At 39.5% G+C, this 144,179-nt stretch overlaps 1 protein-coding gene across 1 annotated transcript; it reads right to left on the bottom strand.

Moving 5' to 3' along the window:
- Window positions 1–5,158: 5,158 nt before the first annotated feature.
- LOC128639574 (glutathione S-transferase omega-1-like) lies at window positions 5,159–87,927 on the bottom strand. The gene is made up of 6 exons (XM_053691710.1): window positions 87,773–87,927; window positions 85,973–86,081; window positions 75,585–75,807; window positions 32,150–32,251; window positions 23,042–23,148; window positions 5,159–5,730 (listed from the first exon to the last, which is right to left on the bottom strand). The coding sequence occupies exons 1-6, from the start codon at window positions 87,801–87,803 to the stop codon at window positions 5,577–5,579; spliced, it is 726 nt and encodes a 241-aa protein (XP_053547685.1). The 5' UTR covers window positions 87,804–87,927; the 3' UTR covers window positions 5,159–5,576.
- Between the last annotated feature and the right edge of the window lie 56,252 nt (window positions 87,928–144,179).

A 144,179-nucleotide genomic window follows, 5' to 3' on the forward strand; every position in this document is an offset into this window, starting at 1 on the left:
AAAATAATAGATAGAATCTTTAGTGTATATAATAATCCTATAGCGAGAGTGAAGGCTAATGGGGCCTTGTCAGATAGTTTCCAGATACATAATGGGACAAGGCAGGGGTGTCCACTGTCCCCACTCCTGTTCGCACTCTCTATGGAAAGGTTAGCAGCACATATTAGAGCTAATGAGAAAATAGGCGGTATTAAAATAGGCCCCAATGAGTACAAACTTACATTATATGCAGATGACGTCCTAATTTCCATGACATCACCAACCACATCACTACCACATCTGCTATCAGAATTCGCAACGTTTGGCAGGCTTTCAAACTTTAAGATAAATCCACAGAAGTCCGAAATCCTAAACATTAACATGCAGGCCGAACAGTTCTTCAAGCTAAAAGATATATGCCCATACAAACTACAACTACTACAGCTTAGATATTTAGGCATAGAGTTGACACCCACCACGACCCAACTGTTTCAAAGCAACTATACACCCCTATTGCATAGGTTGAAATCAGAATTGAGAACATGGCGGGATAAACCTTTAACATGGTGGGGAAGGATACAGGCAATCAAAATGACCACACTGCCACAGATATTATATATACTGCAGACAGTTCCCATACGTCTATCCAGATCCTTCCTAACTAGTATTCAAGCAGAACTTAATCTGTTTGTGTGGGGGAAAATTAAACCCCGAATTAATAGAACAATTATGCACAGACCATTGGGATATGGAGGTATGGGAGTCCCAAACATAGAAAGGTATTATAGAGCTGTAACACTTCAACGCGTGTTAGAATGGCATGGGAACATTGAAAGTAAAGCATGGTCAACCATAGATTCCCATCTTTTGAGCGCCCCGTCCTTGGGTGCACTGTGCTGGAGCTCACCAAGCATTAGGTCGCCCTTAGCCAGAGTCTTCGAATTATACTCACACATCTTTGATGGGTGGGATTTCCTGAGGGACTCACATATGGGGGTCTCGTCGGGGGTGTCCCCCTTGTCGCCAATCTCTTATAATGCTGAGTTTCTAGGTGGCTTGGAACCACTTGCTAGCACAAGAGGCGAAATGGGGTATACCATACCATTTATAAAATTGACTGTTAATGGGGAACTAAAACGAAGACAAGATTTAGAGGAGATAGCCGGAGGAAGTTTTTCCTCCTGGCTGAAATATGCACAGTTAAAACATATGATACACAAATCCAAACACAAAGAGGACCTGTTGAGACCTCCAACGAGGTTTGAAAGGTTATGTTTATCTGAAGTCCTACCTAGGGGAACACTATCTATCTCTAGAAGCCTCTTGGAGGAAACATTAATCAACACTCTACCACCATACTCTGCACGTTGGCAGGCTGAATTAGGGATCACTTTATCCTTTCAAGAATGGGAAAATATATTTTTTAACACCCGTAAGTCCTCGGCATCACCGAAAACATTAGAACTCAATCACAAGATAGTAACACGCTGGTACCTAACCCCAGAGCGCCTGAGATATATGTATCCCAGCGCGGATGATAAATGTTGGAGGGGATGCGGGCTGAAGGGCACGATGTCGCATATATGGTGGCAGTGTGAGAAACTGAGGCCATTTTGGTCTCAATTGGAAATTGACTTGCGGACCTTTGTGGATACATCCCTCACCCTAACACCCACGATAGCCTTACTAAATCTTAGACCACAAAACCTATGTAAAATAAGATGGAATCTTCTAACAATTGGATTAAATAGCGCTAGGAACTTAATAGCCAAAAAATGGAAGTCTCCCATCCCCCCATCCAGAACAGAATGGATACAGAATACTACAACACTTATATCTCAAGAGGAGTATGTACATTTCAGAAGGAAAACCCTTAATCTGTATTATGATGTTAAGTTTTATTGGGAATCTTTTATAGGTACTCAGAGTAATACTTAAACTACCGAGAGAATGGCACCTCCACGTCCTTACAGAACTACTACCCCGACAAGCGCCCATAGGAAAGTTGCCCCCCCCCTCCCCCCCCCCCAGACTGCCTTCACCTCTCTAACCATATACTCCCTTTCATCCTCTCACCCCCCCAGGCCCTCTCTCTTTCTTACCTCTTCCCTTTTCCATTTTCTATTCCTTACTACTCTACAAGCTTTATTAGAAAACGTTATTTGAAAGGTGTGAGTATTCCTATAACTATTTGGTGAAAATGCAAGTCGTTGTGTTTATGTTTTTTTTTTTTTATGTTATTATATTTTTTGTATTTTTTAGTATTCTTATGTTTTTCTTTTGTTTAGTGTTCTCGTAACAATACGGAATATTGCATTGCTTGTTTATTCATTTTTCTCCTCTCACTAGTGAGATGAGAGGATTGGTTAAAATTTTAAGGTTCCATTATATACTACCGAAGGAGAAGGTGGAATATTGCATGAACAGTTGGGTTATCTTCTGTTTTCTTATTGTTACCCTAAAAGAAGGAAAGTGAAACACAACAACCCACCCATGGACTTAAACTACTGTGTACACCACATCCTGTCATGTATGCTATATATCTATACATATGTATGTTGTACTGGAATCTTCAATAAAAATTACATTTAAAAAAAAAAAAAAAAAGTTCTTCTTTTTCTCTGAATTGTTTAAATTGTATTATGATGTCCCTGGGTGGAGCTTTATCCGGTGGCCTGGGCCTCAGGGCTCTGTGTGCTCTGTCCCAATTTATTTCCATGGAGGATGTTTCGCCTCTGGGATGAGCAAATAGTGCTGGCAGATAAGTTGGTAAATCCTTGGGGAGTACTGATTCTGGAATTCCTCGTATTCGCAGATTTTTCCTGCGCCTTCTATTTTCAAGATCTTCAATCTTGTCTTGAAGAGCTTCTATCAGATCTGTTTGGGTGGCTGAGGTTTCTTGAATTTGGTGTTCTTCTTCTTGTATATTGTTTGTATAATCCTCTAAAGTGTCTACACGGAACCCAATGGTATGCATTTCCTGTTTTAAGTCTGCCATCTCCTCTCTCATGCAAGTTCTCACAATTTCTGCTATGTCCTGCTTTGAGGCTAGTGATGACAAAAAGGATGTAGGGATCTGCGAGAGGGAGTCTGACCCTTTGTTATGTTTATTGGGTGACTGTGAGATTGGTGAGAATGCTTCCATAGATTCGTGTTCTGTGGGAGTAGAGTGCTGGCTTGTGTGATTAAAGAAGGATTCCACTGTAGCACTTTTCATTTGGCCTGATGTATTTGGTTTTAAAGGTTTCAATAGTTTTCTAGACGCCATTATGAGTGCTTTACTTCTAGTGCAGTATCTACTTTTGTGTCCTTTACTGCTGAGACATGTGGTGTTCACACAAATAAATTCACAGTTTCACTTATATGTATTCCCTGGTTGTTGTCCCTCAAAGTGTGTACAGCTTTTTAGCGTTACATGTGTGCTTCCACATGTATTTCTCCCCTTTATATGGTATGGTTTCACAGTCTTTAAGGTTAGCAACAATCTGAATGTGTCCAACCTCTGTGGCCTCTAATGTCAGAGTCTGCTGTTTTTCCTCTCTCCTTTGATAGGGGTATGACAACTAGGCCTTTTCCTCCCACTCACTCCCTTATACACAGCGATGTAAATGCTGCTGCATCACAAATTTTACAGCCCAAATGTCCGTGTCCACCTTGCTAACTCTTCAATCTCCTCTAATCTATGTTGTCTCAGCCAAGGTTAATGTAAAAATCATCTGCTCCCCAGTGGGTATATACCGCTTTCTCTTGCTCTGTGTCCACCTTCCCCAGTATTAGTGTCGCACTTACTTTCTCATGCACACCACTTGTAACTCCCAGTGCGGTTTAGTTCCTCCGTTCGGTCCTTACATTTCCGCCACACAAAGTCGTTTCCCTCAGCTCTCACGAGGCGTGATTTTACTCCGCTTGTTAGGTACTCTGAGTGGCACGGACCTGTACTGCTTGCTTTCAGGCTCAGAGCTATTGCAGGCTTCTGCTCCGTTCACAAGCTCTCTAATGGCGGCTCCCTGCTGTTCTCATACTGTGCCGCTCCTGCCCGTGACAGCCTAATTAAGTACTCTCGCCTTGTATTTGGTACCTCCAGGATATTGGCTCATGGTCCCAGCTGGATCATTTAATGAATTCAAGTGGTATATCTAATTGTAGGCATGCTGGCTTACTGAGCTATGGGTTTATGCTGCCATCTTAGCAGCATCCGGCTCCGCCCCCATGTGTCAAAATTATTTAAGTTGTTGTTGTTTTTGCGGGGGGGGGGGGTCCACAACCCACCAGCAGGGCTGTCATGGCCCGGTACCAGGACATGACCTGGCTATTGAGAAACCAGGATAAAGATAACATTGTGCTCATGCATTTGGATTTACCTAGGAGTCAGCACTGATTGGCTAAGATGCAAGTTTGTCAAAATAACTGAAATTAGAAGGCAGTCTGCAGATGCTTAGATACAAGATAATTAGAGGTAAAAAGTCTTAATATAACCGTTTATGCAAAACTAGGGAATCGGTAATAAAAGGGATTATCTATCTTTTTAAAGGAACAGTCTACACCAGAAGTTGTATTGTTTTTAACAGATAGACAATCCCTATATTACCCATTCCCCTGTTTTGCATAAGCAACAGTTATATTAATATACTTTTTACCTCTGATTACCTTGTATCTAAGCATCTTCTGACAGAGCCCTAATCACATGACTAGTTATTATCTATTGACTTTCATTTTAGCCAATTAGTGCAGTGACTGCCACAAGCCACGGACATGATCACAATGTAACCTATATGGCTCACATGAACTAGCAGCCTCCTGTTGTGAAAATCTAATAAAAAAAGCATGTGATAAGAGGCTGTCTTGAATGGCTTAGAAACAGGCAGAAATTAGGTTTCAATGTTATAAAGTATATTATAAATATAACATTGTTGGTTGTGCAAAGCTGGGGAATGGGTAGTAAAGGCATTAGTTATCTTTTTAAACAATTTTAGGGTAGATTGTCCCTTTAAATAATAATTCTGGTGTAGACTGTCCCTTTAACGTGGAACATATTCACCTAAAAACCATATTGAAATGTAATTGTGTTCTATTGCAATACATGGTTTGTATGGCAAAACTTAAACCTCAAAATCTATAAAATAAACCACAAAACAAAAACAAAAAAAAAAAAACATACACGTCTGCAACCAACTTGGTATATATTGTTTAAATATGATTATTTTTATTAGAGCCATTAAAATTTCATAATTGCATGAATATATTTTATAGAGAAGCATAACATACACAAGCTAAACAGGATTGTTTACTAACCCACACATTTCAAACAAACACTAATAATCTTACCATTGTCATTGAAAAGTGTTAGGTTGTAAGACACTGGCATCATGCAATAATTTCAACATCCCTTGGTATTTAGATACACATTGTTCTTTCATAAAGTAATACAGAAAAAAGAACCTAAAATTATTTCATAGCTATAAAAATGAGAAAACAAGTGCTCTTTTTCTGAAAATTTACGGACCAGCTTATAAAACGTACCATCAATTACTGCTTTTTACAAGAAAAACAAAACAAATTAGTACAAGACAGGCCAATCGGTGGCTTTCCTGCTGTGTTTATAGGCCATAATCAGCAGCATCAATATGGTCTTCTGCGTATAATTCGACGAAACCTAAGAGAACTTCTGGTTCAGTATAAGTTGCTTTGACAGCTGAATCCTTCAGCATGAGTTGATACCATTCGTTGATCTGTGGTGTTTTATTTAAAGACCTGTAGAGCAAAAATAAATATATTTAAAAAAAAAAAAAAAGTATATACATACATATATATATATATATATATATATATATATATATATATACACATACACACATACATACATACATATATACCAGTATATACATACATACATACACACACACATATACATATACACACATATACATATACACACACACACACCATGACCTAGATTTGGAGTTTGGCGTTAGCCGTGAAAACCAGCGTTAGAGGCTCCTAACGCTGGTTTTAGGCTACCGCCGGTATTTGGAGTCACTCAAAATAGGGTCTAACGCTCACTTTTCAGCAGCGACTTTTCCATACCGCAGATCCCCTTACGTCAATTGCGTATCCTATCTTTTCAATGGGATTTTTATAACTCCGGTATTTAGAGTCGTTTCTGAAGTGAGCGTTAGACATCTAACGACAAAACTCCAGAAGAGGCGATCCGGACCGGCAACCATCTTGATCCAAGCGGCATCTTCTATCTTCATCCGATGACGACCGGCTCCATCCTGAAGACCTCCACCGCGGACCCATCTTCTTTCGGCGACGTCCAACTGAAGAATGACGGTTCCTTTAAGGGACGTCATCCAAGATGGCGTCCCTCGAATTCCGATTGGCTGATAGGATTCTATCAACCAATCGGAATTAAGGTAGGAATATTCTGATTGGCTGATGGAATCAGCCAATCAGAATCAAGTTCAATCCGATTGGCTGATCCAATCAGCCAATCAGATTGAGCTTGCATTCTATTGGCTGTTCCGATCAGCCAATAGAATGTGAGCTCAATCTGATTGGCTGATTGGATCAGCCAATCGGATTGAACTTGATTCTGATTGGCTGATTCCATCAGCCAATCAGAATATTCCTACCTTAATTCCGATTGGCTGATAGAATCCTATCAGCCAATCGGAATTCGAGGGACGCCATCTTGGATGACGTCCCTTAAAGGAACCGTCATTCTTCAGTTGGACGTCGCCGGAAGAAGATGGGTCCGCGGTGGAGGTCTTCAGGATGGAGCCGGTCATCATCGGATGAAGATAGAAGATGCCGCTTGGATCAAGATGGTTGCCGGTCTGGATCGACTCTTCTTCCCGGATAGGATGAAGACTTTGGACCCTCTTCTGGACTTCTTCAGTGGATGTCTAGCCCCCGCTTGGGTTGGATGAAGATATCGGAGCCAGGACGGATCGGTGATACCCGGTGAGGTGAAGACAAGGTAGGATGATCTTCAGGGGCTTAGTGTTAGGTTTATTTAAGGGGGGTTTGGGTTAGATTAGGGGTATGTGGGTGGTGGGTTGTAATGTGGGGGGGGGGGTATTGTATGTTTTTTTTTACAGGCAAAAGAGCTGAACTTCTTGGGGCATGCCCCGCAAAGGGCCCTGTTCAGGGCTGGTAAGGTAAAAGAGCTTTTAACTTTAGTAATTTAGAATAGGGTAGGGCATTTTTTATTTTGGGGGCTTTGTTGTTTTATTAGGGGGCTTAGAGTAGGTGTAATTAGTTTAAAATTGTTGTAATATTTTTCTTATGTTTGTAAATATTTTTTTATTTTTTGTAACTTAGTTCTTTTTTATTTTTTGTACTTTAGCTAGTTTATTTAATTGTATTTATTTGTAGGAATTGTATTTAATTAATTTATTGATAGTGTAGTGTTAGGTTAATTGTAGGTAATTGTAGGTAGTTTATTTAATTAATTTATTGATAGTGTAGTGTTAGGTTTAATTGTAACTTAGGTTAGTATTTATTTTACAGGTAATTTTGTAATTATTTTAACTATTTTAGCTATTAAATAGTTCTTAACTATTTAATAGCTATTGTACCTGGTTAAAACAAATACAAAGTTACCTGTAAAATAAATATTAATCCTAAAATAGCTATAATATAATTATAATTTATATTGTAGCTATATTAGGATTTATTTTACAGGTAAGTATTTATCTTTAAATAGTAATAATTTATTTAATAAGAGTTAATTAATTTCGTTAGATGTAAATTATATTTAACTTAGGGGGGTGTTAGTGTTAGGGTTAGACTTAGCTTTAGTGGTTAATACATTTATTAGAATAGCGGTGAGCTCCGGTCGGCAGATTAGGGGTTAATAAGTGTAGGCAGGTGGAGGCGACGTTGTGGGGGGCAGATTAGGGGTTAATAAATATAATACAGGGGTCGGCGGTGTTGGGGCAGCAGATTAGGGGTACATAAGGATAACGTAGGTGGCGGCGCTTTGCGGTCGGCAGATTAGGGGTTAATTATTGTAGGTAGCTGGCTGCGACGTTGTGGGGGGCAGATTAGGGGTTAATAAATATAATATAGGGGTCGGCGGTGTTAGGGGCAGCAGATTAGGGGTACATAGGGATAATGTAAGTAGCGGCGGTTTACGGAGCGGCAGATTAGGGGTTAAAAATAAAATGCAGGTGTCAGCGATAGCGGGGGCGGCAGATTAGGGGTTAATAAGTGTAAGGTTAGGGGTGTTTAGACTCGGGGTACATGTTAGAGTGTTATGTGCAGACATAGGAAGTGTTTCCCCATAGCAAACAATGGGGCTGCGTTAAGAGCTGAACGTGGCTTTTTTGCAGGTGTTAGGTTTTTTTTCAGCTCAAACAGCCCCATTGTTTCCTATGGGGGAATCGTGCACGAGCACGTTTTTGAGGCTGGCCGCGTCCGTAAGCAACTCTGGTATTGAGAGTTGAAGCTGCGTTAAAAATGCTCTACGCTCCTTTTTTGGAGCCTAACGCAGCCTTTATGTGGATTCTCAATACCAGAGTTATTTTTATGGTGCGGCCAGAAAAAAGCCGGCGTTAGTTTTTCGGGTCGTTACCGACAAAACTCCAAATCTAGTCGCATGAGACTGAAACAAGGATACATATTTTGTTAATAAATTTAAAAGCCATGTAGCTTAAAGGGACAGTCTACACCAGAATTTTTATTGTTTAAAAAGATAGATAATCCCTTTATTACCCATTCCCCAGTTTTGCATAACTAACACAGTTATAATAATATACTTTTAACCTCTGTGATTATCTTGTATCTAAGCCTCTGCAAACTGCCCCTTTTTTCAGTTCTTTTGACAGACTTGCAGTCTAGCCAATCAGTGCCTGCTCCCAGATAACTTCACGTGCACGAACACAGTGTTATCTATATGAAATACAAGAACTAACACCCTCTAGTGGTGAAAAACTGTTAAAATGCAATCTGAAAGAGGTGGGCTTCAAGGTCTAAGAAATTAGCATATGAACCTCCTCGGTTAAGCTCTCAACTAAGAATACCAAGAGAACAAAGCAAAATTGGTGATAAAAGTAAATTGGAAAATCGTTTAAAATTGCATGCTCTATCTGAATCATGAAAGTTTATTTTGGCCTAGACTGTCCCTTTAAAGGACCATTTGATTTGTATAATCAACAAACGCATAAAAAGACATACAATAGCACTTAGCTGCTGATTTATTCAGATACGGGTGGACAGAATTCTGCCCGACATCGCTAAATGCAGACGGCATACACTGGTGGCATCTTATATGGCACAAGCAGTTCCAGTGCAATGCTGCCCCCTGCAGATTTACAGCCAATCGGCCGCTAGCAGGGGTTGTCAATCATCCCGATTGGGCTGATTGCTGTCTTAAGACCGCTGATTCTTAACTTATGTTTCCGGTGAGGATGATGGCTAGCGCTGAAACTGCTACATTTGCAGCATGTTAAATCGGCCCCTATGTCTGAATTTTAAATAAGTAGTAGATTTTTTTTCTCTAACAAATTTCAAAGGTTATGTCTATTTCCACTCCCCCTATATCACGGACTGCCAACAGCCAATCACAAATGCATATACGTATATTCTGTGCATTTTTGCACATGCTCTGTAAGAGTGGGTGACTCAAAAAGTGTAAAAATAAAGACTGGACATTTTATTAATGGAAGTAACTTGGAAAGTTGTTTTTAAACTTTCATGATTCAGATAGAGCATGCAGTTTTAAAGTTGACTTGAGTATCCCTTTAACATGCTATATCTTACACCAGGGTTCGACAAACCCAGGGAGTCACTGGCTCTTAGAATTCTAGACCTGGCTCAAAGTTTTTGGGTTAATCTCCATATATCTATAAACATACAAATACCACTGTCTGGCTCAAACTTTTAAACAGATTTGTCGAGCACTAGCTTTACACATGGGGCTTCGCCCACAAAAGCCGGCGACGCCGGTTTTTATGTGATTTTGGTATTACATATACGGCGTAGCATACAAGTTACGCACAGAAGTTAAGGGAGTCGCCCGCAATTTTTACTCCCATAAGCTAACATGGGACCGCGTCACAAATCGGTATCTATTCAGTGTAATGACTTACGTGGCAAAAATGGAGAAATCTTACTCCATTTTCACCTCGTCATACTAAGGCAGCCGCAGCAGGCCTTGCGCCGAGTATGGGAGCACCGTGACTCCTGAAACTGCCTGCAAAAATAAACTAACACCTAACGCATGCGCAATATCTAGCTACCTGTCAACTGCCAACCACCACCGCAATAACTAATAATATATTAACCCCTAATCCACCATTAACCCACAACTCAAACTACCTATTAAAGTATTTACCCCTAAACCACCAAAGCCAACAACGCAAACTAGCTATCAAAGTATTAAAGCCCACAATGCAAATAATTAAATTACTAAGCCCCCTAACCTAACACCATCTAAATGGACCCAAATTACAAAATACTAAAGCCAGCCCAACTATTAGAATAAAAAACCTAACATTACTTTAAAAAAAAAAAAAAAAAAAAAGTATAAATTAAAGGGACAGTCTAGTCCAAATTAAAATTCTGGTGTAGACTGTCCCTTTAAGCTACAATTACAAAAAATAAAAAAAATCTAAGATTACAGAAAATAAACAAAATTATCAAATTTTAAAACAATTATACCTAATCCCTATGAAAATAAACACACCCCCTAATCTAATGCTAAACTACCAGTAGCCCTTAAAAAGGGCTTTTGCAGGGCATTGCCCCAAGATAAACAGCTCTTTTACATTAAAAATACACAAAGTCCCTCCTAACAGTAAAAAGAAAAAAACAAAATAAAAGAACCTAACACTAAAAAACCTAAACTACCCATTGTCCTGAAAAGGGCATTTGTGTGGGCATTGCTTTTAAAAGGGCATTTAGCTATTTTACAAAGTGCCCACCCTAATCTAAATAAACCCCCCAGAAATTTTACAAAAAAAAATTAGTCTAATCCCCAGGTTGATACTCCCCATTCCTGAAGTCCGGCGGAGAAGGTCCTGTCCCATGCAGTGAAGTCTTCTTCCAAGCGGCAACCTCTTCTTTCTTCGTCCAGGAACAATCCAGCGTGGAGCGGAGGGCGGAGCTGAAGACCGGCGACCGCAGAGTTATGGAGCGTGGAGGATCCTCTTCGTATGATCACTGCCGTACACTGGATAGTGAATTCAAGGGACGCGGTTAAAAATGGCGTCCCTTGAATTCCTATTGGCTGATTTGATTCTTCAAATTCAAATCAGCCAATAGGATGAGAGCTACTGAAATTCTATTGGCTATTCAAATCAGCCAATAGAATTTCAGTAGCTCTCATCCTATTAGCTGATTTGAACAGCCAATAGGATTTGAGTAGCTTATTCGATTGGCTGATTTGAATTTGAAGAATCATATCAGCCAATAGGAATTCAAGGTACGCCATTTTTAATTGCGTCCCTTGAATTCACTATCCAGTGTACGGCGGCAATCGTACGAAAAGGATCTTCCATGCTCCATGACTCCGCGGTCGTTGGTCTTCAGCTCCAGGGTCACTGGTCCGGGCCGGATTGCTCCTGGAAGTAGTAAGAAGACTTTATCCCATGGGACAGGACCTTCTCCACCAGACTTCAGGAATGGTGAATATCAACCTGGGAGTTAGACTAGGTTTTTTAAATAAAAAAAAATTGGGGGGTTTATTTAGATTAGGGTGGGCACCTTGTAAAAGTGCTAAATGCAAACAAATGCCCTTTTCAGGCAATGGGTAGTTTAGGTTTTTTTTAGTGTTAGATTCTTTTATTTTGTGGGGTTTGGTGGGTGGAGGGGTTTTACTGTTGGGGGGACTTTGTGTATTTTTAATGTAAAAAAAAGGAGACGTTTATCTTGGGGCAATGCCCTGCAAAAAGCCCTTTTAAAGGGCTACTGGTAGTTTAGCATTAGATTGGGGGGTTTATTTTTTTGGGGGGGGCTTTTTTATTTTTATAGGGATTAGGTATAATTTTTTAAAATTTGATCATTTTATTTTCTGTAATCTTAGATTTTTTTTTAATTTTATGTAATTGTAGCTTAATGGGACAGTCTACACCAGAATTGTAATTTTGACTAGACTGCCCATTTCATTTATACTTAGTTTTTTTTTATTTTAATAGTAACTTTTAGTATTTTGTAATTTGGGTTCATTTAGGGGGTATTAGGTTAGGGGGTGTTAGGTTAGGGGGCTTAGTAATTTAATTATTCATGTTGTGGGCTTTGGCAGTTTAGGGGTTAATACTTTAATAGATAGTTTGTGTTGTCTGTTAATGGCTGATTAGGGGTTAATAGTTTTATTAGGTAGTTTGTGATGTTGGGGTTGGCGGATTTAGGGGTTAATACTTTAGTTAGTACTTGCGGTGTGGGTTTGATGGCGGACAAAGGGGTTAATAGTTTAAATAGGAATATTGCGTTGTGGGGTGGGGGGTTGTCGGTTTAGGGGTTAATACTTTTATTAGTTCCGATGTCGGTTTGATGCCGGATATAGGGGTTTTACATGTCAGGCTTATTTTTGGGAGGCATGTTAGACTTTTACTGGAGATTTGATTTTTTTCCTCCACTTTTCTTAGGCGCTGGCAGTTTCTAAAGTGCCGCAAGTCACTGGCGACTCCAGAAATTTGTATTTACGTTCATTTCTGGATATCGCTAGTTTATCCATCTTACGGCACTTTATGAACTGCCGGCGCCGTAGATGTAATAGCCCGATTTGTGAGGTGAAATTAAGGGTGGCGCGGGTTGCAGCTCTTGCGCCGTATATATGTTTTCTCAACCATGGTCTTTTCTCCAAGTATAACTATGTATAGAATTCACTTAGGGCCAGATAACGAGTGGAGCACTAAAAGTTACGTACAAGCGGGAAAAAATAATAATAAAAAAAGGGTTTTTAAGGGTGTATTGGGTTTTTACAAGAAAAGACTATCGCTTAAGCGCAACTGAAGTTAACGCTTATCGGTATAGCACATCCTTAGAGTTCTGGTTAATGGTTTTCACAAAAAAAAAACAACACAAACACATTAAAGTACAGCTACACTCGAAATAGCACTATCTAAGAAATTATTTTGAAAAATATATTGTACAAAAAGTTATAAGGGCTCAAAGATATGAACTCTCAGGTGTTAGGGGAAAAAAAGCAGAAAAAGGGCTTTGACAGAAATCCATACATGTCTAAAGATGGATGATAGATAGATAGATAGATAGATAGATAGATAGATAGATAGATAGATAGATAGATATGCATTGTAGCCGTTTGCAGTTAAATAGATGAAAACATGAATCATTTAAGTATTTTTGTAAACATATTTCACATTCCAATGTTCTGCACATAGCAGAATATGGAGATTATACATACACACACACCTCTATCTATATATATCTCCACTTGTAATCTGGCCCTTGAAGGGACATTAAACACTAAATAAATGCTAGATAGAATGATGCATTTAAAGAAAAGATTAGTATGAGAATAACATGTAGATGTTTTTATTTTTAAAGTTTAATTACTTATTTAAAAGTGACGAAATAAGTGTAAATTATAATCTCTATAAAACAATGGGAGCTGCCATGTTGTAACTTAGGTTACCTTCTTAGGGACAATAATAAATAGGTCACTAGAGTGTGTAGCCATTGGCTTTGTGGAATATGATGATCTCTTGATATGGTAATGGTAACAGTAACAGTGTTCTGCACTTCCTTTTTTAACAGGATCTGAAATGCTAGCAATTTCAGAATAGAATTACATGTAAAGGGACAAAATAAATAAAAGTATATTGCAATTTTTTTATATATATATATATATAAATACGATTTATCATTTTATATTTAATATCTCAAAGTGTTTAATGTTTAAACTGAATCAGAGTAAATGAGTTTTGGTATTTCAAAATCAATCTCTCTGGTATTAAGGGTGGAGTATTTTCAGAAATTCATGGCAGAGTGATTTAAAATAAAATGCAAACTTTGATCTGGTACCACGCAGGAGGTTTAAAGAAAAAAAAAAAAAAGGGGAGTAGGGGGGGCAGGGACTTCCCGTGGCAGCTTTGCCACAGAAATCAATCTCCTTGCTCTTTCTTCCTGGTTTCTCCCACCCGAACGCAACAGCAGCATTACAGCCGACTCCCCCACTGGAGGGCTCTTTGATCTGCTGGAACTACCATGTAACTTGCAGGGGACCATGCTATAGTCCACAAGTGGAGAGACGGCACGGCCTTGCTATTCTCCTGCGCATATGTGATGGAGACAGGGTAGCAATCCATTCCTAGTCCTGCCTGTGGAGTTGGAAAGAAGGAGAGGCAGCACACATTAACCAAGTTAGTACAGTGCAGCTCCTCTGTTCCTGTTAGAGGAGCAGGATGAATCTTGTTACACTCTTAATAGTTTATTATAGCATTATAAAGGCTCAGATGGAGAACCTATCACAGAGGTGTTTGTGTACATTATGTTAACTCATTAGGCAGTTAGACTCTCCCTACAGTTGTGTGCTGGATAAATTAAGGGGACCATCTGTAGGGAGAGACTGTACATAATGTTAACTCATTATGCAGTATTTCATTATTAAAAAAAAAAATCCTCACAAATAGTTCAACTTATGTGCCTTAGTTTACTCAAACCAAATGCCTTCCTCCCTTCTCTCCCACCTTTTTCCTCTTCCTCGCTTCTTTCTTCCCTCGCTCCTTCTTGCAAGCTCTGGTTAACATTTACTTGGGAAATGCCATGATTTAAATTTAAAAAAAAAAAAGTGTAATGTTACACCCTGACCAAAAAATAATTATGGCTAAAAGAAAAAAGGCCCAAAACCTGGGGAGGCCTTTGTTTGCAGAAGTTTGAGAAGCTAGTGAAGCACAAAACCTAACTAGCCACAACCAAATAGTAAACTACAGGCGGGAACCACCACTCCCCCCCCCCCCACTCACAAAGCTGTAGTGCATGGTGTGGATGATATAATAAAAAAAAAGTTGCTGAGATCAATGCTGGCCATGTTTTGGTCTGGTTCCATTGCAACCAGAATAGAATGGAGTGACCTCTTTTAGAATTAAATGCAGGGCTTTGTATTATGGAGTTAAAATGCAATTTGAAGTGGAATCAGTCTAAAAATGTACCGACTCTGACTCAATTTAACATCTTAATAAAATACTACTTTATAAGGACATAAAAAGGAATAAAGGTAAAGATATTTCAATAAAAGTATATAAATCTAAAAAGTTAGCTTGTAGATTGTAATGGTGGTGATGAAAATTTCTCATGGTACCATAGGATATTAGTAAGTTCACAATTATTGATATATACACTGAGCATTTACAAAAAGCAACGGCCAAAACCAAAAACCACAAAAAAAAAACAACCCATAGGTGAAATAACACAAACTGCTACTAAGTGCATGACAGAACATAAAGCTGCAATGAGGAATAGGGACATTTATCAACCTGTCCCAAAACATTTTGTAGAATATGGTCATTCTCTGAGTCAACTAAAATTTCAAGTAAAAGACCATATACCAAATCTTAAAAGGAGGGGGGAGATAAAGGGTGATAAGAGGGAGGTATGGTGAATAAAGAAATTAGGAACTGTATATAATATCCAAAAGGGTCTCAAGAGATATGTATATATATATATATATATATATATATATATATCAAAATATATGTATATTGCAGTACAAATAGTAATGCACCTCTGTATGAATTTAATATAAATACATTACTAAGCATCGAGACACATTTTGATATACATAAATTTACGGACCTTAATGGTTAAAACAGATACAGACATAATGAAAGGGTTTTTGAATGCTGACGTGGAGGTGGGCGGCTTACATTGATTGTGACTGCATTTAAAGGAAGGTTCCAGTGGGCGTGAACATACCTCTGACGTAACCGTGAAACGCGTAAAGGCCAAAAAACAAGAGATTTAAAAGAGATTATCTTGAATTTATTGAAGATTCTAATCAAGAAATAGAACAAGAACTAAACATAGAACTAAACGGCGCAAACGTGAAACTTATTGGATACACACACTGAATACCCTTGAACCATTTGGCTTAAATAGAGAGGTTGACATACAAGCATTTCTAATAGATTGAACTAATATTATGTTACTCGGTTTATAAGTATGAAAAATATGTTTTTAATGATGATTTAGAGGTTAATAAAGATATATATATATATATATATAAAACACATTTTTTAATATAAAAATTATTATAAGCTATTATGAATGATGTCTTTTTATATAAGTTTTTTAAAATGAATTGAGAATTTATTTTAAAACTATGTATTGGATTTGAATGTATAGGTAAATAATAATATCTTATCTCTGTATGAATTTAATATAAATACATTACTAAGCATCAAGAGACATGAACTTTGTACACATTGGGATATACATAAATTTACGGACCTTAATGGTTAAACAGATACCAGACGTAATGAAAGGGTTTTTGAATGCTGACATGGAGGTGGGCGGCTTACATTGATTGTGACTGCATTTAAAGAAGGTTCAGTGGGCGTGGACATACCTCTGACGAAGAGGTGACTATATCTATCTATCTATCTATCTATCTATCTCTCTCTCTCTCTCTCTCTATATATATATATATATATATATATATATATATCTCTCTCTATATATATATATATATATATATATATATATATCTCTATATATCTATATCTCCTTATTTTCAAACTGGCATAAGATGGAGGTTTCCAAGGGAGGGATCAGGGGGAGGCTAATCTCTACACTTAAGCTAAAATTAACCTTTTAAAAAAAAAAAAAAAAAGATACCTAATTAACCCCTTTCACTGCCGGGAATAGAAGTGTGGTGTGCAACTGCAATTAGTGGCGTTAGAATAGCAAAAAAGCAATGGCAAAGCTATTTCTTTTACAAACATTTGTGCCATGATTGCACAAGTAGTATGTAAATAATTTGTGTGAGAAACCCAAAGTTTATGAAAAAAAAAGTACCATTATTTTTTTTATTTTTTTTTGCATTTGACGGTGAAATGGTGGCTTGGAATATACTGATAGGCCTAGATCAATACCTTGGGTTGTCTACTTAAAAATATGTATATAGTTTTGATAAGAAAAAAAACAAAACAAAAAAAACACACACAAGGCTCTTTTCCTGTTTTAAATGGAGTGATAGCAAAAATGCTCTATTATTTCAGACAAGTTTTTGTGAGAAAGTCCCGGTCGTGAAAGGGTTAAATAGATGTATTTAACTAAAACTGTAACATTATACAAATACCTGATAATAATAATAATAACATTATAGGTTTCAATTTCATTTTCAGTTTGCCCCTCTCTCACTAAAGTCCTTGTTCAGATCTATTTCACTCCAAGCAGTCTTCTATTCATTGAGATTATTGAAACTTAAAAAGGGTCAGTCGATTAAAATAGGTTCTGAATGCTACATATTAGGTTTAAATTGGTTATTATTTACCTATGTAGCCCAATTTTCTCCTATAAACCGTTTTAAAGTTTAAAAAAAATAATTAAAAAATACGATTTGCTCCAGTGTCATTTTGAAATGTCCGCCTTCTCCCTCCCCTATTTCGTCACCAGCACGTCATCTGCCTGTGATCATAGTAAACTTTTCTATCCTACACGTTCCCGTGTTTGGCGGATGCACAATGCGTCAATTTTAGTCAAGGGGTACCTTTGAATCCGGAACTTTATGTAACCGGTCAGTATCCTAGCGGTTTTCCTATGACAGACGTGACTAAAATCATTGCATTACACATGCGCCAAACAAGGGAACGTGTAGGATTGAAAAGTTTTCTGCAATCACAGGCAGATGACGTGCTGGTGATGAAATAGGGGAGGGGACAGGCGGACATTTCTAAACGACACCGGAGCAAATCGTAAGTCTTTTTACTTTAAAACTATTTATAGGAGAAAATTGGACTACATTGGTAAATAATAAAATCGGTTTAAACTTAATATGTAGCACTCAGACCCTATTTTGGGTTGACTGTCCCTTTAACAGTAGGGGATCAATAGGATTAAAAGGACAGTAAAGGTTAAATTAAAATTGCATGCTCGATCTGAATCATGAAAGTTTAAACAACATTCCAATATATTTCTATTATCTAATGTGCTTTGCTCTCTTGGTATTCTTTGCTGAAAAGCATAACTAGGTTGCTTTAGAAGCAGCAATGCACTAATGGTAGCTTGCTTCTGTGCATATCATATGCTTTTTTTCTTTTGCCCACCCAATGTGTTTAGCTTTCTCCCAGTAGCGCCTTCAACAAAGGATATCAAAACAATTTAGCAAATCTAAAAAAAGTGTTGTTTTTTTAAACGTCTATCTGAATCATGAAGAAAGAAAGAAACAGAGGCGCCACAATGGCCTAGTATCTGTCTATACGGTAATGGGCTATGGTTTTTTGCTCTTTATCCATACACAGATAATTGGACCGATTGCTCAGATCTACAGACCTGATAAGACTGTTGGTTGGTAACAGTGAGCTGGACTACTGCAAAGTTCCAGTCTGCCTCGCTAGCACCATTGGGTGCATCACATTTGTCAGTATATTTCCAACAACATCATCTGTTTCCGTGGTACTAGGTCATTGTGGCACCTCTTTTTCTTTTAGATTACCAAGTACCAGGATTTGACCATCCTTTGACAGAGAGCTGCCTTCTCCAGGATTATATGGACTTTTTGTTCAGTTTGTATACGCCGTGTATTCAGTTTGTATACGCCGTGTATTCAGTTTGTATACGCCGTGTATTCAGTTTGTATACGCCGTGTATTCAGTTTGTATACGCCGTGTATTCAGTTTGTATACGCCGTGTATTCAGTTTGTATACGCCGTGTATTCAGTTTGTATACGCCGTGTATTCAGTTTGTATACACCGTGTATTCAGTTTGTATACGCTGTGTATTCAGTTTGTATACGCTGTGTAGCATAGATTTTTAAAGTGGGAAGCTCCCCGGCCCCCTATGAGATTGTGAGTTTTGGCACATTATTCTCATTTTTTTCTTCAACTTTATATGCTTATTTTATAAACTCTTTGCCATGAGGAAGAAACTTTGTTTTATTTCTGCAGACACAAATTCAGTTGTGAAAATTACAAAACCAAGAATTTGTGCCAATATCTTCAACCCCAAAATATCCTAACAGAAACCTCTAGGAGAACATGACATTGTAAACGAACTAAACAGCTTCCTGCTACACAATTAAAAACTATCCCTTATTTCAGGGTGAATAACCTTTGGATTAAAAAGTATCTTAAAATTGAAAATGATCTTTAGATAGATTTTTGCCTAAACAAAATAAATAAAAAAAATCCTATTTAACCCCTTAATGACCAAGACGTACCCTGTACATCACTGGGCGTTACGTTTTTTACTGCCTATAATAGCTCAGATCTATCATAGCCTCCCTCCCACAGGCATCCTAAAACCTTGTATAACCATGCTACTGAAAAAAGAAGACTCATACAGAGACCAGCAACATACAGGATACATTGCTGGTCTTAAATCGACACTGAACCCAAATTTTGTCTTTCGCAATTCAGATAGAGCATGCAATTTTAAGCAACTTTCCAATTTACTTCTATTATCAATTGTTCTTCGTTCTCTTGCTAATCTTTATTTGAAAAGAAGGCATCTAAGCTTTTTTTGGGTTTCAGAACTCTGGACAGCAATTTTTTTATTGGTGGATGAATTCATCCACCAATCAGCAAGGACAACCCATGTTGTTCAGCAAAAATGGGCTGGCATCTAAACTTACATTCTTACATTTCAAATAAATATACCAAGAGAATTAAGAACATTTGATAATAGGAGTAAATTAGAAAGTTGATTACAATATCATGCTCTATCTTAATCTTGAAATAAAAAATTTGGGTTCAGTGTCCCTTTAATTTTTTTTTTTTTTTAAATCATTGATTTTTATCCATCCGGAACTTAGGACATTTATGTGTTAGGAAGGAGGGGGGAGGTCAGGTTAGCCATTATAGCAAATGTGTTTGTTTTATTACTTGAGAAAGGCATATACAGGCACAGTACTAAGTCCCAAAGTTGATACAAAGTGACAGAAGCCGTAGTTATGCAACCCAGGTGAAGAAACAAGTTTACCTCAGGAAAAAATGCACAGAAAACAGGAAGTGGGTGGGTTTGTATAGATAACGAATTACAGAATTTAGCTCACCTTAGAGAAGAACATGTGCAGAAGAAAAGAGATATAGGAGCGAAGACAACTCAGGCTAAATCTGACAGAAACCCCAAAGAACAAATACAGAACAATAGCCCCAGTCTAAATCTGCCTGTGTCAAACAGATTTATTTTTCACCTGGAAGCGACTGACCTACCATAATTACTAAGAAGCATGTTAGTTAAAGGGACACTGAACCCAAATTTGTTCTCATGATTCAGATAGAGCATGCAATTTTAAGCAATTTTCTCATTTACTCCTATTATCAATTTCTTTGTTCTCTTGCTATCTTTATTTGAAAAAGACATTTAAGCTATTTTTGGTTCAGACATCTGGACAGCCCATTTTTATTGGTGGATGAATTTATCCATCAATCAGCAAGAACAACCCAGGTTGTTCACCAAAAATGGGCTGGCATCTAAACTTACATTTCAAATTAAGATACCAAGAGAATGGAGAAAATGTGATACTAGGAGTAAATTAGAAAGTTGCTTAAAACGTCATGCTCTATCTGACTCACGAAAAATAAATAAAAAAAATTGGGTTCAGTGTCCCTTTAAAAAAGGGATAGGAAAGTCAAAATTAAACTTGCATGATTCCGATAGAGCATGTAATCTTAAAGGGACAGTCTAGTCCAAAATAAACTTTCATGATTCAGATAGAGAATGTAATTTTAAACACTTTTCCAATTTACTTTTATCACCAATTTTGCTTTGTTCTCTTGGTATTCTTGAAAGCTAAACCTAGGAGGTTCATATGCTAATTTCTTAGCCCTTGAAGGCTGCCTCTTCTCTCAGGGCATTTTGACCATTTTTCACCACTAGAGGGTGTTAGTTCATGTGTGTCATATAGATTACACTGTGCTCACACACGTGGACTTCAGGTAAGCCAGCTCTGATTGGCTAAAATGGATTTCTGTCAAAAGAACTGAAATAAGGGGGGAGTTTGCACAGGCTTAGATACAAGGTAATCAGAGGTAAAAAGTGTATTTATATAACTGTTGGTTGTGCAAAACTAGGGAATGGGTAATAAGGGATTATCTATCTTTTTAAACAATGAAAATTCTAGTGTAGACTGTCCCTTTAAAACACTTTTAAATTCACTTCTCTTATGTGCTTTGTTCTCTTGGTAAAAAAGTATATGAACATATCCTACACTAGTAGGAGCTGCTGCTAATTGGTGCTGCACAAATTTGTCTCTTGTGATTGGCTGTCTAGATATGTTCATCTTGCTGCCAGTAGTGCAATGCTGTTCCTTCAGCAAAGGATAACAAGAGAACAAAGCAAAATTGATAATGGAAGTAAATTGGAAAGTTGTTTAAAATTGTATGTTCTATCCAAATCATGATATAAAATGTTGGTTTCCTGTCCCTTTAACCCTTTCATGACAGGGTCATTTTGTCTACATTTGAAAACCTTCCGATGTAGACAAATTAAAAACCCACGATCGTGCACATGATCGCGAGATTTCAATGATGGGATTGGGACAGGGGAGCGTCTATGAAGCTAGGTATGTCCTCCAGACCACGATCCCATCCAGGAAGCACCGTTGGTTTCAGGACAGCCAAATGGCTCAGACGTTCTATTCTGTCCTTGGGGCACTAAAGCCTGGCGCGGTTTGGATGGAATAAAATGCCGAACATGATCGCGAGATTTCAATGATGGGATTGGGACAGGGGAGCGTCTCTATGAAGTTAGGCATGTCCTCCAGACCGCGATCCTATCCAGGAAGCACCGTTTGTTTCAGGACAGCCAAACTGCTCAGATGTTCTATTCTGTCCTTGCGGCACTAAAACCCGGCACGGTTAGGATGGAATAGAATGCAGCAGTGGCGTTAAAAAGGTTAAGGTAAGTTGTGATAAATAGGGGAATAAGGACATTGGTTTGGGTATTTTGCATTATGAGGTTCAGGAACACTTAGTTTAGTAATTCCCAGGAGGGGGAGGGAATCATGCTGTTAATTATAATATGGTGGACAGGTTGAGCGTCAGTTATGGTTAAAGTGAAGTGTATGCTCAAGGTTAGGTACCAGTGTATTAACCCATTAAATCTATAATATATGTTCTAGGGGTATAGTGCCTGGGGTTAGAATTGCCCTGACAGCTGGTCACAGCAATATCCAGTCAATAAAATAGCTACCAGGAAAATTATTGGTATCTACCTGTATGTCAGCTCTGTTTTAGTGACTTATATAGTATCTAGCCCAATGCATGTGTAGAAGAAAGTGGATTAATGGTGCAGTGAAAATATGGGTTTTCTAGAGGGGGTTTAGAAAAAAGAAATACAAAAAAAAACAAAAAAAACAAGAGATGACAGGGAAAAAAAAAACTGTATAGAGTGGATGGATAAGTAAAAAAGGACAGAGATCAAACAATATGAGGTATATTATTAGCAGGAGAACCAGAGCATTATCAGGTAGAGAGTAAAACAGTTTACAAGATGCTCCGACTCTTAAAGGGCTATAAAACCTAACATTTTTCTCTCATGATTCAGATACAGCATGCAATTTTAAACAACTTTCTATTTTACTTCTATTATCAAATGTATTTGTTCTCTTGGTATCTTTGGTTGAAAATCAGAGACATAAGCTTAAGAACCTACCCCTTTCTGGAGCACTTTATGGTAGTAGCTTTGCAAGAATGATACCCATTTTAAAAAGGACAATATGGCAGCACTATTTCCTGCCATATAGTAATCCAGACACCTACCTAGGTATCTCTTCAACAACTAATATCAATGGAATTAAGCCAAATTTGATTATAGAAATAATTTGGATTTTTTTTTATGTTTTGTCTGAATCACACAAGAAAAATGTTGTGTTTTTGTATCCCTTTAAGGATATCAGTTAATTCTGCTGAAATAACTAGAGGTGACCCTTACTCTTTCATATCAAACATTGTGAATCGCTCAAACCAGGGCCAGATCATGTAGTCAACCATCGACACAGAATCTCCTCCAAAGAACCGAGTGTTCAGTTTGCCTAAAAGCTGAAATGCAAAGGAATACAAAAAAATATAAATAAGGATTTCATGTTAAACTTTCTTTAAACAATGATGTAATAACCAGTATCGACTATTAAATAAATTAGACAATGGCACTCTATATTTAAAAGGGTCATTAAAAAAAAAAAATGTTAGATACAAAATATTGTATTCAAAGATTGCAGGTGTGTGTTTCAATTATATTTATTTCAGGATTGAGTGTAAAAGATTTAGTTTTTATAAAGTAATGGGTGTTGCCATGTTGAAACCCGGGTTTCTCTTATCAAATCTTTTTTGCAAAGGACAATTAGGGATAAATAAAAAGGAAAAAAAAATCAGTACAAACAATGGTTGTGTGGAATATACTAATGTTAAAATAATATTATTTATAAGGGTTTAAAGTTCATTTTCACATTGCTATACTCTCCACAACCCCTCGTTTGCACACTTTAGAAGAAAGAAATTATTTAAGATAAACCAAGATTCCAACAAAGCAGCACCAGTTACTGTAAAGAAACTCAAAAGGAATTAGAAAGTCCATTATTTTACAGAATTAAATTCCAGCAAAAGGGGAAAATATAAAAGTATATTGCAAAGATTTTTTTTGCTATACATAAATATTTGATATTACAATGTCTAAAGTGTTTAATGTTCCATAAAGGGACATAAACCCCCCCAATTTGTATTTCATGATTCAGATAATTAATACAATTTTAAGCAACTTTCCAATTTACAAAGCATCTGTTTTTATTAAAAACTTACCTTTTTTTCCCCTTTTCACAGCCAGAGCAACACCCCCCTCCTGGAAATCCTCTCTTCACACGTCAGCAATGACTAATCCGGTTTCCTCCAATCACAGCATGGCCTCAGGAAATGACTACCCTGGGGGGAAAGCCATGATTGGAGGAAGCCGGATTAGTCATTGCTGATGTGTGAAGTTTACAAAACAGCTACTTTGTAAACTTTGATGAATGAAAGTGCTCCTGTTTTTAATAGTATTTTTTAAAAAACGGGCTCTCATTCACCAAAGTTTACCTTCTCTTTAAGCAACTTTCAAATTTACTTCTAATAATTTCTTTGTTCTCTTGCTATGTTTATTTGAAAAGCAGGAATATAAAGCGTAGGAGCTGGCCCATTTTTGATTCTGCGCCATGGATAGTGCTTGATTATTGGTGACTACATTTAGCCACCAATAAGCAAGCATAACTCAGGTTTTGAACCAAAAATGGGCCGGCTCCTGAACTTTACATTCCTGCTTTTAAAATAAAGATAGCAAGAGGATGAAGAAAAATTAATAGGAGTAAATTAGAAAGTTGCATGCTCTATCTGAATCATTATAGAAAGAAAACATGGGTTTAGTGTCCCTTTAACATAATCAGATTTGCTGTATCATGCAGTGGTTGTGTGAAGAATTTCAGAATTTTGTATAGGAGCTTGGTCCTACCTACAAAGTCATATAGAAAATACCAAAAGGGAGAGGAAGTAGCTAGTGCTTTGCCATAAAATTAGGTTAATTAATAAAAAGTAGAGCCCATTTCAAAGGGAATAAATGGGCAAGGCTGGATTGGCCTACCAGAAGATTTCCCGGTGGGCTGCAGCAGCTGGATCCAATTGGGTTGTAGGGTGCCTATATAACAACAATCTGGCATTTAAAAAAAATATAAACTAATAGAATATAATTCTGAAAAAAATATTGGGAATGAGTATCCGAGTAATCCCCTATTAGAAAAAAATGGGGAGTGCGCATTCTACTGACTCAACAGAAAATAGGGCTGGTCTTCATATTTTGCCGGGGTGCTTCCGCCCCCAGTCCGTCCCTGTAAATGGGCACAATTAATTACACCTTCTAGATTTGAAGATCCACTTTTAAAGGGACAGTAAATATAACAAATGTTCTAGAATTCTGCACATAATGCAGAATTATATATAACATTAGCTTAGCACCAGCTTTCTAAAGCAAAGGATTACAGAGATATTTTACAGAACGCCGCTCTTGGCTCTGAGCGGGTTTGTTCTCTTTCTCCTAAGCGCATCGCAGGCACACTGTCCAGTCACAGCGCACCCGATCGCTCTATTAAATTTAAATGTAGCTCGCTCCCGCTCTGGTAGCAGGAATAAGCTACATTAAATTTTACAGCGCGTTCGGGTGCGCTGTGACTAGACAGCGTGCCCACAATGTGCTTAGGAGAAGAAAAAAAAACAGACCCGCTCAGCAGAGTCAGGAGCGGCGTTCTGTACAATTTTAATTTCAAAATAAAATCTCTGTAATCCTTTGCTTTAGAAAGCTGGTGCTAAGCTAATGTAATATAATTCTGCACTATAAGCAGAATTATATAACATGATGTGGTAGGTTTACTGTCCCTTTAAGTATCTTTTTGAAATGTCAAGTTGGATACAACACCATTCAAAATTCAACAAATCTAAAATACTGCAATGTTTATTGTGCTGCCTCAATGAGGCATAGAATATGACATAGCCTCTGTTAATGTTCATGTTGTTATAGTTAAGAAGTTATATATTTTTATGCCATTTTTCTCAAGGCTTCCCTGTGTTTGTTCTGTACTGCCATCTACTGACCATTTTTGGTAATGCTCCTGTTTTCTAGCATCTTACCTCTGACCTTATTATGCATTTCCTTTTTGTGTATTACTCCGCCCTTGTAGTTTGATGTTTTCCTGTGTCATGGCTGCAGCTAACAGGCCTCATGTAACAAGCACTCATGTTAATTCATTGCAAGCTACGATCAGTATCATCTTTTGAGCGCTTAAATACTTTAAGCATTCATCTGCTGTATTTTATTATCTAATGTAACCTGATATTCAGAATAAAGCAACTTTGTGGATGAACAAGGTATTGGTGAGTTCAGCTATCTGACAAGGATTGTCTGCAGTGATTGTATCTTCTTATACAGGCCAGGCATAGAGGTCTCAGCAAGGGATAGATCATTATTACAACTATCTGAGTCAGAATAGTCAAAAGATGTATAGAATTCCTACAGCCTGCTATGTATATGTGTGTGTTTAATCTGCAATCAAGCTCAGGGTCATCCGCCATCTTGTGAAAGCACATGTCGCACAAGTTTACTGCACTTCATCTGAATGTTGAAAACTGTTTCTCTGAATTGAACTGTTACCCCACCTGTCTAAGCTGCTGTTTGTCTTCTTAAAGAGACCGTACCATTTTTTGCAAAACTTGAAAAAATGTCTAGACAAGGCTCTGAGCACTCTTTTATAGCCGAACCTACGCAGACACATCAGGCCTCTGAACCCACAGATGTACAGGGAGCAGATCCTGCAGATATTGCTGAACAGAGTGTAAGACCCAAACGTACAATAAAACCGACACATAAACTCAGAGAAAACTATGAATTCACTAGAGATGAGTTCTCCAGCAATCTGTCAGACCTATGGGACAGAATTTCACAATGCATGTAAGTTTTGTCACACTTTAATGATCAACCAGCCAAATTGAGAGACTCTTATAGATCACCTATCTGCTGCGTATGAACGCTACCAGCGGCTGTCTGCAAAATACACAGCCTTCTTACAGGACTTTAACATAGAGGACTCTTCAGCAGAACTGACTAGGACTGATGCACTGGACCAACATAGAGATCTCTTAGTGCAAATGGCTAAAAAAAAGGCAGAGTTCCGCATTGCCCAACTGCAGGAGACCAGATCTCATAGATCCACATCAACTAAGCTCACTGCACGTTCTTCTAGATCCTCTCGCTCCAGAAGTTCAACATTAAGCGACAAGCTAATAGAGGCCCGTGCTGATGCGGAATCAAAAAAAGTGCAAAGCTCCTTTATCAGAAGGGAAGCAGAAATGGAAGCCCAAAGCAAAGCACAAAGGGCTGCCCAAGAGGCACAAATGGCTGCCCAGGAAGCACAAAGCAAAGCACAAAGGGCTGCCCAGGAAGCACAAATGGCTGCCCAGCAAGCAGAGGTGGATTCCCAAATAAAGGTTTTGCAAATGGAAAAGAAAGAAGCAGCAGCCCTAGCAAGGCTGAAAGTCCTTGAACAAGCAATGGGAGAAAGTACTAATTCAGATTGCCATATCCCAGCAGATCTGGAAGACCCAGTTGAACGCACTAGTAAATACGTGCTAAAGCATAATATTTGCAACGATACAGAGTCATCTCCTGTGCCTACTACTAACACCATCGTTCTCAATCTCAACACAGACACCTCTCAGCACCAAATGTCTGAGCCTCTTCAAATCCACAACACAAGTGCATCCAAGCAGCAAACCACATCACCTCCCGCTGACAATAAGGTGACTTTCAGTGACAAGCCACAGCTAGCAGAAGCCTTAGAGACTACACCACAGTTGAATGCTCTTGCAACATCATTTTATCCTGGTAAACTTCACCCTTCTTCACCAAAGAACTTTCACACCCAAGGGGTTCCTCAAGTTACTTTGGCACCAAAGAGTGAGAGATCAGACTTGACTGACTTTGCCAGATACATGATACGCCGTGAGCTCATTAACACAAGCCTCTCAAGGTTTGACGACTGTCCAGAGAGCTACAGGGCCTGGAGATTAACCTTCAAGGCTGCTACCGCTGATCTCAACCTTACAACCAAGGAGGAACTTGATTTGCTCATAAAGTGGCTGGGGCCAGAATCCGCAGATCGTGTTAAAAGACTGAGAACAGTACATATTGACCACCCAGATTCAGGCCTTGTTGCTGCATGGGCAAGACTTGAGCAAGCCTATGGTAGCTCTGAAGCCATAGAAAGCGCTCTGTTCAAGAGACTGCAAAACTTCCCAAAAATAGGAAACAAAGACTATCGCAAGCTCCAAGAATTAAGTGACCTCCTCATGGAGCTAGAGTTGGCAAAGACAGACCCACGTCTACCTGGACTAAGCTTTCTGGACACTGCTCATGGTGTCAATCCTGTGGTGTCTAAACTGCCATATAACCTGCAAGAGAAATGGGCACAACAGGGCTCAAGATACAAAAGAGACTATAACGTATCCTTTCCTCCATTCTCATACTTTTGCAGGTACATCAGCGATCAAGCCTGGATGAGAAATGATCCCAGCTTCAGCTTCTGCGAACCCAACTTGCCTGCTTCATCATCCTTACCAACATCATCAAGGTATGATAACACGGCAGCTAAACAAAGAGACTTTAATAGAGCAATATCTGTTAAAAGGACAGACATCTCATCACCCGTATCCTCTCCTGCAAACCAGAGTGACTCAGGCGAGAGAGATAAAGACCCTAATCATCAGTGCCCTATTCACAGGAAGCCTCACCCTCTTAAGAAATGTCATGGGCTTAGGGCAAAGACTTTACAAGAGTGCAGGGAGATTCTCCAGAAACTTGGAGTATGCTATAGGTGTTGTGCTTCTTATGGTCACTTTGCTAAAGACTGTAAAGATGTTATAAAGTGCACAGAATGCAGTAGCGACAGACACGTTACAGCTATGCATCCTACTCCACTTCCAGACAACCCACAGCAGCTGACTCCACCCCTGTCTCAATTCATGGTTGGGAGCAACAAAGTCGTGCTCCAGTCACAGCGAGTGTTTCCTCTGCATGCACAGAAGTCTGTGGAGAAGGCTTAGACTACAAATGCTGTGCCAAGGTATGTCTAGTCAAGATTTACCCACAGGATCAACCTGAGAAAGTTGCTAGGATGTATGCTATAATTGATTAACAGAGCAACAGATCCCTGGTTAAGCCTAAATTCTTTGAGATCTTTGGCATAGAGGGTCATGCAACACTGTATACTCTCAGAACCTGTTCTGGTCGTGTAGAGGCCTTTGGCAGAAGGGCCAATGGATTCATGGTCTCTCATATTAAAGGAAATGAAGGCATACCCCTACCAACATTAGTCGAGTGTGACCAGATACCAGACGAAAGGGAAGAGATTCCTACTCCAGAGGCTGCCTATCACCATCCTCACTTAAGGCACCTTGTTGATGAGATTCCGGCAATGGACATGAATGCTGAAATCTTGGTCCTGCTAGGAAGAGACATTCTCAGAGTACATAAAGTACGCGAGCAGTTCAATGGACCTGACAATGCCCCTTATGCACAAAGACTTGATCTAGGCTGGGTGATAGTGGGCGATGTAAGCTTGAATAGTATGCATACGTCATCCGAGATCCACTCCTTCAAAACTTACATATTAGAAAATGGACGTGCATCCCACTTCAAACAGTGCTCTTGCCATCATGAAGTAAGGGAGAAGCCTCCTGACATCATCCAAATACCCGATGTTACTCTTATCCTTTGTGATGACAATCCGGGTACCACAGTGTTTTCTACCACAAGTGATGACAACAAAATAGCCTTGTCAGTTGAAGACAGGAAATCATCTAAGCCCAAACAATGGCATTATGTTCAATCTTAAATTAATCCTGCAGATCATGCCACCAGGCCAGTGTCTGCAAGTGTCTTTGCAAATTCTTCTTGGTTAACAGGCCCTGAATTCCTGCTGGATCATCCAGAAGAAACCACAGCTGATGTCTTCAGTCTTCTAGAACCTGACAACGATCCAGAAATTTGTCCTGAAGTAAAAACCCTTGTCACCAGAACTGAAGACTCGTCTTGGGCTGTCAACGCTTTGAACGTTTCTCCAAGTGGACAAGGCTTGTACGTACCATTGAAAGGTTAGTCCACATTGCACACTGCTTTCACACAAAGCCCACAGATGCTCAGTGTCAAGATTGGCACGTGTGCCAAAGGTTTCTTTCTGCAAAGGATATTGCTGAAAGTGAACTGTTCATAATACGCATTGTACAACAGGATGTCTTTGGCTCAGAAAGTAAATGTATCCGTGACAAGAGGGACATTCCAAAAAACAGTCCTATAGCTAACCTGAACCCATTCTTTGACAATGATCATTCCAAGCCAGCTCCACTACTTCAAAAACTCCAAGAGTGCTGGTACCTGCCTTTCTTCGGAGTGTATCATCCACATAAGCCAAAACAAATCAGGGTAGTGTTCGACTCCGGTGGCCAAGCAAATAGCAAATGATGGGCAGTGCTGTTCACGTGCATGAGTGTGCGTGCAGTACACATTGAAGTAATAGAATATATGGATGCCTCAAGTTTCATAAATGCTCTAAGGCGATTCCTTGCCATCAGAGGACCAGTCAAAACATTAAGATCTGACTGTGGAACTAATTTTGTTGGAGCCTGTCGAGAGCTACATCTCAACTCTAGGCCAATTCAAGACCTTTTAACTGAAAAGGGCAGTAAATGGATTTTCAATCCTCCTCATTCTTCCCATATGGGTGGCTCCTGGGAGAGAACGATAGGCATCACACGTAAAATACTGGACTCCATGCTTATGGACTTGAAATCCACAAGACTCAACCATGAGATTCTAACCACCTTCCTGGCAGAAGCATCTGCCATAATCAATTCAAGACCACTTGTTCCAGTTTCTGTAGATCCAGAGGCCCCAACTCCCCTCTCTCCAGCTACTCTCCTTACTTAGAAGCTTGGGTCTGTTCCTGTTCCCCCTGGAGACTTTAAAACAGGAAATCTGTGCTACAATCAGTGGAAGCGAGTACAACACCTTGCCAACTGCTTCTGGAATCGTTGGAAGATGGAGTATCTCTCTACTCTGCAAGGACGCAGGAAATGGCAACGTCTGAACCCTAACATCAAGGTTGGAGATCTTGTTCTCCTCAAGGACCAGCAAGCTGAAAGAATCGAATGGCCCATGGGACTGATTGTAAAGAGCATTCCTAGTGATGATGGAAAGGTGCATAAGGTGGAGGTGAAAGTTGCAAGACAAGGGACTATAAAAACTTTCATCAGACCGATCACGGAACTTATCTTGCTCTTGCCCCTTGGAGACTGAACATACTTATGTATGCTGTTGGATTCTTCCTGTGACTTCAAGAAGGAAGTATCTTGAACTTTAATTGACACAACTTGAAGTCTTATATTATAGTTGTCCTTGCATTATATGTATGTTCTCCTTATATCTTTCAGGTCTTCAAGACATCTCTGCAAATTACATTGTTATGCATAACTTCCGTTATGATTTAAATAGTGATGTTTATTATGCCAGACGGGGAGTGTGCTGCCTCTATGAGGCATAGAATATGACATAGCCTCTGTTAATGTTCATGTTGTTATAGTTAAGAAGTTATATATTTTTATGCCATTTTTCTCAAGGCTTCCCTGTGTTTGTTCTGTACTGCCATCTACTGACCCTTTTTGGTAATGCTCCTGTTTTCTAGTATCTTACCTCTGACCTTATTATGCATTTCCTTTTTGTGTATTACTCCGCCCTTGTAGTTTGATGATGTTTTCCTGTGTCATGGCTGCAGCTAACAGGCCTCATGTAACAAGCACTCATGTTAATTCATTGCAAGCTACGATCAGTATCATCTTTTGAGCGCTTAAATACTTTAACCATTCATCTGCTGTATTTTATTATCTGCTGTAACCTGATATTCAGAATAAAGCAACTTTGTGGATGAACAAGGTATTGGTGAGTTCAGCTATCTGACAAGGATTGTCTGCAGTGATTGTATCTTCTTATACAGGCCAGGCATAGAGGTCTCTGCAAGGGATAGATCATTATTACAACTGAGTCAGAATATTTATAGACACAATATATATCAGCAACGATGTATGAGCGGCTAGAGCTAGCCCCTTAAGATTGCGTTGCAGCCTTCTCTGATAAAGTGTTAAAGGGAGAGACAATTTTAAGCAACTTTCTAACTTACTCTTATTATCAATTTTTCTTTGTTCTCTTGCTATCTTTATTTGAAAAAAACAGGAATCTAAGCCAGCTCCTAAGCTTAGATTCTTGCTTTTCAAATAAAGATAGCAAGAGAAGATAGCAAGAGAAGAAAATAGGAGTAAATTAGAAAGTTGCTTAAAATTGCATGCTCTATCTAGATTATGAAAGACAAAAATTTGAGTTTACTTTCCCTTTAAATGTCACCAGTGTTCCAGTGCAAAAGTTCCAGAATCAACAGTTGGTATTTCTTTAATTTTATTTAATCATTACATAAATTATTACCTCATCAAATTTAATGAACTTCTCCAGACATTCTGCTACTATTGGAGATGTATCCTCTTTATTTTTCTTTGCAGCCAGGACTTTAAACATCAAAGTAATTAACTGGAAGAAAAAAAAAAACATTAGCTTCTTGACAAGTGTTTCAAGTTGGGTAAAGACCTAGTAAGAAAAAAAAAATCTCTTTGAATATTAAAGCCAAAACTAATATTTCATGATGGTCAGTATAGAAATTTATAGAGCAGACATTCAAATATGCTCTCTGGAACATGCAGAAAAATAGCTCATGCTCAATTAAGTTGTTAATTGATTTACTTTTTATGGTTTTTATTTTATCATCAAAATTAAGACATTTACGGCTAGATTTAGAGTTCTGCGGCCAAAGGGGTGCGTTAGCTACGCGTGCTTTTTTTCTCCCGCACCTTTTAAATATCGCTGGTATTTAGAGTTCACAGAAGGGCTGCGTTAGGCTCCAAAAAGGGAGCGAATAGCATATTTAACGCCACTGCAACTCTCGATACCAGCGTTGCTTACGGACGCGGCCAGCTTCCAAAACGTGCTCGTGCACGATTCCCCCATAGGAAACAATGGGGCAGTTTGAGCTGAAAAAAAACCTAACACCTGCAAAAAAGCAGCGTTCAGCTCCTAACGCAGCCCCATTGTTTCCTATGGGGAAACACTTCCTAAGTCTGCACTTTACACCCTAACATGTACCCCGAGTCTAAACAACCCTAACCTTACACTTATTAACCCCTAATCTGCTGCCCCCGCTATCGCTGATCCCTGCATATTATTATTAACCCCTAATCTGCCGCTCCGTACACCGCCGCAAACCTACGTTATCCCTATGTACCCCTAATCTGCTGCCCCTAACACCGCCGACCCCTATATTATATTTATTAACCCCTAATCTGCCGCCCCCAACGTTGCCTCCACCTACTTACAATAATTAACCCCTAATCTGCCGACCGGACCGCACCGCTACTCTAATAAATGTATTAACCCCTAAAGCTAAGTCTAACCCTAACACTAACACCCCCCTAAGTTAAATATAATTTTTATCTAACTAAATAAATTATTCCTATTTAAAGCTAAATACTTACCTGTAAAATAAATCCTAATATAGCTACAATATAAATTATAATTATATTGTAGCTATTTTAGGATTAATATTTATTTTACAGGCAACTTTGTATTTATTTTAACCAGGTACAATAGCTATTAAATAGTTAATAACTATTTAATAGCTACCTAGTTAAAATAATTACAAAATTACCTGTAAAATAAATCCTAACCTAAGTTACAATTAAACCTAACACTACACTATCAATAAATAAATTAAATAAACTACCTACAATTATCTACAATTAAACCTAACACTACACTATCAATAAATTAATTAAATAAAATACCTACAAATAAATACAATGAAATAAACTAACTAAAGTGCAAAAAATAAAAAAAGAACTAAGTTACAAAAAATAAAAAAATATTTACAAACATTAGAAAAATATTACAACAAATTTAAACTAATTACACCTACTCTAAGCCCCCTAATAAAATAACAAAGCCCCCAAAATAAAAAAATGCCCTACCCTATTCTAAAATTAAAATAGAAAAGCTCTTTTACCTTACCAGCCCTGAAAAGGGCCCTTTATGGGAATGCCCCAAAGAATTCAGCTCTTTTGCCTGTAAAAAAAAAAACATACAATACCCCCCCAACATTACAACCCACCACCCACATACCCCTAATCTAACCCAAACCCCCCTTAAATAAACCTAACACTAAGCCCCTGAAGATCTCCCTACCTTGTCTTCACCCCGCCGGGTTCACTGATCGATCCAGAAGAGCCTCCGATGTCTTGATCCAAGCCCAAGCGGGGGGCTGAAGATGTCCATGATCCGGCTGAAGTCTTCATCCAAGCGGGAGCTGAAGAGGTCCATGATCCGACTTAAGTCTTCTATCAAGCGGCATCTTCTTTCTTCCGGATCCATGTAGTTAATCCCGCCGACGCGTAACATTTATCTTCACCGACGACTTCCCGTCCCTCGAATTCCGATTGGCTGATAGGATTCTATCAGCCAATCGGAATTAAGGTAGGAAAATTCTGATTGGCTGATGGAATCAGCCAATCAAATTCAAGTTCAATCCGATTGGCTGATCCGATCAGCCAATCAGATTGAGCTCGCATTCTATTGTATTTATTTGTAGGTATTTTATTGAATTAATTTATTGATAGTGTAGTGTTAGGTTTAATTGTAGATAATTGTAGGTAGTTTATTTAATTTATTTATTGATAGTGTAGTGTTAGGTTTAATTGTAACTTAGGTTAGGATTTATTTTACAGGTAATTTTGTAATTATTTTAACTAGGTAGCTATTAAATAGTTATTAACTATTTAATAGCTATTGTACCTGGTTAAAATAAATACAAGTTGCCTGTAAAATAAATATTAATCCTAAAATAGCTACAATATAATTATAATTTATATTGTAGCTATATTGGGATTTATTTTACAGGTAAGTATTTAGCTTTAAATAGGAATAATTTATTTAATAAGAGTTAATTTATTTCATTAGATTTAAATTATATTTAAGTTAGGGGGTGTTAGTGTTAGGGTTAGACTTAGCTTTAGGGGTTAATACATTTATTATAGTAGCGGTGTGGTCCGGTCGGCAGATTAGGGGTTAATAATTGTAGGTAGGTGGAGGCGACATTGGGGGCGGCAGATTAGGGGTACATAGGTATAATGTAGGTTGCGGCGGTGTACGGAGCGGCAGATTAGGGGTTAAAAAAATATGCAGATGTCAGCGATAGTGGGGGTGGCAGATTAGGGGTTAATAAATATAATATTGGGGTCGGCTGTGTTAGGGGCAGCAGATTAGGGGTACATAGGTATAATGTAGGTTGCGGCGGTGTACGGAGCGGCAGATTAGGGGTTAAAAAAAATATGCAGATGTCAGCGATAGCGGGGGCGGCAGATTAGGGGTTAATAAATATAATATTGGGGTCGGCTGTGTTAGGGGCAGCAGATTAGGGGTACATAGGGATAACGTAGGTGGCGGCTGTGTGCGGTCGGCAGATTAGGGGTTAAAAAAATTTAATAGAGTGGCGGCGATGTGGGGGGGCCTCGGTTTAGGGGTACATAGGTAGTTTATGGGTGTTAGTGTACTTTAGAGCACAGTAGTTAAGAGCTTTATGAACCGGCGTTAGCCCAGAAAGCTCTTAACTCCTGTTTTTTTTCTGCGGCTGGAGTTTTGTCGTTAGATTTCTAACGCTCACTTCAGCCACGACTCTAAATACTGGCGTTAGAAAGATCCCATTGAAAAGATAGGATACACAATTGACGTAAGGGGATCTGCGGTATTGAAAAGTCGCGGCTGTAAAGTGAGCGTTAGACCCTTTCCTGACTGACTCTAAATACCGGCGGTAGCCCAAAACCAGCGTTAGGAGCCTCTAACTCTGGTTTTGACGGCTAATGCCAAACTCTAAATCTAGCCGATTTTGATTTATCCAAGTTTTAAAGTGACGTTGATGTCTAAATAACCCAATAAGACTATTAAAAAACATTTTGGAATCAAAGCACATTAAAAAGGGATTTGAAACCCAAAAACATTTCTTTTGCGATTCAATACAATTTTTTTTTTTTTTTAAAGTTTCCAATTTTCCTCATCAAATTTGCTTTGTTCAGAATGGTATTTTTGTTGAAGAGATGCCTAGCTAGGTGTCTGGAGCAATACATGACAGGAACTAGTGCTGTCATCTACTTATCTTGTAAATTGCTTAAATTCTTGCAAAACTGCTGCCATATAGTGCTCTAGAGCGTACATCCTTGCTTTTCAATGAAAGATACCAAGAGAACAAAGAGAATTTAAAAAGGAAAAAATGGGAAAGCTGTTTAAAATTACATTCTCTGTTTCTTGAAAGAAAGAAATCTGGGTTTCATTTTATTTCCTTCTCAAATTTTCCCTTTTAAAGATTTCAAATCGGCACATTCATGCATTTTGATTGGCATTTATGCTCCATGCATACACACACACAGTGTTTCTTCCCAGGACCTTTTTAGTGGGTGCTCCACCCAGCTGGTTTTAACTTACCACCCAGCTAAAATTTTAGCCAATATTAAGGTTTAATTTTTATTGCACCAATTATCATTAAATACATTTACGTTCATTTATGCCATTAATTTGTGCTTTTAATAGGAGAAAATTATACAATATTAAAAAGTATTACACTGCCCCCACCCAGCTAATTCATAGTGCCACCCAGTTGGCAATATTTTCTGTTGAGAACGTACACATCTCTCTGAGACAACTATATGTCCCCACTCATGAAAAACCAAGACATCCCCTCAAACTGCATACACACCCACTGACCACCCAGACACACCCATAATCTACTCACTAACACCACATGACCCGCTGAGCTTCCGTAAGTGGGAGGAGCAGCCATAGGAGCGCAAAGGTAGTGTTTAGGATCCAAGCTACTCGATAAGCCTCCACCACCCACTTCGATCGTTTCCTTTGGTGTAGAGCGGATTCATGCTCCGGACTACTGCCGGGCAGAGAGAGAGAGGAGCCGGCAGCGGAAGCCTTGATAGCCATCCTGGCTCAGTCGCTGGAGCCACAGCCTGTCTTTTCTTCCCTTCTGTGGAGGGTATCAACCCCTTGCTGCATGGTGAGCCAAGTACAGCTGGTCCGCATCCTCGCAGGAAAACTGCCAGGTGGCGGGTTTACATAAAACGAATCTCGAAGCAGAAAGATTCTCCCAAAACTCCAGGGCAGTCTGAGCTGGGGAGGAGCGGGTAATACAGTCCCTCTCCAAAACGGGCTACCCGGGATAGGAGACTATCCCTGCCATTAACTCCATGCTTTTGGGTATTTGTAGAGCTGAGCGGAGGTCAGCCAGCACAGAAGGCTATTCGGATAAGGAGATCACTTTTACCATCCACCCAACGTTTTGGGTAATTGAAGAGCCAATAGGAGACCGGTCAGCACAAGAGGGCTGAGGAGGATCCCTAGCTGCTTCTATAACTCTCTTCCAGCATGCAAGGGTTAACCCATCAAAGATAAGTACTTGCCCTCATCTATTAAACTTCCTAATGAATTACAGTACGCCAGTACTTTAACATAAAATATTTTATTAGGAAGGTATATCAGCATGTAAAGGTTTTGCTTATTGTAATAAGACTTTCACGAGATGATCGCATACTGCAGCTCAACTGTGAGCAAAATACAAGAAAAGGATTAGAAGATTTTCTCTCGCAAATATTCTCAGAGTGGTGTTTTTCATACATATTGCCACGCTAGGGATTAACCCCTCTCCACTTGATCTGTTCCAGATTTGAGACTTTCCCGATACACGCTATATTATAGCTGCAGACTCTGCTCAATTTCACTGTTGACACACCAAGTTTATATGAGCAAAAGGAGCAGAACAGAGTAAACAAAATTATAATTCAGTATTAATTGGAGTTTTATATCATATATAATGTGTACGATTGTAGTTAACCATTTTGTTATGGTATTAGGAGGTATCTGACTTTATAAACTGCTTTTTCTAGGACAGAAAAAGGCTGTTGCTATAGTAATATATTACCCTTTAATTTTTGAATATAAGGTTGCTGTTATATAAACAACCGGCACATCTTAAAAGTTAAAATATACAAATTTACTGCTTTACTTAAAATGGCAAAAAGTCATGCTTTCTGTGTTGTGTAAATTGTAAAATGTGATATTGACGTTAAGGTGATACCTGGTTTATTGAATTGATAACCATAGTAGGAGAGCTAACTCCTGTTGGGAACAAGATTAGATAATACAGGTTAAGATAGTGCTATTACCTCAAATTTGGGAGGCTATATATATATATTTAATTAAAGGTTTAAGCCTGGTAAATCAATAGTTAAAGAGCGGAATTGCCAAAATGTAGGTCATTGTACAAAACTAAGATAAAGCCTTGGATAGAATGAAGGTATATTGCGTGTGTTAAAGGTGGTGTGACGGATACCCCCGGCTACCCCAACTGGGTAGCTCCGCCAAACGGGTCCTCCTTCCTCCCTGCCAACTGCAGCTATGTAGCTGGCAAGTGACCACAGCCTGTAGGCACCCCTGATGCCCAACAGCACCAGTACTCAGGGTCCCACCCTGTGGCAGACTCCAGCTACCCCGACTGTGTAGCTCTGCCAGAGGGTCCTTCCTTTGCCTGGAACAGGGTGCTATGTAGCCCAGGAAAGTGATTTTAGCTGGAGCTCACCCAAATAACTAGACAGACTAGCCTTCAGGTTAGACAAGAACTGATTTTTGTGAGAACACACACTCCTTTTATACACAGAGGTCATCTTGATAACACAAAGGACAATCCCACTATTTTCCCGCCATTCCCGCCTCTTCAGACAGCCCGGCACCTCCATAGGAGCCACAGTCCCATATAATCTCAATACCTATGGGTGGCAGTTTTGGGGTGATCCCATTGGAGCGGCGGCACTTCCAGTGTCATTTTAAAGCTCTCTATCCCCAGATTTCACAGTCCAAAAATCAGCATGATTCGTTACTGTGGACCGGAGTTACAGTCCATTGACGTTATGGGGTTAGGGGTGTCCAAAACCCCCGGTTCCCAAAGGAGCTCCCCTTCGGCAATTCCCCCACACCTTGTACTCCCCATGGGCTACTAATCCCCAAAAGAGCGGAGCTCTGGGGTACATGGTTGCTGAAGCAACCTGGGTTAAAGTTAGTGGGTGTTCTGCTGTGCTGTAGGCCAACCGGGAGTTCCAGGAGCCTGGCCAGCCTGAGAGGGGTTAGGCGGGTGTCCGTTGTGAGGCGGCCAACTGGGAGTTCCAGGAGCCTGGCCAGCCTAGGAGGGTTTTCCTGGTCATAAACCAACTCTTCTCTGAACACAAAAACAAGCCAACAAGAAGCAAACAAACAGTCTCCAGAGATGTTGGTTGCTCTGAGGAGCCCAAAACCACTGAGAAACAACAGGGGTGAGGTTGTAGGAGGGTGGGGGGTAGCCTTAGCCGACTGATATCTGTGACATCTGCCCCTCTCCAGTTCGGCAGACCCGGCTAGACCCTTTATGGGTCGGCCTGGGGCTGTCCGACGGTGGCCCTCCACTTCTCGGTTGCTGAGAGAGGTTATCCAATCTCTCCTGAGCTTGGGGCATCCTGGGGGGTTCCTGCTGGCGTTTAGACCCTGTGCCCAGGGCGCAGGGATAGTCACATAATGTCCCAAGCAAGTTTGCTAAGGCTGGCTCCCAAACAATTGCTGTTTCACAAGTTCCAGTGTCCTTAAGTTCCATAGCCAAACTGTCTCCCTCTGTGACACCGGCTGACCCACCCACAAACAAAGCCAGTACCGGTTTCCTGGCTGTATACATACCCCAGACTGTAGGTTGAGGTTGCTCCTTGGTGGGGCAGGCAAGACTCGGATGCCCAAACTGGTGGCACCAAATGCAGGGGCAGGTATCCAACAAAGACATTGCCGATTTTCCGGCTGTTGGTGGAAGTTGCTCCTTGGTGGGGGAAGGGAAAACTCGGGTGCCCAAACTTGTGGCACCAACTGCATGAGCGGGTACCCCCCTGGCCTGCCCCCTGTGAGATATACTCCAGGAAAAGAAAATGGTATAGACCCTGCCAAGCTACTGAGGGGAGAGACCTTCTGTCTCTTCTCCCGAGAAGGAGATCTACTGCTGGGGAGGGAGGTTTGCTACCACCGCTCCATGGGAAACTGTGCTGCCGCTGGGGAGAGAGACCGACTGTCTCCTCTCCTGGCTCTGCCACTGGGGAGAGAGACCGACTGTCTCTTCTCCCAGGAAGGGGTTCTGTTTACGGGGAGGGAGGACGACTACCTCTGCTCCCAGGGGATGGCTCTGCCACTGGGGAGAGATAGAGACCGACTGTCTCCTCTCCCGGGAAGGGGTTCTGCTGCTGGGGAGAGTTATTGACATCCATCTCTCCCTGCAAGGGGTTCTCTGTAAGGGGAGGGAGGACGACCTCCTCTCCCTGGTTTTCTGGAGCTGTTACAGGTGCTGGGCAGAGGCCGGTGGCTCTCTGCCCTGTGGCCAGCGCTTCTGCTGGGGTGGCTCCCATTGTTCAAGTCTATAAGCTTGGGGCCAGGCTGCTGATCTGTATCTAGCAGCTCATCATCTCTTATGCTCTGTTGCCACTCATCTGAGGACAACCTCCATGATTCCCAGAGTGCTTCACCACAGCTCCGTGCAGACTCCGTGGCATGCTGCAGAACTCTGTCTAGCAGCCTCTTGTATGCCTTTTCCAGTTCCAATTCTTGGACAATAAGCGATACCATATTGAATACCAGCCAGGGTACCCCCGAGAGATCCAACATCTGCTCTCGGGAGAGGTAAATGTTAATTGCTATCAGTTTCGCCCTGCTCCCAAATTCTGTGTCTTCTGTCAACTTTTCCAATAGTAACCCAGGGCCGCCAAATCCCTCTGTGGGGGAGCAATCCTCCAGCCATGGTCATGCTTGCATAGCGAGCCATCGGAGGTCCCGGTAGCCATCCTCCACCCACATCTCTGCCCGGACCAGTCAATCTAGATCCGATAGCCATTCCTCTATGGGCTGCTCTCCCAGGAAAAGCACTCGCAAGTCCCACCGGACCCAGTACCTCTCATCTGTGGGGAGGACCTTCCCATCACAATCCTTTTCTTGTTGAAGCCTCTTCCTCCATAGTTGCCGGCAGACAATGCTCCTACAGCTCAGCTGGTCCAGTAAAGAACCAGGATCGTCCAGCTGGGTCAGTGCCTCCTGTACTCTCCTTAGGTACTCAGCTTCCATAGTTACCAGCTACTATGGGCCTTCTCTGTCAGTAGGAATTGTGTGGAAGAAGCAGATCCCACCACTGCCAGCCAATGTGATGGATACCCCTGGCTACCCCAACTGGGTAGCTCTGCCAAACGGGTCCTGCTTCCTCCCAGCCAACTGCAGCTATGTAGCTGGCAAGTGACCACAGCCTGTAGCCACCCCTGATGCCCGACAGCACCAGTACTCAGGGTCCCACCCTGTGGCAGACTCCAGCTACCCCGACTGAGTAGCTCTGCCAGAGGGTCCTTCCTTTGGAACAGGCTGCTATGTAGCCCAGGAAAGTGATTCTAGCTGGACCTCACCCAAATAACTAGACAGACTAGCCTTCAGGTTAGACAAGAACTGATTTTATTGAGAACACACACTCCTTTTATACACAGAGCTCATCTTGATAACACAAAGGATAATCCCACTATTTTCCCGCCATTCCTGCCCCTCCAGACAGCCCGGCACCTCCATAGGAGCCACAGTCCCACTTAATCTCAATACCTATGGGTGGCGGTTTTGGGGTGATCCCATTTGAGCGATGGCACTTCCAGGGTCATTTTAAAGCTCTCGGTCCCCAGATTTTACAGTCCAAAAATCAGCATGATTCGTTCCCAAAGGAGCTCCCCTTCGGCAATTCCCCCACACTTTGTACTCCCCAGGGGCTACTAATCCCCAAAAGAGCGGAGCTCTGGGGCACATGGTTGCTGAAGCGACCTGGGTTAAAGTTAGTGGGTGTTCTGCTGTCCTGTAGGCCGACCGGGAGTTCCAGGAGCCTGGCCAGCCTGAGAGGGGTTAGGCGAGTGTCCGTTGTGAGGCGGCCAACCGGGAGTTCCAGGAGCCCGGCCAGCCTAGGAGGGTTTTCCTGGTCATAAACCAACTCTTCTCTGAACACAAAAACAAGCCAACACAAAGCAAACAAACAGTCTCCAGAGATGGTGGTTGCTCTGAGGAGCCCAAAACCACAGAGAAACAACAGGGATGAGGTTGTAGGGGGGTGGGGGGGTAGTCTTAGCCGACTGATATCGGTGAAAGGTGGTATACAATTTTAAGCTGCCTGTCCTAGGCCCAATTTAAGCTCTAAATAAATCTTAAAAGGAGTGCAAGGCCGAACCATTTGAAGATATTTTTTAGAATCTAAAGCTAAGCCCCAAGTTAGATAGTGGGTACAGGTTAATTGAATCTTTTAAATAAACAGCCCCCCCCCCCCCCCTGCTTAGATTTTATAGGGATGAGCCTGTACAAAGCTTTTCTTCAATAAATTGAGAGGCTCCCAGATATTGCTTAAGGTTCAATTTAAAGGTAGAATTTTTTTATCATAAAGACAGAGTTCTGAACTGGAGACTTGAACCTGAACTTTTCTTCAACTATCTTCTATGTAGGTCCTTTTTTTGGGAATCAACCTGTTTTTATTGATGAGACCAGAATTAAGATTAATGTGTTAAGATACTAAGGGCTTAGTAAGAGGGAAGTGTAACTAGATTCGCTATTGTCTCACTGAACAAATAGTGGTTAGGATTTATACATGGCTCAGTGGTACAATATGTGAAATATTAGTAGATATGGTTAAAAGGCTATTCTTATATAAATTGAATTTTGGGAAGTCCGACAAAAGATAAAAGAAAGAATTTAAGTGCAATAAATAAAGACAAGATAAGCTAGAAGGTCTAGAAGCACAGGCTTTTTCTTTTTTCTTTTTCTTTTTTTTAAGTTTAGAGAAAATCTGTCCTTTGGATAAAGTTAGAATTTTGAAGTACTAGAGAGTACTAGAAAGCTAGGGAGCTAAGGGGAGTATAGCACAGGGACCCTTTTTTGGGGGTTCTTAGGTATACTGCACTCCAGTAGTTATTACTGACATAAATAATGTTATTTTGCACAATCACTGTTCACACGATTTGCATCAAAATCACACAAGCTTTGTATGTTCAATCCTAAAACACTGTAAATATTTGGCAATGCTAGGGGTATCTACCCTTCTTCCTTTTTTTTTTTTCCCCTTCTTTTTGCATTTCACTTCACGTTCCTCTCCTCTGTAGATTAGTCAATGGACAGATTCTTAGTCAGTACTAAAAATACTGTAGAAAATATGCCACCCAAACAATTAAAAGAGAAAAAACCTTGTAGCAGTATTGGTACCTTAGACATAGAACAAAGGGATAAAAGCCCAAACAGAAGTCAACATATTAATAGTGATGTCTCGAATTGTTTGCCGGCAAATAGTTCCCGGCGAACATAGCTTGTTCGCGTTCGCAACGGCGGGCGAACATGTGCGATGTTCGATCCGCCCCCTATTCGTCATCATTGAGTTAACTTTGACCCTGTATCTCACAGTCTTCCAGCCAATCAGCAGCAGACCCTCCCTCCCAGACCCTCCCAGCTCCTGGACAGCAGCCATTTTAGATTCATTCGGAAGCTGCTTTCTTAGTGAGAGGAGGGACAGTGTAGCTGCTGATGATTTAATAGGGAAATTGATAGCTATGCTAGTGTATTCAGTGTCCATTACAGTCCTGAAGGACTCATCTGATCTCTGCTGTAAGGACAGCACCCCAAAAAGCCTTTTTAGGGCTAGAACATCAGTCTTTTTTTCTTTTCTTTGTAATCTAATTGCATTTGCCTGCCTGCCAGCGTGTGTGTCAGGCTCACAGCGTATACTGTGCCCACTTGCCAAGTGCCACCACTCATATCTGTTGTAACAGTAGTGTAAATTTAAAAAAAAAAAAAAAAACTTTGACTGTGAAACATCAGTCTGCTAGTGTAATCTAATTGCAGTTGCCTGCCTGCCAGTGTGTGTGCCAGGCCCACTTGCCCAGTGCCACCACTCATATCTGGTGTAACAGAAGTGTAAATTTAAAAAAAAAAATTACTTTTTTGACTGTGAAACATCAGTCTGCTAGTGTAATCTAATTGCAGTTGCCTGCCTGCCAGCGTGTGTGCCAGGCTCACAGCGTATACTGTGCCCACTTGCCCAGTGCCACCTCTCATATCTTGTTTAATAGTAGTGTAAGTGTACATTTAAAACAAAAAAAACTTTTTGGACTGTGAAACATCTGTCTGCTTTTTTGTGTCAGGCTCACAGCATATACTGTGCCCACTTGCCCAGTGCCACCACTCATATCTTGTTTAATAGTAGTGTAAGTGTAAATTTAAAAAAAAAAAATTGTCATATATATATATATATATATATATATATATATATATATGACAGGCAGAGGCATGCCACCCCACAGGGGCCGTCGTGGTGCTGTGATTCCCTTTGGCCCTAGAATAATGCCCAGTGTTCAGAGGCCACGTACCATGAACTTGAATAGTTCTGAGGACATAGTTGACTTTTTAACACAGGACACCCAATCTTCTATAGCTTCCGCTCCGAACCTTGATGCACCATCCTCAGCTTATCTTCGGGCACCTCTCAAGTTACCACTCACCGGCCTGCCGCCACCACCAACACTAGCACCACAGCCGCTTCACTTGATCTGTCAGAGGAGGAGTTATTTACACATCATTTGGAAGAAATGAGTGATGCGCAACCATCATTGACAGAGGATGTAGATAACAGTGATATGTCTCAGTCAGGCAGCATTACAGACATGGACGTACGGTGTGATGATGATGATGATAATGATGTTGTACCCGCTGCTGCTTCCTTTGTTGATTTGTCAGATACAAGTGAAGCGGTTGATGATGACGATGTGTCCGTGGATGTCACATGGGTGCCCAATAGAAGAGAAGAACAGGGGGAAAGTTCAGATGGGGAGACAGAGAGGAGGAGACGAGTTGGAAGCAGGGGGAGGTCGTAGCAAGGAGCTAGTGGCACAGTCAGACAGCATGCATCGGCACCCGGGGTCAGCCAGATAGCATGCCAATCAACGCATGATGTTGCCACCACCAGAATGCTGTCATCGCAGAGCTCAGCAGTGTGGCATTTTTTTGTGTGTCTGCCTCTGACAACAGTGATGCCATTTGCAACCTGTGCCAAAAGAAACTGAGTCGTGGGAAGTCCAACACCCACCTAGGTACAACTCCTTTGCGAAGGCACATGATCGAACATCACAAACACCTATGGGATCAACACATAAGTACAAGCAGCACACAAACTCAAAGCCGCCATCCTCCTCCTGGTCCAGCATCTTCAGCCACGTCAACCACTGCTGTCCTCCTTGACCCCTCAACCATCCGCCACTCCGTCTCTCTTCCGGAGCAGTTCCTGCTCATCTGCCCACAGTCAGGTGTCTGTCAAGGTCATGTTTGAGCGTAAGAAGCCAATGTCACAAAGTCACCCCCTTGCCCGGCATCTGACAGCTGGCTTGTCTGAACTCTTAGCCCGCCAGCTTTTACCATACAAGCTGGTGGAGTCTGAGGCATTAAAAAATGTTGTAGCTATTAAGACACCGCAGTGGAAGGTAACCGGACGGAATTTATTTTCACAAAAGGCAATCCCCAACCTGTACTCGATTGTGTGAAAGGAAGTAATGGCATGTCTGGCACACAGTGTTGGGGCAAGGGTCCATCTGACCACTGATACCTGGTCTGCAAAGCATGGTCAGGGCAGGTATATCACCTAAACTGCGCATTGGGTAAACCTGCTGACGGCTGACAAGCATGGAATGCGTGGCTCTGCAGAGGAGTTGGTGACACCGCCACGACTTGCAGGCAGGCCTGCTGCCACCTCCTCTACTCCTCCTTCTCCATCCTCTTCCATAACCTCCTCGGCTAAGTCCTCTTCTGCTGCTGCATCTTGCTCCACATCAACGGCACCCCCCCAGCTCCCCAGGTACTATTCCACATCCCAGATACGGCAGTGTCACGCCATCTTGGGGTTGACTTGCCTGAAAGCAGAGAGTCACACCGGACCAGCACTCCTGTCCGCCCTGAACGCACAGGTGGATCAGTGGCTGACTCCGCACCAACTGGAGATCGGCAAAGTGGTTTCTGACAACAGAAGTAATTTGGTGGCGGCATTGAAATTGGGCAAGTTGACACATGTGCCGTGCATGGCACATGTGTGTAATCTGATCGTATAATGCTTTGTGCATAAGTACCCAGGCTTACAGGACATCCTGAAGCAGGCCAGGAAGGTGTGTGGCCATTTCAGGCGTTCCTACACGGCCATGGCGCACTTTTCACATATCCAGCGGCGAAACAACCTGCCAGTGAGGCGATTGATTTGCGACAGCCCGACACGTTGGAATTCAACACTCCTAATGTTCGACCGCCGGATCCAACAAGAAAAAGCCGCTAACGACAATTTGTATGACCGGGGTGCTAGGACAGCCTCTGCGGAGCTGGGAATTTTTTTTGCCACTTTACTGGACGCTAATGCGCAATGCCTGTAGGCTCATGCGTCCTTTTGAGGTGGTGACAAACCTAGTCAGTCACACCGAAGGCACCATCAGCGACATCATACCATTTGTTTTCTTCCTGGAGCGTGCCCTGCGAAGAGTGCTGGATCAGGCCATAGATGAGCGTGAAGACGTGAAGAGGAAGAGTTGTGGTCACCATCACCACCAGAAACAGCCTTATCAGCATCGCTTGCTGGACCTGTGGCAATGCTGGAAGAGGATTGTGAGGAAGAGGAGTCAGAGGAGGAATGTGGCTTTGAGGAGGAGGAGGAGGAAGACCAACCACAACAGGCATCCCAGGGTGCTCATTGTCAACTATCTGGTACCCGTGGTGTTGTACGTGGCTGGGGGGGGAGAAGATTCTAGAGCTAAAGAGAGGGTTTCAATGGCACTGCCTATTCTGTATTTAGGACTACACCCTTAGTTGATTACTTGTTATAATACATATAATCGAAGGGTAGTTGGTGCTGTGTATTTATTTTAATTACAGAGAGAAACATGGACAGAGATGACCATTAAAGAATACACTATTAGCACTCATGTAGACTTTTGACACAAATTGTGAATATATATTCTGAGAAGATAGACTACCAAATGGTAAAGAGAGTTCACTTGGAACATTAAAACATAACTTTTATTTAATACGCAAAAAACAGGAGATAAAATAAAGGGATGTGCAATTAAAAATAATAGCTTACTGGGGTGTGATAAAAGACAATCTCTTGTATCACATTAAATGCCTGGGTATAATGGCTAGTCAGCTTCTAACACGCAATAAAAAGCTTCCTGAAGCACGACGCGCGCACACCCCCTTTGAGAAAGCTGTGCAAACGGCGAAACATGTTAGGGCAATGGTGAGGAGTCAGAGAGCTCCTGTGTATGTTAGGGTTAGCTTAATCTGGGGTGACATTATTTGTTAATGGTATTATGGTACTTCTGGTTCTATCGGTATAACGCTCTACAAGTATTACTATATATTTACAAATTATCTTATACAAATAGTATTCAAGATTATGTAGGAAGTTACCGCCAGATATAACTAAGTAGACCATAACCGGATACTTGGGCCGGCATTCACGCTACATTTGAGCATATTAGAGGGTAATTAAATTTCACTCTCTCATCTACAGAGAGCTAACATATAAACTCAACACTGCTTGTATTACCGATCCACATGTGACACAGAGACAAGCTATTAGCATCTCTTATAGCAACTTACTTTATAATTTGGAACACACTAGATCAATAATGTATCTGCTTTGGTGAAACATGTGATATAACTAAACAGACAATTAGACTAGTGCAGCACCAGACATTGCATCACACAGCTAAAGAATCAGCTATAGATAAACATGATACTTTGTTATGGCAATACAGATTAATCTGGCGACAATAGCTATATCATTACAAACCAACAGGGCCAGGATTTATTTTTGCCTAAATAATATACTCAGATTGTAGTTACAACCAAAGATAGCAAAGTACCAGACACTGGTTTATGCCTATTATATGCGATCGAATAAGGCAATCATTCTCGCTATTTATATTGAGGCTGACTATCTTTAATCAAATATACTATGGCGGCATAAATATAGCTGTGTGTGAAGCAGTACGTGCAAATATAATTACCGCTAAGGATATCTGTAATTAAATTATGTATTACAATATATCTTATATACTAAACATATTAGTGTTCTTTATAAATCCTTTGCAATCTATTGTAAGAGAATTTACAATTGATTACTAAAGAACACTTTACAAAGAAACTATTCTTGCTCAAAAAGTCATAGCATTTACACCTTATTGATGGTTATATACTTCTATACTATGACTAAGCAAGGTAAAATATTCAATTCTGTGTTATTGTGAATCGATATATGGATACCTAAGTATGCACCAATCACACTGATCTTACAAACCAAACAAACCATGTTTTATGCAATACTATGTTAAATTGAACATATGTTAACCTGACACTCTGGGCATTACTCAGTCAATCTTAATTGGCCAAATTATTTTACTTAACCCAGCGTTGCCTGGAATTATCTATATGGATACTTGAGTATTCATTATAATATTGATCTCTTAAACCAAATAATTTTTATGCTTTATGCGCCGTGTTGCTAAATTAAAGCAACAAGATTTTGTGCTAACACACACTCTGGTAATATTCAGATGATTCTAGACACAACTTCTGAACCTGCAAGGCTTAGATACTAAATACAAGCTCCGCACAATAATTATCTACCTTGTGTTTATTGGAATAACACTGGTTAATTTTATTATTTCTATTGGCTGAGCGCAAATAAGTATTTGCAGGCTAAATTACGTATACCCAAGTATGCACAACAATTTTTAGCCATTATACCCAGGCATTTAATGTAATACAAGAGATTGTCTTATCACACCCCAGTAAGCTATTATTTATAATTGCACATCCCTTTATTTTATCTCCTGTTTTTTGCGTATTAAATAAAAGTAATGTTTTAATGTTCCAAGTGAACTCTCTTTACCATTTGGTAGTCTATCTTCTCAGAATATATATTCACAATTTGTGTCAAAAGTCTACATGAGTGGGGGGGAAGAAGATACCTTCAGTGAGATCACTGAGGACGAGGAACGGGACATGAGTAGCTCGGCATCCAACCTTGTGCAAATGGGGTCTTTCATGCTGTTGTGCCTGTTGAGGGACCCTCGTATAATAAAGCTGAAGGAGAACGACCTGTACTGGGTGTCCACGCTACTAGACCCCCGGTATAAGCATAAAGTGCCTGAAATGTTACTGAATTACCGCAAGTCGGAAAAGATGCAGCTGTTCCAAAATAAATTAAAAAGTATGCTTTACACAGCGTATAAGGGTGATCTCACAGCACAACGGGAATCTAACAGGGGAAGAGGTGAAAGTAATCCTCCGACTTCCACGACCACACCGGCAAGGACAGGACGCTTTACAGATGTGTTGTGTATGGAGGACATGCAGAGCTTTTTAAGTCCTATGCATCCCCACAGCCCTTCGGGGTCCACCCTCAGAGAACGACAGGTAGCAGACTACCTTGCCTTAACTGCAGATCTCGACACTCTGAGGAGAGATGAACCCCTTGACTACTGGGTGTGCAGGCTTGACCTGTGGCCTGAGCTATCCCAATTTGTGATAGAACTTCTGGCCTACCCCGCTTCAAGTGTCCTGTCAGAAAGGACCTTCAGTGCAGCAGGAGGTATTGTCACTGAGAACAGAAGTCGCCTAGGTCAAAAAAGTCTAGATTACCTCACCTTAAGATGAATGCGGGATGGATCCCGAAGGGACTGACATTGGGCGATACATTTGAGTAAAAAAGGCCTGATGAGATGAGCTGCCTTGGGCTAAAAATGGTTAGCTTGGTATCCAACCTTGTGCAAATGGGGAGTTTGCGGTTGTGCAAGTGGACTGTTTGTGGTTGTTTGCGGTGCGTTAAAGGGACAGTCTAGGCCAAAATAAACTTTCATGATTCAGATAGAGCATGTAATTTTAAACAATTTTCCAATTTACTTTTATCACCAATTTTGCTTTGTTCTTTTGGTATTCTTAGTTGAAAGCTTAACCTAGGAGGTTCATAAGCTAATTTCTTAGACCTTGAAGCCCGCCTCTTTCAGATTGCATTTTAACAGTTTTTAACCACTAGAGGGTGTTAGTTCACGTATTTCATATAGATAACACTGTGCTTGTGCACGAGAAGTTATCTGGGAGCAGGCACTGATTTGCTAGACTGCAAGTCTGTCAAAAGAACTGAAAAAAGGGGCAGTTTGCAGAGGCTTAGATACAAGATAATCACAGTGGTTAGAAGTATATTATTATAAATGTGTTCGTTATGCAAAACTGGGAAATGGGTAATAAAGGGATTATCTATCTTTTAAAACAATAAAAATTCTGGTGTAGACTGTCCCTTTAAACGGGGAGTTTGGTCTGTCACTTTGAAGCGGGCGTAACCCTTACACTACCTCATCGATACAACATCATACCTGATGTTTTAAAGCATGTTATTCCAAACAATTTAGCAAGGTTAGGTGATTTATGCCCTTTATGGCTTAAAAACAGACTCTGCATTAACTATGTAATTTTTCATGGGAGTTTTGCCATGGATCCCCTTCCGGCATGCCACAGTCTAGGTGTTAGTCCCCTTGAAACAACTTTTCCATCACTATTGTGGCCAGAAAGAGTCCCTGTGGATTTTAAAATTCACCTGCCTATTGAAGTCAATGGCGGTTTGCCCGTTCCCGAACAGTTGCAGAAGTTTGTGTCCACCGTTCGCGAACGCAAATTTTTAGGTTCGCTACATCACTACATATTAATACAGAAAGTCTGGTGAAACAAATCTCTGATATTGTTATGCCACAGTTTGATAATATAAAAAAGGAGATAGTTTCGCTATCTAATGAAGTTAAGCAATTTTCTAAGACTTGCTGAGATGGAAAATAGAATATCTGATATAGATGACTTACAATTTAGTCAAAAGTCCGCCCTTGACTCTCAAGCAAAACTTATCCAGACTTTGCAAATGCGAATAGATGACCTAGAAGATAGGTCCAGAAGGAATATTTTAAAGTTTGTCGGCATACCAGAATCTCAGGAATATACAAATATTATGGAGCTAATTTCCCTTATAATACCTAAAGCGTCGGCGTTTCCTTTAGAGCAACTCCCATTAAATATTGAAAGAGCTCACAGAGTAGGACTAGTTAAAGCAAAAGATGCTTCTTACGTCTCAAAGAGATCAATTATACATTTGAACTTAATAAACAGGTACTAATATTTCAGGAATTTTCTTCTGAGACCATTAATAAGAGAAGGGAGATGTCACCCCTCTGTACACAGGTGATTGACTTAGGGATAAAAGCCCCTATGATCTACCCAGTGAGACTTAAAATCTGGCAAAATTCTAAGGTTATATTGATAGATAACATTGAAGAAGCCAAACAATTTATAAAAAAATGCCAAACAACAACAAAATTTCGAAGTATAATAAAAAGTGGGTGATTAAAGAGTGTAACAGGCTGTTATATTATATGTGCGATGTGTTGTCTGTTTGTTTTTCATTTTTTTTTTCTCTTTTTTTTCTCCCACCTCACCACCTCAATCTATCAGTGTCTACGATGGGGTCAATATAGTATGTTTTTTTTCTGATAAATGAAGTTTAGTTAAAATTCTATCCTGGAATGTGGGGGGTATAACCTCCCCCATTAAGAGGAAGAGAATAATATATCAACTTAAAAAATCTGCCCCGGATATAATACTCCTACAAGAGACATCTGAATGAATATGAAGTTTCTAAATTAAATATGGGGTGGATTGGTGAGGTAGTAGCAGCTCCTGCAGTTGGCAGGAAAAGAGGTGTGGCCTGTCTCTTTAACAAAAAATGAGATTATTTTAATACTTAATGTATCCACACAAGAACGCAATTTTACTATTTGCAATATGTACGCTCTGAACGAATACTGTGCTACTTTTTGGAAGAATCTCTTTATTAAACTTATAGATTTTATAGATTCCAAATTAATAGTTGGAGGTGATTATAATAGTGTGTTTAACCCATATTTGGATTGTCTTAAATGCTCCCAAATCAATAAATATCGAAGGGAAGTAGAAGGCCTAGTTAAATTTGCCAAAAGTCTGAAATTGAAAGGATGTCTGGAGATTGCAGCACCCAGACGAGAGAGCCTTTATGTGTAAATCTAAGTCACACAAAAAATTTTCAAGAATTTACATGTTTTAATTTGTGAATCCCTTTTGGGGGCTGAGATTGTGACAGACATTGCTAACATAGTGATTTCAGACCATGCAATTATATCATTAATAATTAGGCAGTATAATGCTAAACAGAAAAAAAGGGTAGGGCTCTACTTTCCCTCATATCTTATTTCCAAAATTAAATTTAGGAATTGGATGCAATCTAAATAGAGGGAATTTTTTCATTTTAATAAAAAGTATCTTCCAAAAATAGAAATTTTCTGGGAGTCGGCAAAGGCTTTATTTAGAGGCCAAATCAAGGCGTATATGATTGCAAGAAGAAAGGCCCTAGCTAAAAGAGAAACCCAACTAGCAAACCAGTTAAAAAACAAGTATGCAAGATATCTGGAAAACCCCAACAAACTAAATTGGTCTAACTATCAGAGAGCAAAATTAGAGAGAAAAGTCTTTTTAAATCAACAACTATCAAAGTCTGATATTAACAATCATGCAAGATTCAATAGATTCTCACCAAAATTAGCCAAATCATTAGCTAATTTAGTAAAAAGTAGAAGGAGAAATAATTTTATTGGAGCCATTAAGGTTAATGATAAAAGATATACCTCTCCCAAAGATATAATATCTCAGTTTCATGTGTTTTTCCAAGCATTATATTCTGCTAACAAAGTTGATTTAGAGGCAAAAGAAAATTTTTGGAACAATATTACTATTCCTAAGATTAATGATGAGCAGCTTGAATCATTAAATAAGGAGATATCGAAGGATGAAATAGTACTAGTAATAAAGAAATCTGCTAATAGTAAAGCCCCAGATCTAATTTCAATGGAATTTTATAAGATATTACAGGAGGATGTCGGCCACATTCTTGAAAGACTTAATAATAGGTATTTTATGGATAATATTAAACCCTCTAAATACTTTTTAGCAGCAAATATTACATCAATACATAAAAAGGATAAGGACATAGAATCAATGGATTCTTATTGTCCAATTTCGTTATTAAATGTTGATTATAAAATTGTTGCAAGTATTATGGCAAACAGACTTAACCCCTTAACGACCAAGGACGTACGCCACACGTCCTCAAAAAAAATACACTTAATGACCGAGGACGTGTGGCGTACGTCCTTGGTCTGGAAAGCAGCTGGAAGCGATCCTGCTCGCTTCCAGCTGCTTTCCGGTTATTGCAGTGATGCCTCGATATGGAGGCATCCTGCAATAACCCCCCTTGGCCATCCGATGCAGAGAGAGCCACTCTGTCGCCCTCTCTGCACCGGACATCGATGGCCGGTATCGTTGGTGGGTGGGAGCTTACGTGGGAGGCGGGTGGGCGGCCATCGATGCTCTGTATGAAGTGGAGGGGGGCGGGATCGGGGGCGGGACCCACGGGGGCGCGCACGGGAGCACGCGCGTGCACGGGGGTTGGGGGGGGGGGCGCGTGCACGGGGCGGGAGCGGGTGGGAACTGCTACACTACAGAAAAACATAAAGTAAAAAGTAAAAAAAAAAAAAGAAAGATTAAACTTAATAATATAATCTAAGGGATCTGGAAGGGGTGGGGGGTTGGTCTTGGTGGGGGGGAAAGCTACACTACAGAAAAGGGCTTTTTTTTTTAATAAAAAGGCAAATTTTTTGCAAAACTGGGTACTGGCAGACAGCTGCCAGTACCCAAGATGGCGCCCATTAAGGCAGAGGGGAAGGGTTAGAGAGCTGTTAGGTGGGGGATCAGTGAGGTTGGGGTCTAAGGGGGGATCATACACATCAGCATATGTAAATATGCTTTTTTTTTTTAAAAAAAAAAAAAAGGGCCAAATACCTTTTATTTTAGTACTGGCAGAGTTTCTGCCAGTACTTAAGATGGCGGGGACAATTGTGGGGTGGGGGAGGGAAGAGAACTGTTTGGGAGGGATCAGGGGGTCTGATGTTTCAGGTGGGAGGCTGAGCTCTACACTAAAGATAAAATTAACCCTGCAAGCTCCCTACAAGCTACATAATTAACCCCTTCACTGCTAGCCATAATACATGTGTGATGCGCAGCGGCATTTAGAGGCCTTCTAATTACCAAAAAGCAATGCCAAAGCCATATATGTCTGCTATTTCTGAACAAAGGGGATCCCAGAGAAGCATTTACAACCATTTGTGCCATAATTGCACAAGCTGTTTGTAAATTTCAGTGAGAAACCTAAAATTTAGAAAAATTTAACTTTTTTTTTAATTTGATCGCATTTGGCGGTGAAATGGTGGCATAAAATATACCAAAATTGGCCTAGATCAATACTTGGGGTTGTCTACTACACTACACTAAAGCTAAAACTATCCCAAAAAGCTCCCTACATGCTCCCTAATTAACCCCTTCACTGCTGGGCATAATACACGTGTGGTGCGCAGTGGCATTTAGCGGCCTTCTAATTACCAAAAAGCAACGCCAAAGTCATATATGTCTGCTATTTCTGAACAAAGGGGATCCCAGATAAGAATTTACAACAATTTATGCCATAATTGCACAAGCTGTTTGTAAATAATTTAAGTTAGAAACCAAAAGTTTGTGAAAAAAATTGTGAAAAGTGAACGATTTTTTGTATTTGATTGCATTTGGCGGTGAAATGGTGGCATGAAATATACCAAAATGGGCCTAGATCAATACTTTGGGTTGTCTACTAAAAAAAAATATATACATGTCAATGGATATTCAGAGATTCCTGAAAGATATCAGTGTTCTAATGTAACTAGCGCTAATTTTGAAAAGAAATGGTTTGGAAATAGCAAAGTGCTACTTGTATTTATGGCCCTATAGTTTACAAAAAAAGCAAAGAACATGTAAACATTGGGTATTTCTAAATTCAGGACAAAATTTAGAAACTATTTAGCATGGGTGTTTTTTTGTGGTTGTAGATGTGTAACAGATTTTGGGGGTCAAAGTTAGAAAAAGTGTGTTTTTTTCCATTTTTTCCTCATATTTTATATTTTTTTTTATAGTAAATTATAAGATATGATGAAAATAATGGTATCTTTAGAAAGTCCATTTAATGGCGAGAAAAACGGTATATAATATGTGTGGGTACAGTAAATGAGTAAGAGGAAAATTACAGCTAAACACAAACACCTCAAAAATGTAAAAATAGCCTTGGTCCCAAACGGACAGAAAATGGAAAAGTGCTGTGGTCATTAAGGGGTTAAGGGAATTATAGGGGAAATTATACATACAGATCAAACTGGATTTATCCCAGGCAGGACCTCTCAGAAAAACATTAGAACTGCCATTTTTTTGATAGAACAGGCAATAAGGGTAAAGAGTAATAAGGTGAATAGTTATGCAGATTTTACCTTGTTAACGGTCAATGCTGAAAAGGCATTCGACTGTATTACATGGGACCATCTCTTTACAGCTTTGAATAGTTTTGGGATAGTAGGAAATTTCACTAACTATAGTAAACTAATTTATCAAACCCTATCTCTTACATAAATATTAATGGTCTAAGTTCTCCGGGTCTAATACTTCAGAAAGGAACAAGACAGGGATGCCCGTTGTCACCATTACTTTTTAATTTATTGTTAGAACCGTTGGCTATTAGTTGCAGGGATAAATTAGAAGGGGTCTTATTGGGTGATAAAAGAATTATGCTGTTTATGTACGCGGACGACATCCTTTTCTATATAAGTAACTCCAGGGTCAATATACCATGCATCACTGACATAATTGGTGAATTTAGTAAACTTTCAGGATACAAAATTAACTTAAGTCTGAGATCCTGTGGATCAAAAAAAAAAAAAAAAACATAAAAAAACCACAGAGAATCCGTTTGAATTAGCAATGGGGAAAATTAAGTATCTTGGGATTATTTTATCAAAAAACCCAGCCGACTGGTACAGCCTAAACTATGTACCTATATGGCAGAAACGTATTGATACTCTAAAAAATTGGGCCACATTTCCACTCTCCCTTTCGGCAAAAGTACTTCTTATTAAAATGATGCTCTTTCCAAAAATCTTGGGGTCGATCCGATATAAATCGTCGCCCGCAAAAGCCGGCGACGCCAATATTTGCGCGGGTTTGGTATCACATATACGGCGTAACCTAGAAGTTACGCCCGTATATTTCTGCCGTTGCCCGCAGTTTTTTGGGCCATAGGCAGGTATACCAAACCAGCGCAGTTTGGTATCCAATATGCAGCGTAAGGACTTACGTGGCGAAAATGGAGAAAACTTACTCCATTTTCACCTCGCCACAAAAAGCAGCCGTAAGAAGCCTTACGCTGACTATTGGAGCCCCGTAACTCCCTAAACTAACTAGAAAATAAACCTAACACCTAACGCATGCGCAATGTCTATCTCCCTGTCAACCGCGATCTGCTAAAATAAACCTAACACCTAACGCATGCGCAATGTCTATCTCCCTGTCAACCGCGATCCCCCCCCCCCCCCCGAAATCCCTAATAAAGTTATTACCCCCCTAAACCGCCGCTCCCGGACCCCGCCGCCATCTACATAAACTAACCCCCTACTGTGAGCCTCTAAAACCGCCGCCATCTACCTTATCTATCCCCTAATCTGACCCCTTACACCGCAGCCACCTATATAAAAATTATTAACCCCTAATCTAATCCCCCTATACCGCCGCCAGCTATATTAATATTATTAACCCCTAATGTAAGCCCCTTACACCGCCGCCATCTCTATTAAAATGATTAACCCCTAATTTAATCTACCTACCCCGCCGCCAGCTATATTATCTATATTAACCCTAAGTATATTATAGTTAATATAGTTATTACATTATATATATTAACTATATTAACCCTAATTATATTAGGGTTAATATAGTTAATATAGTTACTATAGTATTTATATTAACTATATTAACTCTATCTAACCCTAACACCCCTAACTAAATTTATATTAAATTAATCTAATTCATTTATAAACTAAAATATTCCTATTTAAATCTAAATACTTACCTATAAAATAAACCCTAAGATAGCTACAATATAATTAATAATTACATTGTAGCTATGTTAGGGTTAATATTTATTTTACAGGTAAATTGTTAATTATTTTAACTAGGTATAATAGATATTAAATAGTTATTAACTATTTAATATCTACCTAGTTAAAATAATTACCCAATTACCTGTAAAATAAATCCTAACCTAAGTTACAAATACACCTACACTATCAATAAATTTAATAAACTACAAACATCTATCTAAAAATACAATTAAATTAACTAAACTAAATTACAAAAACAAACAAACACTAAATTACAAAAAATAAAAAAAAGATTACAAGATATTTAAGCTAATTACACCTATTCTAAGCCCCCTAATAAAATAATAAACCCCCAAAATAAAAAAAATTCCCTGCCCTATTCTAAATTCAACAAATTTCAAAGCTCTTTACCTTACCAGCCCTTAAAAGGGCCTTTTGTGGGGCATGCCCCAAATAATTCAGCTCTTTTGCATACAACAAATACAATACCCCCCCCCCATTACAACCCACCACCCACATACCCCTATTCTAAACCCACCCAAACCCCCCTTAAAAAAGCCTAACACTACCCCCCTGAAGATCTCCCTACCTTGTCTTCACCACACCGGGCCGAACTCCTGATCCGATCCGGGCGGTGTCTTCCTCCAAGCGGCAAAGAAGAATTCTTCCTCCGGCGATGTCTTCCTCCAAGCGGCAAAGAAGAATTCTTCCTCCGGCGACGTCTTCCTCCAAGCGGCAGCAAAGTCTTCATTCTTCCGGCGGCATCTTCAATCTTCTTTCTTCGCTCCGCCGCCGCGGAGCATCCATCCCGGCCGACTGCTTAACTTGGAATGAGGTACCTTTAAATGTCATCCAAGATGGCGTCCGCCGAATTCCGATTGACTGATAGGATTCTATCAGCCAATCGGAATTAAGTTAAAAAATCTGATTGGCTGATTGAATCAGCCAATCAGATTCAAGTTCAATCCGATTGGCTGATCCAATCAGCCAATCAGATTGAGCTCGCATTCTATTGGCTGATCGGAACAGCCAATAGAATGCAAGCTCAATCTGATTGGCTGATTGGATCAGCCAATCGGATTGAACTTGAATCTGATTGGCTGATTCAATCAGCCAATCAGATTTTTTAACTTAATTCCGATTGGCTGATAGAATCCTATCAGCCAATCGGAATTCGGTGGACGCCATCTTGGATGACGTCATTTAAAGGTACCTCATTCCAAGTTCAGCAGTCGGCCGGGATGGATGCTCCGCGGCGGTGGAGCGAAGAAAGAAGATTGAAGATGCCGCCGGAAGAATGAAGACTTTGCTGCCGCTTGGAGGAAGACGTCGCCGGAGGAAGAATTCTTCTTTGCCGCTTGGAGGATGACATCGCCGGAGGAAGAATTCTTCTTTGCCGCTTGGAGGATGACATCGCCGGAGGAAGAATTCTTCTTTGCCGCTTGGAGGAAGACATCGCCCGGATCGGATCAGGAGTTCGGCCCGGTGTGGTGAAGACAAGGTAGGGAGATCTTCAGGGGGGTAGTGTTAGGCTTTTTTAAGGGGGGTTTGGGTGGGTTTAGAATAGGGGTATGTGGGTGGTGGGTTGTAATGGGGGGGGTATTGTATTTGTTGTATGCAAAAGAGCTGAATTATTTGGGGCATGCCCCACAAAAGGCCCTTTTAAGGGCTGGTAAGGTAAAGAGCTTTGAAATTTGTTGAATTTAGAATAGGGCAGGGAATTTTTTTTTTATTTTGGGGGTTTATTATTTTATTAGGGGGCTTAGAATAGGTGTAATTAGCTTAAAAATCTTGTAATCTTTTTTTATTTTTTGTAATTTAGTGTTTGTTTTTTTTTGTAATTTAGTTTAGTTAATTTAATTGTATTTTTAGATAGATGTTTGTAGTTTCTTTAATTTATTGATAGTGTAGGTGTATTTGTAACTTAGGTTAGGATTTATTTTACAGGTAATTGGGTAATTATTTTAACTAGGTAGATATTAAATAGTTAATAACTATTTAATATCTATTATACCTAGTTAAAATAATTAACAATTTACCTGTAAAATAAATATTAACCCTAACATAGCTACAATGTAATTATTAATTATATTGTAGCTATCTTAGGGTTTATTTTATAGGTAAGTATTTAGATTTAAATAGGAATATTTTAGTTTATAAATGAATTAGATTAATTTAATATAAATTTAGTTAGGGTTAGATAGAGTTAATATAGTTAATATAAATACTATAGTAACTATATTAACTATATTAACCCTAATATAATTAGAGTTAATATAGTTAATATATATAATGTAATACCTATATTAACTATAATATACTTAGGGTTAATATAGATAATATAGCTGGCGGCGGGGTAGGTAGATTAAATTAGGGGCTCACTTTAGGGGGTTATAGATATAATATAGCTGGCGGCGGGGTACGGGAGCGGCGGTTTAGGGGTTAATAACTTTATTAGGTTGCGGCGGGGTAAAGGAGCGGCGGTTTAGGGGTTAATAGCTTTTTTATTGTTAGGCTAGTGAGGGGGGATAGCGGATAGAGGGTTAGACAGTGCGGGCTATGTTAGGGAGGCGTGTTAGACTTGTCGGGCTATGTTAGGGAGGCGTGTTAGACAGTGCGGGTGTTTTAAACTTTAGTCAGGTTTTATAGGCGCCGGCAGTTTCTAACGTGCCGCAAGTCACTGGCGACGCCAGAAATTTGTACTTACGCAGATTTCTGGACATCGCTGGTTTGTGAGACTTACGGCACGTTAGCATCTGACGGCGACTTATATGGGATGGCTCGAGTTGCGAGCTGAAACTGCGGGCGACGCCGGTTCCCTCGCTTGCGCCGCAAACTGCGATCGATATCGGATCGCGCCCCTTATTCCTTATGCAAAATATTCCAGCTTTTATTTTAGCAAGGGACCTTCAAAAATTTATTTCTCAATGTACCCAATTTTTCTGGGGTAGAGGGAAGCCACGCATAGGTCTTAAGAATTTATCACATTTAAGATGTGACAGGGGACTTGCCCTTCCCAATTTAAAAGTTTATAACTGGGTCTGTTTAGCCAAAATAGCGTTAGACTGGATAACAGGTGCAGAATACATATCTAACTACCAAAATGAGGAAATAGCGGTATCCCCCCTATCTCCCAGAGTTCTGTTACATTCTCCATTGGTAAAGCCAGCTGAGAGAAATAATTTCAAATATACAATCTATAATATAATCTTAGTTTGGAAGAAAATATGTCAAGTGCTTCAAATAGATTATAAAATATCACAATATTTGCCTATAAGGGGGGAATCCCTATTTTATAAGTGGAATGGAAACGCTTGTATTTTGTGAGTGGGTTAAGAAAGGATTAATATGGGTTACACAATTAATTGACATTCAGACTAAGACCTTTAAATCTTTTGATTCTTTGGTGAAAGAATACAAGCTGGAAAAAACAATTTTTTTTGCGTATTTGCAAGTTCGACACTTTATTGATACTAACAAATTAAAAGAGTTTCGCCCAAACAACTTGAGAAATATAGATTCAATTATTAATATCTATCGGTCGGGGAATCATTCCATTTCTTTTTTGTATAGAAGTATTATCTCCTCAAAAGCTAAATAAAAAAAATTTAAATTTATTTGCTAAATGGTGTGGAGATCATAGTAATGTAAGTTTAGGCTATTTTAAAAAAAAAAGTTTGATTCAGATTATTTCCAAGAAACTTCTTTCAGAGAATCTCACATTAAATTATTGAATATAGAGCGTTTCTCACCCTGTCTTCTATGTCAAAATGGAAGAACTCAAAAGTTATAAAATGTACAAGATGTAGCTCCTTAGAGGCGGATCTGATACATGCCTTTTACTCATGCCCTAAAATTTATCATTTTTGGTGCAAAGTAGAATATTGGCTTAAAGGGACAGTCTAGGCCAAAATAAACTCATGATTCAGATAGAACATGTCATTTTAAACAATTTTCCAATTTACTTTTATCACCAATTTTCAGCTAACCCTGTTAAACAAATACCAACATTTGGCAAAATGACCAAATCAAAAGGTGTGAGGGGGTATGGAGAGGGGGAGGAAAAACAGCCCCCTTTTTTCTTTTTTTTTTTGATTGTCTGTTTACTGGTTGGTTGATTTGTTTGTCTGTTGGTATGTTCGTCATGTCTGTTAGGTTTAGGTAAATATACACCAACAGTATAAGATGGGAACTTAGTGAGTCTTAATACTGTATCATTACATCCCATGAGGGATAATGTTAGCTAGCTTAAATTAGAGGCTGGCTGCCTTTATGTCGTGGTTTTTTTTTTTTTTTTTTTTTTTTTCTTATCCATATGTTTTGAAGTACTCACCCAGCAAGGTGAAATATAAGCCTGATTGAGAGGCTGTCTTTATTTTTCTGTTTTACCTTTTTTATTTTACAGTTAAACACCCTGGCCTAGATTTGGAGTTTGGCGGTAGCCGTGAAAACCAGTGTTAGAGGCTCCTAACGCTGGTTTTAGGCTACCGCCGGTATTTGGAGTCAGTCAGGAAAGGGTCTAATGCTCACTTTTCAGCCGCGACTTTTCCATACCGCAGATCCCCTTACGTCAATTCCGTATCCTATCTTTTCAATGGGATCTTCCTAACTCCGGTATTTAGAGTCGTGTCTGAAGTGAGCGTTAGAAATCTAACGACAAAACTCCAGCCGCAGAAAAAAAGTCAGTAGTTAAGAGCTTTCTGGGCAAACGCCGGTTCATAAAGCTCTTAACTACTGTACTCTAAAGTACACTAACACCCATAAACTACCTATGTACCCCTAAACCGAGGCCCCCCCCACATCGCCGCCACTCGATTACATTTTTTTAACCCCTAATCTGCCGACCGCCACCTACGTTATACTTATGTACCCCTAATCTGCTGCCCCTAACACCGCCGACCCCTATATTATATTTATTAACCCCTAACCTGCCCCCCACAACGTCGCCGCCAGCTACCTACAATAATTAACCCCTAATCTGCCGACCGCCACCTACGTTATACTTATGTACCCCTAATCTGCTGCCCCTAACACCGCCGACCCCTATATTATATTTATTAACCCCTAATCTGCCCCCCTTGACCTGCCTACACTTATTAACCCCTAATCCGCCTCACTCCCGCCTCAATAACCCTATAATAAATTGTATTAACCCCTAATCTGCCCTCCCTAACATCGCCGACACCTAACTTCAATTATTAACCCCTAATCTGCCGACTGGAGCTCACCGCTATTCTAATAAATGTATTAACCCCTAAAGCTAAGTCTAACCCTAACACTAACACCCCATAAGTTAAATATAATTTTAATCTAACGAAATTAATTAACTCTTCTTAAATAAATTATTCCTATTTAAAGCTAAATACTTACCTGTAAAATAAATCCTAATATAGCTACAATATAAATTATAATTATATTATAGCTATTTTAGGATTAATATTTATTTTACAGGTAACTTTGTATTTATTTTAACCAGGTACAATAGCTATTAAATAGTTAAGAACTATTTAATAGCTAAAATAGTTAAAATAATTACAAATTTACCTGTAAAATAAATCCTAACCTAAGTTACAATTAAACCTAACACTACACTATCAATAAATAAATTAAATACAATTCCTACAAATAAATACAATGAATTAAACTAACTAAAGTACAAAAAATAAAAAAGAACTAAGTTACAAAAAATTAAAAAATATTTACAAACATTAGAAAAATATTACAACAATTTTAAACTAATTACACCTACTCTAAGCCCCCTAATAAAATAACAAAGCCCCCCAAAATAAAAAAATGCCCTACCCTATTCTAAATTACTAAAGTTCAAAGCTCTTTTACCTTACCAGCCCTGAACAGGGCCCTTTGCGGGGCATGCCCCAAGAAATTCAGCTCTTTTGCCTGTAAAAAAACCATACAATACCCTAATGTGGGTGGTGGGTTGTAATGTTGGGGGGGTATTGTATGTTTTTTTTTACAGGCAAAAGAGCTGAATTTCTTGGGGCATGCCCCGCAAAGGGCCCTCTTCAGGGCTGGTAAGGTAAAAGAGCTTTGAACTTTAGTAATTTAGAATAGGGTAGGGTATTTTTTTATTTTGGGGGGCTTTGTTATTTTATTAGGGGGCTTAGAGTAGGTGTAATTAGTTTACAATTGTTGTAATATTTTTCTAATGTTTGTAAATATTTTTTTATTTTTTGTAACTTAGTTCTTTTTTATTTTTTGTACTTTAGTTAGTTTATTTCATTGTATTTATTTGTAGGAATTGTATTTAATTTATCTATTGATAGTGTAGTGTTAGGTTTAATTGTAACTTAAGTTAGGATTTATTTTACAGGTAAATTTGTAATTATTTTAACTATTTTAGCTATTAAATAGTTCTTAACTATTTATTAGCTATTGTACCTGGTTAAAATAAATACAAAGTTACCTGTAAAATAAATATAAATCCTAAAATAGCTATAATAATTATAATTTATATTGTAGCTATATTAGGGTTTATTTTACAGGTAAGTATTTAGCTTTAAATAGGAATAATTTATTTAAGAAGAGTTAATTAATTTCGTTAGATTAAAATTATATTTAACTTAGGGGGGTGTTAGTGTTAGGGTTAGACTTAGCTTTAGGGGTTAATACGTTTATTAGAATAGCGGTGAGCTCCAGTCGGCAGATTAGTGGTTAATGTTTGAAGTTAGGTGTCGGCGATGTTAGGGAGGGCAGATTAGGGGGTTAATACTATTTATTATAGGGTTAGTGAGGCGGATTAGGGGTTAATAACTTTATTATAATAACGGTGCGGTCGGCAGATTAGGGGTTAATAAGTGTAGGCAGGTGAAAGCGACGTTGTGGGGGGCAAATTAGGGGTTAATAAATATAATATAGGGGTCGGCGGTGTTAGGGACAGCAGATTAGGGGTACATAGGGATAATGTAAGTAGCGGCGGGTTTACGGAGCGGCAGATTAGGGGTTAATAATAATATGCAGGGGTCAGCGATAGCGAGGGCGGCAGATTAGGGGTTAATAAGTGTAAGGTTAGGGGTCTTTAGACTCGGGGTACATGTTAGAGTGTTAAGTGCAGACGTAGGAAGTGTTTCCCCATAGGAAACAATGGGGCTGCGTTAGGAGCTGAACGCGGCTTTTTTGCAGGTGTTAGGTTTTTTTTCAGCTCAAACAGCCCCATTGTTTCCTATGGGGGAATCGTGCACAGGCACGTTTTTGAAGCTGGCCGCTTCCGAAAGCAACTCTGGTATCGAGAGTTGCAGTGGCGTTAAATATGCTCTACGCTCCTTTTTTGGAGCCTAACGCAGCCATTCTGTGGACTCTCAATACCAGAGTTATTTTAAAGGTCAACGCGGTTCGTTACCGACAAAACTCTAAATCTAGCTGCCTGTGTGGTGAAATGCAAGCCTAAATTAGAGGTTGTTCATAAGTTTTGATATACCCTGCGAGGTGAAGTGTAAGCCTATGTCAAATGTGTGTATTACTTTTGGTGTATTAATAAAAAAATAAAAAAAAACACATGGCCCCACCCCTCCCAACATGGCTCCACCCAAAAACCAGAGTGCCTTACAACCATAAAAATTTTAAAAAGATTTTGAAGCATTTATTTTTAAAATTAGATAACTTATACTTAGCTACAACTTGACCAGTACCTTCAACTGGAATTAAAAATGCTGTAATTCAGAACATACGTATTGCACTTAAGGGATAAACCTCCTATTACGTCTTCCTGTACCCAACATGACTTAAATGAAATACCATACTTGACAATAGATTAAATTAAATAAGACACTTGACAACAGGTTAAATGGGCAAAAGACTGGTCACGGTCACATTTATTAACACATAAGCCTTTAAAACTAGGCCTATGTAAATATGCCAACTAGGCAACCAAAATTACTTCAATAGGAGAACTGTAACAGTTCTTCGCTGGTGGTGGCAATGAACTAGCTAAAATTAACCCCTACTAACAGACGGCCAGGGCCCTACACGGTGTGTGCAGCGTGGCACGATTGCCACACCCAATTGGCAGAGAGAGAGAGCTGTAAGCTGATAGAGGTATTTGCCTAAGATTCGTAGGGGGGAGTAACCCCTAGGTCGGCACCTAGTGAGTGTCACCTCCCCCATCCCATGACATCACTCATCTCTCTCCCTGCCCGCTCTCTGGGCCCTGACCGACCGCCAGCTAGGGCACATACGACCAGCCCAGTAAGGCGACCCCCCCGGGACGAGTCGTAAAAACACGCTCCAAGAGGGTGGAAGACTAAATTACCCCCTGGTCTTATTGGGCTAGTTCAATTAAATCTACCCAAGCCAGGGTGAGCCCTAGACCTTACCCTAAGCCTCCACATCTTCATCCAGGAACGGGTGGGCGGGAAAAATTCTTCCTTGAAGTCTGGAACCAGGAACAAAAGAGGGCTGGATTCACAGCAGTCAGGACCTATAAAGGTAAGCAGAAACACCCGCCCCTCCACTTGCAACAATGTAACATCTAGTACCTTCCAGACTTCAACTCAGTTATCCCTTAATTTTGTTACAGGCCTAGTAGAGGGCCCTCCACTTCCAATTGTTTGCCTATACCTGTGTATACCTGTTCAACACTCATATGCTTAAAAGGGGCATGAAACAGAATTTTATTTTACGATTCAGAAAGAGCATGCAGTTTTAAACAACTTTCTAATTTACTTCCATTATCCAAGTTGTTTTGTTCTCTTGGTATCCTTTGTTGAAAAGGACACCTAGGTAGGCCTAGGAGCAGTCGATTGGTGGCTGCACATAAATGCTTCCTGTTATTGGTTCAACCAATGAGTTTAGCTAGCTCTCAGTGGTACACTGCTGAGTCTTCAATAAAGGATACCAAGTGAATGAAGCAAATTTGAGGATAAAAATTAATTTGAAAAGTTGTTTAAAATGTGTACTCTATGAATCATGAGAAAAAAAAATTGTGTTTCATGTCCCTTTATGTATGTGGGTTTTGAACACACAGGTATAGGCAAGCAATAGGGCAATAAGAATGTTCTAATGCATTACAGCAATGTCTTAGTGCATTTTAAAGTTGTGACTCAGTTTCATATCCCTTTAATGCCGTTCTATTCCATCATAATTACACTGGGCTTTAAAGCTGTTATGACGGAATAGAACTTCATAGCCAATGGCTGTCCTGATGCCTTCTGTGCTTCTCAGATTTGATTGCGGTCTGGAGGACGTACCTAGGGTTATAGGGATGCCCCCCAGACCCGATCCAATCATTGAAATCTCGCGATCGTGTGATTTCAATTTGTCTACATTGGAACAGTTGTTCCGATGTAGACACTTTAACCCCATCAGGAAAAGGTTAAAGTAAGTACTGGAGCAAAAATTATGATTACACAAAAACCATGTAAACAAGAATATAATGACTCCAGTTGGTGTCTGTGACAGAAGAAATAAAATGTTGATTTTCCATTGTTCCCTCCAAGTATTGACCTTTGAGTAAACAAAACACAAAAAAAATAAATAAAAAATTATGAGGACAACTGCTCAACAATGAAAATGTTTGATGTACTTAGTTTAGAAATTAGAATAGGACATTTAATTTAAATCTGTTAGCTCTCGTTTACAAGCTATAGCCTATTTACGAGTACAAGAATGAGGAGTCACTGTAGGTCATTTTGTTTTTGGTCTCTGTATCACTAGCATGAAAAGGTGATTAGTTTTGTTCCTTTCATTGCTTTACTGTAAAAGCCAGGATGCCACCTAAATGTGTTCATGAAGAACTTTGTAAATAGTGATGTCGCGAACAGTTCTGCCGCGAATAGTTCGCAGCAAACATAGCATGCTCGTGTTCGCAGCGGACGGTGAACATATGCGATGTTCGATCGACCCCCTATTCGTCATCATTGAGTAAACTTTGACCCTGTAGCTCACAGTCACAAGACACATTCCAGCCAATCAGCAGCAGACACTCCCTCCCAGACCCTCCCACCTCCTGGACAACATCCATTTTAGATTCTTTCGGAGCCTGCATTCTTAGTGAGAGGAGGGACAGTGTAGCTGCTGCTGATTTAATAGGGAAATTGAAAGCTAGGCTAGTGTATTCAGTGTCCACTACAGTCCTGAAGGACTCATCTGATCTCTGCTGTAAGGACAGCACCCCAAAAAGCCCTTTTTAGGGCTAGAACATCAGTCTGCTTTTTTTTTGTTTCCCTGTGTAATCTAATTGCAGCCTGCCTGCCAGCTCAGGCTCACAGCGTATACTGTGCCCACTTGCCCAGTGCCACCACTCATATCTGGTGTAACAGTAGTGTACATTTAAAAAAAGAACAAAACTTTTTTTAATTTGAAATAATAGCAGTCATTTTCCTTCACACGTGTGCGTTTGAGGTCCTGCCAGGGCATAGTTTGACACCAGTGCAAGTCATGTCTGCTAAAACAGTAGTGTACATTTGAAAAAAAAAAAAACCCTTACACTACCTGAACGAAACAACATCATACCTGATGTTTTAAAGCACGTTATTCCAAACAATTTAGGAATGTTAGGTGATTTATGCCCTTTATGGATTAAAACCAGACTCTGCCTCAACTATGTAATTTTCCATGGGAGTTTGCCATGGATCCCACTCCGGCATACCACAGTCCAGGTGTTAGTCCCCTTGAAACAACTTTCCATCACTTTTGTGGCCAGAAAGAGTCCCTGTGGGTTTTAAAATTCGCAAAATTTTAGGTTTGCAACATCACTATTTGTAAAGGGGATGAACACGATGGAGAAGCTTTTAGATACCCGAGAGTAAAATTTGCACTGCTGAGTGAGGCTAAAAAGTTAACAAAGGAATCTTTGTTGGTCTGCAAATTCGTCATCTTATAACGGATGAATAGTTTGGGCGAGTCCACAAATGTAATGAGGAAGCGACTTGGGAAACTTTTAAACGTCTTGTTCATGGGTTCTTGGGTAACTGAGGAGCTGGAAAATGTTGAGTTTGCAAACAACCTTCTAAAAATGTATCAATTAGGCTTCAACATGTCACTCAAAATCCATTTTCTTGGCTCTCATCTGGATTTCTTCCCTGACAACAGCGGTGCAGTGAGTGATGAGCATGGTGAGCTGTTTCACCAAGACATTTTAGCAATGGAACAAAGATATCAGGGTAGGTGGAACGCTTCTATGCTTGCTGACTAATGTTGGAGAGTGACAAGAGATGCCCCAGAAGAGGAATACAAGCAAAAAACAAAAAGGTGCTCTCGTAAATAAGCTACTATTTCAGATAGTATTTTCAATTGTTGTACGATTTTTGGTTTTGTTTTATTTGTGATTGATTGAATGAAAACAAACTCATTTATGTTGCATCAAGACAATAGATTGTTGTAATATCGCTTTTCACTAGGACTATATTACTAAATGCAAGTAGTGTATCTCAAAAACTAGAGCTAATAAAATAATTCTGAAGTCAATTTACTAATCCTAGATAAAAAAAACAAACAAATATTTTTAGTAAGGGGGAAAAAAAAATAAAATTGTTTAACAGTGTAATTAGCAGAAAGATGGATAAGGAGGTCTGCTTTCCCTGCTAGCTCATCCCACTTCTTTGGGTTGTTGCTTTAAGTAGCAGCTATTTCATATACAAAATTATACAGAAAGGTGCGATTCCCATGCATTATAAAATCGGCAGCTGGTATAGCAAGTCATTGTAAACACATTATTTTACTGTTCACTGGCCCTTTAAAGTCATCACTGGAGCAGTAATACTCTGCTGTTTTTCACCTCAGGATCAGCAAATGGCAGCTACATACATATGCTGCCCTAATTGGAACAGTGGCCGTGTTCAGCTCCATACTAGTAGTGCATTTCCGCTCCAGAGCTAAGTTTATTAATGTTTTAACTTCTTTGTTGAGGTCACAATATAACAATTAGAAAGTTCTAAAGCATTAGATGATTTTCTTTTAGGTTTCAGATACAGCAGGCAATTTTAAGCAACTTTCTAATTTACTCCAATTGTCATTTTTAATTTGTTTTCTTGGAATCCATTTGAAAATGCATACAGAAAGAAGCTCTCTACCAGGAACGAACAACAGCTCAGTAGCTTGTTCTATAGCAAGTTACCACGCAGGCGCAGACTTTTAGCCACCAATCAGCAAGCTGTACCCAGGTGCTGAACCAAAAATGGGCCGACTCGTAAGCTAACATTCCTGCTTTTTCAAATAATGATAGCAAGAGAATAAAGAAAAATTGATAACGAGTAAATTTGAAAGTTGCTTAAAAATTGCATGCTTTATCTGAATCATGAAAGAAAACATTTGGGTTCAGTATCCCTTTAATGTATTCCTTGTTATACCTGCTGCAGAGTATAAAATGTATGAGAAAACATAATTTATGTAAGAATTTACCCGATAAATTAATTTCTTTCATATTGGCAAGAGTCCATGAGCTAGTGACGTATGGGATATACAATCTCACCAGGAGGGGCAAAGTTTCACAAACCTCAAAATTCCTATAAATACACCCCTCACCACACCCACAATTCAGTTTAACGAATAGCCAAGAAGTGGGCTGATAAGAAAGGAGCAAAAAGCCTCAACAAGGAATTGGAATAATTGAGCTTTATATAAAAAAAAATCATAACCACCATAAAAAGGGTGGGTCTCATGGACTCTTGCCAATATGAAATAAATTAATTTATCAGGTAAATTCTTACATAAATTATGTTTTCTTTAATGTAATTGGCAAGAGTCCATGAGTGACGTATGGGATAGCAAATACCCAAGATGTGGAACTCCAGACAAGAGTCACTAGAGAGGGAGGGATAAAAATAAAGACAGCCAATTCCGCTGAAAAATTAATCCACAACCCAAATCAAAAGTTTTAATCCTATAATGAAGTACTTTCCTACCAAAAAAGTGCTTCTGAAGAAGAGAAATCAAAATGGTAGAATTTAGTAAAAGTATGCAAAGAAGACCAAGTTGCTGCTTTGCAAATCTGATCAACAGAAGCTTCATTCTTAAAAGCCCAGGAAGTGGAAACTGACCTAGTAGAATGAGCCGTAATCCTGAGGCAGGGATTTACCCAACTCCAAATAAGCATGACTAATGAAAAGCTTTAACAAAGATGCCAAAGAAATGGCAGAAGCCTTCTGACCTTTCCTAGGACCAGAAAAGATAACAAATAGACTAGAAGTCTTCCTGAAATCTTTAGTAGCTTCAACATAATATTTCAAAGCTCTTACAAAGAATGTAAGGATCTCTCCAGAGAATTCTTAGGATTAGGACACAAAGAAGGGACCACAATTTCTCTACTAATGTTGTTGGAGTTCACAACTTTAGGTAAAAATGTAAAAGAAGTCCGCAAAACCGCCTTATCCTGATGAAAAATCAGAAAAGGAGACTCACAAGAAAGAGCAGATAATTCAGAAACTCTTCTAGCAGAAGAGATGGCCAAAAGGAACAACACTTTCCAAGAAAGTAATTTAATGTCTAGTGAATGCATAGGCTCAAACGGAGGAGCCTGTAAAGCCTTCAAAACCAAATTAAGACTCCAAGGAGGAGAAAATGATTTAATGACAGGCTTGATACGAACCACAGCCTGTACAAAACAATGAATATCAGGAAGTTTAGTAATTTTTCTGTGGAACAGAAAGAGCAGAGATTTGTCCTTTCAAGGAACTTGTAGACAAACCCTTATCTAAACCATCCTGAAAAAAAAAATGTAAAATTCTAGGAATTCTAAAAGAATGCCAAGAGAATTTATGAGAAGAGCACCATGAAATGTAAGCCTTCCAAACTCGATAATAAAGCTTTCTAGACACAAATTTACGAGCCTGCAACATAGTATTAATCACGGAGTCAGAGAAACCTCTATGACTAAGCACTAAGCGTTCAATTTCCATACCTTCAAATTTAATGATTTGAGATCTTGATGGAAAAACGGGCCTTGAGATAGAAGGTCTGGCCTTAACGGAAGTGGCCAAGGTTGGCAACTGGACATCCAAATAAGATCCGCATACCAAAACCTGAGTGGACATGCTGGAGGCACCAGCAGTACAAACTAACGCTCCATTATGATTTTGGAAATCACTCATGGAATAAGAACTAGAGGTGGAAAAATATAGGTAGGTTGATAACTCCAAGGAAGTGACAACGCATCCACTGCTTCCGCCTGAGGATCCCTGGACCTGGACAGATACTTGGGAAGTTTCCTGTTTAGATGAGAAGCCATCAGATTTATTTCTGGAAGCCCCCACATCTGAACAATCTGAAAAAACACATCTGGGTGAAGAGACCACTCTCCCGGATGTAAAGTCTGGTGACCGAGATAATCTGCTTCCCAATTGTCTATACCTGGGATATGGACCACAGAAATTAGACAGGAGCTGGATTCTGCCCAAGCAAGTATCCGAGATACTTCTTTCATAGCTTGAGGACTGTGAGTCCCACCCTGATGATTGACATACACCACTGTTGTGACATTGTCTGTCTGAAAACAAATAAATGGTTCTCTCTTCAGTAGAGGCCAAGACTGAAGAGCTCTGAGAATCTCACAGAGTTCCAAAATATTGATTGGTAATCTTGCCTCTTGAGATTTCCAAACCCCCTGCACTGTCAGAGATCCCCAGACAGCTCCCCAACCTGAAAGACTCGCATCTGTTGTAATCACAGTCCAGGTTGGACAAACAAAAGAGGCCCCTTGAACTATACGATGGTGATCTAACCACCAAGTCAGAGATAGTCAAACATTGGGATTTAAGGATATTAATTGTGATATCTTTGTATCATCCCTGCACCATTGGTTCAGCATACAAAGCTGAAGAAGTCTCATGTGAAAACGAGCAAAGGGGATCGCGTCCGATGCAGCAGTCATGAGACCTAAAACCTCCATGCACATAGCCACTGAAGGAAATGATTGAAACTGAAGGTTCCGACAAGCTGCAACCAATTTCAGACGTCTCTTGTCTGTTAGAGACAAAGTCATGTATACTGAATCTATTTGGAATCCTAAAAAGGTTACCCTAGTCTGAGGAATCAAAGAACTTTTTGGTAAATTGATCCTCCAACCACGTCTTTGAAGAAACAACACTAGTTGATTCATGTGAGATTCTGCAGAACGTAAAGACTGAGCAAGTACCAAGATATCGTCCAAAAGGAAACACCACAATACCCCGCTCTCTGATTACAGAGAGTAGGGCACCGAGAACCTTTGAAAAGATTCTTGGAGCTGTCGCTAGGCCAAAAGGAAGAGCAACAAATTGGTAATGCTTGTCTAGAAAAGAGAATCTCAGGAACTGATAGTGATCTATATGAATCGGAATATGAAGATATGCATCCTGTAAGTCTATTGTGGACATATAATGCCCTTGAACAAAAAGGCAGAATAGTTCTTAGTCACCATATTGAATGTTGATATTCTTACATAACGATTCAAAATGTTTAGATCTAGAACTGGTCTGAATGAATTCTCCTTCTTTGGGACAACGAACAGATTTGAATAAAACCCCAGACCCTGTTCTTGAAAAGGAACTGGCACAATTACCCCCAGATAACTCCTGGTCTGAAACACACTTCAGGAAAGCCTGAGCTTTTTCTGGGTTCACTGGAATGCGTGAGAGAAAGAAACCTCTCACAGGCGGTCTTACTTTGAAACCTATTCTGTACCCCTGAGAGACAATGTTCTGAATCCAATGACTTTGGACTGAATTGATCAAACATCTTTGAAAAATCTTAGTCTGCCTCCTACCAGCTGAGCTGGAATTAGGGCTGCACCTTCATGCGGACTTGAGGGCTGATTTAGATCTTTTAAATGGCTTGGATTTATTCCAGACTGAAGAAGGCTTCCAATTGGAAACCGTTCCCTTAAGGGAAAGATTAGGTTTCTGTTCCTTATTTTGTCAAAAGGAACGAAAACGGTTAGCAGCCTTAAATTTACCCTTAGATTTTTATCCTGAGGCAAAAAAGCTCCCCTCCCCCCAGTGACAGTTGAAATAATCGAATCCACTGAGAACCAAATAATTTATTACCTTGGAAAGGAGAGATAGCATGTTGATTTAGAAGTCATTTCAGCTTTCCAAGATTTAAGCCATAAAGCTCTTCTAGCTAATATAGGCTAAATACATATCTAACATCAATTCTAATGATATCAAAAATGGCATCATCACAAATGAAATTATTAGCATGTTGAATTAACTTAAAGCTATATACATTATGATCTGGTACTTGTTTGCGCTAAGGTTTCCACCAAAAATCTGAAGCAGCTGCAACATCAGCCAAAGAAATAGCAGACCTAAGAAGATGACCTGAACATAAATAAGCCTTCCTTAGATAAGATTCAAGTTTCCTATCTAAAGGATCTTTAAAAGAAGTACTATCTGCTGTAGGGAATAGTAGGATGAGTAGAGATGGCCCCATCAACTTTGGGGATCTTTTCCCAAAAACTCCAATCTATCAGTCGGCAAAGGATACAGTTTCTTAAACCTTGAAGAAGAAGTAAAAGTACCCAATTTATTCCATTCCCTAGAAATCACATCTGAAATAGCATCAGGAACTGGAAAAAAACTCAGGAATAACTACATGAGGTTAAAAACGAATTTAAAACGTTTACTAGTTTTTAATATCAAGAGGACTAATCTCCTCCATATCTAATGCAATCAACACCTCTTAATAAGGAACCAAATATACTCCATTTTAAAGAAGTATGGAGATTTGTCAGTGTCAATATCTGAGGCAGAATCTTCTGATAGATAGATCCTCATCAGAGAGATAAATCAGAAGTTGGTCATTTAAAAATTCATCAATTTTATGAGAACTTTTTAAAAGACCTTTTACATTTATTAGAATGCGGAATGACAGACAACGCCTTCTGAATGGAATTAGAAGCAAATTCTGTCACATTAACAGGAATATCATGAGCATTAGATGTTGAAGGACCAGCAACAGGTAATGTACTACTACTGATGGAAATATTGTCTGCATGTAAAAGTTTGTCATGACAACTATCACAAACTACAGCCGGAGGAACAGTTACCACAAGTTTACAACAAATGCACTTAGCTTTGGTAGAACCGACATCAGGCAGCAGGATTCCAGTAGTAGATTCTGAAACAGGGTCAGATTGAGACATCTTGCAATATGTAAGAGAAAAAATAACATATAAAGCAATATTATCAATTTTTTTATATGGCAGTTTAGGAATGGGAAAGAAATGCAAACAAAATAGGCCTCTGGAAACCAGAAGCAAAAAGAATTGAAGTCTTAAATAATGTCCAAAAGTTTGGCACCAAGTATGACTCCCACAACTGACAAAATATTTTTTGGCGCCAAAAACGTCTGCAACAAACACGAGCATCATAAATGACGCAGCCACATGAATAAACTCGGCGCCAACTAAGATGCCGGAAATGACAAAATTACGTCAACAAACTTAATTCTCACGCCAAAAAAGTCTCGCACCAAGAATGACGCAATAAATTATAGCATTTTGCGCTCCCGCGAGCCTAACAGCCCACAATTTAGAAAAGAGACGATTTGAAAACTTCAGGTAACAATTTTTTTTATGCATTTCCCAGATATGAAACTGACAGTCTGCAAAAAGGAAATATACTGATGAACCTGAATCATGGCAAATATAAGAATAAAACATATATTTACAACTTTAAATATAAAGTGCCAAACCATAGCTGAGAGTGTCTTAAATAAAAAACACATACTTACCAAAAGACACTCATCTACATAAAGTAGATAGCCAAACCAGTACTGAAATGAGAATCAGCAGAGGTAATGGTATATACGAGTATATCGTCGATCTGAAAAGGGAGGTAGGAGATGAATCTCTACGACCGATAACAGAACCTATGAAATAGATCCCACATAGGATGACCATTGTATTCAATAGGTAATACTCCCTTCACATCCCTCTGTCATTCACTGCACTCTGAGAAGAACCGGGCTTCAAAAAGCTGAGAGAGCGCATATCAACGTAGAAATCTAGCACTAACTTACTTCACCACCTCCATAGGAGGCAAAGTTTGTAAAACTGAATTGTGGGTGTGGTGGGGGGTGTATTTATAGGCATTTTGAGGTTTGGGAAATTTTGCACCTCCTGGTGGGATTGTATATCCCACACGTCACTAGCTCATGGACTCTTGCCAATTACATGAAAGAAATTGCATTTTCAAGTTTTGTATATGAATAGCTGGTTTTGTGCTTGAATCCACAACCTAATTAAAACGAGTTGAACTTGCAGGGACAAAAATGATTATTTTATCACTGTGTATTCACTTCTTTATCAAGAGAGAATATTGGAAAATATAATTATTATCTCTCTCTCCAACACCCCACTGGGAGTATAATTTATTTTGTTGGGTATGTATGCACAGCTTGTCAATAGCCTATACATAAAGTACAGAAATGTTTTATTATATGTAGGGATACCACAGGCTAAATCAGCTATTTCAAATGCCAAAATAAGAGTAAAGGAGCTACTTGTAAACAAAGTAATATACTCCAGCAGTTAAAAATGGATCATTGAGAACAAATTCAAAGATAGAATATTTTGGGGTAAACTGTCCGTTTATTTTAAAGTGAGGGAGAGGAAATACACAAAAAAAAAAAAAAAAAATTTGGTTTACTACCTTTGAGAAATGTTCTACTATCATCCGCTGCTGTGCTCGTTGAAAGGGATCTTCAGGGTTTAACTTCTTTCCAGGAAAAGCCTCATCCAGGTAGTCACACACTATGGGTGATTCATAAATTAGCTGACCCTTACTTGTCTCCAGAGAAGGTACCAAACCGAGTGGGTTCTTCTCCACAAACCACTCAGGCTTGCTCTTTAAGTTGATGTTTACTACTTCATGGCTTTAAAAAAAAATAAAAAAAAAAAAATTATATGGATACACAAAAATATATTAAATAAAAACACATACAAAGTCTTGCACTCTAATGGCACAAAGCCAGATTAAAAGTTGCTACAGAAGAGGGGGGAGGGGGGTTTAATACCAGGAATATTCCCAAGATACTGAAATTATATATATTTTACAATATTTTTGGAATTAAAACATTAATATATTTGTGATATTTTTTACAATATTCTTTTTGAGCTATACTCAAGGTAATGGTATTAGGATATTGCTCTTATTTTTGAGGGAACAGTGAAAGAAGATGATAGAACTCTGTCACTATGGTCATTCTGCGCTATCATGCATAAGACAGACAAGCAATTAAAACCGGGAAAAACTTGTATGAAAAATGTCCTTTAAAATTAAACTGATTTGAAACATACAAGTGTGCCTGTTTTTCAGGAGGCTCATGCCTAGGGACAGATAACTGATTGGCCAGTAAAGACAACACCATCAGCTATATTGGTTCACTGTGACACTCCACAACCACTAAAGTATTTTACCCCAGCGCAACCATCAGCTTCTTAAAGAAAGAAAAATAAAAAAATAAAGATATTTATATCAGGTTAAAAACGTGAAAGGAGAAAAAAGAAAAAAAAAAAAAAGATTAAAAATAAATACAATAAAAAAAAACCCTCATAGATTTTATTAGTTAAAAAGATTTTCAAAGATTTCTACTAACATCTGTAGGTGGGCATGAAGCAACATAGGACATATTTATTCAAAAATGTACAGTATTGTGTTCCTCCTGTACCTTAAAGGGACAGTAAACCCAAAAATGTTCTCATTATTTAGATAGAGAATACAATTTAAAAAAAAATTAAAAATGAACTTTTATTATCAAATTTGCTTAGTTCTCATGTTATTATTTGTTGAAGGGCTACCTACGTAGGGTAGCGTGGCACATGCCTGAAGCACTACATGACAGGAAATAGTGTTGCCATCTAGTGCTACTGTATTACACTGTTGCAAAACTGCTGCCATATAGGGCTGTAGACACGTGCACACTTATGAGCTTACATGCCATCTTTTCAACAAAGAATAACAAGAAAATTTGATAACAGAAGTAAATTGGAAAGGTGTTTAAAATTGTATGTTCTCATTCATGAAAGAAAAAAAAAAAATTGGGTTTTATGCCCCTTTAATGGGACAGTCTAGTCAAAATTAAAACGGTCATGATTCAGATAGGGTATGCAATTTTAAACAACTTTCCAATTTACTTTGATCATCAAATTTGTTTGGTTCTCTTAGTATTCTTTGTTAAAAGCTAAACCTAGGTAGGCTCATATGATAATTTTTAACCCCTTGAAGGCCATATTTTATCTCAGGTGCATTTTGACAGTTTCACAGCTAGACAGTACTAGTTCTACAAATGCAAGTCTGTCAAAGAACTACAAGAAGGGGCAGTCCAATTTACTTCTATTAACAAATTTGCTTAAAGGATTACCAACTTTTGCTTTTTTGGTTTCAAAACAGAACACATTTTAAATAACATCAACCCAATCCATTGTACCTTATTTTGTCTTCAAATGATGCTCCCTTATCTTAATAAAATGTACTTTTATTTTACCCCGCATAACATCACTTCATCCAGCCCTCAAATATGGGCTGTACATGGGTATACCTCAATTTCCAATCGGATGGCGACTTTTTGCATATAAATTATATTACAATATCAACCTACCGCATGCGCAATTGGATTGGTCTATTCACGCATGCTCAGATTGCTGCACAGATGCCGATATTACCCATTACGGTTGAGCTATCTTGTGCATGCAACTGTCGCCATCTTCCAACTGGAGTTGCCCGCCCCGCATTGGGGAAACGAGTACAGCTAGCAAATGAGTGGGTTTGGAAACCTTGAAAAAATGTGTCACTCTTTTTCTTGAAAACGGTATTTGTAAAATGATGGGCATTGAAAATCTATTTATTTTGATGCATTTTTTTTAATCTTCTGATTAATTATTTTTTTACTACAGTGTCCCTTTAATTTTATTGGTATCATTGTTGAAGGAGCAGCATTGCACTTCTGGGAGCTAGCAGAACACATTGAGTGAAACGTAGTCATATTTGTGTAGCTACCAATCAGCAGATCATTGATGATCCTACCTAGAAATGTTTTTCAACAAAGGATACTAAAAGAACAAAGCAGGTTAGATAATAGAACTACATTTTAAACTTGCTAAACTTTTATGATTAAGATAGATCACTGGTTTTCAAACCTGCTGTCCTCAGGCCTCCCTAGTCGGCCATATTTTGCGAATATCTGATCTAGATCACAGGTGAAATAATCAGCAGAATAATAAAACATGGTTATTTTACCTGCTCTCATCCAAAGTAATCCTGGAAAAACCTGGCCTGTTGGAGGAGGACAGATTTGAAAACCAGGGAGAGAGCATGCAATTTTAAATTTGACTTAAAATGTCCCCTTTATATGCAATCACTTGCAACTGCAAATACAGCTCTCACTAATCATCAACAACTCAATCAACATTTACTTCAGTAAACTGTGAAGGAGAAAACCCAGAAGTAAAAAACAAATACATATTTCTTTGTTTTCAAACAAGAAAAGCAGACAAGATATTATCTAGTATCAGTTTTATTGCAAAACATAGTTTTGAGCATATTCAACATTTGTTCTTGTGCAATTTTTAGTTAATGACTAACGCCTAGATTTAGAGTTTTGCGGCCAAAGGGGTGCGTTAGCTAGGCATGCTTTTTTTCTGGCCGCACCTTTTAAATACCGCTGGTATTTAGAGTTCACAGAATGGCTGCGTTAGGCTTCCAAAAAAGGAGCATATAGCATATTTACCGCAACTGCAACTCTCGATACCAGCGGTGCTTACGGACACGGCCAGCTTCAAAAACGTGCTCGTACATGATTCCCCCATAGGAAACAATGGGACAGTTTTGAGCTGAAAAAAACCTAACACTTTGCAAAAAAGCAGCGTTCAGCTCCTAACGTGGCCCCATTGTTTCCTATGGGGAAACACTTCCTATGTCTGCACCTAACACCCTAAACATGTAACCCGAGTCTAAACACCCCTAACCTTACACTTATTAACCCCTAATCTGCCGACCCTGCATATTTTTTTAACCCCCTAATCTGCCGCTCCGTACAACCGCCACCCACCTACATTATCCCTATGTACCCTAATCTGCTGCCCCTAACACCGCCGACCCCTATATTATATTTATTAACCCCTAATCTGCCCCCCACAACGTCGCCGCCAGCTACCTACAATTATTAACCCCTAATCTGCCGACCGCACCTCACCGCTACTATAATAAAGTTATTAACCCCTAATCCGCCTCACTCCCGCCTCACTAACCCTATAAGAAATAGTATTAACCCCTAATCTGCCCTCCCTAACATCGCCCAACACCTAACTTAAATTATTAACCCCCTAATCTGCCGACCGGATCTCGCCGCTACTATAATAAATGTATTAACCCCTAAAGCTAAGGTCTAACCCTAACACCTCCCTAAGTTAAATATTAATTTAAAATCTAACGAAATAAATTAACTCTTATTAAATACATTATTCTATTTAAAGCTAAATACTTACCTGTAAAATAAACCCTAATATAGCTACAATATAAATAATAATTATATTGTAGCTATTTTAGGATTAATATTTATTTACAGGCAACTTTGTATTTATTTTAACCAGGTACAATAGCTATTAAATAGTTAAGAACTATTTAATAGCTAAAATAGTTAAAATAATTACAAAATTACCTGTAAAATAAATCCTAACCTAAGTTACAATTAAACCTAACACTACACTATCAATAAACTAATTAAATACAATACCTACAAATAACTACAATTAAATAAACTAACTAAAGTACAAAAAATAAAAAAATATTTACAAACATTAGAAAAATATTACAACAATTTTAAACTAATTACACCTACTCTAAGCCCCCTAATAAAATAAAGCCCCCCAAAATAAAAAAATGCCCTACCCTATTCTAAATTAAAAAAGTTCAAAGCTCTTTTTACCTTACCAGCCCTGAAAAGGGCCATTTGCGGGGCATGCCCCAAATAATTCAGCTCTTTTGCCTGTAAAAAAACAACAACATACAATACCTCCCCCCAACATTTACAACCCACCACCCACATACCCCTAATCTAACCCAAACCCCCCTTAAATAAACCTAACACTAAGCCCCTGAAGATCTTCCTACCTTATCTTCACCATACCCAGGTTCACCGATCCGTCCTCCGAAGTCTTCATCCAAGCCCAAGCGGGGCTGGCGATCCATAATCCGGCTGAAGTCTTCTATCAAGCGGCGGCTGAAGAGGTCCAGAAGAGGCTCCAAAGTCTTCCTCCTATCCGGGCAGAAGAGTAGATCCGGACCGGCAACCATCTTCTTCAAAGCGGTGACAAGCGGCCTCCATGTTGAAGACCTCCGGCGCGGATCCATCCTCTTCTTGCGACGTCCTAAGAGTCCCGAATGAAGGTTCCTTTAAGGGACGTCAATCCAAGATGGCGTCCCTCGAATTCCGATTGGCTGATAGGATTCTATCAGCCAATCGGAATTAAGGTAGGAAAATTTCTGATTGGCTGATGGAATCAGCCAATCAGATTCAAGTTCAATCCGATTGGCTGATTGGATCAGCCAATCAGATTGAGCTCGCATTCTATTGGCTGATCGGAATTTTCCTACCTTAATTCCGATTGGCTGAAAGAATCCTATCAGCCAATCGGAATTCGAGGGACGCCATCTTGGATGACGTCCCTTAAAGGAACCTTCATTCTTCAGTTGGGACGTCGGGAAGAAGAGGATGGATCCGCGCTGGAGGTCTTCAAGATGGAGCCGTTCGTCATCGGATGAAGATAGAAGATGCCGCTTGGATCAAGATGGTTTCCGGTCCGGATCTACTCTTCTTCCCGGATAGGAATGAAGACTTTGGAGCCTCTTCTGGACCTCTTCAGCCGTCGCTTGATAGAAGACTTCAGCCGGATTATGGATCGCCAGCCCCCGCTTGGGGCTTGGATGAAGACTTCGGAGGACGGATCGGTGAACCTGGCATGGTGAAGATAAGGTAGGAAGATCTTCCGGGGCTTAGTGTTAGGTTTATTTCAGGGGGGGTTGGGGTTAGATTAGGGGTATGTGGGCGGTGGGTTGTACTGTTGGGGGGGGTATTGTATGTTTTTTTTTACAGGCAAAAGAGCTGAATTATTTGGGGCATGCCCCGCAAATGGCCCTTTTCAGGGCTGGTAAGGTAAAAGAGCTTTGAACTTTTTAAATTTAGAATAGGGTAGGGCATTTTTTATTTTGGGGGTCTTTGTTATTTTATTAGGGAGTTTAGAGTAGGTGTAATTAGTTTAAAATTGTTGTAATATTTTTCTAATGTTTGTAAATATTTTTTTATTTTTTTGTAACTTAGTTCCTTTATTATTTTTTGTACTTTAGTTAGTTTATTTAATTGTAGTTATTTGTAGGTATTGTATTTAATTAGTTTTATTGATAGTGTAGTGTTAGGTTTAATTGTAACTTAGGTTAGGATTTATTTTACAGGTCATTTTGTAATTATTTTAACTATTTTAGCTATTAAATAGTTCTTAACCTATTTAATAGCTATTGTACCTGGTTAAAATAAATACAAAGTTGCCTGTAAAATAAATATTAATCCTAAAATAGCTACAATATAATTATTCGTTATATTGTAGCTATATTAGGGTTTATTTTACAGGTAAGTATTTAGCTTTAAATAGGAATAATTTATTTAATAAGAGTTAATTTATTTCGTTAGATTTAAATTATATTAACTTAGGGGGGTGTTAGTGTTAGGGTTAGACTTAGCTTTAGGGGTTAATCCATTTATTATAGTAGCGGCGAGATCCGGTCGGCAGATTAGGGGTTAATAATTGAAGTTAGGTGTTGGCGATGTTAGGGAGGGCAGATTAGGGGGTTAATACTATTTCTTATAGGGTTAGTGAGGCGGGGAGTAAGGCGGATTAGGGGTTAATAATTGTAGGTAGGTGGCGGTGACGTTGGGGGGCAGATTAGGGGTTAATAAATATAATATAGGGGTCGGGCGGTGTTTAGGGGTTCATAGGGATAACGTAGATGGTGGTGGTATACGGAGCGGCAGATTAGGGGTTAAAAAATGTAATCGAGTGGCGGCGATGTGGGAGGACCTCGGTTTAGGGGTACATAGGTAGTTTATGGGTGTTAGTGTACTTTAGAGCACAGTAGTTAGGAGCTTTATGAACCGGCGTTAGCCCAAAAAGCTCTTAACTACAGGTATACCTCACTTTACAGCGCTTCACTTTACAGCGCTTCGCTAATACAGCGCTTTGTGAAGCTGAAGTTCAATCTCCAAGGATTTTGAAACAGTGCTGTAATCATTATGAGATTGCGAGAAAAGTGACTGGCACCATTTTGTTATGCGCAGTTCACTTTGTTTACAGCATTACAGTGCAATCTTTGTCTCAGTGTTATAGCCTGGCAAATTTTACTACATTAATTGTCACTATTTTACAGGTTATTAAACTAAACATAGCACTATTGCTCCCCTAATATATGTTAGTTCAAACATGTTTTCAAGTCTTTAAACACACGGGCAAGTGAAAAGAAAGCTAAAACTGCCTTGTTTCACTTTAAGGCGGTTTTCACTTTACAGCGGGACTCCGGTCCCTAACCCGCTGTATGAGCGGGGGTTATACCTGTACTGACTTTTTTCTGCGGCTGGAGTCTTGTCGTTAGATTTCTAATGCTCACTTCAGCTAAGACTCTAAATACCGCGTTAGAAAGATCCCATTGAAAAGATAGGATACGCAAATGGCGTAGGGGGATCTGCGGTATGGAAAAGTCGCGGCTGGAAAGTGAGCGTTAGACCCTTTCCTGACTGACTCCAAATACCAGCGGGCAGTAAAAACCAGGGTTAGGAGCCTCTAACGCTGGTTTTGACGGCTACCGCCCAACTCTAAATCTAGCCGTAAGTTTCTTTGATAGATACTGAATAGCAAGACTTTGTTAACTTTATAAATAAAAACAAAAATATTTTACCTAAAAGCAAGCAAGATTTGTTAAAGGGCAGTAAACGTGAAAAAAGACAAGAGCGGGAGAGAGCTAGATTCAGTTCAATAGCGTGATCGGTCGCGCTGTAAATAGAACATAGTGCAGAATTATAACATTATCTTAGCAACAGCTTTCAAAATCAAAGGATTTTAGAGATTTAAAATAGTTGAACATACCTGTTCTGCTCTCCACGATCATCTGATTAGGTCTTTTTCAAAAACGCTTTGCGGGTGCGCTGTCTACAGCGCTTCCGATCGCGCTATTGAACTGAATGTAGCGCTCTCCCACTCTGGTAGCAGGAGCTCGCTACATTCAGTTCAATAGCGCTTTTGAAAAAGAAGACCTAATCAGAAGATCAGAGTGCAGAACAGAAAAGTTCAACCTTGACAGCTAAAATCATTTGATTGTGAAAGCTGTCGCTAAGATAATGTTATATAATTCTGCACTATTTGCAGAATTATATAACTTTTTTTTTTTAGGTTTACTGTCCCTTTAACATTTGTGACCCTGGAATGCTATGTGTTTAACTCCCACAAAAGGGTTTAAATGATCAGTACTGTTCAGGAACCACAGGCAACTGCAAGTCCAGAGAAGACACAGCCACTGACCCAATAAGCAGCAAGAGTTGCACAACCCACCTGTGCAACTACCGCTGGTGATTGGTTGACAGTTTTTCGATCAGGACCTTCTGAGGCTCCCAAGTGGTTAATAAAAGGAGGATTTAATGCAGTAGAATTGCATAATTAACAAGTGCATAATAAAAAGACAATGCAATAACACCTACTCAAAATTCCCTTTTTAATTTCAAATAAGCAGTAGATTTTTTTCCACACAAATTAATTAATTCCCCCCCCCCCCCATTTTCCGGCACCCTATATCATGTGACAGACATCAGCCAATCACAGACTAGTATACATATACCACGTGAGCTTGTGCACATGCTCAGTAGGATCTTGTTCCCCAGAAAGTATGAATATAAAAATAATGTGCAAAATGTGATATTGGAAGTAAAGTGGAAAGCGTGCTCTTTCTGAATCATAAAAGTTTGGACTTGAGTGTCCCTTTAACCAAATGTTTAACTCCTTTGCAGAGGTTAAAAGGGGCAGTAAAGAAAAATTAAACTTTCATGTTTCAGATACAGCATGCAATCATAAACAACTTTCCAATTTATGTCTCATTTGCTTTGTACTCTTGAAATTCTTTTTTGAAAATCATAACTAGGTAGCCTCAAGAGTGACAATGCACTACTGGAAAGCTAGCTGCTCATTGGTGACTGTGCATACTGTATATGCCTCTTGTCATTGGCTCACCTGTGTTCAGAAAGCTACCATTAGTACATTGGTGCTCCTTTAACAAAGGATATCAAAAGAAAGAAGCAAATGTTATAATAAGGAAAGTTGCTTACATTTACATGCTCTATCTGAATTATGGTGGAATAAAAAAAAAAAAAAAAAAATCTGGGTTTCCGGTCTCTTAAACACATAGCATTGCAGGGCTCACTTAAATTACATGCTGTAATGAAAAATTAACGCAATTCAGTCTTCCACTAGAACAGCTCTTTTAAAGAGAACATTTTACAATGTTTGACAAGAAAATATTGACTTATTTATTAAATAGTAATAATTGGATAGTTGTGCCACCAATGGAGCTGCCAACCTTCTCAATAGCAAGTGGGCAATAAATAGGAAGTACAGAATTTAAAGAGTGGCATTAGTGTAAATTTTAGCTTCAACAGCGGTTAAAAATGTTTTTTTTTAATCAATTAAAAAAAGATGTACAATATATCATAAGTGCTTTAGAGGGACCGTATACTGTAAAATTGGTTTCCCCTTAATGTATTTCTAATGACTGTTATACCAGCAGTAGAGTGTAAAATGTATGAGTAATTGATCTGTGATGTTTATTTTTGTATATGAAATTGCTTGTTTGTTACGGAGCGCTTGTAATAGGGGCCCTGATTTTTCAATATCTCTCCACTAAAGTGAGATATTCTAAAATGATGCTCCAGCACTGCAAGATCCCTAGTGAAATATTCAAAAGGCAGATTTTGTTTTGCTTCTCCAAGGGGCGTTCCCTGCATTTCTGCATTTTTCTGGTATTGAAAAATCAGGGCCCCTATCACAAGCACTCCGTAACATACAGACGCCAAACGGCGCATTGAAGTTTGCCGGTTTTTGCTTCTGGTCAGATTGAATGAGATCCGCTGTGAATCCTATCTAAAAAGACTGCCAATCTGGAAACTAAACTTTAACCAACCCAGAGAGTCGTCAGACACCATCCGGTGTAAGTAATACATTAACACCATATATTTGGAATTGTATTTGCTGGTGACAACTTAGTAACCCTCATTAGTGTACCTACATTGTGTATGCTGCTTTTATGTAATTTCTTTGTGCAAATTTTCTGTGTCAATTGATTTTATTAAGTTTGGTGTGTAGTGTTTGTTGTGCAAACACCACTACATAGACTGTATATTTATTGTGTAGTCTTTTTTATACAATTTAGCATGCTTTTTATGTGTATTTCATTTTAGTGCACAATCTGTACTTTAACTTAAATTAATTTTAATACCCTTTTATCCCACTTTATAAAATAAATGGAAAATCATCATCTGTAGCCATACTAGTTTATATTAAGCTATCTGAAGCGCCACAGATTTAAGTTTGTATTAGCTCTGTTAGAACTAATACCGCTAATTATGTTTCTTATCACTTTCCATACACACACATTCTTCCTTATCTCTGTCTGTAGACCAAAGCCAAATAGCCAGAGAGAACTTCTCTCCTACCAACCATTCAAAGTGTAATTTGTTCTGCTGGCTATGTTTACATATCTTTTCTATAGCCAACACCTAAGTATTTTAGTTTCCAGTATAGGTGGAGATACCACAGACAAAATCAACTTCAAAATGTCAAAATAAAGGTAACAAAGTAATTAGTAAACAATTTAATACACTGTCAGGTAAAATGGATAACTGGGAACAAATTAAAGAGTAACATGTTACAGCACTGTCTGTTTAAATAGCAGACTTTAAAAGAAACAAAACAAAAGAGAAAAAAAACCTAGGGTTATACAACTTTGCTTACTTAATTCCCTTGGCAACTAGAACCAGCTTTGCCCTGTGGGCATAAGGGCAAAATCTCATATTATAAAGGCGAATTGATCCATCAGCCACAGGTCCTGGAGCTGAACTACCTAAATAAAATAAAGATATTAAAGTTTTTAAATAAGTCTATACATAATCATGTTTAACAAATATCTGTGAAACAGATGACTCGTTCACATTTAAAGTGATAAAAGGATATTAAATTTAATAAAAATGTGCATATAAATAGAGCATTGCATAAATAGGTTAACAATTAATTCTTGCAAATTATTTTAAGCTAAAAGGAGACATTAAAAACCAACTTTTGTTTTAAAATTCAAAATGCTGCAGATTGCCTAAACTTGCTATTCGATTTGCAGGTTACAGCATATGAGTTTTGGGGTCTTTAAGGAGAGTGGGGCAAGTGTGGTTTGCTTCACAAAAGCAAGAGGTGTTTAAAATCACATTAAAAAATACACACACACAAAAAAAATAAAAAGCAGCTGTGTGTTTGTTTTAAGTAAAATTAGTTGTTGGTAAAGTAATTCACATTAAAGGGTCCATTGAACACAAAATGTCTCTCTTTCGTAAATTTAGATAGATCATGCAATTTTTTAAACAACTTTGTAATTTACTACTGTTATTAAATTTGTCTTCATTCTTTTGGTATCTTTTTGATAAAAAGCAGGGTGGTAAGCTCAGAAGCCTGCATGTGTCTTGATACTATAAATTTTTTTTTTTTTTTTAATTGTATGCTCTGTCTGAAATCACAAAACATTTTTTTATTTCTATTTCATATCCCTTTAAGATTCAACAGCTCTTCCAAACGCAATACAGTGATGCATTAAGATGTCCTATAATTTTTACCCCGTTATTTTTTGTGATTATCTTACATATACCAATATACCATCCTTGGTTCCTTAAAAAATACAAAGTATGCACATAATATATTATAATTATGTGGCTCATAATTTAACATAAATTTGTTCTGGCACTCATTCTTACAATGCAATGTTAAACATACAAGATCTGCTCCTCTACAATTAGTCAGATGTTAACCATGTGTATGCTATAAACAGGTTGCAGGTGCATTGCATAACTGGTTTACAGCCAATTTGACAGCTAAATATGATATTTATTAACAAGCCAACTAATATTTAAACACTAACAACGGCTAGCTATGCAAATTTGATTTGCTAATAACATAATGGAAATGAAGAAAGCTTTTCAGCCATCCATGGTATATATAAGCAGCAACTGACAAGTATTTAATTGTGTTTATGTTAAATGCATTATGGAAACAAGCAGATTATTAAACAAAAAATTCAGGGGTCACACCTCCCCTTTTACACAGGATTTGTTAAAAAAAAAATGAATTGATTAGAAGCTACACTATGGACAGGTGTACGGGTGTATCCTAAGAGATGTAACTATAGCACAAGGTGATACTTATTTCTCAAGCACCTAACATAAAAGGATAGAAAGGTCATAGCTGAAATATGAATGGATATACATACATATGCTGTGACTGTTCATGCACTAGTATTGAAGAACAGAGAGCTGGAGGTGGTGTGCATTTTGCCCGTAAAAGGTTTAAAGTGTCATACAAGCTACTGGTGGCTGAGAAAGTGTAGAGTTTTAATATGGGTCCCTCACAGAATATGTGTGTATGCTCCTGAAACATACATTTTACTAGGAGCATGTTTGCTAATGGAGTTAAATTGAAATACACCTATGCACATTTCAAATTGAACCTTTCTATCCTTTAAACCTGTTATTTTTATGACTATCATATATTTACCTTTTCTCAAACTCTTTTCTGATCCAGTCATTTCTTCAGACTAAAGGATGATACAGGGAGTGATGCAGTCTGCACAAACACACAAGTAATACAGCTTGCTTCTCACAGTGTCTGTGTGGTTGTGTAATATACCAGTCCTTCCCTGTCAAAACCAGTGCTGAAGCAAACTCTGTGAACTAGGAACTGCTCTCCCTGCAGTTTATAATCTCTTGAGGAACTAGGCCCGCCCCCCCCCCCCCCGCAAACACAATACGCCCACTGACTATCTGGCATTCTAACAACAGAACTGTTATTTGTTTTCAATTAACCCTTTCGTGTCAGGGCTAAAGTGCCTACATCGGAACAACTGTTCCGATGTAGATAAATTGAAACCACGCAATCGTGCACACGATCGCGAGATATCAATTATTGGATCGCGTCTGGGGGGCGTCCCTACAACCCTAGGAACACCCTCCAGACTGTGATCAAATCCTGAAAGCACAGAAGGCTTCAGGACAGCCGTTAGCTATGACGTTCTATTCCGTCATAACGGCTTTAAAGCCCAGTGTAATTATGACGGAATAGAACGGCATAAACGGCTTTAAAAAGTTAACTGTGCTCACTACCATAAAGAATGTGTTTATAAGGTCATATATTATTATGAACAGAGTCTCTACGCAACTGAAAAAAAAAAAGGCGGCTGAAAAATAAGTATAGCTTAGCATGACTCTTTTCTTTCATTTTGCAGAAAATGTTCCCTTCTTAAAGCAATATGTTAATTGTGTGAACTACTGGAGAGACAAATAACAGAGGTGCTCTGTTATAAATCTTCTGGGCAGGGCACCCACCCAGGGCCCGTGCTTTGGGGCCCCCGCACTTTCAGGGGTGAGAGTAGGGGAAGGTGCAATGTATACCCTATATTTTGTTTGTGAATAAGTATTTATGGTATCAGGAGGTGCAATATATATTGTTATTCTTTTATATATATATATATATATATATATATATATACAGAGAGAAATGCACTCACAGGAATGAACAACAAGCTCAATACCATTGTTAGCCTGTTCTATGGCGATTTACCACCTGGGTGCAACTTCTTTTAGCCCAGCAATGCTTTTCACAGAGTAGAACTTTCCTGTAGTATATCAGTCTGATCCCGCCTATTATGGTCAGTCCAGCGCCGAAATACCAGGCTATTCTTCTCTGAACAAGGAACACAGCAACCCCAGACGTTTGGCCTTCATTGGGCCTCGTCAGTGAGGTGTAGCCATATTCCTCTAAGCACACTGAGCAAGGAGTCAACGTCTGGTTGCCCCTTTTTCCCCTACGGAGACTAAATACATACAGAGAGAAATGCACTCACAGGAACGAACAACAAGCTCAATACCATTGTTAGCCTATTCTATGGTGATTTACCACCTGGGTGCAACTTCTTTTAGCCCAGCAATGCTTTTCACAAGTAGAACTTTCCTGTAGTATATCAGTCTGATCCCGCCTATTACGGTCAGTCCAGTGCCGAAATACCAGGCAATTCTTCTCTGAACAAGGAACACAGCAACCCCAGATGATCATTTCGGCCTTCATTGGGCCTCGTCAGTGAGGTGTAGCCATATTCCTCTAAGCACACTGAGCAAGGAGTCCACGTCTGGTTGCCCCTTTTTCCCCTACAGAGACTAAATACATACAGAGAGAAATGCACTCACAGGAACAAACAACAAGCTCAATACCATTGTTAGCCTATTCTATGGTGATTTACCACCTGGGTGCAACTTCTTTTAGCTCAGCAATGTTTTTCACAAGTAGAACTTTTCTGTAGTATATCAGTCTGATCTCGCCTATTACGGTCAGTCCAGCGTCGAAATACCAGGCAATTCTTCTCTGAACAAGGAACACAGCAACCCCAGACGATCGTTTCGGCCTTCATTGGGCCTTGTCAGTGAGGTGTAGCCATATTCCTCTAAGCACACTGAGCAAGGAGTCCACATCTGGTTGCCCCTTTTTCCCCTACGGAGACTAAATACATACAGAAAGAAATGCACTCACAGGAACGAACAACAAGCTCAATACCATTGTTAGCCTGTTCTATGGCGATTTACCACCTGGGTGCTACTTCTTTTAGCCCAGCAATGCTTTCCACAGAGTAGAACTTTCCTGTAGTATATCAGTCTGATCCCGCCTATTACGGTCAGTCCAGCGCCAAAATACCAGGCAATTCTTCTCTGAACAAGGAACACAGCAACCCCAGACAATCGTTTCGGCCTTCATTGGGCCTCATCAGTGAGGTGTAGCCATATTCCTTTAAGCACACTGTATATATATATATATATATATATATATACATAGGTAACACTGTTGGGACAGGAGTGGGCCATACAGAATGCAGGGCATACAGGGGGAGGAGAAAAAAGCACTGGACTGTGGGGTCCCTCAAATCTGTCTTGCCCAGGTCTCCGCAAATGTTAAAGGGATAGCCATGTCCAGATCAAACTTTCATGATTCAGATACGGCATGTAATTTTAAACAACTTTCTAATTTACTTTTATGGTCAATTTTGCTTTGTTTTCTTGGTATTCTTAGTTAAAAGCTAAACCTATGTAGGCTCATATGCTATTTTCTAAGCCCTTGAAGGCCACCTCTTATCTGAATGCATTTGACAGTTTTTCACAGCTAGAAGGCGTTAGTTCATGTGTTTCATATAAATAACACTGTGCTCATGCATGTGGAGTTATTTAAGAGTCAGCACTAATTGCCTGAAATGCAAGTCTGTCAAAAGATCTGAGATAAGGAGGCAGTCTGCAGAAGCTCAGATACAAGGTAATCATAGAGGTAAAAAGTATATTATTATAACTGTGTTGGTTATAAAAAACTGGTTAAATAAAGGGATTATCTTTCTTTTTAAACAAAAACATTTTGGTGTTTACTATCCATTTAAGGGTTCCCCTGCATTTAGGGGTGTTCCAAATTAAGTTCACTATGTAAAAAAGAGGAAGAGATTTTGCTCAATTAAATACATGAGACTAGAGTAGGAACACTAACTCTGATATAGTATATGATGAACAAGCGAAGCCATTGAACTAGAAAACAGATTGGTTAAGAGAGGATATAATAAAAATTCCCTCACCAAATGTAGAGAGCTTGTAAAAAGATCATATGCTAATCAGGTTAATGAGTCCACCAAAAAGCAAAAAGATATAAATTTCAGTGATTCGGTTGTCTTTACCACTGAGTATACTGCCCAATATGACTCTATTGTTAAGATACTAAAAAAACATCTTCATCTTCTATCTGGAGATGAAACTTTAAAACCATTCACTAAAAATTGTAAGTTCGTTCCAAAAAAACCCAAAACACTGGCACAATCACTATCTTCCAGTATGGTTTATAAATGGGTCCCCGCTCAATAAGCTAACTGGTTGAAACACGTGGGCAATTTTCAATGTGGTAGTAAAAACTGCTTCACTTGTTCAAAAATATTGAAAGGTAATTCCTTTTTTCAAGCACAACTACCCAAAAATTTGATATTTCTTTTTATGCAAATTGTGGCACCCAATGGGTAGTATACCTACTCACCTGCAATCTTTGCAAATGCCAATACATTGGACAAACCTCTAGAGAGCTCAGAACGAGAGTAGGGGAACACATTAGAGACACTAAAAACTATGTAAAAGCATCTGCAGTAGCTAACCACTTTAATAGTATACATTTTTCTCATAAAGCTGATCTTTCGGTCCAGGTAATTGATTTGGCACGCTCGCCTGTTAGAGGCGGTGACCTTAGCAAGATCCTCAATAGGAAAGAACTATTTTGGATCTTAAAATTAAAAACAAGGTCTCCATCAGGAATGAACAAAGAGTTTGACATTAGCTACTTTATAGACAACTAAGCCCTCAATAATCCCTCCCTCCAACTAAGAAGTTACGTGCTTTTTATCATTTCCACTCTCTTCTAAAAATATTCTCTGATTTAGTTTAGTGTGCACCTTTTTCATCATAATAGGTCACAGCAACTTTTTAACGTTTAAAGATTATGGGTATTGTTTCTTACTTAAGCATTTTCAAAATGATGCTGATTTCAAATAGAATCTTCACTCATTTTTCTTTGTTTCTTTTTGATTTTTCTTTCCCCTTAAACAATAATATTATATCTTCTATGCTATTTATGTCCTTTTTAGGATTAAAATGTAGTTAGTATATTTCAGTGTACTACTTTCCCTTAATTTTATAATAGTACATATTAGCATTCCAGATATATATTTTCACATAGTGGTGTTTAGTTGTTGCTATCTGGTATTTAATATATAAATAACACTGTTTTGTGAAATAATATATGTATTTTTTCTTTAACATGTATATATTGTTTGTAGCAGCTTTTACATCTGCTGTTTCTAAAAATCCTTTTCCTTTGTGATCGTTATTTTAACTTTCATTATTGATTTTAATTCACCAATTATTTGTTCTTAAATGTATATGTATAGAAGAGGTTAAACATTTATACAGCAAGGTATAAATTGTCTAGTCCTGTCCACACTCTTCAGTCTATGAGGAAGCGCCACTAGGGGGCGTGAAACGCGTCAGACTGCCTTTGTCTTTGCCTGCCCTCTGTTTGAGGAGTCACTTGTACTTTTTAATATTACTAATAAAGGTATGTTTTTAATGTTCACCTAACCAAGTAGTGCCTGCCTCCTTCTTATGCGTTTTACATATTACGGCCTGATCAACCGTTTCGCTATGGCACTCCAGATCCACATATAGCAGTGCTTGATTATATTGTGCATGCACGGGCCGTTGGTTTAGCCCGTGTTCCGGATACCCCTTCACTCTGCAGTTAATAAATATAATGTAGGTTTCGACGACATTGGGGGCATCAGATTAGGGATTAATACATATAATGTAGGTGGCGGCGGGGTCTGGAGCGGCAGATTATGGGTTAATAATATAATGCAGGTGTCGGCGATGTTGGGGGTGGCAGATTAGGGGTTAATAAGTGTAAGATTAGGGGTGTTTAGACTCTGGGTTCATGTTAGGGTGTTAGGTGTAGACTTAAAAAGTATTTCCCCATAGGAATCAATGGGGCTGCGTTAAGAGCTGAACGCTGCTTTTTTGCAGGTGTTAGGTTTTTTTTCAGCCGGCTCTCCCCCATTGATTCCTATGGGGAAATCATGCACAAGCACGTTTTGCCAGCTCACCGCTACCGTAAGCAGCGCTGGGTTTCTAAAAACCCGTAATACCAGCGTTGTCTGTAGGTGAGCAGTGATGGAAAACTGCTCATTAGCACCGCACAGCATTACCGACAAAACTCGTAATCTAGGTGTAAGTTTTTTCATGGGATTCATCATTCAATAGAATTAGAGCTGCTTCAATCCTATTGGCTGATTAGAACAGCCAAAAGGATTTTAGCAGCTCTAATTCCTACTGGCTGATTCAAATTTTTCAGCCAATAGGAATGCAAGAGACACCATTTTGAAACGGCTCCTGGATGAAGATAGAAGAGGCCGCCTGGATGAAGACTTCTCACAGCCTGGATGAGTACTTCGCCGCCTGGATGAAGATAGAAGAGGCCACCTGGATGAAGACTTCTCGCCGCCTGGATGAAGATCGTTCAAGCGGGACAAAAACTGTAAGTGGATCGTCGGGGGTTAGTGTTAGGTTTTTTTAAGGGTTTTTTTTGGGTGTTTTTTTTTAGATTAGGGTTTGGGCAGCAAAAGAGCTAAATGCCCTTTTAAGGGCAATGCCCATACAAATACCCTTTTCAGGGCAATGAGTAGATTATGTTTTTATATAGTTTTTTTATTTTGTGGGTTTGGGGGGGGTGGGGGTTTGTAATGTTAGTGGGTCTTTGTAAAAAAAAATTCAGGTAAAAGAGCTGTTTAACTTAGGGCAATGCCCTACAAAAGGCCCTTTTAAGGGCTTTTGGTAGTTTATTCTAGATTAGGTTTTTTATTTTGGGGTGTTTTTTTTAAAATGGTTATTAGAAAATGAATCATTTTAATTATTTTTGATAATTTGTTTGTTATTTTGTGTAATGTATTTTTTTCGTTTTGGGGTGGGTTTTTATTTTTAGATTAGGGCTTGGGCAGCAAAAGAGCTAAATGCCCTTTTAAGGGCAATGCCCATACAAGTTCCCTTTTCAGGGCAATGGGTAGATTAGGTTTTACTTTATTTTTATTTTGTGGGTTTGGGGGTGGAGGTTTGTATACTGTTAGGGGGTGTTTGTTTTGTTTTGTAGCAAAAGAGCTTTTAACTTTAGGGCAATGCCTTACAAAAGGCCCTTTTAAGGGCCCCCAAAAGGCCCCTTTAAGGGCCCTTGGTAGTTTATTATAGACTAGTCCTAAAGCCCGTTTACACAGGCCATTTTTTGCAATACAGCGGTCCCACCCCTTGCTCTCTCTCCCTCCCCTTCTCTTTTGCTCTCTCTACCCCCTCTCTTTTGCTCTCTCTACCCTTTCTTTTGCTCTTTCCCCTCTCTTTTGCTCCCTCTCTCCACCCTCTCTTTTGCTCTCTCTCCCCCCCTCCTCTTTTGCGCTCTCTCCCCCCTCTCTTTTGCTCTCTCTCCCCCTCTCTTTTGCGCTCTTTCTCTCTGCCTCTCTTTTATGCTCTCTCTCTCCCCCTCTCTTTTGCGCTCTCTCTCTCTTCCCCTCTCTATTGCGCTCTCTCCCCCTCTCTTTTGCACTCTCTCCCCTTCTCTTTTGTGCACTCTCTCTCCCTCCTCTCTTTTGTGCTCTCTCTCTCTCTCTCTCTCTCTCTCTCCCTCCTCTCTTTTGCGCTCTCTCTCTCCCCCTCTCTTTTGCACTCTCTCTCTCCCCCTCTCTTTTGCACTCTCTCTTCCCCCTCTCTCTTGTGCTCTCTCTCTCCCCCCCCTCTCTTTTGCACTCTCTCTCCCCCCCTCTCTTTTGCACTCTATCTCCCCCCTCTCTTTTGTGCTCTCTCTCTCCCCCCTCTCTTTTGCGCTCTCTCTCCCCCCTCTCTTTTGCGCTCTCTCTCTCCCCCTCTCTTTTTCGCTCTCTCTCTCTACTTCGCTCTTTCCCCTCTCTTTTGCTCTTTCCCCTCTACTTTGCTCTCTCTTCCCCTCTTTTTAGCTCTTTCCCATCTCTTTTTGTCTCTCCCCCTCTCTTTCTATCTCTCTCCCCTTTTTCTCGTACCGCCCCCGCCACAACCGGTCACGACCGGCCCCAGCCACATCGGCCATACTTACTTTCGCCGCACCGTGCTGCAAACAGCAGATCAGGTAAAGCCAGGTGTGTTTGTCCTCGTGCTGTCTTTACTGCACATGACAGCTTCGGACAAACACACTTGGCCTTTTATATTATAGGATTAGGGTTTTTTTGATTTTGGTGTTTTTTTTTTTTAAAGGGTATTATAATAGCAATCATTTTTATTGTTTTGGATAATTTAATTTGGTATTTTTTGTAATGGTAGGTTTTTTTATTTTTTGTAATTTTAGTGTTTTTTATTTTTTGTAATGTTAGGTTTTAGTGTAAGGCAGCTTACCTTTTATTTGCAAGGTAAGTTTGTATTTTTTTTAACTAGGTAGTTAGTAAATAGTTAAAGGATTCCAAAACTTTTCATTTTTATGTTCAATTAGATCATCACAATCGTATCACAAACGCTTATATTTCAAAAGTTACCCACTTTGACATGTAAATGAGCGTTATAATCTAATTAAATTATATTTTAGATTTCGAGAATGAAGTCACTGAAGCCAAACCGCCGTTTATGGTGCGTTAAATACCAAAATTAATCTCCAATCATAATCCGTTTTCATCCATATAATTATTATCCTGTTTCATCACCCGCAGCATGCGCAATACGATACGGTAATTCGCGCATGTGCAGATTGTACCTTCGATACCACACTTACCCATACAAAGCTTCATACGAAGGAGCATGACGTATTGTATGACGAGTTCATAAGATCACGCATGCGCATTACGGCCAAAGTCCAACATTTTGAGGTTATCATAAATGATTTGTGGATGAAAAATAATCTGAGAATGGTGGGTTTGCAAATCAATACATTTTTGTAGAAGCATATCTCGATAACCGTAAGAATCTGACACGCAAAGCAATTTACATATATAATTGTTAGATATGGGTATAGTGATTGAAGAAAAGTTTTTTGCAGCGTTTAGTGTCCCTTTAATAACTATTTACTAACTAGTCTACCTAGTTAAAATAAATACAAACTTACCTGTGAAATAAAAATAAAACCTAAGCTAGCTACAATATAACTATTAGTTATATTGTAGCTAGCTTATGTTTTATTTCACAGGTAAGTATTTAATTTTAAATAAGAATTATTTAGTTAATAATTGTAAGTTTAATTTAGCTATATTTTAATTATGTTAAAGTTAGGGGGTGTTAGGCTTATGTTAGGGTTACGGTTGGGTTTAGGCTTAGGGTTAGGTTTAGGGGTTAATATAGTTTAATTTAGGTTGTTGCGATGTGACGGCGATGTCGGCAGTGGCAGATTAGGGGTTAATAACATTATGTAGGTGTCGGCGATGTCGGGGGCAGCAGATTAGGGTTGTTTAGACGTGGGATTTATGTTAGGGTGTTAGGTTTAAACGTTAGTTTTTTTTCCCCATAGACATCAATGGGGAGGCGTAACGGAGCTTTTCTTTCTGCAATCGCAGGTGTTAGACTTTTTTCTAACCCACTCTCCCCATTGATGTCTATGGGGAAAGTGTGCACGAGCATGTCAAAACAGCGCTTAGATTGTGTGCGGTATGGATCTTAAAAGCACCATATCGCATGCACAAGCCGGCTGTTTGAAAACTTGCAATGGCTACGCTATAGAGGGTTAAATAATGCAACTTTTGTTGCGTTCGTTAATTTCCCTATAGTGTGCATAACTCGGAATCTAGGTGTATCTTACTAATAAATTAATTAAAAATTACCAAAATAAAAATATCCTAACTTAAAATTAAAATAAAAAATCCTAACATATTAAAAACTCTAAAAAAAAATTGAATCTATCCATTGCCCCTAAAGGGGCATTTGTATGGGCATTGCCGTTAAAAGGGGAATCAACTCTTTTGTAGCCCATTAAAAAATAAAAAAAAGCCCTAATCTAAAAAAATAAACCCACCCCCCAAAAAAATAACACTAACCCTAAAAAATGTACTCACTGTTCCTGAAGTCTGGAAATCTATCTTCTGCCAGGCGCTGAAAAGTCTTCATCCAGGCGGCTCCATCTTCATCCATCGCGGGACCATCTTCTTTTTTCTTGCGGTGCGGAGCCAATAGGATGAGAGCTACTGAAATCCTATTGGCTGATTTGAACAGCCAATAGGATTTCAGTAGCTCTTATCTTATTGGCTGATTTGAATATTTCAGCCAATATGAATGCAAGGGACGCCATTTTGAAATGGCTCCCTTGCATTGAAGATTAAGTGTACGGCGGCGACTGTATGAAGAGGATGCTCCGCGCCGGATGATAACAGGATGGACCCTGGATGAAGATGAAGATAGAAGAGGCTGCCTGGATGAAGACTTCTCGCCGCTTGGATAAGGACTTCGCCGCCTGGATGAAGATAGAAGAGGCCGCCTGGATGAAGACTTCTCGCTGCCTGGATGAAGATCGTTCAAGCGGGACTTCAAAAACTGTAAGTGGATCGTCGGGGGTTAGTGTTAGGTTTTTTTAGATTAGGGTTTCGACAGCAAAAGAGCTAAATGCCCTTTTAAGGGCAATGCCCAATACAAATGCCCTTTTCAGGGCAATGGGTAGATTAGGTTTTTTAGATTTTTTTTTTTTTTTTTTGTGGGTTTGGGGGGTGGGGGCTTGTAATGTTAGTGGGTCTTTGTAAAAAAAAATTCAGGTAAAAGAGCTGTTTAACTTAGGGCAATGCCCTACAAAAGGCCCTTTTAAGTGCTATTGGTAGTTTATTCTAGACTAGTCCTAAAGCCCATGTACACGGGCCAATTTTTAAAGGACTGCGGTTCCAACCCTTGCTCCCTCTCTCTCCCCCCTCTCTTTTGCACTCTCTCTCTCTCTCTCTCTCCCCCCTCTCTTTTGAGCTTTCTCTCTCCCCTATTTTGCACTCTCTCTCCCCCCTCTTTTGCTTTTCCTCTCCCCTCTTGTGCTCTTTCCCACCCTCTTTTGCTCTCTCACCCCTCTTTTGCTCGCTCTCTCACCCTCTTTTGCTCTCTCCCCCCTCTTTTGCTCTCTCTCTCCCCTATTTTGCTCTCTCTCCCCCCTCTTTTGCTCTCTCTCTCCCTCCTCTTTTGCTCTCTCTCTCTCTCTCTCTCTCTCTCCCCCTCTCTTTTTCTCTCTCTCCCCCTCTCTTTTGCTCTCTCTCCCCCTCTCTTTAGCGCTCTCTCTCCCCTCTCTTTTGCGCTCTCTCCCCCTCTCTTTTGCGCTCTCTCCCCCTCTCTTTTGCGCTCTCTCTCTCCCTCTTTTGCACTCTCTCTCTCCCTCTTTTGCGCTCTCTCTCCCCCCTCTTTTGTGCTCTCTCTCTCCCCCCTCTCTTTTGAGCGCTCTCTCTCTCCCTCCTTTTTGAGCTCTCTCTCTCCCTCCCTTTTGAGCTCTCTCTCTCCCTTTCTTTTACGCTTTCTCTCTCCCCCTCTCTTTTGTGCTCTCTCTCCCCCTTTTTTGTGCTCTCTCTCTATCCCTCTTTTGCTCTCTCCCCCTCTTTTGTGCTCTCTCTCACCCTCTTTTGCGCTCTCTCTCTCTCACTCTTTTGCGCTCTCTCTCCCCCCTCTTTTGCTCTCTCTCCCCCTCTCTTTTGCTCTCTCTCCCACTCTCTTTTGCTCTCTCTCTCTCTTCCCCCCTCTTTTGCTCGCTTTCTCTCTTTCCCTCCTCTCTTTTGGTCTCTCCTACCTCTTTTGGTCTCTCCCACCTCTCTCCCGTCGGCCACACCCCTTCACGCATGCTCATGCGAGGCCACGCCATCTCATCACGCCCACCAGCCATGCCCCCATCACGGCACACCCGGCAACTCCCCCATCATGGCACACCCGGCCACGCCCCCACCAGGCAGCTTCTGCAGTGCTCACTCCTCTGCTGCTCAAGGCCAGGTATGTTTGTCTGCAGTCTCTACTGCGCATGACTGCATCTGACAAACATACCTGGCCTTTTATTATATTAGGATTAGTTTTTTTATTTTGTGGTGTTTTTTTTTTTTTTTTTTAAATGGGTATTAGAATAGGAATAATTTTAATTATTTTTGATAATTTGTTTGTTATTTTGTGTAATGTATTATTTTCGTTTTGGGGTGGGTTTTTATTTTTAGATTAAGGCTTGGGCAGCAAAAGAGCTAAATGCCCTTTTAAGGGCAATGCCCATACAAATGCCCTTTTCAGGGCAATGGGTAGATTAGGTTTTACTTTATTTTTATTTTGTGGGTTTGGGGGTGGGGGTTTGCATACTGTTAGGGGGTGTTTGTTTTGTTTTGTAGCAAACGAGCTGTTAACTTTAGGGCAATGCCTTACAAAAGGCCCTTTTAAGGGCCCTTGGTAGTTTATTATAGATTAGGTTTTTTTTATTTTGGGGTGTTTATTTTTTTAAAGGGTATTAGAATAGCAATCATTTTTATTGTTTTAGATAATTTCATTTAGTATTTTTTGTAATGGTAGGTTTTTTTATTTTTTGTAATCTTAGTGTTTTTTATTTTTTGTGAAAGGCAGCTTAGGTTTTATTTGCAAGGTAAGTTTGTATTTATTTTAACTAGGTAGTTAGTAAATAGTTAAAGGATTCCAAAACTTTTCATTTTTATGTTCAATTAGATCATCACAATCGTATCACAAATGCTTATATTTCAAAACTTACCCACATTGACATGTAAACGAACGTTATAAGTAGTAATGTCGCGAACCTAAAAATTTGGGTTCGTGAACGGAGAACTCGAACTTCCACAAAAGTTGGTGAACCGGCGAACCGGGCGAACCGCCATAGACTTCAATAGGCAGACGAATTTTAAAACCCACAGGGACTCTTTCTGGCCACAATAGTGATGGAAAAGTTGTTTCAAGGGCACTAACACCTGGACTGTGGCATGCCGGAGGGGGATCCATGGCAAAACTCCCATGGAAAATTACATAGTTGATGCAGAGTCTGTTTTCAATCCATAAAGGGCATAAATCACCTAACATTCCTAAATTGTTTGGAATAACATGCTTTAAAACATCAGGTATGATGTTGTATCGATCAGGTAGTGTAAGGGTTACGTGTAAGGGTTACGCCCGCTTCACAGTGTGCAGTGTAGGTGATATACCTGCCCTGACCATGCTTTGCAGACCAGGTATCAGTGGTCAGATGGACCCTTGCCCCAACACTGTGTGCCAGACATGCCATTATAGCAGACTTATATGGCTTTGGCGTTGCTTTTTGGTAATTAGAAGGCTGCTAAATGCCACTGCGCACCACACGTGTTTTATGCCCAGCAGTGAAGGGGTTAATTAGGGAGCATGTAGGGAGCTTGTAGAGTTAATTTTAGCTTAAGTGTAGTGTAGTAGACAACCCAAAGTATTGATCTAGGCCCATTTTGGTATATTTCATGCCACCATTTCACCGCCAAACTTAAATTTTTTTGCAATTTTAGGTTTCTCACTGAAATTATTTACAAACAGCTTGTGCAATTATGGCACAAATGGTTGTAAATGCTTCTCTGGGATCTCCTTTGTTCAGAAATAGCAGACATATATGACTTTGGCGTTGCTTTCTGGTAATTAGAAGGCCGCTAAATGCTGCTGCGCATCACACGTGTATTATGGCTAGCAGTGAAGGGGTTAATTAAGTAGTTTGAAGGGAGTTTGCAGGGTTAATTTTAGCTTTAGTGTAGAGATCAGCCTCCCACCTGATACATCAGACCCCCTGATCCCTCCCAAACAGCTCCCTTCCCTCCCCCACCCCACAATTGTCCCTGCCATCTTAAATACTGGCAGAAAGTCTGCCAGTACTAAAATAAAAGGTTTTTAAAAAAAAATAATTTTTTTACGCATATTTACATATGCTGTGGTGTAGCATCCCCCCTTAGCCCCCAACCTCCCTGATCCCCCCCAGAACAGCTCTCTAACCCTCCCCATCTGCCTTATTGGCGGCCATCTTGGGTACTGGCAGCTGTCTGCTATTATTTCACAGTCAAAAAAGTTTTTGTTTTTTTAAAATGTACACTACTGTTACACCAGATATGAGTGGTGGCACTGGGCAAGTGGGCACAGTATACGCTGTGAGCCTGACACACACGCTGGCAGGCAGGCAGGCAGGCAACTGCAATTAGATTACACTGGAAAAAAAAAAAAAAAGCAGATTGATGTTCTAGCCCTAAAAAGGGCTTTTTGAGGTGCTGTCCTTACAGCAGAGATCAGATGAGTCCTTCAGGACTCTAGTGGACACTGAATACACTATCCTAGCTATCGATTTCCCTATTAAATCAGCAGCAGCTACACTGTCCCTCCTCTCACTAAGAATGCAGCTTCCAAATGAATCTAAAATGGATGCTGTCCAGGAGGTGGGAGGGTCTGGGAGGGAGGGTCTGCTGCTGATTGGCTGTAATGTGTATTCTGACTGTGAGCTACAGGGTCAAAGTTTACTCAATGATGATGAATAGGGGGCAGATTGAACATCGCATATGTTTGCCCGCCGAGGCGAACACGAACATGCTATGTTCGCCGGAACTATTCGCCAGCGAACAATTCGTGACATCCCTAGTTATAAGTCTAATAAAATTATAGTTTAGATTTCGAGAATGACGTCACTGAAGCCAAACCCCCGTTTATGGTGCGTTCAATACCAAAATGAATCTCCAATCATAATCCATTTATCATAATCAATTTTCATGCATATAATAATTATCCTGTTTCATCACCCGGTGCATGCGCAATACGATACGGTAATTCACGCATGCGCAGATTGTACCTTCGATACCACACTTACCCATACAAAGTTCCATACAAAGGAGCATGACGTGTTCATAAGATCGCGCATGCGCATTACGGCCAAAGTCCGACATTTTGATAACTCAGATTAGTGGATGAAAAGTAATCTGAGAACGGTGGGTTTGGAAATCAATACATTTTTGTAGAAGCATATCTCGATAACCGTAAGAATCTGACACTCAAAGCAATTTACATATATAATTGTTAGATATGGATATAGCGATTAAAGAAAAGTTTTTTTGCAGCCTTTAGTGTCCCTTTAATAACTATTTACTAACTAGTGTACCTAGTGAAAAAAAAAATACAAACTTACCTGTGAAATAAAAATAAAACCTAAGCTAGCTACAATATAACTATTAGTTATATTGTAGCTAGCTTAGGTTTTATTTCACAGGTAAGTACTAAGTTTTAAATTAAAATTATTTAGTTAATAATTGTAAGTTTAATTTAGCTATATTTTAAAGGGACACTGAACCCAAATTTTTTCTTTCGTGATTCAGATAGAGCATGCAATTTTAAGCAACTTTCTAATTTACTCCTATTATCAATTTCTCTTTGTTCTCTTGCTATCTTTATTTGAAAAAGAAGGCATCTAAGTTTTTTTTTGGTTCAGAATCTGGACACCACTTTTTATTGGTGGATTAATTTATCCACCAATCAGCAAGGACAACCCAGGTTGTTCGCCAAAAATGGGCCGGCATCTAAACTTACATTCTTGCATTTCAAATAAAGATACCAAGAGAATGAACACAATTTGATAATATGAGTAAATTATAAAGTTGCTTAAAATGTCATGCTCTATCTGAATCACAAAAGAATAAATTTGGGTTCAGTGTACCTTTAATTATGTTAAGGTTAGGGGGTGTTAGGGTTTCGTTAGGGTTAGGGTTACGGTTAGGTTTAGGCTTAGGGTTAGGTTTAGGGGTTAATATAGTTTAATTTAGGTTGTTGCGATGTGGCGTCGATGTCGGCAGCGGCAGATTAGGGGTTAATAACATTATGTAGGTGTCAGCAATGTCGGGGGCAGCAGATTAGGGGTGTTTAGACGTGAGTTTTATGTTAGGGTGTTAGGTTTAAACGTTAGTTTTTTTCCCCCATAGACATCAATGGGGAGGCGTTACAGAGCTTTTCTTTCCGCGATCGCAGGTGTTAGACTTTTTTCTGACCCGCTCTCCCCATTGATGTCTATGGGGAAAGCGTGCACGAGCATGTCAAAACAGCGCTTAGATTGTGTGCGTTACCATATCGCATGCACAAGCCAGCTGTTTGAAAACTTGTAGTGGCTACGCTATAGAGGGTTAAATAACGCAACTTTTGTTGCGTTCGTTAATTTCCCTATAGCGTGCATAACTCTTACTAATAAATTAATTAAAAATTACCAAAATAAAAATATCCTAACTTAAAATTAAAAAATCCTAACATTTTATTAAAAACTATAAAAAAAATCGAATCTCTCCATTGCCCCTAAAGGGGCATTTGTATGGGCATTGCCGTTAAAAGGGCAATCAGCTCTTTTGCAGCCCATTAAAAAATAAAAAAAGCCCTAATCTAAAAAAATAAACCCACCCCAAAAAAAACTAACACTTACCCTAAAAAATGTACTCACTGTTCCTGAAGTTTGGAAATCCATCTTCTTCCAGGCGCTGAAAAGTCTTCATCCAGGTGGCTCCATCTTCATCCATCGCGGGACCATCTTCTTTTTTCTTGCCGGAGGTGCAGAGTCAATAGGATGAAAGCTACTGAAATCCTATTGGCTGATTTGAACAGCCAATAGGATTTCAGTAGCTCTCATCTTATTGGCTGATTTGAATATTTCAGCCAATAGGAATGCAAGGTACCCCAATATAAAAGGGGTACCTTGCATTCAATCTTCAGTGTGCGGTGGACGATTGCATGAAGAGGACCGCCACGTCACTGAAGACCACCACCGCTGAGGAGGACCAACGTTCCAAGTCCACGCATCGGTGAAGACTGGTCCGCACCTCCGGAAGGAAGAAAGAAGATGATCCCGCAATGGATGAAGATGGAGCCATCTGAATGAAGACTTCTCAGCGCCTGGAAGAAGATGGATGTCTGGACTTCAGGAATGGTGAGTACATTATTTGGGGTTAGTGTTAGGTTTTTTTTTTTTTTTTTTTAATGGGCTGCAAAAGAGCTGATTGTCCTTTTAAGGGCAATGCCCATACAATTCCCCTTTAGGGGCAATGGGTAGATTAGATTTTTTTAGAGTTTTCTTTTTTTGTTTTTTTTTTAGGGGGTTGGGTGGGTGGGGAATTTAATGTTAGGGGTAATTTGTAATTGTTTATTGAAAAGATCTGATTTCTTTAGGGAAATGCCCTATAAAAGACCCTTTTAAGGGCTATTGGTAGTTTAGTCTTACATTAGGGTTTTGTTTTTTTATTTTGGGGTGGCTTTTTTATTTTTATAGGTGTATTAGATTAGGTTTAATTTTCTTTATTTTCTTTAAGTTTTTTTATTTTTTTTCAGTAATTTTAGATTTTTTTATTTTTTGTAATATTAGATTTTTTTTCATGAATTTAATTTTAGTTTGGTTTTTTTTGGTAATGTAATGTTAGGATTTTTATTTTTAATGTTAAATTAGGATTTTTTTTGTATTTGAATTTATTAGTAAGATAGTCTTTTTTATTTTATGTAATTGGGGTTAATTTAGGGGTGTTAGGTTAGGGGGCTTAGTGATTAGATTAATACTTTGCGTTGTGGGGGATGCGATTTAGGGGTTAATAGGTTAATTAGGTAGATTGTGTTGTGGTTGGTTGGCTGATTAGGGGTTAATAGTTATAATAGGTAGTTTGCGATGTGGAGGGTTGTTGGATTAGGGGTTAATAGGGTAATTAGGTAATTTGCGTTGTGGGGAGATGGTGAATTAGGGGTTAATACATTTATTAGCTACTTTGCGATGTGGGGGTTGACGGATTAGGGGTTATTCACTTTCGGCTAGATTAGGGTTAGTTTTGCGTTATGGCTTTAACGCTGAAAAAAATTGCCATTTTTAAAAACAGTAACGCAGCCATTACGAGTGGTGTCGGTATTGCTGTACTGCAAGCATTTTAGCCTGTAATGCAACGTCAATTCCACACTCAAAAAAATTACATTTTTGCTTGGGATTTCCATTGCGCCGGTATTACAGGTTGTGCGGTGAGGCTAAAATGCTTGCGTTACAGCCTATACCGACACGATCCATACCGCCATCTGAAAGCAGTAGTAGTAAAATGTTACAAAGTACATTAACACCCATAAACTACCTATTAACCCGTAAACCGAGGCCCTTCCGCTTCGCAAACACTATATTAATCTTATTAACCCCTAATCTGCCGCTCACCCATATCCCCGCCACTATAATAACGTTATTAAGCCCTATTCCTCCGCTCCCCGACACCGCCATCACTAACTAAACCTATTAATCCCTAAACCGCCAGCCCCCCACATCACCACTACTAAATAAACCTATTAACTCCTAAACCGCAAGCCCCCCACATTGCCACTAATAAATTAAACTATTAACCCCTAAACCTGTCACCCAATAACTTTAAATTAAAATTACAATATCCCTATCTTAAAATAAATAAAAACTTACCTGTGAAATAAAAAAAAACCAAAGTTTAAACTAACAATTAACATAACTATTATACTAAACTATTATACTAAAATTTAAATAACTGCCAATTAAAAAAACGAAATTACACATTAAAAAACCTTACACTACTAAAAAATGTAAGTCTAAATTACAAAATATAAAAGATACTAAATTACGAAAAATAACAAACACTAAATTACGAAAAATAACAAATGAAATTATCAAAAATAAAAACAATTACATCTAATCTAATAGCCCTATAAAAATAAAAAAGGCCCCCCAAAATAACCACCCCCCTAGCTTACAGTAAACTACGAATATCCCTTAAAAGGGCCTTTTGTAGGGCATTGCCCTAAAGAAATCATCTCTTTTACCTAGAAAAAAATACAAAGACCCCCCAACAGTAAAACCCACCACCCAACCAACCCCCATTGCCATTGTCCTGAAAGGGCATTTGTATGGGCATTGCCCTTAAAAGGGCATTCAGCTCTTTTTCATTGCCCTGAAAAGGGCATTCAGCTCATTTACCTAAAGCCCAAACCCTAATCTAAAAAAAAACCCCACCCAAAAAGATTAAAAAAAAAACCTAACACTAACCCCCTAAGATCCACTCACAGTTTCTGAAGTCTGGACATCCATCCTCATCCAGGCGGCGAGAAGTCTTCATCCAGGCGGCGTCTTCTATCTTCATCCAGGCGGCGTCTTCTATCTTCATCCCGGCGGCGTGGAGTGGATCCATCCTTGGGTTTTTTTTTCTTTAGATTAGGGTTTGGGCTTTAGGTAAAAGAGCTAAATGCCCTTTTCAGGGCAATGCAAAAGATCTTAATGCCCTTTTAAAGGGACATTAAACACTTGACTGCTAAAAATCATTCAAACTAACTTCTACTGTGTAATAATAAAAAACTGAGTACAGCTCTTTATGCAGTAACTTCAGCTTACACAAAACATTTCAAGAAAATTGTTTCTATTACTATACATATCCAGGGCTTGATGCAGCTATGTATGCCGCCATATTTTAACAGCACAGGAGTCACATGACACGCACTTCATATCTCCCTAGACTAGAGTACCTATAATTAGTGCATATAAAAAACACAGCAGCAGCAACACTCAATGTTATGCAGACAGAGCTTGTGCTGCAGTTTATGTTATAAATCTGTTACAGGAATAAAACATTTTATTATTATGTTTTTCTATGCAAATAAAGCTTACTTTTTCAAAAGTTACCACTGACATTCCTATTGTGTGTGAATGTACACAGCACTCGGCAGGGTTATCAATGTAAATCATTCTCTTCTCTGACAAGCTCCGGTCTGGAGAGGGAGGGGCTGAGGGGGGAGAGAGAGCAGAGAGACTCCGTGAAGAAAATAGACTGAGTAACTCATGCTGCAAATACTTTTTCCTGGAGATTTGTTCTACACAATATTTTATTTTCATACATCTACATCACATATATAAAGTAATATATGTATTGCAGATGTATGAAAATAAAATATTGTATAGAACAAATCTCCAGGAAAAAGTATTTGCAGCATGAGTTACTCAGTGTATTTTCTTCACAGAGTCTCTCTGCTCTCTCTCCCCCCTCGGCCCCACCCTCTCCAGACCGGAGCTTGTCAGAGAAGAGAATGATTTACATGTATAACCCTGCCGAGTGCTGTGTACATTCACACACATTAGGAATATCAGTGGTAACTTTTGAAAAAGTAAGCTTTATTTGCATAGAAAAACATAATAATAAAATGTTTTATTACTGTAACAGATTTATAACATAAACTGCAGCACAAGCTCTGTCTGCATAACATTGAGTGCTGCTGCTGCTGTGTTTTTTATATGCACAAGTCATATGACTGCTGTGACCCAGTGTAACGTGCGTTCTAATATGGCACCTTACATGGAAGAATAATGCACCTTATTAGCATTCATCTTCAAATCGATTTTTTTCAACACTTAGGGGTAAGGTGAACAAATAAACTAGACAGTAGTGATTACTTGAGTTTTAATTTTGGATGTACAGAAATTGCAGTCTAAGGTTACTCAACAGAGGCATAAGGTAAAATCTGTTTTTGTCAACTTCACAGCAGCTGACCATCTTGCCCTGAAGTCACTTAAATCTAATGACAAGGTGATTTTAAAGCAAGCTGATAAGGGCGGTGCTACTGTGGTCTTGAACAAAACTGATTATAGGGCTGAGGTTTATCGTCAGTTAAGTGCTGGGAATGTATATAAGAAAATTGCTGCTAATCCTCTATCTAAGATTACTAAAGAGATATCTGTCACTGTTAAATTTGCACTCAACAATGGCATCATTGATGATAAAACAGCTAAATATCTTATTGTTAAAGATCCGATTTCGCCAGTACTATATGTACTGCCCAAAATTCATAAGTCCTTGACTGCTCCACCTGGGCGACCGATTGTGGCTGGAACTAATTCTGTGTTCTCAGGGATATCCATCTTCTTGGATAAACTTTTGAGACCCCTGGTGGAGCAGTCAAGTACTTTCATTAAGGATACTAATGATTTTTTGGTCAAATTGAACAATTTGCAACTCCAGACTGATAAATTCATTCTTTTCAGTCTGGATGTGGCAAGTTTATATACCTCAATCACCCATGAGAGCGGACTGGGAGCTGTTAAACATGCGCTTTTTACTTCTGGTTTATATTCCATTTCACAGATTTGGTTTATTCTTCAACTGTTGGAAATTATACTTTTTAACAATTATTTTTTATTTGAAGACTTTTTTTACCTTCAGTTACAAGGTACAGCCATGGGCTCCAACGTTGCCCCTAACTATGCAAACATTTTTATGAATCTTTTTGAAGAAAAATTTGTTTTTGAAAATTATTTATTTCGTCAGTGTGGCGCCACCTGGTGGCGCTACATTGATGATATTTTTGGCATATGGTTGGGCAGCGTTGGAGCCCTTGAACTTTTTGTTAGGGAGTTAAATAATTCGACAAACAGTATCAAGTTTACACTTACTTATAGCGAAATCTCAATTGATTTTTTGGATGTGACTGTTTTGAAGGATGGGTGCAATTTCAAGACTGATATTTTCAGCAAGGAAACGGATAGGAATAACCTGCTATTATATAGCAGTGCACATCATCCTTCACTAGTCAGATCATTGCCAAAGAGTCAATTGCTTAGAGTTAAGCGCATAGTTGCAGAGGAATCGTTAGTACCCTTGAGACTTTCAGAAATGGGTGACAAATTTGTGCAACGCGGGTACCCCAGAGATCTTATTGTTGACACCATTAATCAGGTGTCCCAATTGGATCGAAAATCATTGTTAAAACCTGGGTTGTCTGCTAAAAAAGATTCAAAGAGAATGATTTTTGTATCTGAATTTTCCAGACAAAGTGATCAGGTTTGGAAAATTATCAGAAAACATTGGGGTATCCTAAAAGATTGCAATTCGGAGGTTGTTGAATTTGACCAAATGCCTATGCCAGCATATAAGCGCAGTAAGAGCTTGAGGGACTCTTTGATTAAAGCTGACATTGGCCCTGGTAGAACACTATCTCAGCGGTTCATCACCAAAAAGAATTTGGGCTGTTTTCCCTGTTTAGGGTGCAGCAATTGCAACTCTATAATAAAGAGTCCCTATTTTTTACACCCACATAGTGGTTATAAATTTCATTATAGGGACTACTTTACTTGCAATAGCAATTATGTTATTTACATGATCAAATGCCCATGTGGGAAAGCCTACATTGGCGAGTCCTCTAGGAGGGTTCGGGATCGAATCACTGAGCACAAGAGCAACATCAGGTGTAAGGTATTCACTGCACCAGTAGCTTATCATTTTTTGGCTATGGGACATCCTATTAGCCAACTTAGGTTCCAGGTAATCGAACAAATTAGGACCCCCCGTAGAGGTGGCAATAGGGATACCCTTTTGAAACAACGTGAATCCTATTGGATTTTTAAGTTGGATACCCTGGAACCTAGGGGGCTCAATAGAGAGATAGACTGGTCTGTGTTCTACTAATCTGGTGTTGCTCTTGTGTTCTTATATTCTGCAATGTTGGTTTTGAATCATGGAGCCTAATGTTGTTTAAATAAGCTCTAATGAATAAATTGCAGTGTTTATTGTTTGTGTAGATGTGGTTCTGTTATAGGGGCTTCATAGCTGTTTTGTTTTTGTTTTTAATTTTTGTACATGGTCTACCTATCTTTCCACCAGTAGATGGTGCTGTTGCATTTACAGAATGTGAATTACAAGATTGTAAGGGTTAAAATCCCAAGGTGAGCTATTTAAACAGGTGTACCTGTACTATCACTTACCACATGATTAAGGGGCATAGTTCCCCGAAACGTCGTGGCTGTTTGACTCTGCACTTTCTAAAATAAAGCATTGAAACTTTGGCATTTTGGAGAGCTTCATTTTTACATTTCTTTAATTCATAATAAAACATACTTTTTAATGATTTTTATCAGGTGTTAAGTGTCCCTTTAAGGGCAATGCCCATACAAATGCCCTTTTCATGGCAATGGGTAGCTTAGGTTTTTGTTAGAGTTAGGTTTTTATATTGGGGGGTTGGTTGGGTTGTGAGTTTTACTGTTCGGGGTGTCTTTGTATTTTTTTTCATTTAAAAAAAATGATTTCTGGGGGGGCGGAGCCATCTGCCGAAGCGACTAGAAGCATATTATAGGAGCTCCTGAATTTTGCACTGATAATTTGAGTTTTTTGGATCAGATTTGCAATATATTTTAGATTCATTGCCTGGATCTCATGCTGTAGATATATACTGCGGTCTCAAAGGAACCAAGCATATATTTTACACTTTGTCTTTGAGCTCCTGCCTATTTTGACTACTGAGGCAGTAACAGCTGCTACGGAGAACACTAATTTTGCTAAAAGGATCCTTTTTTAAGAACAATGCTGGAGAGAGCACTCGAAGATAGATTGTGCGACTTGATAAGAGATCACTTTGGGGACCTACGCACACTGCTTACACAATGGTCTGAACAAGTTACACGGCGACAGGTATTCCAATATGGCGCCGGCTCCCGGCAGCATTGTATTTCTCTGCCGAAGCCATGTGAGGACAGTGCTGATGATCGAGACCAGCTGATAGATAGCGTGAGCGCAAGCATGGTTGTTGCTTATGAGGTATACCCACCTGGGGATTCTGAACAGCCCAGTCAGTGCCACGGTCTGGTGTTTATACAGCCGGAATGTGTGAAACCTCCTGCTATAGAGGATTACTACATCTACAAGTGGGAACCACGCAGCATTATAAAGACCATAGAATTAGGAGAATGGTCAAACACGGCAAAGATTGTAAGTGAGACTTTTGTTGACAACATTCCTCCGGTCGAGATCCCCATGCACCATCTCCCGCGGTATAGTAAGCTGTCAATGATGCATATTAAGGAGACAATGATTTCTCACTACTGGAGCGTTATTAAGATATCCTCTAAAATTGTCACTGGAATTGGTTAAACAGAGACAAACCTAATGCTACTTATGGAACTATAGTCATCTTTTATTTCATTGAGAGACTATCTTAGCATCAGTTGTGTAAAGCTGCACACTCTATTTTTCTTTACCCTGTTGTGTTTTCAATTTCAAGTTATGTTGCTTTTAAGTTGGTTAACTACATGAGTTCAGCTGTTTGCAATGCCATATGTGTACAAATCCCTGCTCTTTACTGAACCCCATATACCTTTTGCAGTTGTGTATTATAGCACAATCCACATATCCAAGGCACATATTAGTCAATTTTAAGTGAAAAATGCCGTTGCTTTATGTGTATATACTTCAATGTTGGTGCTACTGTATAATTCTACTGGACCTAGGTATAGAACATTATAGAGATATCTTTTACTCGTCCTGTTGGGCTGTCTGCGGCCGAGGCGACCCAGCAAATACATCATTTATGTATGTGGATATATTTTAGGGTATTCTACACGCAAAACTGAAATATAGTCTCTTAGACCATCTATGGTAGGGTGAAAAACAGTAGTATGCTGATCTCTATTAAAGATAGAGGTCTATATCACAATGTTATAGATACATAAACACTATGGTAGACTCCAATATTACTCTATTATTATCCGACTTAGCTATCTGCTAGGAAAATAACTGAGCTGAGGATATTTAAGTGCTGTCCATACGCGGTAAGATGTTAGACTTTGATGCTATATGCCTGTCTGTAATTGCTTATATTGCCTAGGTGCCTGCAAATTATTGCCTAGAGTATGTCTCAAACATTTGTGAATCTGCTTATACTGTGCTTTGTATGTTTAATACTGTACAGGGGAGAAACATATATTTTCTTATATCTGTAAAGGGTCTTTAATTTCTATTTATATTGAATTGCTAAAATGGCTATATTTGTTCTGACTGGTTGCTACTACACCAGCTAGGTTAGACATATATTTAAGCTTATGAGGTTTTGTTGAAATATGCTTATATGTTTACTGCAAAAAGCTAAATTTCTACTCTAATATCTGACTCACAGCATTAATAGTAATTGAGAATAGTTTGTTTGTTCATAACAGAAAACTAAAGTATTATATTTTTATTGTGATAGATAAATACTAGACTATCTATTCATATCTCCACGTGCTTATAATTATTAGAATTCTGGCTCCGCCCTCCCTCAGACCTTGTTTACTGAGTAAACATAGGAACGTAGATTCCCTAGAACTCTCCCCAATTATTTATTATATAGTTGTTGCAATATAGCGGCTTTGAATATTCCCTACCCCTAAAAAGCGACTATCTTCTAGTCTGGGAAATAATGTGTCATAGACACAAAAGAGGTCAGCAACCCAATACACACGACCTGTATATATATTTTCAAACACATGCGTTTATTCTTTTTCCTTCATTATAAACCTTTTTATAATATATGTACATGTTTACAGTCTGAAGGACCCAAAAAGGGCCCTATATGTCGTTAATCTAAAAAACGTGAGGTCAGTATTTTTGTTTCTTAACCACATAGGAAGCATTACAGTTCTATATATTATCTTTGATTATTGGCTCTATAATACCTATTGTATTTGAAATGTAAATTTCTATTAATGATTTAAAATATGACTTGTCCTATTTATTGTATTGACAGCGTTGTATACTTTTGTTAATTGCCCTTACGGGTTAAGGGCCTATATCTGTGGATACTATGCTCTGTACTATTTTATTATTTGCCTCAATAAAAATGTTTAAAAAAAAAAAAATTATTGTAGGCTAGGGTTTTTTTTTTATTTTGGGGGGGCTTTTTTATTTTTATAGGGCTATTAGATTAGGTGTAATTGTTTTTTTTTTTAATCATTTTGTTTGTTATTTTTCGCAATTTAGTATTTTTTATTTTTTGTCATTTTAGACTTACATTTTTTTAATGTGTAATTTAGTTTTTTTAATTGGTAGTTATTTTAATTTTAGTATAATAGTAGTATAATAGTTATGTTTATAGAAAAAGAGCGCTAAATAAGCTAATACCTCTTGGAGATTGAGAAGAATTTTTTTTCCTGTGACACAATATATTTTAAAATAGAAAATAATTTTATTATTACTGGCGTCTATTGACTGGTTTTTACATTCAATAATATATACCAATTGTGTGTAAAGAAGATAAATGTTATACAACTACTTTTCTCATAAATATACTGATTGCTATCCAAAACAAATATATAACTAGCAAATACACTGCTTGTTAATAAATACAATGATTGTAGTAGGTTGGCCAACCTTTTATGGTCTTTAATACAAACTTTTATGTACTTACACAAACTTCATAAGCAATGCTTTTCCTTTTAAAGTTAATTAAAATTTCATTATAGTTTAGACATCAACTTCAAGCTAAAAAGCTAAAAAAGTAAAACAGGGAACAAATCTAAAATAATGGTAAAATGCAATATTTGTCTTAAGTGAGACATTCATAGAGGATTTATATAAAAAGGTTCATCTTAAAAGTCCATCTTAAAAGTTCAAGTGGAGAAAAACATGTATATGTGTATTAATGATCTGGCTGTAGCCTTTGGTTTAGCAATAGCGGTTTTGCTGCTAAAAGCCTCTATATACTGAGATACAATAAGCAGGTATATTGATCTGATCTTATTTTCCAATGGGTCCTAGAATAGGAACGTTCGGAACTCCTAAATGTAGTGTTGAAAGTAATTTGCAGACTTTTTTTTATATAAAAAACACTCTCCGCCAGGGGTTATCCGTCCGGTAGTTTACCCTTTAGTGGGTTAGCAGATGTATGCCTTTGTTGCGACTTTTGCTGACTTCAAATCCACCCTAAGTCCTATTGTTTTTCGTTAGTCATATCCGTTTCAGGGGGTCCATACTCCCGGTGGAGTTATGAAACAAAACCTCTGATTTCTTCTTTTGTGGGTAAAAAACTGGTGCACCACGATGGACCGGGATGGGATGAAGCACCGCGAAATGAGCGGGTATAGTGTGTATGAAGAGGAGAACGAGAAACTGACTGAAAATCTGAGGAACAAAGCTTAGTTTTTTTTTTATGTATTACGTATTCTCAGCCCTTAGATTTTGTGCGGTATGGAGTTTATCGCCACCATATCGCACACACAAGGAGGCTTTTCAGAAACTTGTATTGGCAGCACTATGGAGAGTGAAATAACGCAACTTTTGTTGCGTTCATTTCGAACCCTTTATAGCGCAAAACTTGTAATCTAGGCATGAATTAGGTAGATTGCATTGTGGGGATGGCAGTTTAGAGGATAATCACTTTTATTATCAGTTGCAATGTGGGGGGATGGCGGTTATAGGGATTTTGACGTGTCAGGTTCATTTTTAGGAGGCCGGTTAGACTTTTACGTGCGATTAAACATTTTTTGTTTTTTACTTAGGCGCCGGCAGATCATAAACTACCGTAAGTTACTGGCGACTCCAGAAATGTCTATTTCTACACATTTCTGAACATTGCCAGTTTATCCGACTTACGGCAGCATCTGATCTGCCAGCGAAGTATATGTGATTCACCTGATGTGCGAAGTGAACTTACGGGCAACGTGGGTTTCAGCAGTTGCGCTGAAGCCTTCGCCATATATGTAATCTTGCCCATAGTGCTCAGTATGTGTACACACCTGAGGCTACCTAGGTATGCTTTTCAATAAAGCATACAGGGAGAATTAAGTACATTTCAAAACAGTAGTAAAAGTTTTTAAAAATTGCATGCTCTGCCTGAATCATAAACACTAAGGGCTACATTAGAAGTGGAGCGCTAAATGATCACATGCCCGCAAATCTGCCTGTTTGCAGCTGCGCAATAATTAACCAGCCATTACAAGTGGCTGGTTATTGCTACCGTGAGCTTGCGGTAGCAATTAGCTCCCCGAAAAATTAAAGAAATATTAGATCTATGGTTGATTTTCTAAAAGTGCCCCAAATGCCCATAAAATAGAGGGCATTATAGTTTTGTTTTGTATTTTAAAAAAATGTGTAATTTTTTAAAATAAAATGTAACTGCACTAGGCAGTTTTGGGGATTTAAAGTTGGTGGGAGTGGCACTGAACAGTGCCTTTACATTATACTCTATGGGAACTGTGTGTTCCCATAGACCACAATATAAATATATATGCTTATATAGATATATATTTATGCATTAATATGTGTATATATACATATTAAAACAAAAATATGTATGTATATATTTATATACATATATATTTAAAAATGCAGCCCATCGCTGCGTAACTCCCTTTGCTCCGCGAGGTTCTGATGCCGTCTGTGACGGCATCAGGATGAGACTCCCATAGGATTCTATGGAAGCGCAATGCTTCCTAGCAATGCAAACGCGAGCTCGTGTTTGCATTGCGATTTGCTTGTTTTAGCAGAGCACATTATCATGCGCTGGTTTAACAATTTTGAGCACTAATAACACTTGCAGGCAAACGGTATTTAGCGCTCCACTTGTAATCTATCCCTAAATAGATGTTATAATAGCTCATAGCTTTATGTAATAGCTGTAAATTGAGTCTTCTGGGTTAAACAAATAGTTAAAATAATGCCCATTGGAAGCTACAGAGAACTGCTGGTGCTAAGCAAAAACTTCTGCTGATTGATTCAGTGGCAATTTCTTCTTTGGACCAGCAGTTATGCAGCTCCAAAGTGGTACTTTAACTATGCATTAACCCCTTTGTGGGAGGTTAAAGAAATAGACTTGCGGCATTGCTACTATTAAACTGACATGCACTAACGAATTAGAGAATGTACTTTTTTTTATTATCTTTTATTGAGGTTTAGCAAAAGAAAAAAAAACATACAATAAATGTCCTATAACATAAATGACAGGAGTTCAGTTGACCAAGACCATGATATAATGGTATATGTAAGCAAGATATGTGACAAAACATGGACTTCTGAAACCTCCATTTTGTAATTTTAAAAGCATTCTTAGATGACTAATTAAAAGGACATGAAACCCAAAAAAATTATTTCAGGATTCAGATAGAGAATACAACTTTAAACAACTTTCTAATTTACTTGTATTATCTCATTTGTTTTATTATCTTGGAATCATTTGTTGAAGGAGCAGCAATGCACTACTGGTTTCTAATTTAACACATGGGTAAGCCAATGACAATCAGTATATATATATGCAGCCACCAATCAGCAGCTAGAACCTACATAAACATTCCAGCAAAGGATAACAAGAGAAGGAAGCAAATTAAACAATAGAAGTAAATTGGGAAGTTGTTTAAAATTGTATTCTCTATCTGAATCATAAAAGAAATATTTTGGGTTTCATGTCCCTTAAAGCCACTTATGGGCCCTTTGATGTAGGTAACACTGATGAGGCATGATAGTCTTATCCGTGACCCTAATGGGTCCAATGACGCTTAGTAAAAATGAAAATAACTGGATTGCTAATATAATAAGGCATAACAGTAATAATAAGATCAAAATATATACTTACGTACAAGAGAGTTTATCAGTGGATAAGCACCTCTTGAAGAAATATACTATAGATGAAAGTCATGGATTAGCTGATGATATATATGGTACCTGTTGGAACTGAGCAAACTTATGAATCTAAGGACACATAGCGTATGAAGGGAATTAATTTAATAGGAGGAGGTATGCTGAATTTACTGGACATTGTACAGAAGTTGACAGAAGGAGTTATCTGTGACAACTGAGCGTAGGTAAGATCAGCCATAATCAGTATTGTTAGAAACCTTCTTGATGTGTTAAAGTCACCTATTAACCAAATATCGGGTAAATAAGGTATATATGAATCTGTCCAATATACCATAGTAGGAGTATAAGTAAGACTTATACCTTATCCCACAGATACAATGACGGATAGAATACTAATTGGAGTTTCCCAATATTATATAAGGTAGAGTGGTAATGAGTGCTAAGAATGTGTGCCATGTATAAATGTAATTATGGACAGGTTTATATGGTTAATAACTATGGGCTGTTTGGGAGAGGTCTCAATATGTGGATATGGATATAGTGGAATATCCTAGAACTATAAAGTAGATACAAATATTGTCTTATATACACGGTTCCATGGCTAGGCACACAAAGATAATATTCCTTAAGATATCTTACCCATGCTTGCCCTCTTACGGCTAGATTTAGAGTTTTGTCGGTAACGACCCGCGTAGCTAACGCCGGCTTTTTTCTGGCCGCACCATAAAAATAACTCTGGTATTGAGAGTCCACAGAATGGCTGCGTTAGGCTCCAAAAAAGGAGCGTAGAGCATTTTTAACGCAACTGCAACTCTCGATACCAGAGTTGCTTACGGACGCGGCCAGCCTCAAAAACGTGCTCGTGCATGATTCCCCCATAGAAAACAATGGGGCTGTTTGAGCTGAAAAAAAACCTAACACCTGCAAAAAAGCCACGTTCAGCTCCTAACGCAGCCCCATTGTTGTCTATGGAGAAACACTTCCTACGTCTGCACCTAACACTCTAACATGTACCCCGAGTCTAAACACCCCTAACCTTACACTTATTAACCCCTAATCTGCCGCCCCCACTATCGCTAACCCCTGCATATTATTATTAACCCCTAATCTGCTGCTCCGTAAACCGCCGCTACTTACATTATCCTTATGTACCCCTAATCTGCTGCCCCTAACACTGCCGACCCCAATATTATATTTATTAACCCCTAATCTGCCCCCCACAATGTCGCCTCCACCTGCCTACACTTATTAACCCCTAATCTGCCGACCGGAGCTCACCGCTATTCTAATAAATGTATTAACCCCTAAAGCTAAGTCTAACCCTAACACTAACACCCCCCTAAGTTAAATATAATTTTAATCTAACGAAATTAATTAACTCTTATTAAATAAATTATTCCTATTTAAAGCTAAATACTTACCTATAAAATAAATCCTAATATAGCTACAATATAAATTATAATTACATTGTAGCTATTTTAGGATTAATATATATTTTACAGGCAACTTTGTAATTATTTAAACCAGGTACAATAGCTATTAAATAGTTAAGAACTATTTAATAGTTACCTAGTTAAAATAATTACAAAATTACCTGTAAAATAAATCCTAACCTAAGTTACAATTAAACCTAACACTATACTATCATTAAATTAATTAAATAAAATACCTACAATTACCTACAATTAAACCTAACACTACACTATCAATACATTAATTAAATACAATATCTACAAATAACTACAATGAAATAAACTAACTAAAGTACAAAAAATAAAAAAGAACTAAGTTACAAAAAATAAAAAAATATTTACAAACATAAGAAAAATATTACAACAATTTTAAACTAATTACACCTACTCTAAGCCCCCTAATAAAATAACAAAGCCCCCCAAAATAAAAAATGCCCTACCCTATTCTAAATTACTAAAGTTAAAAGCTCTTTTACCTTACCAGCCCTGAACAGGGCCCTTTGCGGGGCATGCCCCAAATAATTCAGCTCTTTTGCCTGTAAAAAAAAACATACAATACCCCCCCCCAACATTACAACCCACCACCCACATACCCCTAATCTAACCCAAACCCCCCTTAAATAAACCTAACACTAAGCCCCTGAAGATCATCCTACCTTGTCTTCACCTCACCAGGTATCACCGATCCGTCCTGGCTCCAAAATCTTCATCCAACCCAAGCGGGGGCTGGCGATCCATCATCCGGTGGCTGAAGAGGTCCAGAAGAGGCTTCAAAGTCTTCATGCTATCCGGGAAGAAGAGGCGATCCGGACCGGCAACCATCTTGATCCAAGCGGCATCTTCTATGACGACCGGCTCCATCCTGAAGACCTCCACCGCGGACCCATCTTCTTCCAGCGACGTCCAACTGAAGAATGACGGTTCCTTTAAGGGTCGTCATCCAAGATGGCGTCCCTCGAATTCCGATTGGCTGATAGGATTCTATCAGCCAATCGGAATTAAGGTAGGAATATTCTGATTGGCTGATGGAATCAGCCAATCAGAATCAAGATCAATCCGATTGGCTGATCCAATCAGCCAATCAGATTGAGCTCGCATTCTATTGGCTGATCGGAACAGCCAATAGAATGCGAGCTCAATCTGATTGGCTGATTGGATCAGCCAATCGGATTGATCTTGATTCTGATTGGCTGATTCCATCAGCCAATCAGAATATTCCTACCTTAATTCCGATTGGCTGATAGAACCCTATCAGCCAATCGGAATTCGAGGGACGCCATCTTGGATGACGTCCCTTAAAGGAACCGTCATTCTTCAGTTGGACGTCGCCGGAAGAAGATGGGTCCGCGGTGGAGGTCTTCAGGATGGAGCCGGTCGTCATCGGATGAAGATAGAAGATGCCGCTTGGATCAAGATGGTTGCCGGTCCGAATCGCCTCTTCTTCCCGGATAGGATGAAGACTTTGGAGCCTCTTCTGGACCTCTTCAGCCACCGGATGATGGATCACCAGCCCCCGCTTGGGTTGGATGAAGATTTTGGAGCCAGGACGGATCGGTGATACCTGGTGAGGTGAAGACAAGGTAGGATGATCTTCAGGGGCTTAGTGTTAGGTTTATTTAAGGGGGGTTTGGGTTAGATTAGGGGTATGTGGGTGGTGGGTTGTAATGTTGGGGGGGGGGTATTGTATGTTTTTTTTTACAGGCAAAAGAGCTGAATTATTTGGGGCATGCCCCGCAAAGGGCCCTGTTCAGGGCTGGTAAGGTAAAAGAGCTTTTAACTTTAGTAATTTAGAATAGGGTAGGGCATTTTTTATTTTGGGGGGCTTTGTTATTTTATTAGGGGGCTTAGAGTAGGTGTAATTAGTTTAAAATTGTTGTAATATTTTTCTTATGTTTGTAAATATTTTTTTATTTTTTGTAACTTAGTTCTTTTTTATTTTTTGTACTTTAGTTAGTTTATTTCATTGTAGTTATTTGTAGATATTGTATTTAATTAATGTATTGATAGTGTAGTGTTAGGTTTAATTGTAGGTAATTGTAGGTATTTTATTTAATTAATTTAATGATAGTATAGTGTTAGGTTTAATTGTAACTTAGGTTAGGATTTATTTTACAGGTAATTTTGTAATTATTTTAACTAGGTAACTATTAAATAGTTCTTAACTATTTAATAGCTATTGTACCTGGTTAAAATAATTACAAAGTTGCCTGTAAAATAAATATTAATCCTAAAATAGCTACAATGTAATTATAATTTATATTGTAGCTATATTAGGGTTTATTTTACAGGTAAGTATTTAGCTTTAAATAGGAATAGTTTATTTAAGAAGAGTTAATTAATTTCGTTAGATTTAAATTATATTTAACTTTAGGGGGGTGTTAGTGTTAGGGTTAGACTTAGCTTTAGGGGTTAATGCATTTATTAGAATAGCGGTGAGCTCCGGTCGGCAGATTAGGGGTTAATAATTGAAGTTAGGTGTCGGCGATGTTAGGGAGGGCAGATTAGGGGTTAATACTATTTATTATAGGGTTAGTGAGGCGGATTAGGGGTTAATAACTTTATTATAGTAGCGGTGCGGTCCGCTCGGCAGATTAGGGGTTAATAAGTGTAGGCAGGTGGAGGCGACGTTGAGGGGGGCAGATTAGGGGTTAATAAATATAATATAGGGGTCGGCGGTGTTAGGGGCAGCAGATTAGAGGTACATAGCTATAATGTAGGTGGCGGCGCTTTGCGGTCGGCAGATTAGGGGTTAATTATTGTAGGTAGCTGGCGGCGACGTTGTGGGGGTCAGGTTAGGGGTTAATAAATATAATACAGGGGTCGGCGGTGTTAGGGGCAGCAGATTAGGGGTACATAAGTATAACGTAGGTGGCGGTCGGCAGATTAGGGGTTAAAAAAATGTAATCGAGTGGCGGTGATGTGGGGGGACCTCGGTTTAGGGGTACATAGGTAGTTTATGGGTGTTAGTGTACTTTAGGACACAGTAGTTAAGAGCTTTATGAACCGGCGTTAGCCCAAAAAGCTCTTAACTCCTGACTTTTTTCTGCGGCTGGAGTTTTGTCGTTAGATTTCTAACGCTCACTTCAGCCATGACTCTAAATACCGGAGTTAGAAAGATCCCATTGAAAAGATAGGATACGTAATTTACGTAAGGGGATCTGCGGTATTGAAAAGTCGCGGCTGAAAAGTGAGCGTTAGACCCTTTTTTGAGTGACTCCAAATACCGGCGGTAGCCTAAAACCAGCGTTAGGAGCCTCTAACGCTGGTTTTCACGGCTACCGCCAAACTCTAAATCTAGGCCTATAGTAGCTCTGATGACTGCAAGACTACCCCCAAGACACACAATGTTTTCTTAATATACAAGACTGCTTAATCTGGTCATTTTAAATTAGGTTATTAGTTTAAGGATATTGAGGACTCCTAAGTGATTGCTATACAAAATACTGCTAGAGAAATATGTGGGATATATTTTAGTAGTAAAAATCACACAATGTAACAGCACTACTAATATCTATTAAATGAATAGATATAATGGATAAATTCTACTATATTAGGGGTGCACGAGTAAGGTATCGCCTACATACCCAAAACCCATAATTACAACAAATACTCAGCACACCAAAGAGATTAAATAGATACAGATGTAATGATATCAGAATACCAACGATAAATAAAGGTTAAAGAGACCCAGCCCATCCCCATTCAAACCTGCATACAGCACATACACACTCCAAGCAAACATATACATTTCCCTTAGGTGTCCCTATGGGAAAGAAAAAAAGGGGTCATCTCCAAACTGAGTGCATTTCAAAAAAGAAGCACAGTTCATCAAACAGAAGCACAGGGGTAAAAATAACTTATTGTAATCCACTTGTAGTGAAACAAAACATATGATTTTTGATTGAAGTTGCAACAAACATAACAAAGTTCAATCCCCAGCTGTTACAGTGTCTCCTTTAATGCAGTGAAAGTATCGCACACCTCTCCTCCTGAACCTCACACTTCATCTGTGTCAATATATATGACAGAGTGGTGTTAATATGGAAAATTCCCAAGCCTGGGGTATACGTTATAGCCATAAAACTGTAATCTGTGTAACAGTGTCCCAGAATCATATAGCAAGCTCTGTTGTGACTCGTGTGGATGTGAAATATAGCTCCAATATGGAGTGTGTCAGCTAGCGTATCAAACCAACCCCAAACAGCTAAAATTTGCCATTAGAATGATGCAGTCCATATAGTAAACAGGGAGGTATAACAATGATACTTGCTATTCTCATCCGCTGATTAGCTGCACCGGTTTGTCCATTTCCTTTAAGCTGAAGATGTCACCATGATTCGTCCTCCAAGAGCGTAATGCTATCCATCCACAAGACCGTTTCCACAGGTAGATTCAGCCGTCTGGATATCAAATCCCGGCGAGAGGGCCAGTAGGCATAGAAAACTTGAGATGACAAATTCACTTATATTATCAAATTCAGCAAAATCTTTTATAAGCACACTTTCAAAGGCATCAGCTCCTCCTACTGAGCATGTGCAAGCGTTCACAGTGTATACATATACAAGTCTGTGATTTGCTGATGGCTGTCACATGATAAAGGGGCCGGCAAACAGAGGAAATTTCAAATGTACAGTATCAGTGATTAAATGTACTGCTCATTCGAAATACAGAGTAAGTGCCGTCTCATTACCTTTTTAATATGCATTTGTTGAATATGCAGTTCTACTGTATTTAATGGTCCCTTAATTATGTATTTGAAATAAAGATAAACCTTATATAAATATATGCAGTTGTGTTTTTATACATTATATTAGTTATTTAAATTTTTACGTTTCTACAAAGTATTGGGCACCACCATGTTGTAAATTTTCCCTATTCCCGTCTATGGCCATGACAGCAATACGCCAGGGTAATTCCCTAGCACAAGAACTCTGGGAGGGAAAAGAAAACACAGCAACAGAAGATACAGCAAAAAAGTGTATTAATTGTTAACAAAACAAATATTATGATGCTGTCAAAACAGCTGCTCTAAAATTAGCCTGTTTAGCTGATCTGACATCCAAGAGGTAGTGAGAAATAAATGTATTCACAGAAGACCATGAGGCCGTCTTGCATATCTGGTCCGTAAGAACGTGTGCATCCAGGGTATGCCAGGCGTCCTCTTCCGCAGAAATAGGATTCAGGAAAAATGTTGGCAGAACAATTTCCCGGTCAATGTGAAAAGAGGAAACCACCATAGGGAAGAATTCAGGAACAGTCTGCAACACCACTTTATCTAGAAACAAGGATATAAACAATTTCTGTGCTGACAGAGCACCCAGTTCTGAAACCCTTCGACCCAAGGTCAAGGCTACCAATAGCACATACTTTAGAGTAAGGAGCATCAAAGGGATGTCCTCCAAAGTTTCAAAGGGAGTTTTCTGAAGAGCCGATAAAACAAGAGGCAAATCCCATGGAGGTGAAAAAGACTTCCTAGGAGGTCTGATGTGCATAACAGCCCATAGAAATCGAACCACATCTGGATCCAATGCCCATTTAACACTTGAAAGGGCCGATAATGCTGTAACTTGAACTTTCAAGGTATTCAAGCTGAGTCCCTTGTCCAGACCATCCTGGAGAAAACTCAAAAGCTCCACAGGAAAGAAGGAACATGGAGAGATCCCTTTGTGGGAGGCCCATTCTGAAAAAATATTCCAAAATCTGTAATATGCAGTAGAAGTTGACCTCTTCCTTGCCTGAATGAGAGTGGAGATGACTTGATCCGAAAACCCCTTTTCTCTCAGTTGCTGTTTCTCAATCTCCAGACCCTCTGCTTGAGAGACTGTGGATCCGGATGTAGAAGAGGACCCTGGTGCAGCACGTCTGGCATTGCAGGTAGAATCATAACAGCCTCTATGGACAGACTCAACAACATGGGAAACCAAGGTCTCCTGGACCAAAAAGGGATTACTGCCAACATCTTCACTTCCTCTCTGCAGATTCTCCTGAGAAGGCTGAGAATCAAAGGCACCAGAGAAAAAAGGCATAACCCCTCTTGAACTTCCATGAGCAGGACAGGACATCCCAGCCTTCTGCTTGAGGATGAGAGGATCTCGAGAAGAACTTCTTCACCTGACGGTTCTGAAAGGAAGCCAACGTATCCACCTCTGGAAGACCCCAGCGATACACAATCATCTGAAATGCCCAGTCGGCCAAGCACCAGTCTCCTGGCTAAATGGCATGTCTGCTGAGGTAATCTGCTTCCATGTTCTCTGTACCCAGAAGATAGACGGCTGATAGACCTCTCAAGATGGATTGCGCCCATCGCATCAGAGGAACCATAATCCTCATCATGTCCCAACTGCGTGTGCCTCCCTGATGATTCAAGTATGCCATCACAGTCCTGTTGTCCATCTGAATCTTGACCCAATGATAACAGATTACACTTTCCAACTGAATCAGAGCCTTGAACACTGCCCTCAACTCTAAGAGGTTCAATGGAATCTTCTTCATGGTAATAGGCCAAGTTCCCTGAACACAGTAATTGCCCATATAAGCTCCCAATCCCAACTGACTTGCGTCCGGTGTTACTATTTTCCAGTTGATATCTCCCAGGGGAAACCCCAGCAGAAGATGTTGATCCTGTAGCCACCACATCAGCTCTTTCTTGACCACCCTGGAGACTAGAATGGGTTGATGCAGACTCCTGCCTTTGAACTGCAAAAGGAAGGACTGTTAAGGAACCCTGAGTTGCCATTGAGCCCACCTGGTCAGACCAATGGTGGAGGAAAGCGTCCCCAGCAGACTCATAAAATCCTTTGCTGAGATTTGCCTGAGCCGGAGCATCAGTCGAATATTCTCTCTCAGCCTGACTGCCCGGTCCTCTGACAACTGAACTAGACCCCATTGGGTATAGAATAGGGCACACAGGAAAAGCATCTGCTGAGAGGGAACCAGCTGACTCTGCGAAAGTTCAAGACCCAACGGTAATATTGTAGAATGATCATGGCCTGTGAGCAATGGGCTTCCAAAGATAACTTGTCCTCCCCCAGGATAAGAATATCGTTCAGGTAGTTTTAGATATAAATCCCTTCTTCCGTATCTCTGCAATCAATGCTACCAGAATCTTGGAGAAAATTCAGGGAGCAGAACTTAGAACGAAAGGAAAGGGTTTGAAACTGCAGATGTTTGTTGTCCAGGCAAAACCTCAGATATGTTTGATGGGAAATGGCCATGGGAATGTGGAAATAGGCATCCTTTAGATCCACTGAAGCCATCCAAACGTTTGGAGAGACCACCTTTATGATGGACTGCAAGGATTCCATCCTGAATTTTCTTGCATGCAAGAAGGTATTCAGTTGTGAGAGATCCAGGATTGGCCTCCAATTGTCGGGACCCAGAAACAGTCTGGAATAAAAACCCTTGAAGTGCTCTCCCTGTGGAACTGGACAGATAACCCTGTCCTACAGAAGGGATTCCACAAACTTCCTCAAAGCTGCCCACTTTTCCCGGTCCTCCAGGAAAATAGACCAAAAAACTTTGGAGGAGGAGGAGTGTCTTCCAACTCCAGATGACACCCTTTCGAGACAAAACTGCAAACCCAAGCATCTTCTATGGATCGGCACCAGATCCAAGAGAACCTGGGTAATCTTGGCCCTACCTCTGGAAACAGGGCCCAAAACCCATCAGGATATCTGTCCCTGATGGGAGGACTCGCCCCTGCCTCTTCCGAATTTGTTGGAAAATTGGCAACCTCTCCAGGGCTGATTCCAGAAAGCTTGTCTCCCTGGTCTAAATTGCCTTGTCTCCCTAAAGGAACGGCGATCCCTGAGCAGCTTCCTCTTCTGTCTAAAGGCAAAAAGGCCTTCTTACCTTCTGCAGCTTTTTAAATACAGTCATCCAGATGCTGACCAAACAACATCTCGCCCTGAAAGGGAAGGGCACACAAGCTGTTCTTGAAAGCTGTATAAGCATCCCATGCTTTCAACCATATGGCTCTCCTGCTTGCCACATTTAACACCAGGGTCATATTGTTGATCTGACCAGATCCACTGAAGCTTCAGTACAAAAATCTGCTGCCAGTTGTATGTTTGCAACTGTATTTAAGAGATGAGATCAATGGACCCCCTCCTTAATATCCTCTTCTAGGTCATCTGCCCATTGCTTGAGGGCCCTTGAAATCAAGGTAAGAGCAGCAGCAGGGCGTAGACTTGCCCCAGATGCCACATAGGCTTTGAAGAGATTAATATCCACCTTTCTTTCCATAGGGTCACGCAAAGAACCTGAATTGTCCACAGGTAAAGTAATTTTCTTAGTCAAGCGCACCACAGCTGCGTCCACCTTAGGGGCCGCAATCGAGGAGGCCGAATCTGACTCCTTAAAAGGATGCAATCTGCCAAACCTTCCTTTAATATAAACTTTCTTTTATACTTTCAGCCATTCATCTTTAATAAGGTCTCTGATGGTATCATGAAGATTAAAGGAAAAGTCTTTCTTTTTCAGGCTAGCAAAATGCTTGCTACCAGCAAATTCCTGAACCGAGACCTTTTGTAAGCCTAAGGTTCTTCTAATAGCCTCAATAAGGGCCTCTGTTCTGCTGCCATCAAAGCTGCTAGAGGTCCATAAACCTTCATCCCCTGAGGGATCATCCTCTTCTCTGGAAGGGTTGCCCCTCAATTGACCTTCCTACTCTGAGATCCTAGGCTCCTCTGAGACAGCTGATCTTGTCCGCTTGCGGCTGTGGATAGCTTCTCTTACCCCTTCTGCTACAGCCTGACATATAAAGGATATAACTTCTGTTGATGGAGCCTGGTAGTTTGAGGGTCCTGCTGCAATGTTAATACACCCAAGGCAGAGCTTTTTCCCTTCGACCGCTGGTTCATCACATGCCGACTCCAATCCACAGGATAAGCCGGGGATTACTGGGAGACCTGAGGGAACTGAAAAGGCTAAAATCAAAACATGTTCTCTTTTTTTTTTAACCCATACCTGAGCATTGCTAACCTTGAACCTCTTGAATGTGACCTATTTTTTCTATGTGTGGGGGAAGCCATGAAAACCTGGGCAACTAACAATAAAAAACACAAACTAACTAAAAAGAAAAGCATAAATGCCTAAAAAATAAGAAAAGAAAACAAGGGAGAAAAAAAAACACATACCTGCTGCACTGAAAACAGACCAGGACAACAAACAACCAACACCCTGCTACATTCAAACTGATTAAAAAATGCACCAAAAGAGCCCTATATATGATATACAAGTCTGTTACCATGGCAACAAGAAAAACAGGAAGTACCTGATTTGCACGGTTAACCTGCTTCCCCCACCTTACATGTATGAAGGAACCATTCCCAAAGGGTTATGCAGGTACCTGAGGATTTATCCTGCCCATGGGTTCCATGCTGCTACCAGTGGATCGCTGCAGCTTCTTACCCCCGGTTGCTAAAGGGGGTCCTGCAGGGGGACACCCTTGGAGAAGCGCCGTGTACTGCAGCTTCTAGGGGGAGAGAGGCAGAACTCCCCCAGGCATGAGGCTAAACAGGCACTGGTAAGCAATAAAATAAAATATCCATAAAGGAAACGACGAAGTCCTAGGGAGTGTGGAAGGGAAAAAAACTGAAGAGTACAGGGTCTATAGGGTACTTATGGTATCTTTTGATTCAATTTCCTGTCCTGAGGCGGTGAGGGGAGGAGCTAACCCTGGCGTATTGCTGTTATGGCCATGGCCGGGAAAAGTATATACCTGAACTGCTCTTGTTTTGCAAAACCTTGTAAATTGTGTTAAAAATATTTTACTGAAATAGATGTAATTATGATGCATATTCCTATTTGATACATAAATGTCACCAGTTCAATAAAAATAATAAAATGAACAATATAATTTAATCCAAATATATCAAATATTTTATAAGATTTATTAGATGCAAATTGCAGAGGGGGATTCTATAATTTACAATACATGCGGCTGGTTGACTGAGAGAAGCACTCTCTTTAGCCTGATTGACTTCAGACCGTTAAAGGAATTGTCTCCAAGTGAGAAGTGGTAAGCATCTTTTCTTTCTTTGATGCAGCATCTCTTAACTGTCTTAATACAAATAACCCACTATCTGCCTGCCTGGTACCACTGCAGGGGCTCTGCTGTGAAGAGCCCTCTTCTTACCTGCAAGTGAGGTCGCTCGTGCCCTGATTTAAGTGCACTTACCTCCTAAAGACTTACAGAAGCACATTTCTCTAACTGGCTGTAAGCGCAGTACCTGCTCCAGCTACAGGACCTCCTGAATTGTGAAAGGGGGGCAAGGAGGAAGGGCAATAAAGGAAAAATTGAGGGGACTTATAATCTTCTCTATCTTACCTATATCCCCTGCCCTCTCCTAGAGGTAACTCTCTAACAAGCCATATTAACTACAGCCTGAATATTTCTGTAAGAAGCCTCAAGGATAGTGGGGGGGAGACAATACTTTAAATTCAGACTGGTGTAATAGCTGAGGATTATAAAGGAGCCCTGTCTTCAAGGGCATTGAGGTCCCATATCTTTATACCTCTAATAAAAGGGAAAAAGTCCTTAAAGTATTGATTTTATAGTTGCCTGCATTGGCTGAGGATGAATAATTTCCAATAACTTTATCTTTTTGTACAAGCAAGGACGCCTTGTTGCTTTTATAGGTTTAAGTTGTTACCACTTTTTTTCTTATTTTATTTTTTTATCTATATTGGTATTGCTGTATTTGGTATTTAAGATGATTCTTATTGAAAATGTGGAGTCTTCTGTGTATAATTTGACTTAGCTTTCTCTGAAATTAACCAGCTACTTTAAAATTCTTTGAAGATATTGTATAGTTAAGAAGCTGATAAACCCTGTATTAGTTAAGCTTAATTCTACTCTTCTTGTAAAATTATATTAATATCTTAAAAGGGAAGCCAATTCCTCATTAAGGCTAAGGCCTCTCATTCTTATCTAGTCAAATACTTTTATTTCAGAAGATAATTAGGCTTTATGGTACATCTGTGTGTGTCTGAATTTTCCTGTATAGCAATCCTTACATCAGAACAAAAATGTATATGCTACTTATTTTTTCTTTAGGCTTCTTTAGGCTATATTGCTGTTGTTGTTGTTGTTCCTGACCCTGCTGGATCTCGGCATCTTAATAAGGGGCACTAAAATTACAAAAGTGCATGAGATATCTCCGCTGTTTTTACTATAACTAGACTAGATTAATTAGTATCCCTAGTAACTGCGCCTCTCCATCCTTAAATCTTGTAATCGAGGCTCCTTCTGGAATAAACAAAATCTACTGCCTAATTCATATTTGTTTATCTAATTTACGTAGACATTAAATTCAATCTTTGGGTCTCCATAACTCTCTTGGACTCTGAGCCCTTGGCTGGTCTTAGTGCACATTTTGAGCACAACTTTTTTTTTTGAGCACTCTTCACTTCCCTATCCCAACACTCATCACTCTCCCCCTAATTATCTTTTTTTTTTTTTTTTTTATCGCTTTCACTCCTTCGCTTGTTCACTCAATCACTCTCGGCACTCATTTAAATTCTTTTTTTCGTGTGTTTCTTCTCCCTACTCCTCTGCGATCTATTCATATGGACAAATTCCTAAATTCACCAATACACCACAAGACTCACTCTCCAGCCATGGCCTCTAGGCCTAGAGACCGAAAGAACAAAACTTCATCTGAGACCCTGGTTGACTCACACCCTGAGCTAGTAATTAGTACAAGAAGTAATAATAACACGACTAATTCACAAATGTTAGTCAATAGCATCTTAGAAGCCTTAAATCCTAAATTTGAGTCACTGAAGGTAGAGATTAAGCAGGATCTGCTTAGCCTTTCCAATGAGATCAAGCAGTTTTCTACAAGAATTCAGGAAGTGAAACAAAGGGTATCTGACTTAGAAGACCTGGTAGACACCCAGAATACTAGGATACAGACAAACTCCCTCTACTCGACAAAGCTCCAGAATAAGATTGAAGACTTAGAAAATCGTTCAAGGAGAAACAACTTAAGAATTATTGGGGTCCCAGAGTCAAAACAATACACAGATTTAATAAAATTTACTGCTGAGGGCCTCCCACAACTACTTAACCTCCCTCAGGAACTTTTACCCCTCTCAGTGGAGAGAGCTCACAGACTGGGGAGACCTTCTTCATCAGATAGTATTAATTCGAGACCAAGACCCATAATAGTGAAATACTCAAAGTTCCAGGACAAAGTTAAGATTATGCAGCTATTTCACAAGAATGCACCTATTTTTTTAAATGGATCTAAAGTCCTGCTATTTCAAGATTTCGCTTACGAAACATCCCTGAGGAGGAAGGATCTCTCCCCAGTCTGCAGCAGATTGATTAAAGAAGGCCTATCGGCCACAGTTATCTACCCTGCTAAACTTAAGGTAGAACTGAATGGCCAAGTATACTTTTTTGACTCCTCTTCTGAGGCTGAAAAATTCTATAAGGAAAAATGCATTAAAAAGTAGGTTTTGAGTCATAAATCTGCAGGTAGTACCCAATCCCATAATCAGTTCTTAAGACTCTGTTAAGAATTTTGCCCTTTTTGTATTTCTTTTTCTTTCTTCCTTTCCCTTATTTAGTACGGAATTAGATCAGGCCCTGGGATTGTGGTTTTTTTTTCTTTTTTTTATATATATATTTTTACTTTAAAGGCATATGGCTATGCCTAAAAATATAACTTCTTGGAACATTGGAGGCATATCATCTCCAATAAAATGTAAAGTGATTATTACACATCTAAAGAAGCTAAATGCAGATATCTCCTTTCTTCAAGAAACTCACCTTAATGCTAAAGAATCCCTGAAATTAAAATTTTCCTGGGTTGGGGAGGTTTTTTTTTATACCCAGTATAGGTAGAAAAAGAGGGGTGGCCATTTTATTAGGTAAAAATTTAACCTATGAAGTTATTTTGGTACTTCACGACCCGGAAAGTAGGTTCTTGTTATTAAAAATCAAAATGGCAAATTCTATTTTTACATTATGCAACATCTATGCTCCCAACACCACTGAAATACACTTTTGGGAGACCCTACAATCTCAAATTTTACAACTGGGAGGAGATATAATTATAGCAGGTGATTTTAATATGGCTCCCCAGGTTCCACTTGACAGACTCAGGCACGCTCGGGACTCCGTTATCTCCAAAAGAGACAAGTCAGAAGCTAAGATGTTTAAAATACTACTTAGAAATTTGGCTCTCAAGGATATTTGGAGAATACAACATCCAACTCAAAGAGATTTTACCTGTAGAGCTAGAAACACTAATTATTTATCTAGAATCTATTTATTTCTAGTTAATGATAATTTGTTTAAGAATTATGCAAATTACCATTTCAGATCATGCTCCAATTATTTTAGACATTCCTCTATTTAAAAAATCACATAGTCCACGCCGCTTCTTTTTCCCAAAATTCCTATTCAAAAATTCAAAGTTCAAAAATTGGCTAAACTCTAAAATGCCCGAATTTATTTCTATGAATTTAGGCACAGTAGAGAACCCAAATTTATTTTGGGAGGCTGGGAAGGCAGTCCTAAGGGGAGACATCATTACCTATATGACCTCATTTAAGAAAAAGGCTACTGCCAGAGAAATTGAAGTTCTGAAAGCCCTTACTAACGCTTATAATAGATACCTTAGTCAACCTACATTAGCGAATTGGAAAAGATATATCTCATCCATGAGAGAGAGAGACACTTATCTATTACACTCAGCCGTTCAGCCGGACTTAAGAACTAAAGCTAAATTTTACCATCATGGTTACAAGGCAGGCAAATTGTTAGGCAGTTTATTTAAAAACATTCGGGGGAATTCGGCAATTGATTCAATTCAGGAACATGATATTTTGCTTCAAACCCCGAAAGAAATTATCAAGGTTTTTTTCAATTATTATAAGGATATATACTCCTACAGAAGTTCTGACATGAATGCTTTACTACAATTCTGGGAAGACCTTAGTTACCCATCTCTGAATGATGCCGCACTGACTAATTAATGCCCCTATTACGGATCAGGAGATTCTTCTAACTATCAAAAATTTGCGTCTGGACAAAGCGCCTGGTCCAGATGCATTACCAAATGAATTTTATAAAATTTCGGCTCCGGTCATTACTCCTCATCTAAAAACTCTTTTTAATTATTTTTACACTGATAATAATCCTGTTCCCCTAGCTTTTGCGGCCTCCACTACTACGTTAATCTTAAAACAAGGAAAAGACCCTTTGAAAAGGAGTCCTATCGTCCTATTGCACTACTTAATTCCGATTATAAAATACTCACATCTATTATATCTAAACGAATGCAACAGGAACTAGGGACCCTTATTCATCAGATCAGGCGGGCTTCTTATTCAAACACAATTCAGCATCAAAAATTAGAGAGCTATTCTTGGTTCTTGATTACTTCCATAATCTACGTAAAGATAGTGCACATGATCAAGCAGACTCTGCAGTCATTGCGATCGATGCTAAAAAAGCATTTGACTCAGTGCACTATCAACATCTCGTAGCAACACTTACTTGTTTCGGATTCAAAGACAATTTTTTGTTCTTTGTTAACAGCCTTTGCGAAAACTCCTCAACAAAACTTAATGTTAACCAACTGGAATCTAAGCTAATTAGTCTTCAAAGAGGCACCCGTCAGGGATGCCCACTCTCACCTCTTCTTTCTGATCTTGCTATTGAGCCCTTAGCTCTTAGGATCAGACAGCAGATCCAGGGAATCCAGATTGGTGCGATAGAACAAAAAATTGCTTTATATGCCGATGATGTCCTGGTATATATCTCTAACACTAGAACCAATATTCCAAAGCTATTATCACTCATAGAAGCCTTTGGAACCTTCTTAGGTTACAAAATTAACAACTCTAAAACTGAGCTTCTATGGCTAAATAAGAATAACTCCTCCTTAACTGAAATGCTGTTCAAAAATGTTGTCTCTTCATTCAGATATCTTGGAATTAACATATCAGTAAATCCCAAGGACTGGTACAGTCTTAACATCTCACATGAGGAGTTGGCAAAACCTTCCACTAACACTGTCAGGACGCATAGCGCTGTTTAAAATGGTCTTACTTCCAAAAATTCTCTATGCTTTACAAAATGTACCAGTTATTCTTAAAATCAAGGACTGGAAAACCTTGAACACTGCACTTCGATACTTTATATGGAGATGTAAAAGACCATGAATCTCCATCAACGAACTCCTAGAAGATTCGGTGGACTGGCTCTCCCGGACCTTAACTGCTATTGCTTGGTCTTTCTATCATGCATTGTGATAGATTGAATACTAAACAAGGACTACTTTACGAATAATAATCTAGAAGCAAATATACTTTATCCTTTTCATTCTATAGCTCTTATACATTGCCCTGTGAACCTAATCCCGAAGCAAGTAAAAATGTACAGTTCTATATACAATATAATTCGGGCTTGGAAAAAGCTGAGTCAAAAACTTGATATTAATACACTTATCCCAAAATGTCAAGGCCTGCGGGGCAACCCAGAATTCCAAGACGGCATTTACTCCCAAATTTTCCAAAAATGGCACAAAACAGGTTTAACATTCTCAAGATTCTCAATCTATAAAAACCTTTGATATCTTAAGACAAGAATTTAATCTTGATAACAGGGATTTTTTTGCATACCTCCAAGCTAGACATTATATTCTTACACTTCTTAAGAAATATGGATGGACCTGGTCGTGGGGGAAACTGGATAGCTGGCTCATTCTAGCTCAGAATGACTTATTCTCCATCTCAACCTGGTTTGACATCATGGTTAGTCAGTCTGGTGAAACTAACCTACTTAGCATTGCACAAAAATTTAATCTTATGTCTCCTGAGGTAAATATCAGCATAGAGAGGGTAAGCCATTCTATAACTTTATTTGAGAAATCTACTTTATCCATGAGTTGGAGGGAATCTCATATTAAGCTGCTCTATAGAACTTTTACACCCCCTTAAAGGGATTTAACTGGCACAACTCAAAATTTAATAAATGTCCTAAATGTGCTCTTCCGGCAGCAGATTCATATGCTTTGGTCCTGTCCTATTGTGTAGTTTGATGATAGGCTATTGAGATATAGGAATTAGAAACTGTGAGGTTTACTTTGGAAAGGATCTGTGATGTAACAGTCATAATTGTATATTCTGTTTCTATTATGGATAGTTGGACTGTGTTTTCTCCTTTTTAATATCGTCCTATGTCTCGTGAAGCATGTTATTTCTTGAACCTCAATAAAAATAATTTAAAAAAAAATAAAAATAAAACACAACATGATATTATAATCTTCTTTATTGGTACATTATTTTATCCTACTTTGTATCTGTATACAATTTTAAAGAGACACTATCAAGGAAGAAGCCATTTTAAAATCTAGGATACACTGCAGGTATCTGAAGGAGAGTTACTACACATGTGCAAACAGGTCAGCACTGGAATGTAGTCAAATATAGATTTCAACATGACAGCACCCATAACTGGAAAGAAGTAGGCAATATCTTCAATAATATGCTTATAAAATGTATATAGTGTTTACTTCCAATTTACTTCTCCTATCTAATTTGCCTCTCTTGGTATCTTTTGTTGAAAATCATACCTAAGTTGACAAAAGAGCAACAAAGCTTTACTAGGAGATAGCTGCAGATATATGTCTCTTGTGATTGTCTCATCCAATGTGTCCAGCTAGCTCCCAGTAGTTCATTGTTTCTCCTTCAACAAAGAATACCAAGAGAATGAAGAATATTTTATAATGAAAGTAAAGAAGGAAGTTGTTTAAAACTGTAGCTCTATCTGACTCATAAAATAAAAAAGTTGGGTATTATTTCCCCTTAAAAAAAAATAAACCCACCTATCAAAAGTACCTACTACTCTAGAATCTTTTTAAATAGGTTCTGAAACGAAAATAAATAGTGTTTACCCAAACACAAAAAGCAGATAGTGATTTAATAGGAGTGGGCTTTCAGTAGTAAGAGGTGGGATTTAGCCTTGGCACTCCAGGCTAATATTTGCAGGTTATGCGTGTGGGGCCCATATGGAGCAGCAAGACTGTCTGGTTCACAGTACTATTCTAGACAGCCTTTTAAGAAATTGTGAAAAGGGCAGTCATGGAAAAATTGGTACCTCTGCCTTTATGACATATTACTCCTATGTTATTCATTCTACTGAAAAAAATAAACAGTAAAGGGATCAACACATCATTTTTATAGAACATCTATTAGTTCATAAGGATTACATTAAACGTGTTTAGTTGTTTATTTACACTTTGACAAACCCATTAACAATATTTTTAAATTCTGAAGTATATTCAGTAGACAGGATTTATTAAAGCTGTTTTTGAAAACGAGCTTTCTTTGCTAAATTCATAAAGAAAAAAACAATGTTGATGGTTAAGAAGGTAAAATTGTGATTTGCAATTTATTAGGAAATTAAAACTTCATTCATTTTTTAAGTACATTTTATTAAGTATTTTTTTTTAATAGCCTGCAGATGATGCAGATGATTATGAAAAACCTGATTACAACAGCATTTATCTTTTAAATAAATGGTGGTTGATTCATGGAATAAACCTCCATTAGGGGTGGTACCGGCAAACATAATTATGCTTCTTCCATGATCTCCAGAGAAGCCAAAAAGTGAATTCTGTAACCAAGATTTTCTTTCTAAGTGCTGCAAATTGCTTAAACCAGCTATTGATTTGCAACATTTTGGGGGGGAAACCCTAGGTTACAGAATTTGTTTATTTGTCTCTCTAGGGTGTGTGGAACAAGCTTAATTTTTACACCAAATCAACTGGTGTTTACTGTCCCTTTAAACTTACAGAAAAATATATGGGCAGATGCAATGGACCTTTTTGTTCTCAATTTTCCTTTGTTTCTTTATACAAATAAAATTCTAGTTTAGATACTAATAAATGTTTGAGGTCAAAGCAGAATTATGTAAGTAAAAATGTATATGTAAATAGATGGGGTGGTCAATTAAATAAGAAGGGAAAGCATATATTTAGGGGTCGATTTATTAAAGGCTTTGCCTGCCTTTGCATCCCTAGGACTGCAGGTTCTCACAAGAGAACCTGCAGTCCGTATTTCCCTAACTCTTCGCCATCTTTTAGGTGGCAAATTTTAATTTCCTTGACAGTTCCTGCTCGTGCATGATTGGCTGTGTGCAGGCAGGGGGCGGTGTTGCACAAGAGCGCAAAATAGTGTTCTTGTGCAATTCTAAATTCCAGCAGCGGATTTTAGCCCACCAGAGGCAAGATGCGGTGGACAGGGGTGCATATGTACACACCTGTCCCCGTAGCTTGATAAATAAATCCCTTATACTTTTGATATTCTGAAGAGGTCCTTAAAAGATGCGTTTTACTTAAATATGTTTCTCTTACTCCCGAACGTCAAAAATTATGAATCTCTCAAACCATGGCCAAATCAAGTGATCAATCATAGACACAGAATCTCCTCCAAAGAAACAGGTGTTCAGTTTTCCAAGAAGCTGGGAATTAAGAACATACAAATGATAAAAGCCTGTAAACCAGTTGCAATACTTAACATATTATGCATGATATTGAATCTTGTATCTTTATTTTGAGGCAGACTCAGCTTGGGAATAGAACTTGATATTCTAACAGGGGCATAACTAGCACTCACTCAGACCCAGGGCAAAAGATATTAAGGTCCCCTATTTGAATAACTCCCTTTCTTGCTGTTTCCAAGCCACATAATTGTAAGAGGAACTACTCATTTAATAAGATCTATAAAAAAAGTCAGTTAAACAGACAGGCGGAACCCCAACTCTGATGAGATGTATAACATACAATCAGATTAATTAAAGGATAGACTGCTGAGAAGAGAATACTCATTAAATCTATTAAATAAGGCTAGAGAAGACATTATAACATTATAATGGGTCTAAAACAATCACTAGAATTTCATTTTCAGAAGAAACAGTTATTTTCAGTAGACCATACTCACTGCAATTTAACAGAATAGTGTCAAGGATACCGGGCTGCAAGGGTTAAACCACTAGTCCATACAACCACACCCCTGTTGTTTCTCAGTGGTTTTGGGCTCTTTGGAGCAACCACAATCTTTGGAAGCTTTTTGTTTGCTTTTTGTTGGCTTGTTTTTGTGTTAAGAAAAGAGCTGGTCTATGACCGGGAAAACCCTCCTAGGCTGGCCAGGCTCCTGGAACTCCCAATTGGCCACAGGACAGCAGAACACCTGCTAAATTTACCCCTGGTCGCTCCAGCAACCCTTTGCCCCAGAGCTCAGCTCTTTTGGGGATTGGTAGTCCCTAGGGAGGACAAGAGCTGGGGGAATTATCGGAGGGGAGCTCCTTTGGGAACCAGGGGTTTTGGACACCCCTACCCCATAACTTCAACGGACTGTAACTCCGGTCCCCAGTAATGAATCATGCTGATTTTTTAACTATGGCATCTGGGGAACGAGAGCTTTAAAATTACACCCTGAAAGTGCTGCCGCTCCACTGGGATCACCCCAAAACCGCCACCCCTGTGTCCTGGGACTGTGGCTGCTATGGAGGTGCCGGTCCGTCTGGAGGGGCAGGAATGGTGGGAAAACTGTGGGATTGTCCAGGGTCTTATCAAGATGAGCTGTGTGCATAAAAGGAGTGTGTGTTTTCAATAAAATCAGTTCTTGTTTCACCTGAATGCTAGTCTGTCTAGTTATTTGGGTGGGCTCCAGCTAAAATCACTTTCCTGGGCTACATAGCAGCCTGTCCCAGGTAGGGGTAGCTGGAGTCTGCCACATGATGGGACCCTGAATACTGGTGCTGTCGGGCATAAGGGGTGGCTACAGGCTATGGTCACTAGCCAGCTACATAGCTGCAGTTGGCAGGGAGGAAGCAGGACCCGTTTGGTGGAGCTACCCAGTCGGGGTAGCCAGGGTATCCATCACATTGACTGGCAGTGGTTGGGATCTGCTTCTTTTACACGGTTCCTGCTGGCAGAGGGGAAGCGCCACAGAAGCCGGTAAATATGGAGGCAGTTCCTAAGGAGAGTACAAAAGATGCTGACCGGAATGAATGATCCTTGTTCGGAACAGGAATTTCTGGGATGGAGGAACCTTGCCCTCTGAGACCTCTGGGGGGAGGCTCTTCAACATGAGTGGGATGATGGAAAGGTCCTCCCCACGAATGACCAGAGGTTCTGGGTTCGGTGGAACTTGAGAGTGCCTTTTCTGGGAAAACAGCCAAAGAAGGAATGGCTATCTGTTCTACACAGACTGGTCCAGCAAGAGATGTGGGTGGAGGACGGCTATCGGGCCCTCCAATGGCTCGCTATGCAAGCACAGCCATGGCTGGAGGATGACTCCCCCACAGAGGGCTTTGGCGGCCCTGGATTGCTGTTTGCAAAAAGGACAGAGGACCCACAGTTTAGGAGCGAGACGGACCAGGGTCTGGAGGATATCTCTGGGCTCCAAGAGGAACTGCTGGATCTCTTAGAGGAAACCTGACTGCTAGATGATCTGGATTTTATAATTGACCAGGAAGAGGCACTGGTCAAAGAATACTGCTGCTAGATCACAAAAACAACAAAACAAAAACAAAAAAAGCCGGTGCACTCATGGGATAAAAAGTAAGTTGCTTTATTATTAAAAATACAAGTAAGATGCCAAAAGCGGACAAGGGTCCAGGACAATGGTTATCCTAGATCATGTTGAGCAGCATGCCAAGGGTATGCAGATCTGGGGTGCAGCCCTCCTGGATTCATGGAGCTCGACCATGGAGGAGGGGCAACCAAGAAAAGGGAACCAGGGCTGATGGACCCTGATCAGCAGTTTGGCTTCAAGCTTATGGTCTTGAACCAGGGAGCCACCCTAGCAGAAGCAATGGCAACAGGGCAGAGAGCCGCTGGCCTCTGTCCAGCCCCTGCAGCAGCTCTGGTAAACAAGGTAGAGGAGGTAGTTGTCCACCCTCCCTTTACACAAAACCCCTTGCTGGGAGAAACGGATGCCGATAACTCTCCCCAGTGCAGAGCCATCCCCAGGGAGCGGAGGTAGTTGTCCTCCCTCCCCTTACACAGAACCCCTTCCTGGGAGAGGAGACAGTCGGTCTCTCTCCCCAGCAGCAGATCCAGGAGCCAGGAGAGGAGACAGTCAGTCTCTCTCCCCAGCGGCAAAACCATCCCCTGGGAGCAGAGGTAGTCGTCCTCCCTCTCCTTATACAGAACCCCTTCCTGGGAGAGTAGACAGTCGGTCTCTCTCCCCAGTGGCAGAGCCAGGAGCTGGGAGAGGAGACAGTCGATCTCTCTCCCCGGCGGCAGAGCCATCCCCTGGGAGCAGAGGTAGTTGTCCTCCCTCCCCTTACACAGAACCCCTTGCAGGGAGAAATGGATGCTGATAACTCTCCCCAGCAGCAGAGCCCGGTACAGGGAGAGGAGACAGTCGGACTCTCTCTCACCAGTGGCAAAACCATCCCCTGGGAGTGGATTTAGTCATCCTTCCTCCCCTTACACAGAACCCCTTGCAGGGAGAGACGGATGTCGACAACTCTCCCCAGCGGCAGAACCCCTTCCTGGGGGATTAGACAGTTGGTCTACCTCCCCAGCAGCAGAGCAGTTTCCCATGGAGTGGAGGTTGCAGACCTCCCTCCCCAGTGGTAGATCTTCTCAGGAGAAGAGACAGACGGTCTCTCCCCTCAGTAGCTTGGCAGGGTCTCTACCCTTTTCTCATCCCGGAGTATTTCTCACAGGGGGTACCCGCTCATACAGTTGGTGCCACATGTTTGGGCACCCGAGTTTTGCCTGCCCCACCAAGGAGCAACTTCCACCTACAGCCGGGAAACCGGCAATGGCTTTGTTGGATACCTGCCCCTGCATTTGGTGCCACCAGTTTGGGCACCTGAGTCTTGCCTGCCCCACCAAGGAGCAACCTCAACCTACAGTCTGGGGTGGGGATACAGCCAGGAAACCGGAACTGGCTTTGTTTGTGGGTGGGTCAGCCGGTACTAAACAGACTGTCACAGTGACAGGCAGTGTGGGCATGGAACTTAAGGACACTGGAACTTGTGGGACAGTAATTGTTTAGGAGCCGGCGTTAGCAAACTTGTTTGGAACATTGTAGTATGTGACTATCCCTGCACCCAGGGTGCAGGGTATAAATGCCAGCAGGAACCCCCCAGGATGCCCCAAGCTCTGGAGAGATGGGATAACCTCTCCCAGCAACCAAGAAGTGGAGGGCCACCATTGGACATCCCCAGGCTGACCCGTTAAGGGTCTATCCGGGTCTGCCAAACTGGAGGAGGGGAGATGTCATGGATACTGGGCTGCAAGGGTTAAACCCCTACCCCCTACAACCTCACCCCTGTTGTTTCTCAGTGGTTTTGGGCCCCTCAGAGCAACCACAATCTTTGGAAGCTTTTTGTTTGCTTGTTTTTGTGTTAAGAGAAGAGCTGGTCTATGACTGGGAAAACCCTCCTAGGCTGGCCGGGCTCCTGGAACTCCCCGTCAGTCACAGGACAGCAGGACACCCGCTAAATTTACCCCTGGTCACTCCAACAGCCCTTTGCCCAAGAGCTCCGCTCTTTTGAGGATTGGTAGTCCCTAGGGAGGACAAGAGCTGGGGGAATTATCTGAGGGAAGCTCCTTTTGGAACCGGGGGTTTTGGACACCCCTAACCCCATAACTTCAACGGACTGTAACTCCGGTCCACAGTAACGAATCATGCTCATTTTTGGACTGTAGCATCTGGGGACCGAGAGCTTTAAAATGAATGAGTACCGCCACTCTACCGGGATCACCCGAAACCGACACCCCTGTGTCCTGGGACTGTGGCTGCTATGGAGGTGCCGGTCCGTCTGGAGGGGCGGGAATGGTGGGAAAACTGTGGGATTGTCTAGGGTCTTATCAAGATGAGCTGTGTGTATAAAAGGAGTGTGTGTTTTCAATAAAATCAGTTCTTGTTTCACCTGAATGCTAGTCTGTCTAGTTATTTGGGTGGGCTCCAGCTAAAATCACTTTCCTGGGCTACATAGCAGCCTGTCCCAGGCAGAGGAAGAACCCTCAGGCAGAACTACCCAGTCGAGGTAGCTGGAGTCTGTCACAGGGTGGGACCCTGAATACTGGTGCTGTCGGGCATCTGGGCTGGCTACAGGCTGTGGTCACTAGCCAGCTACATAGTTGCAGTCAGCAGGGAGGAAGCAGGACCCAATTGGCAGAGCTACCCAGTCGGGGTAGCCGGGGTATTCGTCACAAATAGTATCAATTTAAAAAAATAAATAAATAATTTGAATGATAATTATACAATGTTGGCTCCATTTGTCAAAAAGTGTAAATTTGTACTGAGATGACCAATTACTTTAGGTTTAAAACTTTCTTCAAGTATGGTTATGAAAACCAAATGAAAGCTTATTACATGGCTTATGTCTAAGGGAAATTTTAAATGTAATCATTTTAGCTGTAAAGCATGTAAGTTTGTGGCAAAAGATGAGATTTACATCCATAGCTACACGTGAAACATTTACCATTCATTTTTATACAACATATAGGACCAGATGGGTAGTGTATTTAATTAACTGTAGCTTATATCATCAGCAGTATGTGGGACAAACATCCAGAGAATTACATAACTGAGTGCATGAAAATTTGAAAGATGTTGAAAATTACAACAAAGATAGCTGTAGCTAAACATTTTAATAATTTACATTTTCAAATGTCCCAGAATTTAAAGTAAAAATCATTGAAATTGTCAGAAGAAATCCAAAAGAGGAGACAGACATACATGTTTAACCAAAAGAAAACTTATTGGGATATACAGACATGAATCTTGAGTGGGGCATTTCATATTCCACGGGGTAAAACCTAATTAAATTTAATATCATCCAATTAAATAAAACAAAATCACATAAATTAAAAACAATATAAAGTAAAATTGTATTAGGTCTGAGTTTGCAAGGATCTTACGAACTAACAGTAGTATCATGGATTTTTTTGTCACATTTGATATGTAAAAATTGCATATGTTATTTCAGCAGTTTTTTTTTTAAATTTGTTATGCTTGTCTATTATTTGCTAATACCACCTTAAGAAATCAAAGGGTGGTTTTCATCAGAGACAAGCCAAAGTTTCTGATTGGTTGTTTTTAGTTTAAATAAGGAACAACAGTGACATGATATTACCTATGATTAATCGCTAGAGCAGCGCAAAACACGGCAGGGAGCCACTCCATGATTCCCTTCATGTTTGGCTTTTTTAATCTATTTTTCCAATAAATATAACTTTTTATTTTCTAACCCCTAGAGTGCAAGGACTCATGTTTCTTTTCAGAGCTACTTTAATGTGACTGAGTCATATTGTTACCTTGGTTAGTCTGCACCAGAGATAAATATTTGTTAATCATTTCTGTACAAATATGGTGACAGGTTTTTCTGTACAACAATGTGGAGGCCATCTTGAAAACCTTGTCACTATTTTTGTAAAGGCAAATCCATACACTTTTTGTATACTGTGAGACATGTTTTGCCGGGAGATGGTTACACAGATGGTCCAGACAAGATGCAGGTGAAGTCCAGGCCCCACCAGGCCTTCTGCAACACCTCTAATGAATGAGCCAGATGAGCCCCCGTAGATGTGAGGGGCCAGTCTTAGTTGAGACCTCAGATACCCCTGTTTTACAAACCTTCCAGTAGAAAGCTTCCAGTTCAACGCACCCTAAACTTATCTGTGTTTTTCACTTTTTAAAATATTTTCACTATTTAAGTGGAGAAGGGAACAGATTATGGTCTCCATTTATTAAGCAGCGGATGCTGCTTTGGAGTCCCATTGTTTCAGGCTCACCTGAAACGGAAGTTAAGAAGCAGCGGTCATAAGACAGGTGCTCCTTAACCTGTCAACCACCTTTTAGGTGGCGGATTGAGATCACCCAGCTCCAATATGATCAGGATGATTGACAGCCCCTGCTAGCGGTCGATTGGCCATTAGTGAGCAGGGGGCAGCATTGCACAAGCTTTTCACGACAAATGCTTGTGCAATGATAAATGCCGACAACGTATTCTGTCTGCATTTAGTGATATAGAGTGGGCATGATTTGCTATAGCGAATCATGTCCGCTCTACACCTAAAGGGACAGTCAAATCAAAAAATGTTATTGTTTTCAAAGATTCCTTTATTACCCATTCACCAGTTTTGCACAGAAAACATGATTATATTAATACACTTTTTACCTCTGTGAATACCTTATATCTGAGCATCTTCTGACAGCCCCCTGATCATATGACTTTTTATTTATTATCTAGAGACTTTCATTGAAGCCAATTAGTGCTGAAGCTAATTAGTACTCCCCTGTTGTGAAAAGCTAATAAAAAAGCATGTGATCATAGGGCTGTCTATTTTGACTTAGAAACAGACAGAAATTTAGAGGTTAAAAGGTTATAAAGTATATTAATATAACCATGTTCGTTGTGCACAGCTGTTGAATGGGTAGTAAAGTTGTTATCTATCTTTTTAAACAATAAAACTTTTTTGTTGGCTGTCCCATTAATAAATCTACCCCTAAAAGTCAAATCACATTTTAAAACTATTTTTTCTTCTAGTACACAGAACTGAATTTCTAGATCTGCTTGATCCCAGATAACCATAAAAAAGAGACACAGTGAGAATGGGTACATTCTGATACATGTTTAGCTCAGATTTCTCTGGGCAATGTCTTCATATAGAGGTCTATTTATCAAGCCGTCAACCGCAAATATGCTGGAATTCCGCAGCGTAATTGTGGCGAGCTTGATTCGCCTCATTTATCAAAGCCTACAGACCGGCAAAAGTTGAAATCTGTGACGTAACATACAATCCGCCGGTCTTAGTCTGACAAAGATCGATGCTTACGTCATTACAGATGTTCCGAATGCAAATTTGGCACTATCTGATTACTTTTGCTAGTTATCAAATATCTACCAGGTACACTCGCCACTATTCCAGCCCAGCGTACCTGCTTTTCAATCCGCCGCTCTGGAGGCGGCGGATGCCATAGGAATCAATGGGAATCTGAAAGTTGCGAAAGCTTATGTTCACTGCTACCCGATATCTCGTTGATTCCTATGGGAGAATAAAAGTTATGTTTACACCTAACACCCTAACATAAGCCCTGAGTCTAAACACTCCTATTCCGCCGCTCCCTACATCGCCGCCACCTACATTATACTTATAAACCCCTAATCTGCCGCCCGACACCGCCGACACCTACATAAAAGTATTAACCCCTATCCCGCCGCTCCCAGACATCGCCGCCACCTAAATAATGTATTAACCCCTACCCCGCTGCTCCTGGAGCCCACCGCAACTAAATAAAGTTATTAATCTCTAAACCCCTGGCCTCCCACATTACTACCACTTACTAAACCTATTAACCCCTAAACCTCCAGCCCCCCACATCGCCATAAACTAAATTAACCTATTAACCCCTAAACCTAACAACCCCTTAACTTTACATTAAATATTAACTCATCCCTATCTTACAATAAATTTAAACTTACCTTTAGAATTAAATTAAACTATTAATTAACCTACCCTATTTATTATACTAAGATTACATTAAACTATATTAAACTATTAATTAATCTACCCTATTA

Source organism: Bombina bombina, chromosome 9 (genome assembly GCF_027579735.1).
Source record: "Bombina bombina isolate aBomBom1 chromosome 9, aBomBom1.pri, whole genome shotgun sequence".
Taxonomy (NCBI): domain Eukaryota; kingdom Metazoa; phylum Chordata; class Amphibia; order Anura; family Bombinatoridae; genus Bombina; species Bombina bombina.

Excerpts from the sequence above, each read along its gene's own strand:
- LOC128639574 (XM_053691710.1), bottom strand. The coding sequence starts at position 87,803 with ATGACTGGATCAGAAAAGAGTTTGAGAAAAG. Across the intron at positions 32,252-75,584 it reads TAGTAGAACATTTCTCAAAG|TTAATTACTTTGATGTTTAA; the intron begins GTAGTAAACCAA and ends TTTTTCTTCCAG. Across the intron at positions 5,731-23,041 it reads ACAATGTTTGATATGAAAGA|GTCTTTAAATAAAACACCAC; the intron begins GTAAGGGTCACC and ends TTTGCTCTACAG.